Here is a 144,179-nt window from a genome sequence, read left to right on the forward strand (position 1 = left end):
AAGAATCCGAATGTCGAGGAGTATCAAACAACCGGTCAGCAGCGAAGTGAGCGCCGAGCAGAAATGAGCGCCAAACAGTCTGACCAACTGGTTGGCAACGAAGTCCATGAACCTAGAGGTTCGATCCGACTACCAGTTGGTGCAACCACCCGGACGATGATCATTTTGTCCTTCCTAGGCGATCCAGTCTCCAAGCGTAAAAAATAACTGAATCGGTCCCCTACAATATAAATATATAGAACGGGTAGTACATGGTGTAAAAACAAAATATATGAACCCGACGATGAAGGCAGTAGAGCAAAGTGGATAAATATTATGTTTGTTTGAAGTGTTCATTTTTTAAATATGAGTTAATTTCCTTCCAATTGGTTTTGTATTATATCACCAGCCTCGACTAGCCCAAGTCCCACAGCGTGGAGTGATCGACACGTGTGTACGCGTTAGAGAAAGAGCGTCGCCGAAGAGCCGCTGCCGACCACCCATAACGTAGAGCGCTGGAGCCCGTGCACGTGTAGGTGTGAGATCAAGGAGGGTCGCTTCTGGATAACACGAAAAAGGACATGGCTAGTCGGCGAGTTGATGAAGAATATCTTAAAGATATTATAAACACTAAGTGTTCTTTTTGGAAATGTGTTTATATTTAATATAAGCCACCCTGACCAGTTAGTTTGTGGTTGAGCCCCTAGCCTCGGCTAGCCCATAGACCATAACGCAGAGCGCTGGAGTTCGTGCACATGTAGGAAAACAAGCGTCACCGAGGAGCCGCTGCCGACCACCCATAACGCTGAGCGCTGGAGCCCATGCACATGTAGGAAGAAGCCGGAGACAGGGCCATCTCTGGGAAACACAAGTGTAAACATGGCTTGTTCGAGAAGTCATTGAGGCGAAAAGAATGTCATCTTTAAGACGGTATACATGAAAAAGTCATTTGGAGAATAATCATAGAGAAAACAACATGGAGAAACATTATGGCGAAAACTTTATTAAATGTTCATATATGAAAGGGTGACTGAGCTTTAGTCATAACGTCAGGTCGGCAGCGTATGCCGTTATCTAGTCGGCGTCGACGAAATTGCTCGGCCCTCGAGCTTTTTGGCCTGTCGTCGTGGCGACGGTCGTGGTTGTCACAGTGTTGTTCTTCTCAGCGATCATCATTGCGACACGGCAAGCGATCGGAGCGAGTAGTCTGGGCGACGTCGTCCTTATACCGCTGGTCGGCCTTAAGCAGACCAGATTCGAGGAGATCACTGACGTAGCCGCATTCGATGACTCAGGCGGCTCACTTAGTGGCTCGGGCGACTCGGGTGGCTCGCTTAGTGGCTCAGGTGGGCTTGCTTGGCTGCTCGATGCAATCGTACGGGTGCACGAAGTCATAGTCGAACGGGGATAATCGCCTTGACGAAGTCTATCCGCGTGGGAAGGCAAAGTCCGTGTGGCGGCGTCCGACCGAGGCGAGGCTTGGTCCGGGTCTTTCTCCTGCGTACATGCATGGTGATCCCGAGGGGATCTTGTTGTCTGGGCGCTTGGGCCAACCTTGGGCGTGTAGGCATGTCGTGCCTGCATGCACACGGACATGCAAATTTCACCTTGATTATATTAAATGATCTTGCATGGCGGTGTAGATGGGACATGGCTGAAGCGTGCTTGCTTTTGATAGATGATACGTAACCATGTATATGCTCCAGAGTTTGAACAGATCTCTGTTTCCTTGAGTCATTATGCATGAATTTGTAAATTATGCATTTGAGCAACTTAACTGGGACGGAATTGGTAAGGACTTAAGTTGGACGGCCGCTATTCTTGGGAGAGCTGGAGTCGAACTTGGTCGGAGACGAGTCGGAGCCAGATTCAATTGAGGCGGACTATCGACCGATCTGCTGGAATTCCAATCCATAATGCATGCGTACATGCACGGAAGCCTGACTCCCGCATGCCTTGTAGATGCGTTTGTCCCTTGCTTGTTTGCTCGATCAGCCTGGACGTCACGATCCGCATGTGCAGCAAATTGATCTTGAGAGGACAACAACAGACGAGTTGGAGGTTGGAGCCGCACGGTGATGATCTCAGCTCAATCTACCGTGCAGCCACGAGATGTTGGGATGCTAAGTCCGAGATCGTTGACGACGGAAGGATATCTCGATTCAAGATCTCGAGAGACGCGGACTCGCCGCCGACGTTGTTGCTTGAGGTATGTCATCTGGTTCACCGAGGGATCAGTACGTACATCCCTACCTGGCACGCCACTGTCGACGAAATATGGTCGGTAGTCTACCGAGGGGTATGTACACGGTAGTAGATGAATCGATGAAGGTGTGCGAGATACGAACTAGATGGTGACACAGGCGTAGAAATAACGATTTAGACAGGTTCAGGCCGTCAAGTCGACGCAATATCTACGTCCTATATCTTTGGTGGATTGTATATTATGATTAGATATTTGGGATGCCGACTAGGGACCCCTGCCCCTCCTTATATACTATAGAGGGGTAGGATTATAAGGAAAGTATCATAGTATTCTATTTGGATTACAACATCTATAATAGTCCTGATAAATCATATCTTCTAAATACCTTGCGGTGTACACTGATGAATGCCGTGCACCACAAGTCTTGACGTCGTGGGCTAGATCGTCCCTAATCATACGGCCCATGTCCCTTGCCGTGGGAATCTAGGGTCATACCCCTCATAAGTCCTTAATCTTAAATTATAAAATCTCAATCATCCCACTAGGCTCTTGCTCTTCCTTACACTCCAAAAAGTTTCCTCTAGTGAATAAATGGGCAAGAGAACTAAATTGGAGAAGATGAATCCCCACCACTCACTCAACTAGCCATTGACCCACCACTCACTCAAGCCATTGGTGTCAAGTCTCGCTGAAATTGGGGGAGTCAGACCGGACCCACAGGGGGTTTCGACTCTCACAAACAGCACATCGCCTTTACTGTTACCGTCGGACCCAGCGCATCGTCCGACGACCCCCGTACGACGGTTCAAAAACTTCTCTGCATACTTTTTGGACACCGTCGGACCCGCATTACTGATGGGCCGATGCAGTCCTATTCACCAGAATTTGACGGCACCTGACACAGACCCTAGGCGTCGTACTCTCGTGTCATGGTCCAACGGCCCATGGACCCTGGGTCCGATGGTCGCCTCTGCCTGAGCTACTTTGTGAACTCCGCGCATGCATCGGACCTATGAACCATGGTCCGACGATCACCCTGAGCCAGAGTCCGACGCTCATCTGAACCCTCTCTTCACTTTCAATTCAAATCCTCTGTGAATGGGGTTTGATTTCCTTTGAGCTATCTAGTGCTAAGTTTAATAAGTGTGCACCACACATAACACATTAGACACATCTAAATCAAGCTATTAGTTCATACCACATTTATAATACGACCAAAGGAAAAATAAAATTCTAAACTACTCTAAGTGTCTCTCAACGCCAAACGAAATTTAGAACTAGTTCATCCTTAACTTGTCGTTCATACTTTGAAAACTGAAACGATTTTCATCGATAGAGGCATGAAAACCATTGATTGCCCAAACAACCACCATTATTTTGACCTAACTCAAATTGCTTCTGCAAAATACATATTAGTCATAATAATCTTATGTCGTCATTAATCACCGAAACCCATTAGGACCTAGATGCTTTCAAGAATAAAATAAAAAATAAATAAAATAGGAGAAAAAATGAAAAATAAAAGATACCAACATCTCATGGAATGAAATAAATAAAAAACAAAAAACAAAGAGAAAATAAAAGATGAAATTAATAAATAGGAAGACAAAATAAATGAAAGAAAGAAAAAAGAAAAAAAGATCACGTAGTAGTGGGGAAAAGGGAAAAAATAAAGAAAAAAAACAAAGATAAAAGCAAAGGAAAAGACAATCCACGTGGATTCATTCAGGCCAGCAGCAGCAGCAGGCTCCACAGGCACGCGGATTTATTCCGTTTCTACTCCTTCCGAGCCAGGCTGCATAGACACCGACACATTACCGTTCTCGTCACCTGCCTGTGTTTTCTTCGCTTCTTCGCGTCTCTTCAATTCTCCCCATTCAGCATTCACACACACACACACACACACACACACACACACAGTTCTTGTATTTTTCTTTTCCTTTGACAGTTTGCTGTGAGAAAGAATAGAAGCTGGTGGTAAGGTTACCACATGAGCATGCAAGGCAAATCATATCAATTCTTGTACAGTTATCCAATCCAATCAAATCAAATTCTCAAAAGAGGCTGGACAGCTGGTGACATGAACCAAAGTTAATCACCTGGATTTTGCACATATATACACTGCATCAGTGGAAGCCAAAGCCACACTATGCAGGAGCACCAAACCATTCGTACAGTGCACAAGTCGGATCCACGAGGCTTCAGTGACCCAAACAAACAACCAGAGGAGCTGGCAAGTCTCTGAATACCTCAGTTTGCCGGCCGTGCGAGCTCAGATTGCTCAGCTCGCTCCTTCAGCCCATGTGCTTCAGTTTGCAGGTCAGTCGTCGTTATACTCATACTTCTACCACGTACAAGCATTTTGCTAGAAAGTAGGAAGAAATGCATAATTGGTGCCTACTGTTCTTTTATATTTTTCCTAGCTTTGTCTCTCTTTTTTTTTTTGAAAGATCCGGTTGTCCCGCATTATATTTTTCCTAGCTTTGTCGCTGACCTTTGTTTTTTTATCCCTCCTATCGGTAAAGAAAACCCTGCTTGGTAGCTGGAGATGTCGTCGAGCAGTGGAGCGGAGGGAACTCTTACCTCGCCCACTGAACAGCAAGCAAATGCTCTGGTAGCGACGACGACCATGGACGCCAAGCTGATGGTGGCCACAGGCAGTGGCAATGTCCAGCAACTGAAGGATCTGGTGAAGAAGGAGGAATCGCAGATGGTGGTGGTGGTGATGGCCAGGCAGCACGCTGCTTCCGTGGAGAAGCCTCAACCTCAGCAGGGGAACATGGATCCCCATCTGCTAGCACTGGCGTCCTCCGACTCTTCTGAGAAACTGAAATCTCTTCTCATCAGCAGGGAAGAAAGTCAGGCCTCTGGCCATGGCCATGGCGGCGGCACCGACGGAGGCTTGACTACTCGGCGTGCTAGTGCTAGCTCTTATGGTGACACAGAAGCAAATGATTCGATCCTGGAAGGGGTCACGGCTGAAGGTGACACTGCACTCCATGTGGTGGTGGCCGCCAGCGGTTATCGCAACGGTGATAGTTTCTTTGAGAGCGCTCGCATCATCTACGGGAAAGCGAAGCACCTCCTCTTTGTGCAAAACAACAAGGGTGACACCCCTCTGCACTGCGCTGCACGGGCGGGGAAATCCAACATGGTTGCTTGCCTCATTGATCTCGCTCTAGCTGAAGGTGAGGATAGGATGAAGGAGGAGCTGCTGCGGAAAGAGAACAAGCACAAGGAGACGGCCTTGCATGAGGCTGTCCGCGTTGGAAACAAGGACATAGTCGGCCTGCTGATGGAGAAGGACTCAGAATTGGCCAGCTTTCCCCGAAGATGGCGGCGCATCACCTATGTATGTAGCCATCATGCTGAAACGAGAAGAAATTGTGAAAACACTGTATGAGAAGAGTAGTGATGGAAAGCTTTCCTTCTCCGGACCAAATGGACACAATGCATTGCATGCTGCAGTTCTCCGACACCGAGGTACACGCATTAATTAACAATTACTTTTCTATAATCTTTTGACGATAACAATATCTTTGTCTAATCTGGCTGTGTATTCCAACTAAAGCTTCATTTATTCACATAGTTGTTTTGTCCTCACCTTGTTAGTCTGACAAATTAAAGAATGATATTTGCAGATCTTACAGAGTTGTTAATAGAATGGAACAGAGCACACCTCCCCCAGCAAAATAAGGACCTTACCACACAAAGGGATGAAAATGGGAGTATGCCTCTTCACTTTGCCGCAGCTAAATTCCTACTTTGGCCATCAACAATTTGTCGACAAGTATTGGAAGCTAATCCAGAAGCCCTGTATCAACCCGACCATGCTGGATTTTCCCCCATACATGCTGTTGCCTCTGTAGGTGCTTTCTGGAACGTCATGACGTTTGTTAAAAAATATCCTGGTAGCGCCGGTCTGCGCGATGCTAAGGGAAGGACATTTCTGCATGTCGCTGTTGAGGAGTGGGTCATAATCTGGATTGGCTGCAAAATCCCATCACTATCATGGATTATGAATATGGTAGACAACGATGGGAACACTGCGCTACACCTTGCTGTCGAGGCCGGGAGCCTTCTAATGTTTTGTCCTCTATTGGGGAATCCACAAGTGAACTTAAATTTACCCAACAATGGAGGGGAGACTCCATTAGATATAGCACAATACTCCCTCCATACTCAAAAATGAAGTCGTTTTGGACAGCGACACGGTCTTCAAAGCATAACTTTGACTACTTATTTTTATAAAGATATTTATCAAAAAGTGATATATGTAAATTTTTGTGAAAGTATTTTTCAAGACAAATCTATATGTATGGTTTTCACATTTTCAAACTCAACAACTTAAAAGTTATTCATGATTTATATTTTCAATGTTTGACCCAAGCCTTGTTCAAAACGACTTCATTTTTTAGTATGGATGGAGTATAAGATTTCCAAGGTATCAGGATTGTACCATATTCAGGTAATCCATTAGAGATAATACGCTCATTTTTTTCCAAGCATGAGCAAACAACTGATCTGATAGTTTGCTCTCCTCATCGGCTTCTTTTTTGTTTTGCTTTTAATTTGCAGAGTAGTGAAGAACAAATACTACTCACGCTCAGAAATGCCGGTGCTGTCACCGGTGTGTGTCGTGGTGATCACTTCAAAGATGTGCTGAGGGTAAAGGTAGATGATGAAAGTAAAGAAATGGAGGTGCTGAAAGACACGACGGGAACTCTATGTATTGGGTCGGTTCTAATAGCAACCGTGACATTTGGCTCAACTTTTGCTGTGCCTGGAGGTTACATAGCTGATGATCACGATAATGGAGGTTCACCAATACTTGCTCGAAGGTATGCCTTTGATGCATTCATCGCATCTAACACATTGGCCTTCGTTTTCTCCATGATGGCTACCATTGGTCTCATGAATTCGGGATCACCTTTGTTGAACCCTCGGAGCCGCAAAGTGCAGTTGAGCATATCCTCCTACCTTGTATCGATTTCGATTACATGCTTGGCAGCTGCCTTTGCACTTGGTGCATATGTGGTGCTAGCTCCGGAGGCTCATAAGACTGCAGTCGCCACATGTGTCCTAGGTTCTCTTGTTATGCTATATGACAATATCGGGTTCATCGGGAAACGTCTTCTTCTACTACCAACGTTACGTACGAGGAAGGGGCTAATCTGTGCATGGGTATATTCAGCATATCTTATAATGGATAATACGCTATTCTTGAATTATTGGCCCTTAATTAATATTCATCTTTGGTTGGGCCGCACATGCAAGTCCGGCTCCAAAAATACAAGCACCGGCACCATTGGCTTGAACTGAAGCGGCATCAACAAATATATATGTAAGTCACGACAGAAATGACATCAATCAGTAACATCCATTCTTATGGATTTAGATGTGAAAGGTAGGCGTTTTCAGCCTGCATCTATCTGCATTGTGATTTTTACACACTTCATCATTGAACCGGATGTACATTTCCCTTGTGCCTAATTTCTCTTTTGTTTGTTATTTGAGAGTTATTGTGCTCGTAATAATATTGATGGTGACTATATATTATGTATTTATTTGTCCATAAACTATTTTGCATATTCAGATGATATTTGTGATTTATGCAAAGATTGATGAATGGGGCAGCACTTGAATTTCTAATTTATATATAGTCACGCCGAGACATTGTTGCTATCCCAGATGATGGAGCTTTGTGCTCCTCGCGGCAATCTAATGTCTGAGTTGTGGCTACTCCCACACATGGACAGGTGACCCAGAGCACTGGTGCTCCAAACCTGAAAAAGTGAACAAATATACTTGACACATAACTGTATACCATACTAATTGCTAGATGCAACAACGAGAGGAATCACTAGTCATGTTATGCAACACCCCCCCCCCCCCCCCCCCCCCCCCCCCGTTCCTTCCTCTTTTCGACCACATCCTCAGCCCCGGGAGAGCTGGAATGTTTGATGGTCGGTATCATAAAGGGGGACAGTCGCATCCCTTTCCGCACCGCCGCAAGACAAAAGGGCTATTGGGGGAGGCTCTGCCTTTTCGGCACCCCTGCACCGCCGCCTGAGTTTTCGCAGGTGCAATGGCCATCAGCAGGGCGGCGGAAGGGGCCTTTTGTCATCAGTGAGGCGAAAGGCCTTTCGGTCTATGCAGCCGCGATTCCGCCGGAATGGTGCAGGCACTTTTCGTTCGTCGTGACACTTTCGGTACGATGTTGTGTTGTGTTGAGCAGGTTGACCCATTCGTCGACAACACGGAAGGGCTGAAGTGTCCGAAAGGGCAGAAGCCGCCCGGCTCCATGGCGGTGTCCCCTCCTTATGTTAGCCTTGGAGCGTAGGAGGGGGACCAGACAATGAAGGTGACTACTGGGGGAGGCCACAAGCGGAATGGACCACAAACGCCCTATCGAGGGCGGAATATGCTTTAGGATCTAGGTGGTTGGAAGGGCATTTCTGTTCTTGTAAAAGATACGGATGCATATAAATAGAGCTTTACGAGAGCTGTGAGAAGGGGGAGAAAAAAACCCTAATTCCTTCAGTTGTTCATATTTGCCTTTTCGTCATTCATAGTTCCTTTCGATTCGTTGTTATGCTTTCGGTTACTTGAGCAACGACTCAGTGTTCGAAAGCTAAGGTCTAGAACATCAGTGTGATTAATCAGTGCAAAATCTAATGCACAATGTTAATTATGCCCAGACACAAGGGAAATGGGAAAAATAGTCTGACACCACAACAAAAATACTCTACTTCACAAGACAGATGCTTTAAAGGCTTTATTAAGCCTTGGAACAAATGAAAGGTCAAACCTGTAATCCGTAAAACTTGTGTAGTCTTTCATTTGTCCGAGGCTTTATTACAGCTATCAGAACTGAAATGTTGGTGTTCACTTTTACAAGAATAAGTTGAACGGAAACAAAGCTATGACATTTTTTTCCTTTCTGAAATACTTAATACTATTAACACTCTCGCTAGGAAGTAGTTGAACAAATATTACAACCTACATAATCTTAGCATCATCTGTTTCAAGCCATATTAAAGACCATGACAATAATATGATTGATAATCATCGGTGATAAAGCAAACACTGGGTAGTGTTCTCGTGAAGGAAACATATGGCATGTGAAAAATTACTTTGCATCTGGCAGTGTTCTCCGAGGATTTGGTTTTCTAGAACGCCATATCAATAAGTCAATAGCCCAACAGGAAATAGGAAAGCCACACCTTCCAGAATCCCTACTATTATGGATGAAAACGGTACGGATATTTATTCCGACCGAACAAATATAAACACTTATCTGGATAGTTACTCGGATATCCGTAATTTTTTTCGGATACGGATAATAAAACGGATATCTTAGGCGGATATCAAATACGGATGTAATATCATCGATATCCGGCGGATATCGGATAATCCGGATAATTATCGGATATATCCGGATTATTAAAACGGATATTATCCGGATATTTTTCAAACTTTCTCAAATGAAAAAATGGCCTATATAAGGATTGTAGATCTTGATGAGCTGAACAAACTTGGTATTCAAAACTTTTCAATTTGAGACAATCTAGGGTTCCGAAAACTAGTTTGTAGGCGTCGAAATTTAAAAATCACAAATTTGAACCATCCAAACTATCTCAAATGGAAAGTTGACCAAAACAACAATTGTATATCTTGAGAAGTTGAACAAACTTGGTATTCAAAACTTTTCAATTTGAAGTCATTTAGAGTTCATAATACTAGAGTCAAAGTGTTGTTTTTTCATTTGACCAAATTTGACTTGGTCAAACTTGCTCAAATGAGACACTAAATGACCTCAGATGAAAAAACTCTGAATACCAAGTTTGATCATCTCAGCAAGATATACAATTGTTACATAGCTCATTTTGTCATTTGAGAAAGTTTTATCAAACACTAGTCATAAATTCTTGAATCTCATATAGACTTTCTAAAACCATGTCACACACTTGTGAAATTTGAATTACATTTTGTTCAAATTTTCTCAAATGAAAAAATGGCCTATATAAGGATTGTAGATCTTGATGAGCTAAACAAACTTGGTATTCAAAACTTTTCAATTTGAGACAATCTAGGGTTCCAAAAACTAGTTTGTAGGCATTAAAATTTAAAAATCATAAATTTGAACCATCCAAACTATCTCAAATGGAAAGTTGACCAAAACAACAATTGTAGATCTTGATGAGTTTAACAAACTTGATATTCAAAACTTTTTAATTTGAAGTCATTTAGAGTTCATAATACTAAAGTCAAAGTGTTGTTTTTTTATTTGACCAAATTTGACTTGGTCAAACTTGCTCAAATGAGACACTAAATGACCTCAGATGAAAAAACTCTGAATACCAAGTTTGATCATCTCAGCAAGATCTACAATTGTTACATAGCTCATTTTCCCATTTGAGAAAGTTTTATCAAACACTAGTCACAAATTCTTGAATCTCATATAGACTTTCTGAAACCATGTCACACACTTGTGAAATTTGAACTACATTTTATTCAAACTTTCTCAAATGAAAAAATGGCCTATATAAGGATTGTAGATCTTGATGAGCTTAACAAACTTGGTATTCAAAACTTTTCAATTTGAGACAATCTAGGGTTTTGAAAACTAGTTTGTAGGCGTCAAAATTTAAAAATCACAAATTTGAACCATCCAAACTATCTCAAATGGAAAGTTGACCAAAACAACAATTGTAGATCTTGATGAGTTGAACAAACTTGGTATTCAAAACGTTTCAATTTGAAGTCATTTAGAGTTCATAATACTAGAGTCAAAGTGTTGTTTTTTCATTTGACCAAATTTGACTTGGTCAAACTTGCTCAAATGAGACACTAAATGACCTCAGATGAAAAAAACTCTGAATACCAAGTTTGATCATCTCAGCAAGATCTACAATTGTTACATAGCTCATTTTGTCATTTGAGAAAGTTTTATCAAACACTAGTCACAAATTCTGGAATCTCATATAGACTTTCTAAAACTATGTCACACACTTGTGAAATTTGAACTACATTTTATTCAAACTTTCTCAAATGAAAAAATGGCCTATATAAGGATTGTAGATCTTGATGATCTGAACAAACTTGGTATTCAAAACTTTTCAATTTGAGACAATCTAGGGTTCCGAAAACTAGTTTGTAGGCGTCAAAATTTAAAAATCACAAATTTAAACCGTCCAAACTATCTCAAATGGAAAGTTGACCAAAACAACAATTGTAGATCTTGATGATTTGAACAAACTTGGTATTCAAAATGTTTCAATTTGAAGTCATTTAGAGTTCATAATACTAGAGTCAAAGTGTTGTTTTTTCATTTGACCAAATTTGACTTGGTCAAACTTGCTCAAATGAGACACTAAATGACCCCAGATGAAAAAACTCTGAATACCAAATTTGATCATCTCAGCAAGATCTACAATTGTTACATAGCTTATTTTCCCATTTGAGAAAGTTTTATCAAACACTAGTCACAAATTCTTGAATCTCATATAGACTTTCTGAAACCATGTCACACACTTGTGAAATTTGAACTACATTTTGTTCAAACTTTCTCAAATGAAAAAATGAACTATATATATGCTGCTTTTACTCAATATCCGAATAGATATTTGTATCCGACCTTCTCCGAATCTGATTCATACCGTATTCGATACTCATTATTCGTATCCGTAACCGAGTCAATCCGTATTCGTATATGTATCCGAACGCTATCCGTGTCCGAATCCGAACAAAAATATGAAAACAAATATAATATGAGTGATATCCGTTCGTATCCGATCCGTTTTCATCCCTACCTGCTATGATAGCCTCTTTCTGGCTTTGATTTCCCTGCAAGCAATCATGCATTGAGAACTCTGACCTGAAAATAAAATAGAAGCAACCACTATTCCTTTCAAATAAGGAAAGATATAAAAAGCCTCTTGTAGTTGCTTTTAGTCAAGATTTTCCTCTAGCCTAAGAGATTTCTTAAGTTCAAGATACACCAAACTGTAATACTCCATCCGTTCCTTAATATAAGTCATACAGTTTTTAGCACCAATATTAACTCACGCCTTGGGGAAGGATGTGAGACCGAGAAAAAAAGGAAAATCAGGCCATCTTCTCTCTCTCAATCAGATTGCTTCCTAATTCTAAGGGATTGATTGGGGCGCTATGTACGATGGAAATATTTTCAAACTAATCGGCGTGGAAGCTGATACGTACCTATATTTTGGATTTTTCTTTAAAAATCTATATGGCTTATATTAAGAAACGGAGGGAGTATTGTTTTTAGAAGAACTTCTTAAAATCAATTTTAAATATAATATAATAGAACACTGATGTAACAACGTACCTTGGAATAGAGGACATGGATTGTCTCCTTCGTTTAAAAGAAATAATTGTTCCTTTAGAAGATCTTTTAAAAATTATTAGTATAGGAGATGAGACAAAAGATTTGTTGCATCTTCTAAAAGATTAATACTTTTTAGGGTTTAGGAGATCAAATATGATATTTAGCGGCGGTGGTCCAAAGTCCCGTTTGTGTTTGGATTCAGGGACTAAACTTTAGTCCCTGTCACATCGATTGCTTGGATGTCAATTAGGAGGGTTAAACATGAGCTAATTATGAAACTAATTGCATACGCCGTGACTAATTCGTGAGACGAATTTATTAAACCTAATTAATCCATGATTAGCATATTTCTACTGTAGCACCACCTTCACTTGATAGATTAGTCTCGTGAATTAGCCTCCATTTACACAATTAGTTTTGTACTCCTAATTACTATCAAAACATTTAATGTGACATGGACTAAAGTTTAGTCAGGGGATCCAAACATATCTAGCTCATAGTTAGCTCCTTTATCCAAATAATTAGCTCCTTTATCCAAACAGATTCAGCTAATAACTGTAACACCCCTGGTGTACGAGTTTGCTTAGCACCGAGATTTAGGTCCGAGAAGGATTAGCCTAACAAGTTTTTGGGTTTTAAAATTTATAACGCGCGTGAAATGATAAGCGAATCCTATGTGACTCACTTTTGTGGACTCAAATAAATATCCAAGTTAACTTACTTGGTGCGTAAAAGTGCTAATGAAAACCCTCTCACGAAAAATAGGATAAGTCATTTTAATTGTTTGGCACAAAAAAATAATTTCTATAAACAAAAATAAAATATAACTTGTATTTAGTACATAAATAAAAATCGAAGTACAAGCTTAGTAGATGGAAATGCAACTTTAACTTTTGAAAAAATAAATATTGATAACTAGTGTTTTGGGAGCTCAAAAATCAAAATCGGAATCTAAACTAGAACTTTTCGTTAAATCGACAAGAAATTGAACTTATGTTCAAAATGCCATTTTTGGTGAATTATATTGAGCAGAATAGTTAAAAGGTGCTTGAATGTTTTGCTCCTATGGGTTAGTATGAAGTATGGACTATTGTGTGAAATGCTTGTTGGTTAAAATTAATAAGATTTAGACATTTTAAAAATTATGGTAAAAGTGTTAGTGGTTGTTTAGTTCTAATCCGAGAAAGATTGTAGACAATGATATTTTAGCAATTGAATTCTAGCTAAAACACTTAAGCACTAACTCCATGATTTCGTAGTGTTAGTTGCCTCTAAGTGAGTACTTTAGCATGGTGAAGTCCATGGATGAGTTGGAGTTGTCGTGGCATCGTAGAAATTGCCCTAACTTCGTTAGAACGCGATGTTGATCTTGTTTCGGGCTTCAGTCGTGAACTGGCGTTCAGTGCGACAAGATCCTGTTGACACCTCTCTATCTCCCTCGATGCTCACTCTCCAGCCATGCTCGTTGCTCGGACAAGAAGCCCTTAGTGGCTACTAGAATCTTAAACTCTTGTTTTAATCTCAACCGGGCTCTAAGCAGTTGGTTTTGACACTTTCAAATTCATGCTTAGCACGTGTCTGGCCATTCGGTCGGGAGTATGTGGTCACCGCGTTTGGTGCGCGTCGTGGCTGCCTCTAGTCACGCGCGTGCGTGGGCAGGCTGACGGTGGCTGCCCTCAGCCTGGCTATGGCATGGCCAGTGGCTTGGCCACCTTCAGCTGCGACGCCTGCTACTGGTCGATGGCCTCGGCACTCTCCCCCCGCTGCTGCTGCCACCCTGCTATGCGGCTGCCCCACCTACTACCCTCCTTGTCTCGAGCCGCGCCGCTGCTCGTGGCACTATCCCACGCCCTCCGACTCACCTGGGCGCTGTAGCATTTGTTTCCAGTCGCACAACCCACCTACCAAGCCTGAGCTTCGACGTCGTACGCAGTTTATTGCATCACGACACCGTGTTGCTACGTGCGCATGGCCGCACATGGGCACACCTTCAATGGCTCTATCCAAGCGCTAACCGATGCACAGCCTGTCCCTCGCTCGTGCGGTCATATCCCTATGTTGTCATGCCTCGTCAGGTCATGGCCAGTCCACCTCTATCGAGGCCGCTTCCTACGATGTGGCAGTGGTAGTGCACCACTCTCCCTTCCCTTTTCTTAATCACCAGCTCAATCCCTCCCAGTCCAATTCCTCGCACCGGTGAGTAGCTTAGCAAGTTAGCTAGGTGTTGCATTCTCATCGAGCCCAACCTTGGTCTGTCAATGGTCAATTTTGGTTTCTCCTCACCGCCGGTCATGTGCACCGCCGGTGACCAAAGGGTTGGGGGTAAGGCCCATAGGAGTGGTAATAATTCAATTGCTCATAACCCAAAACTCGCCTTGACTCTCTCTATCTGGTGCTCACACTATTTTAACTAGGGAACTCGTCAGCGATGTGGTGACACGTCGGTGTCTAGCTCGAGGCATCGCCGTCGTGCCCGGGCGCATGTGGATAGACTATCATAGTGCTTTTCTGCTTCAACCGTCAGTAGGGCATGCACCACGGTGAGCTACTAATGCTTCTCCGCCATCTCTACCTTTTTGTGAGGGCGTGGGCTCATCGAAACAATCGCGTAGCCGCCGTAGATAGCCGCTCGTCACTGCAGCTCATGACAGTGCACCTCCGAGCCCTCAACCGCCACCCATCCTTACATGTTTAGTTGTAGATGGTGGTTGGCCCCTTACTTCCATCGTAGCACGCCTAGGTTGCCCGACATAACTACCTTATGCCGTCGGCCACCGCGCCGACGAGTGCGGGGATTCTAGGGACCTACCCGTGGTGAGGACAAAAACAACTGAGGGCTTGGTCATAAAGCCACTATCGATAGGAACAGTGCACGTGGTAGTCGTACTATTACCTCGAAGCTCAGGGGCTTCTCTGCAAAACCATCGTTGCGCATGGGCTCTTCGGCCTTGGGACGTGTTGGACCAGTTGTGACACGCGCGCGGCCGTGCCGCTTTGGGCTACTGGGCCAAATGCTTGCCACCGGCCCTTTTTGTTTTCTAAAGTATTTTCTAATTTAGTTTCTAAGGTAAACTTATAAATTCAATATAAAATTGTGTAGTTAACCAAAAATTATAAAACTAATTTTGTTAGGTTTCTAAAATTATGATATATCTACTAGTGTATTTTGTTCATATAGTTTTATAATATTTTCATGAGTTATCTAATTAATTTAATATGCTTAATATTGTAAGATATAAATTTGTAGGAATTGTTGTGATAAATTTGTGATAGTGTTGGCTCTGAAACTTTCATAGTAAATTCCTAACATTATTAGATGCTCACTGTAATTTTGGTAGCTCCATAATAATTAGTTTACTAAGGTAGCTAAATGAGCCCTAGTTTAAAAATATATATTTAATCAATAAAATGCCGAAACACCTTTGGAATTGTAGGACTAAAACATTTTTTTTGGAGATAAAGCCTTACTTGATGACGTGAATACGTAGACTAGTATGTTAGTCATTAAAGCTAGCTCGTTAGCTTACGGAGCGTAATCGTATTTTAGAGTGGTAGTTATTGTTGGTTATTTACATCTCTATGTTGCATCCACGTATATCATAATAGGAACAACGATGGATCATGGAGTTGACCGAAGTAGCAGGAAAAGATAGTGCCTTGATGATCGTGTCACCAATGGAATGCTAACCTTTGGTTATATCATGCCCAGACAAGCCCCGGTGCATAACCTCTATTATTCTGCATTTTATTTTATGCTTGTGCATTAAGTTTTAAGGAGTTGAACAAAAATCCCACTTGCATATATATATATATATACCCTTATCCTATGAGTCCTACTAGTATGTCAGGATCATGTAGATTGCTATACTATAGGGCCCGGTAGAAGTCAAGAACAAAGCAACATGCAAGAACAAAGCACATTGATGTCCGTCACCATTTCATAAGAGATCACCAACAAAAAGGGGAACATTTGCATTGAGAGTGTAGGCACCGAAGATCAACTTGCCGACATATTCACCAAGCCATTGGATAAGAAAAGGTTTTGCAAGCTAAGGAATGAGTTGAACATATTGGATTTCTCAAATATGTGTTGATGCACCCCTCACTCATATGACATGCCTCTCCTTCGAGCAATCCAAGGTAAAAGTTGATTGGCATGGCATATATCCTTGCTAAGGACATGTTTAGTGCATCTAGTCATATTTTCAATCTTATTAGGACCTTTCAAGTGGTTCTATTTTATTAGGCTTATTCATGAAAATCAAATGATTTTGATGTTTATATGGTATCACTATTGCTTCTATGCTTGACATGATCTAGTGATAGCATATGACATGTTTGTGGGCTCGTAAACCTAGTGTTTAATCTAGAAAATGAGCTATAAGTGTTTAACTCAGTATGGTACAAGATAACCCTTATTTGGAGGTGTGAAGAAGCTTGTCCTTGGATCAAACCGAGTTAAATATCTTTGGTAAATGATCTAGACTAGATCAAATTTGGGAAAATGATCCTCACCCCATTGATTGATATTGATAATCTCGACCCTACAAGTAATACTATCTATATTTAGAACCTTTGTGGTCATTGATGACAAAGGGGGAGAGAAACAAAAATGTGGGGGAGAGAAACAAAGATAGTGAAAAGGGGAAAGAAACATAGATTTCTCTTAACATATGGCATAGGGGGAGATATATGAAAAATGAAAGGGATCAACTAAAATTTTGAGCACACAAGTAGGGGGAGTAAGCTCATGAACTTGTATGGTGCATTTGTATGTGCATTTCATATGTTTGCTTGCATGGCATAAGTATTAAATTTACACATCCATGCTTGTGTGATGAATGTTAGTTGTAAAAGTGAATGGTGAAATGAAATCACTAGATAACTTCCATTTTCATGTAAGTCTTTACAAGTGATATCTCTTCAAAGTATGTTTCCAAGTGATATAGAACTAACCATGGTGCTAAGGATGGTATATTGGTGCACTCCGATTAGTATCACGCTTCAAAGGTCCATCTTTTATACCTTAGCATCATTTGGTAGACATTGACTCCTACATTTCCTATCTAAGCATATGTGCAAGCTATAATCCAAACTCTTAGCACATATGTAGGAGGAGCAATTGCTACCATTTGGGGTTCATGAAACTTGTCCATACTCTTTTACACATGGTAAATATGCTTGGATAAGCAACATGGATTCAATTGAATTTTAATTCATATCTTTATATAAGGGTTGTCATCAATTACCAAAAAGGAGAGATTGAAAGCTCTAGTTTGGTTTTGGTGAATTGATGAAACCCTAACTGCTAACCTAGTTTATCAAGTGATCATGAGATAGGTAGCACACTTCAAGTGGAGAAGCTAATGAAGATCATAACATGACAATGGTGATGGCATGGCGATGATCAAGGGCTTACACTTGAAAAGAAGAAAGAGAAAAACAAAATGCTCAAGGCAAAGGTATAATTTGTAGGAACTATTTTGTTTTGATGATCAAGACACTTAGAGAGTGTGATCACATTTAGGTTTGATAGCCGTACTATTAAGAGGGGTGAAACTCATATCGGAATACGGTTATCAAAGTGCCACTAGATGCTCTAACTCATTGCATGTGCATTTAGGATCTAGTGGAATGCTAACACCCTTGTAAATATTTATGAAAATAGGCTAACACATGTGCACAAGGTGATACACTTGGTGGTTGGCACATTGGAGCAAGGGTGGAAAAGTTAGAAGCAAAAATAGAGGTGATGCTGGCGTCGGTCAACTGACCGAACGCTGGATCCAAAAGCACCAGACGCTGACTAGCTATGTCTGGTCACGTTGACTGGCGGTATAGAGGCTAGGGTTTACCATCGGATGCTGGGCTATGTCCGGTCGAGGTGGACCAAACGCGTCCGGTCGAGAAAAACCAGGTTTCGACCCTTACTGTACTCGACCGGACGCTGAGGCTCCAGCGTCCGGTCAGTTTTATCGGAGCGTCCGGTCAGCTTCATAGCCGTTGGAATCTGACGAACATCGTTTGAAGCCAGTGACACATGGCGTCCATTAGTGGACCGAACGCTAAGTCCAGGGTCCGGTCAGTTGGACCGGAGCATCCAGTCAGAGCGCAGTGTGCCTAGTGAAGGGGTACAATGGCTCTATTTCGTGGGGGCTCTTATTTAAGCCCCATGGCTGGCTGTGGCTCATATCTTTGGCCATTTTCATTGACATAGCAACCTTGTGAGCCTAGCCAAAGTCCTCCCACTCATCTCCATCATTGATTCATCATCATAGTGAGATTGGGAGTGATCCAAGTGCATTGCTTGAGTGATTACATCTAGAGGCACTTGGTGTTCGTGTTTCGCTATGGATTTCACTTGTTACTCTTGGTGATTGCCGCCACCTAGACAGCTTGGAGCAGCAAGGATCGTTGAGCGGAGGGTGGTGATTGTCTCCGGCTCCGATCGTGGTGATTGTGAGGGGTTCTTGACCTTTCCCCGGCGGAGCGCCAAAAGGTACTCTAGTGGATTACTCATGGCTTGTGTGATCCTCATCTTGTGTTGGTTGTGCGGTACCCTATTGCGGGTTTGGCGTGTGATGCCAATTAGCACATGAACCTCCAAGTGAGTGAATCGCCACAACGAGGACTAGCTTGCCGGCAAGCAAGTGAACCTCGGTAAAAATCATTGTGTTCATCATTGATTCCGAGGTGATTGGTCTTCATTGTTATTCATTTTTGTGATTGATTAGTTCTTCATCTACACTGGCAGTATAACCCTCTTGATCACTCTCTTTACTTTACCACAAACTAGTTGACAAGCTCTTTAGTGTAGCTAGTTGTAAGAGCTTGCATGCTTGGTTGGTGTGGCTCTTTAGTTAGCCTTTGAGAGCACACTAACATAGGTTAGTGTCATTGCTCTTGTGTGAATTGATACTATCTAAACTAGAATTATGGTAGGTGGCTTGCATTTTGAGTAAACTAGCGCAACACTTGCTTCACCTCATAATTGTTTAACCATTTTGTTAAGTGTTGTTGTAGAAATTTTATTAGGCTATTCACCCCCCCCTCTAGCCATTAGGACTTTTCAAGTGGTATCAGAGCCGAGGTCACCAGTTATTTGAGGCCTAACAACCTTCGGTGTTAAAATGGCTTAAATCAACAACACCAAGAAGCCTACCCCTAATTTGATGGCACAAATTATCCTTATTAGAAGTCAAAGATGACCACACATATCAAGTCAATCAATAGAAAGGTGTGGAAGATGATAAAAACCTAAAATTGAGATTGGTGATTCGGAGAATCCCACCGCGGCCGAAGAAGTACTTCTCCAAAACAATGATATTGCTCTATGTGCTATTCATGATGCAATTGATGAAGAGAACATTTGAGCAAATCAAGAATATTAAGATGGCTCATGAGGCTTGGAAGAAGTTGGAAGAATCATTTGAGGGCACTCAAGCCGTGAAGGGTGCAAAGGCATACATCCTCAAAGAAAAGTTTGCAAGCTTTAAGATGAAGGAGGATGAAAGTGTGCTGGAGATGTTCCATAGGCTTCAAGTGCTTATCAATGATCTCAAAGTACTTGGAGAAGAGGTGAAGGACAAGGACTTTTCCCACAAGTTCTTGAGATGCTTGCCTTCAAGATTTGGTATATTGGTCACCATTCTAGTGAGAAGTGGTTTGTACACCATGACACCAAACCAAGTGTTGGGAGACATCATGACCGATGATACATATAGAGATGATGATGAGAAGGAAGAAAAGAAGGAGAAGAAAGATGAGAAGAAGATGAGAAGAAGAAGAGTGTGGCATTCAAAGCCACATCATCCAAGGGCAAAGCTAAGCAAGAAACATCAAGTGAAGAAGATGAATCTTGGGATGATGATGATGATGAGAAGATGGCTCTATTTGTTAAGAGATTTGGTAAGTTCATGGTGAAGAAGGGATACCAGTGCTAGAAGAAAGAAGTCTTCATCCAAGAACAAAGAAGAGTCAAGAAGATGCTTCAAGTGTGGAAGCAAAGATCATCTTGTTGCTCAATGCCCATACAATAGCGATAATGATGATGACAACAAGAAGAACAAGAAGAAGGATAAGAAGGAGAAGAAAGAGAAGAAGGACAAGATGGCCTTCAAGAAGAAGAAGGGTGGTTCATATGTAGTCACTTGGGATAGTGATGCTTCCTCAAGTGATGATGATGATGATAGTGATGATCACAAGACCACTAAGAAGAAGGTTCTTGCAAGCATTGCCATCAATGAGAAGCCTTCTCTCTTTGAATCTTCATCATGCTTCATGGCTAAGGCCACTAAGGTACAATCTTGTGATGATAAAAGTGATGAAGAAGATGTTGATGAACATGAAAATGAAAAAGATAGTGATAGTGATAATGATGAACCTACTAAGGACGAATTATTTGACATGCTAGAGGATGCTAAAGAATACCTTTGACATTAAGAGAAGGGAATGCAAGAGCTTGAATAAGGAGGTAAAAGCCCTTAAGCAAGCCCTTGATGAGCTCAAAGCAACTCATGAGAAGCTAGAGGTAGCCCATGAGAAGCTTGGCAAGACTCATAAAAAGCTTGAAAAAGCTCATTCCTCTTTGCTTAATGAACAAGATAAAAAGAAGCATGTTAAAACGTGTGATGTAGGTGTAACTTGTGATTTAATTGATACATCACTATCTATGCCTATCATTGTTGCTACTACTACCTCTTCTTGTAGCACTTCCACTTCTACCTCATCTAGTAGTAATGGTCTCACTTGTGATGCCTCACTAGTGGTTGAGAATGAGAACCTCAAGAAGGAGGTCACTAAGCTCACTCACACCTTAGCTAAGGCTTATAGTGGTGAGGACCGCTTGCTTATATGCTTGGGTAGCCAAAGAGCTTCTCTCTATAAAGAGGGATTGGGCTATGCCCCCAAGAAAGGCAAGGCAACCTTTGCTCCTCACAAGACAAGTTTTATGAAGAACAATGGTCGGTTTTGCACTAGTTGTAAGCAAGTTGGTCATAGAGAGCATGAATACACCAACAAAAGCAAAAATGCTAATGTATCCTCCACTAAGCTTAATTCTTCCTATATGCTTGTTAAGGGTACAAATGGTGTGAAGGCTAAGTTCATTGGCAAACCATGGATGGGCTCCAAGAAGAAAGTCATTTGGGTGCTAAAGAGCTTGGTTACTAACCTTCAAGGACCCAAGTAAGTTTGGGATACCTAAAAAGAACTGATCTTCTTTTGTAGGTCAATTATAAAGCTGGAGGAAGGCATTGGGTTCTTGATAGTGGGTGCACTCAACACATGACCGGTGATGCAAGAATGTTCAACTCAATCAACACCAATGGCAATGATGGTTATGAAAGTATCACATTTGGTGACAATGGCAAAGGCAAGGTCAAAGGGCTTGGTAAGATTGCAATATCTAATGACTTGAGCATATCCAATGTGTTGCTAGTAGAGAGCTTGAATTTCAACTTGCTATCCATGGCTCAATTATGTGATCTTGGATTCAAATGCATATTTGGAGTAGATGATGTAGAGATCATAAGTGTAGATGGCTCTAACTTAATCTTCAAAGGCTTTAGATATGAGAATCTATACTTGGTTGATTTCAATGCTAGTGAAGCTAGATTGTCCACATGCTTGTTCACTAAGTCTAGCATGGGTTGGTTATGGCATAGAAGGCTTGGTCATGTTGGAATAAAACAATTGAATAGATTGATTAAGCATGACTTAGTTAAAGGCTTGAAAGATGTTGTGTTTGAAAAGGATAAGCTTTATAGCTCTTGTCAAGCCGGCAAACAAGTTGGAAACACCCATCCTAAGAAAAGCATAATAAGCACTAGTAAAACATTTGAGTTATTGCACATAGGATTTATTTGGGCCAACTCAATACACTAGCATTGATGGAAATAAATATAGCTTTGTGATAGTGGATGACTACACTAAATACACATGGGTATTCTTTCTAGTGGACAAAAGTGATGTGTTTGCAATATTCAAATCATTTGTCAAGGGTATTCACAATGAGTTTGAAACAACCATCAAGAGAGTTAGAAGTGACAATGGTAGTGAGTTCAAAAATACTAGAATTGATGAGTTGTGTGATGAATTTGGAATTAGACATCAATTCTCGACCAAGTACACACCTCAATCAAATGGCCTTGTTGAGAGAAAGAATAGAACACTCATTGATATGGCAAGGTCTATGCTTAGTGAGTACAATGTGAGTCAATCTTTTTGGGCCAAAGCTATCAACACTGGCTTGCTATTGTAGCAACCGCCTCTATTGTCACCGATTGAAAGAGAAGACACCATATGAGCTCTTGAATGGTAGAAAGCCCAATATTATATATTTTTTGGTCTTTGGTTGCAAATGCTATATCTTGAAGAAAGGTACAAAATTGGGCAAGTTTGATAAGAAATGTGATGAAGGATTCCTACTTGGTTATTTCACTACAAGCAAAGCATATAGAGTTTGGAATTTGGATAGTGGTACTCTTGAGGAAGTTCATGATGTTGAATTTGATGAAACCAAGGGTTCACAAGAAGAGATTGAGAACTTGGAAGATGTTAGAGGCATTCAACTTTCAAATGCCATGAAGAACATGGATATTGGTGAATTGAGGCCTAGGCAAGTGATTGATGATGAAGATGATCAAGTGCAAGTACTCTCTAACTCAAATGAGCAAGATGATACAAATCAAGCTAGTGCAAGTGACTCTCATGACATTGATTAAGATCAAGTGGCTAGTACATCATCTCAACCAAATGATCAAGCAAGTGCAAGCAATCAACTTCCAATCCTTCAACCAACCAATATTGCAAGAGATCATCATTTGGATATAATCATTGGTGATATTTCAAGAGGTGTACAAACAAGATCAAGATTGGTATCATTTTGTGAACACTTCTCATTTGTGTCATCCATTGAACCAAAGAAGATAGATGAAGCTTTGAGGGATGTTGATTGGGTGAATGCTATGCATGAAGAATTGAACAACTTCATGAGAAATCAAGTATGGGAGTTGGTAGAAAGACCAAAGGGACACAATGTGATTGGAACCAAATGGGTCTTTAGAAATAAGCAAGATCAAGATGGGATAGTAGTAAGGAACAAAGTAAGATTGGTAGCACAAGGCTATACACAAGTTGAAGGTCTTGACTTTGGAGAAACATATGTCCCGGTTGCTAGATTGGAAGCAATAAGAATCTTGCTAGCCTATGCTTATGCCCACAACATCAAGCTCTATCAAATGGATGTCAAGAGTGCATTTCTTAATGGTTATATCAATGAAGAAGTATACGTTGAGCAATCTCCCGATTTTGAAGATGACAAGAAGCCCAACCATGTGTACAAGTTAAAGAAAGCATTGTATGGCTTGAAGCAAGCACCTAGAGCATGATATGAGAGATTGAGGGATTTTCCTACTCTCTAAAGGGTTCACAATAGGGCAAGGTTGACACCACTCTTTTCATCAAGAAGATTAGAAAAGATCTATTTGTATTGCAAATCTATGTAGATGACATCATATTTGGATCAACCAATCAAGATTTTTGTGATAAGTTTGGAAAAATGATAGGCTAATGAGTTTGAGATGTCCATGATTGGAGAGTTGAGTTACTTCTTTGGTCTTCAAATCAAGCAATTGAAGAATGGTACTTTTGTGAGTCAAGGCAAGTACATCAAGGACATGATCAAGAAGTTTGACATGATTGATAGCAAAGTCATTAGCACACCAATGGGAACCAATGGCAACTTAGATAGTGATGCAAGTGGAAATATGGTAGATCAAAAGTTGTATCGGTCTATGATTAGAAGCCTACTCTATGTGACCGCATCAAGGCCGGATGTTATGTTTAGTGTATGCATGTGTGCAAGATTTCAAGCCTCACCAAGAGAAAGTCATTTGAAGGCTACAAAGAGGATATTGAGGTACTTGAAGCATACACCAAATGTCAGTTTGTGGTATTCCAAAGGAGCAAAGTTTGAGCTAGTTGGTTACTCCGACTCAGGATTATGCGGGATACAAGGTTGAAAGAAAGAGCACATCGGGCGCATGTCAATTATTGGGAAGATCACTTGTTTCATGGTCATCAAAGAAGCAAAATAGTGTTGCATTATCAACCGCCGAAGCTGAATACATATCCGCCGGTAGTTGTTGTGCACAAATACTTTGGATGAAGGCCACTTTGAGTGACTTTGGAATTAAGTTCAAGAAAGTGCCATTGCTATGTGACAATAAGAGTGCAATCAAGCTAACCAACAATCCGGTGCAACATGCAAGAACAAAGCACATTGATGTCTGCCACCATTTCATAAGAGATCACCAACAAAAAGGGGACATTTGCATTGAGAGTGTAGGCACCGAAGATCAACTTGCCGACATATTCACCAAGCCATTGGATGAGAAAAGGTTTTGCAAGCTAAGGAATGAGTTGAACATATTGGATTTCTCAAATATGTGTTGATGCACCCCTCACTCATATGACATGCCTCTCCTTCGAGCAATCCAAGGTAAAAGTTGATTGGCATGGCATATATCCTTGCTAAGGACATGTTTAGTGCATCTAGTCATATTTTCAATCTTATTAGGACCTTTCAAGTGGTTCTGTTTTATTAGGCTCATTCATGAAAATCAAATGATTTTGATGTTTATATGGTATCACTATTGCTTCTATGCTTGACATGATCTAGTGATAGCATATGACATGTTTGTGGGCTTGTAAATCTAGTGTTTAATCTAGAAAATGAGCTATAAGTATTTAACTCAACATGGTACAAGATAACCCTTATTTGGAGGTGTGAAGAAGCTTGTCCTTGGATCAAACCGAGTTAAATATCTTTGGTAAATGATCTAGACTAAACCAAATTTGGAAAAATAATTCTCACCCCATTGATTGACATTGATAATCTCGACCCTACTAGTAATACTATCTATATTTAGAACCTTTGTGGTCATTGATGACAAAGGGGGAGAGAAACAAAGATATGGGGGAGAGAAACAAAGTTAGTGAAAAAGGGAAAGAAACATAGATTTCTCTTGACATATGGCATAGGGGGAGAGATATGAAAAAGGAAAGGGATCAACTAAAATTTTGAGCACACAAGTAGGGGGAGCAAGCTCATGAACTTGTATGGTGCATTTGTATGTGCATTTCATATGTTTGCTTGCATGGCATAAGTATTAAATTTACACATCCATGCTTGTGTGATGAATGTTAGTTGTAAAAGCGAATGGTGAAATGAAATCACTAGATAACTTCCATTTCCATATAAGTCTTTACAAGTGATATCTCTTCAAAGTATGCTTCCAAGTGGTATAGAACTAACCATGGTGCTAAGGATGGTATATTGGTGCACTCGATTAGTATCACGCTTCAAAGGTCTATCTTTTATACCTTAGCATCATTTGGTAGACATTGACTCCTACATTTCTTATCTAAGCATATGTGCAAGCTATAATCTAAACTCTTAGCACATATGTAGGGGGAGCAATTGCTACCATTTGGGGTTCATGAAACTTGTCCATACTCTTTTACACATGGTAAATATGCTTGGATAAGCAATATGGATTCAATTGAATTTTAATTCATATCTTTGTATAAGGGTTGTCATCAATTACCAAAAAGGGGGAGATTGAAAGCTCTAGTTTGGTTTTAGGTGAATTGATGAAACCCTAAGTGCTAACCTAGTTTATCAAGTGATCATGAGATAGGTAGCACACTTCAAGTGGAGAAGCTAATGAAGATCATAACATGACAATAGTGATGGCATGGCGATGATCAAGGGCTTAAACTTGAAAAGAAGAAAGAGAAAAACAAAATGTTCAAGGCAAAGGTATAATTTGTAGGAGCTATTTTGTTTTGGTGATCAAGACACTTAGAGAGTGTGATCACATTTAGGTTTGATAGTTATACTATTAAGAGGGGTGAAACTCGTATCGGAATATGGTTATCAAAGTGCCACTAGATGCTCTAACTCATTGCATATACATTTAGGATCTAGTGGAATGCTAACACCCTTGTAAATATTTATGAAAATAGGCTAACACATGTGCATAAGGTGATACACTTGGTGGTTGGCACATTGGAGCAAGGATGGAAAAGTTAGAAGTGAAAACAGAGGTGATGCTGGCATCGGTCAACTGACCGGACGCTGGATCCAAAAGCACCGGACGCTAACTGGCTGCGTCCGGTCGCGTTGATTGGCGGTACAGAGGCTAGGGTTTACCACCGGACGCTAGGCTGTGTCCGGTCGAGGTGGACCGAACGAGTCCAGTCGAGAAAAACCAGGTTTTGACCCTTACTGTACTCGACCGGACGCTGAGGCTCCAGCGTCCGGTCAGTTTTATCGGAGCGTTCGGTCAGCTTCATAGCCGTTGGAATCTGACGAACATCGTTTGAAGCTAGTGATACGTGGCGTCCATCAGTGGACCAGACGCTGAGTCTAGGGTCCGGTCAGTTGGACCGAAGCGTCCGGTCAGAGCGCAGTGTGCCTAGTGAAGGGGTACAACGGCTCTATTTTATGGGGGCTCTTATTTAAGCCCCATGGCCGGCTGTGGCTCACATCTTTGGCCATTTTCATTGACATAGCAACCTTGTGAGCCTAGCTAAAATCTTCCCACTCATCTTCATCATTGATTCATCATCATAGTGAGATTGGGAGTGATCCAAGTGCATTGCTTGAATGATTGTATCTAGAGGCACTTGGTGTTCGTGTTTCGCTACGGATTTCGCTTGTTACTTTTGGTGGTTGCCGCCACCTAGACGGCTTGGAGCAGCGAGGATCGTTGAGCAGAGGGTGGTGATTGTCTCCGGCTCCGATCATGGTGATTGTGAGGGGTTCTTGACCTTTCTCCGGTGAAACACCAAAAGGTACTCTAGTGGATTGCTCGTGGCTTGTGTGATTCTCATCTTATGTTGGTTGTGTGGCACCCTATTGCGGGTTTGGCGTGCGATGCCAATTAGCGCATGAACCTCCAAGTGAGTGAATCGCCACAATGAGGACTAGCTTGCCAGCAAGCAAGTGAACATCGATAAAAATCATTGTGTTCATCATTGATTCTGAGGTGATTGGTCTTCATTGTTATTCATCTTTATAATTGATTGGTTCTTCATCTATACGGCGGTATAACCCTCTTGATCACTCTCTTTACTTTACCGCAAACTAGTTGACAAGCTCTTTAGTGTAGCTAGTTGTGAGAGCTTGCATGCTTGGTTGGTGTGGCTCTTTAGTTAGCCTTTGAGAGCACACTAACATAGGTTAGTGTCATTGCTCTTGTGTGAATTGATACTATCTAAACTAAAATTATGGTAGGTGGCTTGCATTTTGAGTAGGCTAGCGCAACACTTGCTTCGCCTCATAATTGTCTAACCATTTTATTAAGTATTGTTGTAGAAATTTTATTAGGCTATTCACCCCCCCTCTAGCCATTAGGACCTTTCATCCGAGTCCTCAACCGCCACCCATCCTTGCGTGTTTAGTTGTAGATTGTGGTCGGCCCCTTACTTCCGTCGTAGCACGCCTAGGTTGCCCGACATAACTGCCTTATGCCGTCGGCCACCGCGCCGACAAGCGCGGGGATTCTAGGGACCTGCCCGTGGTAAGGACACAAATAACCGAGGGCTTGGTCATAAAGCCACTGTCGATAGGAACAGTGCACGTGGTAGTCGTACTATTACCTCGAAGCTTAGGGGCTTCTCTGCAAAATCGTCGTTGCGCACGGGCTCTCCGGCCTTGGGACGTGTTGGACCGTTGCGACGCGCGCGCAGCCGTGTCGCTTTGGGCTGCTGGGCCGAATGCTTGTCACCGGCCCTTTTTGTTTTCTAAAGTATTTTCTAATTTAGTTTCTAAGGTAAACTTATAAATTCAATATAAAATTATGTAGTTAACCGAAAATTATGAAACCAATTTTGTTAGGTTTCTAAAATTATGATATATCTGTTAGTATATTTTGTTCACATAGTTTTATAATATTTTCAGGAGTTATCTAATTAATTTAAGATGCTTAATATTGTAAAATATAAATTTGTAGGAATTGTTGTGATAAATTTGTGATAGTGTTGGCTCTGAAACTTTCACAGTAAATTTCTAACATTATTAGATGCTCACTGTAATTTTGGTAGCTCTATAATAATTAATTTACTAAGGTAGCTAAATGAGCCCTAGTTCAAAAATATATATTTAATCAATGAAATGCTGAAACACCTTTGAAATTGTAGGACTAAAACATTTTTTGGAGATAAAGTCTTACTTGACGACGTGGATACGTAGACTAGTACGTTAGTCATTAAAGCTAGCTCGTTAGCTTGCGGAGCGTAATCGTATTTTAGAGTAGTAGTTGTTGTTGGTTATTTACATCTCTGCGTTGCATTCACGTATATCATAATAGAAACAACGATGGATCATGGAGTTGACCGAAGTAGCGGAAAAGATAGTGCCTTGATGATCGTGTCACCAATGGAATGCTAACCTTTGGTTATATCATACCCAGACAAGCCCCGGTGCATAACCCCTATTATTCTGCATTTTATTTTATGCTTGTGCATTATGTTTTAAGGAGTTGAATAAAAACCCACTTGCATATATATATATATATATATATATATATATATATATATATATATATATATATATATATATATATATATCCTTATCCTATGAGTCCTACTAGTATGTCAGGATCATGTAGATTGCTATACTATAGGGCCCGATAGAAGTCAAGTTCTGTCACTCGCGAGAGATAGGAAAGATATTATTGTTGTTACTATATTACTATCACATGAAATATATATGGAGTATAATTAGAGACCGAACAGAATGATACTTTGGATCTGGACTTGGTTAGGCATTCGAGCGAGGCTCGGATTGCACTTGTTCCGCCTATATTGATTGAGGACCATCCGATGCTGTGGATGGTAGTCAGATCATAGACTTATTATCCTGAGCACATACTTACTTATGGGAGCGGGAAGGCTCATTACGCTCTTGTCGTCGGTTCCGGCTCTTTTTGGATCGGTTGATTAGAGGCGGAGAAAGGTGGAGGTCTAAGCACCATACTAAGACCGGGTCTCTAAGTGTGGGGGCTTGGAGTCCAAATTTAGACGGGGACCTAGACCCCTCGACAGAAGTGAAATGGGTTGGTCTTATTTATGCCTGGGGTACAAGCGAGATATGTGTTTCAGGATTGGGCACTAAGCTGGGCACGAAAGCATATGTATCAGTGGACCGAAGTAGCAAGTGTTGTGAAAAAAAATGATAGAAGAAGAGATTTTTTAAGATAAATAGGAAACACTTATTGTCTGACTGGGCTCTTATAATTTATTTCATAGCCCACGAATCACGAGTTCACAACTATGTAAATGACAAGCAAGCAATTACTGTACTCCAGTGCGCCGTATCCTATGTACTGACCTGTCCCCACATGTCAAGCACTCAAGCAGTCCGTCCTGATGACTGATGTGTTACTGTACTCTCCGTAAAATCCTAGTTGCCGCTGCTGGCCTACCGCTGCTGTTGCGACGACGACTCCGTGACTCACTACCCAGATCGGCGGCCGACGCAAGGCCGAGCAGGCGACGGAAGCAGCGGTGTCAATGGGGCACCCCTACGCGCCGCCCGAGCTGGAGCTGCCGGGCTTCGTGCCGCTGAAGCTGTCCCAGGCCGAGATTCTCGTGTCCTACCTCGGCGCCTCCCTCTTCGTCCTCCTCGCCGTCTGGCTCGTCTCCGGTACGACTACTCTATATGCTCATGTATATGTATCGCAGTATCGGTCTCCTACTTGTTCCTCTGTTACCTCTCCTATAATTCCCGTCCTCCCTCTTCGAACTGCAGTATCCAAAGTTGGAATCTTGCCTAGTGCTCTCGTTGATTTTACAGGCAGTGTTAGTGGGGGAAAGTTTAGAGATGTACAGCAAGACCCAAGATTGGAGGGACTGGGCGCAATTTTTAATTTTAAATTGATTACCTTATCTGTATCATAACATGATTCGACTCTGTTCTTTAACAATCTGGGCGTGCCTTCATCAAGATGACTTAGAATTTAGTCATCGTTCTGAACCTTTCATCTAATAAAGTTGAACAGCAACAAATCAAGGGCTATAGAAAGTGACATGTGCGTGACTTAAGACCAACAGATCTCTAACAATCTTGTATGGTATCGAGCTCATGTTGTGTCATTTCGTGCAGGAAGATGTGGCAGATTATCCAAGACCGACCGTCTGCTCATGTGCTGGTGGGCATTCACAGGGTTGACCCACATAATGATAGAGGGGCCCTTCGTCTTCACTCCTGATTTCTTCAAGAAGGAGAACCCCAATTTCTTCGATGAAGTTTGTAAGTTCTTGCCAGCATCGCAAGGAAAGAGAATTATCCAGTCAGAATATATTGTGGATGAGCTGAAATGACAGTGGCTGATTTATGCCTTGTTCAGGGAAAGAGTATAGTAAGGGGGACTCTAGGTATGTTGCTAGGGACGCCGCAACTGTTACGGTTGAAGGGATCACCGCCGTATTGGAAGGCCCTGCATCACTGCTTGCTGTGTATGTCTTCTCATCTCCCACTCGACTTACTTCTTCATATGCTGCCTACTTTGTTTCTTGTCCAACATATGTCCTGTCTAGTCAGCTGTTGTTTACCAAGTTCAATCAAACCTGGCTCTGCGATGGGGTTAAGATTTCAGGGTGTGCTGTGATGCCTTATTTTCCTGTTGGAAATGAGGCACTAAGATATTTGACTATTTACCTTTTCTTTCCTTGCAGCCTATCCCAACTTGCTTGGGACTAAAAGGCTTTTGTTATTGTTGTTTAGGGCTTGCTCTTCATGCTAGAGCATCATCATCCTTTCAAGAGCACCAAAGAAAATTTAATGCTTAGGAATCAACTAGGTAGCGTGCCCGTGCGTTGCTACGGGATAGCTAACATTTTGTACTAAAAACACACGGATCGCACGATAAGATAACAACGGTGTCCTTGCTTTCTTAGACCAACTGCAAAAAAAAAAAAAAACACTTCCTGAACAGATCACTGCAAATATAACTGGTATACTTCCTGAATAGGCCACTCAGCAGTCAATACACATTTGAAACTGGGAACAAATCCAGCTGCCAAAAGGATTCAATAATAGTGAAGAAAATGTGAGGCAATAAATTTATTCAGCATACTTGAAGAAAGATTGTTACCTGCTTGATTGGTCCAGTAAGTTCTATATCATTCAGAAGAAAGAGCAAGCATTCAAGCACTTTGATCCCAACTTTTGTATTGAGAACAATGCTCTTATCAATATATCAAATTAGCTCTGGTACCTCATTTATGTGGGAAGTGTCTCATTTGCAAGTAACCTAGCATTGTTTTACATTAACTGCTATTTGATTCTTGGGAGCGGGCTACCGTGCTGTTGCTCCTCGGCGGCCACCGTCTTCGCTACCAACTCCATCGTCGACCTTCCTGGCGTCCAGAGACATAGTCGTGCCGATCTCGTCGATCCCGTCGACCTCATCGACAATCAAAACCCCCACATCAACTACCATTTCCCTGTTATAAAAAAAAACTACCATTTCCCTAGGAGGGAGGGGTGAACCTTTCATATATAGTTGTACAAGAGGAAGCCGGACAGGCTTCAGTTACAGGATAGGCTTCAGTTACATTTATTTCTAATAGCTACGATAACATTTAGGATAACACAAATTAAACAACCAAAATGGTGTAATCATTGGGAAATAGTAGAACAGAAGACTGGGAAGTAGAGTAACAGAGAAACATTTGAAGTTCTTTCGCACATTAAGTTCAAAGTGAATTATATAAAATTTGAAGTAGACATGCACGTGCGACACACACATGCCTAATATTTCACATGCAATGGAAGAATAACTACTGTTTTTCTTGCGTTAAAATATACAAACAACTTGTAGTAGGATAGCAGCCAATAAAATTCAAAAAGTCAACATGAATTGCCTTTAAAAAGGGTCACAATATAATCATAATGTCATACAAAAAGAATAAATTTTCTAAAGCATTGAACCATGACTTGAATATATACAAGTGCATCTTGAACTTTATTTCAACCTTAATGAGCTCATTTAAAACAGAGGATCAGAAACAATTCTGAACGTCCGAGATTTCAGGCAAAGATACAATTATTCTTGAGATTAATACACTGTGCAGCTATTTGTTGATGGCTCGATCCTGCATTGTTAACAAACAATAATCTGAGTATTGTTTCTTTTCAATTTGTTTTTGAAGTAAAAGAGATTGGTTGCACCTTAAATTGTATGGAGATCATAGCTGATGCAATCTTCACCATCTTTCCGGTTGAAATAAATTTGATAGTATTTCCAGAGAGGAATAGCCCCTGAAATTTTTGAAAAATCAAAACATTTGGAGGGAGGATTGTTGAAAGTGAGATGAAGATGAGCACATACTAAGAAAAATGATAACTCAGCTAACAAAAAGCATAACAATTCTAGGTTTTATGCACAACTAACGTGTTGATAATGATATGAAGTTCTCTCCAAATATGTGTTTTCTATTCAATTGGGCAACACCAAAGTATTTTTCAATCAGCACTAAACTGGCAACTGAGGTTATCATCATACATGGAAAATAGAATTGAAAATAGAAGTATGTATGATAGTCATGCACTCTATGATGCGGGTTTAGTAATAAGATGTGAGGAAACACATACAACAAGGCAAAACCAAACACTGGCATCCTAATATGTGCTGGAATGCCATCAGGCCTAGTAACTATAACAGAACCCTCATGATCTTTGGATGTGCCTTGACCTGAAGAATTAGTATCTGCTGTGTTTTTTGAGTCTGGACCTGATTCAGTATGACTGGTGCCGCATTCAAAAGTCAAAACTCCCATAGTCCCATAAACATGTTATATTTTCTGAAGCTCCCAATCACAGATTGAAAGGACCTAGAAGAGTAAAAAGAAATCTCAAATCTCTACAAATAAGTTGGCAAAGTATCTGCTTGGATGAAAAATAATAAACACACGCGGTATCTAGGATAATATACCATAATAATAACAAAATATAAATAACTTATCCGAAATTTAAAAAGTTGAGATAAGGGGTAATGTACTGACTGAATAGAATTTTCTGACTTCTCCAATTTCCTTTTTCAATTCAGCAACTCTCTGCACTCTGCTTGTGAAGCTCTTGGAACCATGCACTGCGTCGAAGCAAATAGATAGAACAAGGTGCTAAACAGACATGTAGTAGCAATACAATCCGGCCCTATAGGACCTGAAGTCCATCCCAAAGGAATTTGAGGTGCATCAGCCGCTGTGTCCGTTGATGGGGTCTGGTTTGCACATGGTAAAGGCAACAGCAAGAAACATTGTTAGCAAGCATGCGCATTGTTACCTTTTTCTAAAACTGTAAAAGAGCTATTCGTATATGATATATATTTGGATTCTTCAGCACTTGTCGGGATCAGAACCTAGAAGTACCTAGAAATATCAAGGCCATTTCTTAGCACCTTGTGACTTTGCTTTCTTCTGGATACAGACCGATAAGTCTTTTTGAGTTTCACAGAAAAAGAATTAAGTCAACCCATCAGAGGACAATTTTCATACAAACTAATAAATAGTGTCATGCTCAAAATTACTTGTTCATCTGAAGAAAGGGACATCTTCACTAAAGCGCGTGGAGAGAAACTGTCTGCCAACGAATGCCAGGGGAGCGACGCGGACGGCGATTTCCTTTTCTTTTCTAAAGCGCGGTGAAAGCGGGCGGGAATCGCAGCATGGTGGTTTCCTTTTCTATCGAGCGGGGAGAGCGGCCAAGGATCGCAGGGTAGACCGACGAGGTGAGGCGAAGTTTTTGTCGCACCAAAACGGTGTCTCCTCTTTAGGCTTTTTAGTTGTGGGAGATTCTACAATCGATATCTTGACTCTTGATTTCATATGCTTAGAGCTACAAACAATAGGTTGTTTCATAAAAGATGACAAAGCAGTTCAAATCGTCTCCAAGCCAAGGATGTGAAATAGGCATTTCACGTCATAACTGGATGCACAAGCAGTTCAATATCTGATTCGATGATGTATTTCTTCTTTGGAATACTGATAGCATATGACATGTCACAAAATAACAGGCCTCTGCTATAGGATAGAACTATTTGTTCTCAATTTCTTTCGAAAGAAATTGGCTATACGAACACCTTAGTTGAATATGTGAAAGAAGCCAAGAATTAAAACCAATGGTACAAAGAGATGCATACTGACAGAATCGCTATCCTATTTTTGTGTTGTGGGGATCTGGAATTACATTGCATGCTCACTGCAACCGCACACTAATAAGCAAATTTGCGAATAGAGAACATGTAGGTTAACTTAGGAGAACACACAACGTACCTTGTTACCAGGTGATGGCCTTATTGCTCTGGCACTCCTTGCCGCACTGACACCACGTTTCGTCATGGCAGGGAGCAGCGACCTCCGTGTGTAGCGTGGTTGCGGCAAGGTTAGCAGCAGGACGGGCCTTTCCTCAGCACGGAGACGATGGTGGCGTAGGTCACGTTGTCCTTGGGCACCCCTTCCTGGCCGTTTCATCGAGCTCTACATTCTGTCATTGGATGATAAACAAACAAATGAATGCTCTCTGTAAATTGGGAGGATAAACAATCTCATTAAGCAACAAGATCAAAATTCAGAAAATTATGAAGCACTGTCAAAATATTCTTTAACTACACTAAAAAAATTATGATATTTACCCGTGTCAGAAAACTACGATGGTTCAGGGAATGCTGAAAGTTGTAGCATTTAACTAACATGATGATGCTTCAGTAAATTATAAGGGTCTGGCAGAAATATAGTCACCTTGCTATCTAAGTATGTATACCAATCGACTATTTTCTAACTACGTTCTATACTGTTCAACTCATCAATCACACAGTATATTCAATTTTGATGGTCCTGCTTGCCTACAACAATCACAACTTGGGCACAATGAGTACCACAAGAATTCAGGGAAAAGTTGTATTAACTGAAGAAAGCTATTGGAGAACAATATGGCATCAATCAAAATTTTCGAACCTAGATCCAACTATACTATCACACAGCTTGTACAATTCATATGAGATGATGACAATCCATCTGGCTGCAAATGATGCATATGGCTGAATCCAAACAAAAAAGAATCAGGAGAATTCTCCCAAGCACATTACCTACACTCGTTTGGTGGCCATCATGAAGAAATCACAAAGCCTACACATCATGGCTTATTGGCTTGCATTGGCACTGGCCACCCACCCGTTGGTCCTGCTGCCGTCACTCCATGGAGGAAAGGGCCCGCCGCTGTCCACGCTGGTTCAATTGGGAAAGCTCGACATGGGGTATTGGTAGTAGATGGTAGTTGTGTGATGTAAAATCAGAACACAATCCCAGCCCGAAAGTAAATGTTAAAAATATTTGTTCAAGAATGGATCGGATGACGCATGACCTGAGCCTGGACTCTGCTTTAGGTCTCAGATTGTCGAGGATGCAGCGGGCCACAGCGCCAGCGTTACCGGAGATCACAGCTCAGCACAGGCAGATAGTCGGAGGAGGAGGCGGTGCGCCGGTGGCCCCTAGTCCCTAGGGATGCCCCTGTCGTCAGAGATGTGTAATCATGGCCGAGCGACGTAGGACGACGGGTGGTCCAGCTGACGCGACCGTCATCGGACCTCACACCGTCCCTGAGATCTCTCCATGGAGCCCCCAACGCACGGGCATCGGCGGTCCTTCCCGGCACAGCCTTGCTGCGGCAGCGCTACTGCGAGCCAGGGAGGGAAAGGAGGCGTCGGCGTGGACGAGGATGACGCCGCGGGCGCGAACGGCGAGGTCCACGGCGTAAGTGCGACAGAACGGCATCACGGCAGGTAGGGAGAGGAGGAGGCGGCGTGGGCGAGCGCGTGGGAGAGGAGGCGGCGGCGTGGCTAGGGGGAATGGGGGAGGAAGGCTGATTCGAGGCGGGATCTCGCGAGGGGATGGGGACCGGGTGGAACGATCGCAAGGGGGAGGGGGCGGACCGACGGAGGCGGGTATCGCAGGGGAGGCGGAGCGAAGACGAACAAAAAAAGTCGCACGAAAAAATAGTCTTACCTTTGTTCTTTTTAGTTGTAGGAGAAGAGCACCTCCGCTGCTCCACGTGTAGTTGGACACCTTGGCTCTCATTTGAACGTGCTTTTGGCAGCAGCTCTACTTGTTTGGATCAGTAGGTTTCTGTTTCCCAAGCTATTCCTCTTTTTTATGTGGTGGAAGTATGCAACTATTTTAGTTCTTACGATATGTTTTTTATTTCATATTGAAATCTGCATGATAGAAGGGCAGGCCTGGTGCAGTGGTGAGAGCTGTCTCACTGAGTCACCAGGTCGTGGGTTTGAAGCAGCCTCTCCGCAGATTTTGTGGGGAAAAGGCTTGTCTCGGTTTATCCCTTCCCCAGACCCCACTCATGTGGGAGCCTCCAGCATTGGGTCTGCCCTTTTTTTTTCTTTTTTTTTAGGAATCAAAGAGATCATGAACAATCGGAGCCTCATGTTCATGGGCTTTCTCGATGAGTATTTTTATTGCCCTGTGAAACGTGTGATATAGATTTGATTGAATCTAGAGGGGGATATCATGACCACATAACTAACCTATTTTAACTGAAGAATTATTGTGCATACTGCAATGTTTGCTTTCACAAATTCTGCATGTAACTTTACAGATTCATAAACTTGGTTTGATATTGTTTATTGATTTTGGAAATAGTAATTACCGTATGCTATTACTGATCATCTCCTCATTGTTCTTCCCACTTCCTAGAGTCTAGAGACACTAGTTAGGTTGGAGATTTACACTAGATGTTTGGGAATTAGATGCATCAGTAAAGGCTTCAGTTCTCATGTATTTTCAGAGTTTCTTAGATCAAATTGATCCAACCAAAGCATAATGGACATGAGATGGTAGCAATGTCTACCAGTATATTGTTTCTAGTGATTTTTTTGCTCAAATCTGAAAAAAGCAGAGAAAAAACTCATCTTGGCACCTTTTATAGTTGGAACATATATGTACAATTGGGAAGGTCCTTTATACTTGTCTAGTAAGAACTGTATCCAGGGCCAAACTGCGAACATGTTACCTGTAACATGAGATTTAGTGAAGAACTGTTCTTCTTGTGTGAGTGTTTTCAAATCGCCCGATTAATCACGATTAGTCGAGAAATTGGTCATTGGACATTGACCAGGTGCATCAAATCGATTAGTTTGGTTAGTTGACCGACCAATCAATTAATCGTCTATTAGTCACGAGTAGTCAGGCTTGATAGTTCCAGCCGCCTATGTATACACACAAAGCAACTTGGTTTTTGACTAGCCCCAATTGCATTCTCTCTCGTCTCTATTGCCTGCTACATGCTTTCGAAGTTAATGCCCTCAATATATGGGTATTACAGCAGCGGCAACCGACTAGGGAGGTGATATGCCCGACTTGGTTAACAAGCCAACCAACTAATCAGTCCTAGCCTCCTAGGCGATGAGCGATGACTAGCTGCGGTTAGTTGGCTAGTCTCTGCCCAGGCAACTATAGAAGACTTGAAAACACTGTTTGGATTCATAATATAGCTTTTGCTTTTTGTCTCACCAATTTTTTTCTGCTTGCAGCTACGCTGTTGCATCCCAGAAGTCCTTCAGCCATATTCTCCAGTTCACCGTTTGTCTGGGTCAGCTCTACGGATGCTTGGTTTACTTTATCACCGCATACTTGGATGGCTTCAACTTCTGGGTCGGTCCATTCTACTTCTGGGCATATTTCATTGGTGCAAACAGTTTCTGGATTTGGATACCGATGCTCATTGCCATAAGATCCTGGAAGAAAATATGCGCAGCATTTCAAGCTGAAAAGGTGAAGACCAAATAAAAGCTGTCTTAGACTCCATTTGATTGGAATTAAGACTTGTACTGTGGAGAACCTCATTTGTTGTCTGAAATTCTTATGTTGCTTTTGGAAACTGCCTGTACTTCTTTGCTCAAACAACATTGTGATTTTTTTATGCAGAAAAAATGATTTTGTTTACAGGATTTCTGTTTTTTTGTACGGGTGAAATATAAAGGGTTGCGAGTACCATCTCAGTTTTCACCTTAACTCTGAAACTCCTTTTCAGCAAATAAACGAGTGGACTTGATCTGTGTAGTTGATTTTTCCAAAAAAACATGTTAGTAACGTCTGTCCTGATTATTGCTGGATGGGCATCATTTTTAACTACAGTCAGAAGTAACATGTTGAAAAACAATAATTAGGAATTAAGGATTACCACATGTTGGCATAAAATGTGCTGTAATTTGGTTGAATTGCACCTGGCAAATGCTGAGTGATGACAAATTCAAAAGTACAGCTCTGATAACAAATGAGAACAATGACCAAGAAAAGCAATAGCAGAATTGACAAGATGAAACCCCAGGCACAGGCATCAGGCATCACTTTTGTAATTTACAGACTCGTCAAGTAATCACTCGTTTTCTATCTAAACCTACAGGCACACAGGATATGATTACATATGGAAATCTGATTTACATACATCTACATTTTACACATGTAGATTTATATAATGTTTTGTCGAACCAAGGGCACCCTTAACCACTGTTCGCCTAAACGGCCGTTTAGCCCGTTTAAACACCGTGTAAACGCTATACGGTGGTACGCCATTTCCGTTTAATCACCCGTTTACCTCGTTTAATTGGCCATTTAGCCCGTTTAATAGGACGTTTTGTCTAAATAATGGCTAAACGGTACCGTTACCGTTTAGCGTTTAGGAAAACACTGCCCTTAACTATCCAACATGAAATTTGCAGCAACAAGTTTTCAGTAATTTACGTTGAGCAATAACCCCGTTCGCTGGTTGGTGCTGGTTTTTTGTGAGAGGAAAACACTGTTGGCTGGTTAAATAAGCCTGACTGGAACCAACAAGCGAATAGGGTGAACAACAAATATTGGGAGATAAGAGTTAACCCAACACCAAAAAGGAACTGATTCCATTCCAAATGTCTCTAGAAACAGGCAACCAAAAAAAAAAATCCTCACAATAGGCAATACAAAATGCTGGCCGACAATGGCAAACAACATCAGACCCCCAAAAAATCTAGATTCGGTGTTCTACCACTCAGAATATCCTCGCTAGTCAGAACCTACTCATAAACATAAAGGGCGTACCCAGTGCAGAGAGCTCCCGCTCTGTGCGGGGTATCGAGAAGGGTGTCAGTGGCAAGCCTTACCCTCGCCTGTGCAATGCGAGGAGACCGCGACTCGAACCCGGGACCTTCCGGTCAGAGGCGGTAAGACTCTACCGCTTGCACCAGGCCCGCCCTTCAACCTACTCATAAACATACAACAACAAAATCGCCATACACAGCAAATTACGGTACACAGCTTCATAAGCAGGCAAGACCCTGCAACAAAGTCAGATATTCAGATTGGTCGTCTCTCTAATCTCTTGGGCATTGATGTTGCTCCTCAATTCAGCACTCTAGCTCCAATAACAAAATTGTCTCAACTCCGCCGCTGGCTAAAAACTAAGGGGGGTGAAAAAAAAACTGCAGTCATTCTCAAAGGACAACAGCTGCCTTGTCTGGAGTAACATGCTGGAGGACAGTGGCGATCAAAGGCTCATAATGGTCGGCACCAGCACCACACCATGCTGCAAGTAAAAAATTTGTACAGTCTACTTAAGCATGGATGTGTCACTAAATAGAAACACAGGAATAGAGATTGATGTGCATTGTGCAGATTATATTGATTTGCTGATGAACGCGCAGCCATGTTTGCATCTGCAACGCACCTGTTCCTTTCATGAAAAGAAAAATTGGCGGTTCACAAATTTCTCCTCTAGGACGGTGTGGGAGGAAGAACACACAGCTATCCTCGTCAACCATTGCATCTGCTCCATGAGCTTGCACCTATCAAGGCAAAGAAAATGGCCCAAAATCATATTACAAAGGCTATTTCAGCTATCAAATAGAGATACAATAGTGTCCAGTTCTATAATGAGCTATAATTGGGCAACATATCATATTCATGTGTTAAAAAAAATACCACGTAAACTTCTCTCTTGAACTCAGTCGCTAGGCATTCAATGGCAATATCATCACCAAATGCAGCTGCACGGCCATCTCGGTTCTCATCTATCGTCAGCAACCCCGCCTCTGTGTACTGCAGGGTGATAATGTCATGCTCATCCTCTGCAGAACCAGAAATGGACATGTACTTGGTCCAACTATCACCATTGTCTACAGTGATACATCTTTCCTTGTAGATAGTTTCAGCTGCTATTTCCCTGAAAGGAAGACATGATATATGAGCACATAACTGGATTTTGGAGGCACAGAGAGCTAGCCAGCCTCTGTGGGTGTCACAACTGAACAGGTACAGGAAACCTAAGCTGATTAGTACTAAACAACTTCAGATTCTTTGATTAATTAAGATGTAGGAGTACAGCTGTACCGGTCAAACATGGGAGTACTAAATGATGTATTGGAAATAACAGGGTGGACAAGCGTTGGCTCCCATTACATCAACACTTGCGTCGCAATACTTAAAAAGACGATTCCTTCCTTCATTGACCTTTTTTATTTCAAGGATACAACGCAGACACCTTTTGAGGCGATGTCCTGCATCTCCTTGATGCCAAAGCCCACAAGATTGCATCAATCCGTGCTTGTGAGTGTAATGAAATTCAGGAAGAGCTAAAGAGACACGAACTGCTATATGTAAATTAGCTTAAAAAATAAACTTTAATAATCTCAAGAAGCCAAGAACACTATTTGGGCGGGGAAACACAGGATATATTCTTTCAAGGTGTTGAGAAAACGACATTGTACGGGCGTATGATTAGACGAAGAGCAAGAATGGTAAAATCATCAGCAAGGCATACGAAAAAGACATGGCCTTTAGATCCTAACGTGGCGGGAAAATCAAATAAAAGATTTGAGCAAGCAGTGAGCAGCGAGCAAGGGCAGATCCGCGAGTCGTGGTACCTTTGGATGCCGAGATCAACGAGCTCCTGGATGGCGGCGTCGAGCGCATCGCGCTGGGCCTTGGGCACGAGCACCTTCATCTCCTGCACGACGTGGACGCCCCACCCGGCCTTGAGATCCGGCGCGTAGAGGTGCCTCACGGCGGCGTCGACGGCGGCCTTGTCGTCCTCCCCGGCGGCGGTGTAGACCTCGGCGAACCGGCGCACGGCGCGGTGCCTGAGCTCGCGCGCGTCGGCCTTGGCAGCGGCGGCCGTCCGCGCGGCGGTGAAGAGGCAGTTGCCATCGGCGTCGACCTCCCCGCCGTGGTCGAGGCGGAAGACCACGGGCGCCGGCGCCGGCGCCGGCGCAGCCCCTTCGGCGCCCGGCGAGGAGGGCTTCCACGCGACGCCGCGCTCCCAGATCCGGTGGAGGCGGCGGCGCTGCTGGTCCTCGAGCGCCCAGACCGCGTCCCAGCCCGTGGGCGAGGTGGAGGGCTCGTGGGAGGGGGCCGGGGAGGACCAGGCGAGGAGCGGCAGCGGCGGAGCGGGGGCTGGGGACGGCGGCAGGGCCTCGGCGACGGCGGCGGCGGAAGGGTCGCAGAGAAGCTTGCCCATTTCGATTAGGGTTTCTCTCTCCTCCGCTTCTTCCTCCTCGCCCTTTCCTCTTCCTTGTTAGGTGGCGCGCTCTTTCTCTCTTTTTTTTTTTCGCTTTCTTTTTTGCGGTCAGAAGCGACAGGCGGGGGGACGCGGGACGCCGGCGATGTGCTGGGGAAAATGGTGAAATAGCCGTTGGGTAAGAGGTGGGTGGCCACGTGGGGAGGAATGAGTGGTTGTGGTGATTGTGCCGCCGGCGCACCGTAGAAGTGACCGTTGCTGGCTGATCTGGCTGGTCTCATGACGTGTGGAGCCAGCTGGACCACAATTACCATCTACTCCTACCCATTACGAGTTTACGACCCTGGATTTGTAGAATCTTCATTAATGGTACCAACTCAACTCTCCGTCCTCCTATCTACTCTTGGGTTGTCCATTCTTAAAATCTTATACACCAATAATTTAGCTAACAATTTTTAATTATTATAATACAAAAATAATATAGTTAGATTTGTAATTAAATATAGTATCTAATCACCGTATATTTATAGGTAAGATAATATAACATTAAATAAATAGTTAAAATCTAATTTGGGAGATTGTATCATATCAAGGTGTGTTTTATAAAAAGGAATGAGTGGAGTAACAGTATACAATTGCAAAATCCGGTCTCAGTGAAAAGCTTCATCTAAGTTTTATCTCAAGCTTGTTACTTAGACATTTTTTTATGACATGATAAGGTTTTTAATAAGAATGACAAGTGTAATTTGGGAGATCCTATCATATCAAGCCGCATTAGCACCACATGCATAGCTTCGTCTCTGGGCCAACAACGGGTACAAAGCATGTGTACATGGGTGAAAGTGGAGCTGATAATTCTCCGATCCAAATCTGAATTTTGAGGATACAAGGAAGAACTTTTAGTATCCATGCAGATACGGACAATCCGAATCCGAGTGTGTCTAGATGCGGGGTAGGATATGGAATCGGCAAAATCTAGGGATATGGTTTATCTATAAATTCTATGCGGATTATTCGATGTTTAAAATAGAATATCTGATAATTGATCCTCCTAAAACCAGAGGAATTCAGGATCCGCGCTCTCCCAGCTCTCCTATGCACTGTTTGCATACGACACACCATTTGCGCGTTGACAGGCTATAGAGTAGGCTCTTCGTTGTGTTATTATTCAGGCTACATATCCTATAATTCTTGGATAATGTAATATAAAAAAATCATTGAATTTTTTCATGAAAATGGTACGTACAAAATATATTTTTAGAGTACTAATGTCTGTCGTTTTCCTTCTCGAGAAACAACTTTAACTAAATATATATTAAAAATATTAATATTTATGATACATAATTAGTATCATTGGATAGATATTTGAATCTAGTTTTTGAATAAATTTATTTGAAGATAGAAATGTTGCATGCATTTTTTTATAAATCGAGTCAAAGTTATCGGCACGTAAATCGTGGCGACAAACATTTTGGGACAGAGGCAGTACATTTTACCGGTGGTCCTCAAACTTGTCTCAAGTTCTTAGGTGGTGTTTGGTTGCCCCTCCTAAATTTTAGTCGCTGTCCAATCGAATGTTTGGACACATGCATAGAGTATTAAATATAAACTAATTATGAATCTAATTGCATAGTTTACGACTAATTTACGAGATGGATCTTTTAAGCCTAATTAGTCCATGATTTAACAATGTGGTGCTACAGTAAACACGTACTAATTATGGATTAATTAGGCTTAAAAATTTCGTCTCGTGGAGTACTGATGGATTATGTAATTTGTTTTTTTATTAGTATCCGAACACCCCATGTAACATCCTCCTGACACACTTTCTAAATTTTAGTCACTGGATCCAAACACCATCTTATTCTGGTACCGTTACTGCTTGCAAGTTGCACACTCGGCTTACTAAACTTGTCTTGAGTTATCATCCCGATACAGGCACATGTAAATTACACACTCGGCTCCATAAACTTATATTACTGCTCATCCTGGTCTAGCCCCTCCCCTGCATCGTGCTACCTGACCCCGCACACCTACTCCGCGCTGCACCACCCTCGCTTTGCAACCCCCGTGCCATGCGCTATGTTTGTTGGGCATGATGCTACACCCATGCTGCCACACTAGGACTTGCTGCGCCCGCACACATTGTGCGTTGCACTCACCCTGCCATTCCACATCGACACACCTACACGCGTGTGTTGCCATGTTGACTTGTCGAGGCGCCTCACGCTACTCACATTAGTGTAGGCAAGCATGTCCACGCGAGATGAGCTCATCACAACAGAAAAGGAGGAAAGTCAGGAGGGCGCGGAGCGTGCAGAAGGAGATGGTGAGCATAAGAGCCACACTATTGGGGAGAGTACGTAGGGGTATCAGTGTCGAGCGTGACTGTCATGGGGCGTGGGGCGGTTCTGCGGTGAAATAGAGCAAGAGCGAGTCAAGAAAGGGCTAGAAGGACCACGATGATGGGGGTTACGACAATATACAAATTTAAGGAACTAAGTGTGTTATTTGCATGTACTAGGATATCAATGAGAACTAAAAATAAGTTTAGGGATCCCAGTGTATAAGTGTAAAGAGCCGAGTGTGCATTTTTCCGATATTAGGACTAGAATGAAAACTCGGGACAAATTCAAGGACCATGAACAAAATTTACTCTTTTTTTTTGGTCACGATCGAACGAAGAAAACGAATAAATATAGTCTGATAGTCGTGGACCGACACGGCATGAAGGTAGGCACATGATGACATGACACAAAGGTGGTCTGACTTGCTACGAGCGGCAATGAACCGGCATGCCTCGCTTTCCCACGTCCCCTTGTTAACACTTCAAAGCTTTAAAGATACAACTTCTAAGCATTGGAAGTTTTATTCCAGTACGTGTGTTTCTTGCATTTTAATTAAGTTGTAGAATTACACAGTGCACAAGACGAATACGCATAGATCCTTTTTTTTCTCCTCTTCCAACGGCAATTATACAACTAATGCCCAACTTGCATGTGTAGTTTTAAGTTCACGTGCTATTGTTAATGAAAGGTACATGAGAGGTGACAATGGACCGAAATACCGAATCATCATTAATTAGTTTTTTAACACTTTTATGTTTCGTAAGTATGAATTGAAATATATTTTATAATTGTATATTTATATCTTAATTAGTTACTCCCTCAATTTCAAATTATAAGTCATTTCAAAAATCTTGAAAAGTCAAAACATATTTAGTTTGACCAAAATAATAGAGAAAAATAAAAATATTTATGACATGAATAGATACACCATGAAAATATAATTAATGAAGAATTTAATGATACTTAGGTGGTATCATAAATTATATTATCTTAGTATACAAATTTGATAAAACTTGATATCATAAATGCTATTATCTTAATATATATAAATCTGATAAAATTTGAGATGCTTTGACTCTACGAGAAAGTTAAAAGGGAGGATGTTATATCTGTACTATTAGACTCATGCTTGCATACATGAGATGACCCTAGGCATGAAAATCAACCAGCTCCGCCACTACCTCTGCTCCCGATCGATCGATGATTCGTTCTAGGGTCTTCACGGAACGTAGTTGACGTCGTCGGCGGAGTCCATGGAGGACTGAATGTCCGGGGCGTACCATCCGAGCTCCTGCGAGATGGCCGCAATCCTCTGCTTCTGGCCCTTGGAGTCGCCGACGGCGGTGGTGAAGGGGTAGACGAAGGTGACCTTGGTGGCCATGCACCGGTACGCCACCACGCCGGCGTCTTTCTTCACCAGGAACTCCATCACGTCCCGGCCAACACCGCCGTCCATCTCCGCCTCGATGTAGTGACCATATTGAGTGTCTTCATCGACCTTGAAGTCCACGTTACTTTGCGTCTTCTCGATGGCTTGCCGCAACGACTGCAGGTATATACCCGGCCACCACAGGCACAAAAGTACGAGATCAATTAAGGAATCCAAAAGCAAGCATTACACGAGATCGACGTTAATTACGTTCAATTTGGAAATCAAAAGAGCTAGAAATTGCATAGTAATGTTTGCACTTTTATCTGCAGAAAGGAGCTAGAATCGCGTGGAATCGGTTCAGAGATCGGCAGTAGCTAGTGACTGGTGAGGTGGCTTACGACGACGGCCTTCTCCCCGGCGGATGATTCCGGGATGAGCAGTGGTGAGGCGAAGGAGCCGGAGGATCCCAGCGGGTTGGTGGACACGCACCCCGGGTTGGTGGACGGGCATGCCCTGATCTTTCTGCACCATCATCACCATACACAGCAAACTCAACTAGCGGCTTACATGCATGCATGATCAGTAGCAGAACATCTCCAATTGCAGATTTGCAGTGGTAATTAGTAAAGATCGTCCATGTTAGTCCACCATGCACACGAAAAGGTCAAGAATAAGTGGCAAGCAATATATAAACGAACCCGAGCTTGTCAAGGCCAAGCTGCAGCTTCTGAGACTGCACGTAAGGAGTGGAGGAGGCGAAGGGCTTTCCCTGCAGGGGAGGAGGACGGACGAACGGGACGGCCTGAGCGGCGGCCGGAGCGACGACGGCAGCGGGGCCGCCAGCGCCGCAGACGAGCGCGGCCGTGAGCGCTACCTTCGCGACGGAGGAGAGGAGCCGCGTCTGGATTGGTGCCACTGCTGGAGCCAGCAGAGGACCGCGCGGCGGCGCCGGAGCAGTTGTGCCCGGCGACATCTCTCCCGGCCTCTTGTCGCCGCCCTCGGCCCTTCACGAATCACGACAACGGTCTTATCTCTCCTCCGCCCTACGCGCCACTCGATTGGAATAGGACCGGACCGTATGCAATAATGGGCCGGGCCGGATAAACTTCTCCTGGCCTTGATTTCACCTCGGTTAACTTCTTCTTCTTTCCGTTTTTTTTTTGTCGGGAAGAATTGGAATTTCGTGACGAACTGTGAGTCCATGGGCCGCAAAAACCAGCCCGCACGTGCACGCACGTATTTAGGTTAGCGAGGCATCGATGCGTGGTGCTCGTAAACGCGAAGATATAGATAAAGAGCCAGCCATGGTCGGCACAAGAGATCAAGCACGGTGTTGTAACTGAACTTGTGCACGTCAACTGGTCGAGCCCCCAAGCTTTTTGCAGCGTGTGATTCCTTGTATATATGCTAATGTTTAGATACACGGTATTACCATTTCATGTAATCTAGCACGAGTCCTGTTCGCTTGAACTTTTGAGCCATACCATTTTAACAAAATAATAGTATTTTTCTCTCAGAATAAATCAACATCAACATTAGTATCGACTATTTTTTTTTAGTCAGCCGAACAGGGCCGCAATTTTTTTGGCAGGCAACTTCGGGGGAAGTCGATTTTTGGACCGTCGATCATGGTCCTGCACCAAAAAATTGCTAGGACTAGAATGATCTTGGGTGGAGCGACTTGGGGCTGTGCTGACACAGCCGCACAACACATGTCCGCGTACACACACCCACGGGGATAAAGACACGACACGGTGGCTGTGCGTCATGAGGCTTTTCTCAATGTGCAATTATAAAAAATGCTTTATTCCTACGTGCCATTAAAAAGTTCACACGGATCCTGGTGCCATGCCGTTAAACTTTCTTGTCCTCCACGCCATTCCGTTTGCCTTCTTTTAGGTTTCCAACAGGAAGCCGGATAGGCTTCAGTTACATTTATTTCTAATAGCTACGATAACATTTAGGATAACACAAATTAAACAACCAAAATGGTGTAATCATTGGGAAATAGTAGAACAGAAGACTGGGAAGTAGAGTAACAGAGAAACATTTGAAGTTCTTTCGCACATTAAGTTCAAAGTGAATTATATAAAATTTGAAGTAGACATGCACGTGCGACACACACATGCCTAATATTTCACATGCAATGGAAGAATAACTACTGTTTTTCTTGCGTTAAAATATACAAACAACTTGTAGTAGGATAGCAGCCAATAAAAATTCAAAAAGTCAACATGAATTGCCTTTAAAAAGGGTCACAATATAATCATAATGTCATACAAAAAGAATAAATTTTCTAAAGCATTGAACCATGACTTGAATATATACAAGTGCATCTTGAACTTTATTTCAACCTTAATGAGCTCATTTAAAACAGAGGATCAGAAAAAATTTCGAACGTCCGAGATTTCAGGCAAAGTTACAATTATTCTTGAGATTAATACACTGTGCAGCTATTTGTTGATGGCTCGATCCTGCATTGTTAACAAACAATAATCTGAGTATTGTTTCTTTTCAATTTGTTTTTGAAGTAAAAGAGATTGGTTGCACCTTAAATTGTATGGAGATCATAGCTGATGCAATCTTCACCATCTTTCCAGTTGAAATAAATTTGATAGTATTTCCAGACAGGAATAGCCCCTGAAATTTTTGAAAAATCAAAACATTTGGAGGGAGGATTGTTGAAAGTGAGATGAAGATGAGCACATACTAAGAAAATTGATAACTCAGCTAACAAAAAGCATAACAATTCTAGGTTTTATGCACAACTAACGTGTTAATAATGATATGAAGTTCTCTCCAAATATGTGTTTTCTATTCAAATGGGCAACACCAAAGTATTTTTCAATCAGCACTAAACTGGCAACTGAGGTTATCATCATACATAGAAAATAGAATTGAAAATAGAAGTATGTATGATAGTCATGCACTCTATGATGCAGGTTTAGTACACCTCAGACTGACCAAACAACAGAAATAGCTATGATATCTCATGGCTAGCTATCTCATGACTAAACAGCTACATAGTATGTACTTTTTTTAAAAAAAGTTTATCCTTTGTCATTAGCTATATGATGTCCATATTGAGATGTCCATCAGCTAGGAGGGTTCCTGCAGAGTGCAAAGATGCAACCTGCTGAAAATTTTATGTAGTAGAAGAATGACATAATGAAGAGAAGTAATAAGATGTGAGGAAACACATACAACAAGGCAAAACCAAACACTGGCATCCTAATATGTGCTGGAATGCCATCAGGCCTAGTAACTATAACAGAACCCTCATGATCTTTGGATGTGCCTTGACCTGAAGAATTAGTATCTGCTGTGTTTTTTGAGTCTGGACCTGATTCAGTATGACTGGTGCCGCATTCAAAAGTCAAAACTCCCATAGTCCCATAAACATGTTATATTTGCTGAAGCTCCCAATCACAGATTGAAAGGACCTAGAAGAGTAAAAAGAAATCTCAAATCTCTACAAATAAGTTGGCAAAGTATCTGCTTGGATGAAAAATAATAAACACACACGGTATCTAGGATAATATACCATAATAATAACAAAATATAAATAACTTATACAACAACAACAACAACAAAGCCTTTAAGTCCCAAACAAGTTGGGGTAGGCTAGAGTTGAAACCCATCAGAAGCAATCAAGGTTCAGGCACGTGAATAACTGTCTTCCAAGCACTCCTATCTAAGGCTAAGTCTTTGGGTATATTCCATCCTTTCAAGTCTCCTTTTATTGCCTCTACCCAAGTCAACTTCGGTCTTTCTCTGCCTCTCTTTACGTTACTATCCTGACTTAGGATTCCACTACGCACCGGTGCATCTGGAGGTCTCCGTTGCACATGTCCAAACCATCTCAACCGGTGTTGGACAAGCTTTTCTTCAATTGGCGCTACCCCTAATCTCTCACGTATATCATCGTTCCGAACTCGATCCCTTCTTGTATGACCGTAAATCCAACGCAACATACGCATTTCCGTGACACTTAGCTGTTGAACATGTCGTCTTTTCGTAGGCCAACATTCTGCACCATACAACATAGCAGGTCTAATCGCCGTCCTATAAAACTTGCCTTTTAGCTTTTGTGGTACCCTTTTGTCACATAGGACACCAGACGCTTGCCGCCACTTCATCCACCCTGCTTTGATTCTATGGCTAACATCTTCATCAATATCCCCGTCCCTCTGTAGCATTGATCCTAAATATCGAAATGTATCCTTCCTAGGCACTACTTGACCTTCCAAACTAACATCTTCCTCCTCCCGAGTAGTAGTGCCGAAGTCACATCTCATATACTCAGTTTTAGTTCTACTGAGTCTAAAACCTTTGGACTCCAAAGTCTCCCGCCATAACTCCAGTTTCTGATTCACTCATGTCCGGCTTTCATCAACTAGCACTACATCGTCCGCGAAAAGCATACACCAAGGGATGTCCCCTTGTATGTCCCTTGTGACCTCATCCATCACTAAAGCAAACAAATAAGGGCTCAAAGCTGACCCTTGATGTAGTCCTATCATAATCGGGAAGTCATCCGTGTCTCCATCACTTGTCCGAAATTAAAAATTTTGTGATAAGGGGTAACGTACTGACTAAATAGAATTTTCTGACTTCTCCAATTTCCTTTTTCAATTCAGCAACTCTCTGCACTCTGCTTGTAAAGCTCTTGGAACCATGCACTGCGTCGAAGCAAATAGATAGAACAAGGTGCTAAACAGACATGTAGTAGCAATGCAATCCGGCCCTATAGGACCTGAAGTCCATCCCAAAGGAATTTGAGGTGCATCAGCCGCTGTGTCCGTTGATGGGGTCTGGTTTGCACATGGTAAAGGCAACAGCAAGAAACATTGTTAGCAAGCATGCGCATTGTTACCTTTTTCTAAAACTGTAAAAGAGCTATTCGTATATGATATATATTTGGATTCTTCAGCACTTGTTGGGATCAGAACCTAGAAGTACCTAGAAATATCAAGGCCATTTCTTAGCACCTTGTGACTTTGCTTTCTTCTGGATACAGACCGATAAGTCTTTTTGAGTTTCACAGAAAAAGAATTAAGTCAACCCATCAGAGGACAATTTTCATACACACTAATAAATAGTGTCATACTCAAAATTACTTGTTCGTCTGAAGAAAGGGACATCTTCACTAAAGCGCGTGGAGAGAAACTGTCTGCCAACGAATGCCAGGGGAGCGACGCGGACGGCGATTTCCTTTTCTTTTCTAAAGCGCAGTGAAAGCGGGCGGGAATCGCAGCATGGTGGTTTCCTTTTCTATCGAGCGGGGAGAGCGGCCAAGGATCGCAGGGTAGACCGACGAGGTGAGGCAAAGTTTTTGTCGCACCAAAACGGTGTCTCCTCTTTAGGCTTTTTAGTTGTGGGAGATTCTACAATCGATATCTTGACTCTTGATTTCATATGCCTAGAGCTACAAACAATAGGTTGTTTCATAAAAGATGACAAAGCAGTTCAAATCGTCTCCAAGCCAAGGATGTGAAATAGGCATTTCACGTCATAATTGGATGCACAAGCAGTTCAATATCTGATTCGATGATGTATTTCTTCTGTTAGAATAGGCGCCTAAGGGGCCTGCTATGGGCCGGCACCAAGCCTGTTCGGCTGGTAGCCTAGGGGCTGTTAGAGTATTAGGAATAGTACCACATTGCCTAATCATGTGAGATGTTAGTTCCATGTACTCTATATAATCAGCCCATGAGGCCCAATGCAATATATTAATATTCCTCCAATTATATTCTCTTTCATGGTATCAGACTAGGTTAGGTCTTCCGCTGCCCAACCCACCCCACGCGCGTCCGGCACCAGCCGCGCAGCGCCCTCGCGCGCCGGCAAACAGCCGCGCAGCCCGCCCATGGGGTCGTCCTCTCCACCAACCCCCAAGGGCGACGAAGATAGCTCCGCCACCTCGCTCCAGGGTGACGAGGTCGCTCGGCGCCTCGCCAATGAGCAGGCCAGCGAAGCCGCCGCCACCGCGCAGCGCCTGGAGCGTAAGCGCGTGGCCAAGGAGGAGGCGCGTGATGCTGCTCTGGCACGCGCTCTCGAGGCCGAGCAGCAGGCCGCAGCCGCGGCCAAGGAGCGAGACTGACGCCGCCCTGCGCGCCAGCGAAGCCCTTGCGCGCGCGGCCATGGAACGCGCAGCCGCCGCTGCTGCACTCGCACCTGAGCCATCGGGCGGCGCCTCTCCACCGCCTGGAGGCGCCTCTACGCCAGCCGATCTCCGAGCGGCCATGCTCCACCACGAGGCCGTGGCGCTGCTCCAGCTTCACTCCCAGGCTGTCGCCGTCAGCAACATCCGGAACCACGTCACCACCGTCCTCGACGTCGACTCCGGTAACTTCAACCGTTGGTGCGATCAATTCCTGCTCATCCTCGGCAAGTTTTCGCTTCAGGGCCATGTCCGCGAAGAGCCTCCAGTCCCAATTTCCCCCGATTGGGCCCGGATGGACTGCGTCGTCAAGTCTTGGATCATCGCCACGCTCACGGACGATCTTGGCGAGATCATCCGTGCCCAGGGCTCCACAGCTCGTCACGCCTGGCTCGCCGTCGAGTCGCAGTTCCTCGGAAATCGGGAGGCCCGCTCCATTCAGCTGGAGACGCAGTTCCGCAACTTCGTCCAAGGCGACCTCTCCGTCACCGATTTCTGCCGCAAGCTGAAGAAGATGGCCGATGATCTCACGGCCCTCGGCGAGGTCATCACCGACCGCACCCTCGTCCTCAACGTCATCCGCGGCCTCAACGAGCGCTTCGCCCACGTCGGCACCCTGCTACGCCGCGCCAAGCCCTTCCCCACGTTCCTGGAGGCCCGTGAGGACCTCATCCTCGAGGAACTCACCATGGCAAACCGCAAGGAGACTCCAGCAGCTGCCCTTGCTGCCACTACGACTCCTACAGCAGCTCCTCCTTCGTCCAGCACCGGTTCTGGAGGCGGTGGCGGGGGCTCCAAGCCTTCCAACAACCGCCGCAACAAGCGCGGCGGCGGAGGCAAAGGTCAGGGCAGCAGCGGCTCTTCAGGACAGGGTTCCAAGGCTCCTACCGGCAACAACCAGCAGCAGCAAGCTGCTGGACAGCAGCAGCAGCAGGCCGGAGGGGGGCGCCCTTGGCCGAGCTTCTACAACCCCTGGTCCGGCTCCATCCAGATGTGGCCAGGGGGCCCTCGACCACCTCTGGCGCCCATCCCGGTGCCTCCTCACCTCCAGGCGCAGCAGCAGGCGCAACACCAGCAGCAGCAACAGGCCCTGCTCGCCCAGCAGCAGCAGCAGGCGCTTGTTGCTGCCCACCAGCAGGCTGCCGGTCAGTGGGTCGCTCCGGGGTATTACAACCCTATGACCGGTCTCCCCTCCTGGGACCCGACGGACCTCGCGGCGTCATTCAGCACGACGTCGCTGACCCCTCCTTCGAACAATGAGTGGTACTTCGACTCAGGTGCTTCTTCACACATGACAGCTCAGTCTTCTTCTCTTTCACATACTCAACCTTCGCGGTACCCTAACCCTTCATCTATTATTGTCGGTAATGGCTCCCTTATTCCTGTCATTGCAACTGGCTCCACAGAGTTATCACCTTCTCTACGTCTTAATAATGTTCTTGTGTCGCCACAAATTATTAAGAATCTTATCTCTGTTCGTCAATTCACTATTGACAATAATTGTTCTGTTGAGTTTGACCCCGCTGGTTGTTCTGTGAAGGTTCTTCCGTCTCGGAAAGAGATCGTCAGGTGTAATAGCTCCGGGCCACTGTACCCACTTCGCCTTCCACTAGCACTCTCCTTTGCCGCTCAGGGCTCCTCTCCACTGTGGCATCGGCGTCTTGGGCATCCCGGTCATGAGGCCTTGTCAAAGCTAGCGTCTAGTGTGTCTTTTTCTATTCAGGATTGTTCAGATTTATGTCATGCTTGTCAGCTAGGACGTCATGTTCGTCTACCTTTTCATGTGTCCACCTCTCGTGCGTCTAGCAAGTTTGATCTTATTCACTGTGATTTATGGACCTCTCCAGTTGTCAGCATCTCTGGTTATAAATACTATTTGGTCATACTTGATGATTGCACTCATTATCTGTGGACATTTCCTTTACGACTTAAATCTGACACTTTCAGCACGCTTGCTCACTTCATCGCCCACGCCTCCACTCAGTTTGGCGCCCGCGTCAAAGCCGTCCAGTGCGACAACGGGAAAGAGTTTGACAACTCCAGCACCCGCCACTTCTTCCTCACCCAGGGCATCCACCTTCGCATGTCCTGCCCTTACACCTCGCCTCAGAACGGTAAAGCTTGAGCGCATTATTCGCTCTACAAATAATGTTGTTCGCTCCCTACTCTTTCAGGTGTCCATGCCTCCCTCCTACTGGGCGGAGGCTCTCTCCACGGCGACTGTTCTCCTCAACATATTGCCCACCAAGACTCTAGAGTTCTCCACACCTCATCTTGCCTTGTTTGGCAAGCCACCCACATATGATCATCTGCGAGTTTTCGGTTGCAAATGCTACCCCAACATGTCCGCCACTGCTATTCACAAGCTTGCTCCTAGGTCTGTCATGTGTGTCTTCCTAGGCTATTCAGCTCATCATAAAGGGTACCGCTGTCCTTGACCTATCATCCAATAGAGTCATCATCTCCCGGCACGTCATCTTCGATGAAACGGCCTTCCCTTTCGCTGAGCGTCATGGTCCCCGTACTCCAGCAGACCTCGAGTTTCTTGCCGATGACAGTACTGATATTGTGCCCGCTCCTATTGGAACCGTCGCACAAGTGTTTACCTGCAGGGACTCCCTCCAGCACCTTCGACGCCACCCGCGCCCCTGCCGGTCCCCGTGCGGCCGTGCCTGGGGCGCCCCTGGAGCCTCCCAAGGATGCTGAGGATCCTCGAACGCCCACACTCTACGTTCCCCCCGCCCTGCGGGTGTCAGGGACGTCCACCGCGCCACGCGCGGCCACCAGGAGTCTCTTCTGCGCCACGCGCGGCCCTGGAGCTGCCCGACGCGCTGCGTGCAGGCTCGTCTTCCTCGGGTTCTCCGGTGTCTCTTCAGGCACCCCGTGGGCCACCACCAGGTTTCCCACCCCTCCGGCCACCCCGGCCGCCCAGCGACTTCACGTACGTCTACAGTCGTCGACAACGGGAGCTGCCGGCTGCCCCGACTGCGGCCCCAGTCGGCCCGGCTGCTGCACCGGCCGCCCCCACTGCCGCTGCCGCTGCCCCGCTGCCCAAAGGGGCGGTTCCTGCTCCTCCGGCAGCCAACCAGCACTCCATGGGCACACGATCAAAGAGTGGCTTCAGGATGCCTTCTATCTACCACGCCGTGCCTCTCTCATCGGTGCCGAAGACCTTCCGTAGTGCTCTTGCCGACCCCAATTGGCGAGCAGCTATGGAAGAAGAACACAGTGCTCTCCTACAGAACTGCACTTGGGACCTTGTGCCTCGTCCGCCTCGGGCCAATGTTGTCACTGGGAAGTGGATCTTCAAGCACAAGTTTCAGTCTGATGGCTCCCTCGAGCGGTATAAGGCGCGTTGGGTTCTTCGTGGTTTTACCCAACGGCCTGGTGTGGATTTTGATGAAACCTTCAGCCCTGTCGTGAAGCCTGCCACTGTTCGCACGGTGCTCTCCTTGGCGCTCTGTCGCCGCTGGCCCATTCACCAGCTGGATGTGAAGAACGCCTTCCTTCATGGCGACTTGACTGAGACAGTGTATTGTCAGCAGCCGTCCGGATTTGAAGATGCAGCTCATCCTGACTTTGTCTGTCTTCTGAAGAAGTCGCTCTATGGCTTGAAGCGGGCTCCTCGTGCTTGGTACAGTCGGATGGCTTCTTACTTGCTGTTCATTGGGTTTGTTGAAGCCAAGTCAGACACTTCTCTCTTCATCTATCAGTGCGGATCAGACACAGCCTACCTGTTGCTTTATGTTGATGATATTGTCCTCACAGCTTCGTCTTCAGATTCTCTTCGGCGGATCATCTCAGCTCTTCAGCGGGAGTTCGCCATGAAAGATCTTGGTGAACTACATCACTTCCTCGGGATGCATGTTCAACGATGCGGCGATGGACTTCTGCTCTCACAGCGATAGTACATGCTGGATATCTTAGATCGCGCCGGGATGGCTGAGTGCAAGCCGTGCTCTACTCCAGTTGACACCAACTCCAAGGTTGCTGCAGCTGAAGGGGGCCCAGTGTCCTGATGCTACAGACTTTCGCAGTCTTGCAGGAGCTCTTCAGTACTTGACATTCACTCGCCCAGATATTGCATATGCTATTCAGCAGGTTTGCCTTCAGCATGCATGACCCTCGAGAGCCTCACCTTGCTGCCCTGAAGCGGATTCTTCGCTATGTTCGGGGCACACTCCACCTCGGTCTTCTGCTGCGACCGTCTACTCCGACTGATCTTGTTGTCTACACCGACGCTGACTTGGGCTGGTTGTCCGGACACTCGCAGGTCCACCTCGGGCTATGCAGTGTTCCTTCGGCGACAATCTTGTTTCCTGGTCATCCAAGCGCCAGAATACAGTGTCAAGATCAAGTGCTGAAGCCGAGTATCGCGCAGTGGCTAACGGAGTTGTAGAGGCGACTTGGCTGCGACAGCTTCTCTTGGAGCTACGTGCCCCTCTTCGGCGCGCCACACTGGTGTACTGCGACAACATCAGTGCCGTCTACATGTCCTCCAATCCGGTGCAACATCAGCGCACCAAGCACATTGAGATCGATCTTCACTTCGTCCGGGAGCGAGTTGCTATTGGTGATCTTCGTGTTCTGCATGTTCCTATTGCTTCGCAATATGCAGACATCTTCACCAAGGGGCTGCCTACTTCAGTGTTCACGGAGTTCAGGTCCTGTCTAAACGTGCAGAGTGGCTGACGTTTCGACTGAGGGGGTGTGTTAGAATAGGCGCCTAAGGGGCCTGCTATGGGCCGGCACCAAGCCTGTTCGGCTGGTAGCCTAGGGGCTGTTAGAGTATTAGGAATAGTACCACATTGCCTAATCATGTGAGATGTTAGTCCCATGTACTCTATATAATCAGCCCATGAGGCCCAATGCAATATATTAATATTCCTCCAATTATATTCTCTTTCATCTTCTTTGGAATACTGATAGCATATGACATGTCACAAAATAACAGGCCTCTGCTATAGGATAGAACTATTTGTTCTCAATTTCTTTCAAAAGAAATTGGCTATACGGACACCTTAGTTGAATATGTGAAAGAAGCCAAGAATTAAAACCAATGGTACAAAGAGATGCATACTGACATAATCGCTATCCTATTTTTGTGTTGTGGGGATCTGGAATTACATTGCATGCTCACTGCAACCGCACACTAATAAGCAAATTTGCGAATAGAGAACATGTAGGTTAACTTAGGAGAACACACAACGTACCTTGTTACCAGTGATGGCCTTATTGCTCTGGCACTCCTTGCCGCACTGACACCACGTTTCGTCATGGCAGGGAGCAGCGAGCAGTGACCTCCGTGTGTAGCGTGGTTGCGGCAAGGTTAGCAGCAGGACGGGCCTTTCGTCAGCACGGAGACGATGGTGGCGTAGGTTACGTTGTCCTTGGGCACCCCTTCCTGGCCATTTCATCGAGCTCTACGTTCTGTCATTGGATGATAAACAAACAAATGAATGCTCTCTGTAAATTGGGAGGATAAACAATCTCATTAAGCAACAAGATCAAAATTCAGAAAATTATGAAGCACTGTCAAAATATTCTTTAACTACACTAAAAAAATTATGATATTTACCCGTGTCAGAAAACTACGATGGTTCAGGGAATGAAGAAAGTTGTAGCATTTAACTAACATGATGATGCTTCAGTAAATTATAAGGGTCTGGCAGAAATATAGTCACCTTGCTATCTAAGTATGTATACCAATCAACTATTTTCTAACTACGTTCTATACTGTTCAACTCATCAATCACACAGTATATTCAATTTTGATGGTCCTGCTTGCCTACAACAATCACAACTTGGGCACAATGAGTACTTGGGCACAATGAGTACCACAAGAATTCAGGGAAAAGTTGTATTAACTGAAGAAAGCTATTGAAGAACAATATGGCATCAATCAAAATTTTCGAACCTAGATCCAACTATACTATCACACAGCTTGTACAATTCATATGAGATGCCGACAATCCATCTGGCTGCAAATGATGCATATGGCTGAATCCAAACAAAAAAGAATCAGGAGAATTCTCCCAAGCACATTACCTACACTCGTTTGGTGGCCATCATGAAGAAATCACAAAGCCTACACATCATGGCTTATTGGCTTGCATTGGCACTGGCCACCCACCCGTTGGTCCTGCTGCCGTCGCTCCATGGAGGAAAGGGCCCGCCGCTGTCCACGCTGGTTCAATTGGGAAAGCTCGACATGGGGTATTGGTAGTAGATGGTAGTTGTGTGATGTAAAATCAGAACACAATCCCAGCCCGAAAGTACGAAATGTTAAAAATATTTGTTCAAGAATGGATCGGATGACGCATGACCTGAGCCTGGACTCTGCTTTAGGTCTCAGATTGTCGAGGATGCAGCGGGCCACAGCGCCAGCGTTACCGGAGATCACAGCTCAGCACAGGCAGATAGTCGGAGGAGAAGGCGGTGCGCCGGTGGCCCCTAGTCCCTAGGGATGCCCTCGTCGTCAGAGATGTGTAATCATGGCCGAGCGACGTAGGACGACGGGTGGTCCAGCTGACGCGACCGTCATCGGACCTCACATCGTCCCTGAGATCTCTCCATGGAGCCCCCAACGCACGGGCATCGGCGGTCCTTCCCGGCACAGCCTTGCGGCGGCGGCACTACTGCGAGCCAGGGAGGGAAAGGAGGCGTCGGCGTGGGCGAGGATGACGCCGCGGGCGCGAACGGCGAGGTCCACGGCGTAAGTGCGACAGAACGGCATCACGGCAGGTAGGGAGAGGAGGAGGCGGCGTGGGCAAGTGTGTGGGAGAGGAGGCGGCGGCGTGGCTAGGGGGAATGGGGGAGGAAGGCTGATTCAAGGTGGGATCTCGCGAGGGGATGGGGACCGGGTGGAACGATCGCAAGGGGGAGGGGGCGGACCGACGGAGGCGGGTATCGCAGGGGAGGCGGAGCGAAGACGAACAAAAAAAGTCGCACGAAAAAATAGTATTACTTTTGTTCTTTTTAGTTGTAGGAGAAGAGCACCTCCGCTGCTCCACGTGTAGTTGGACACCTTGGCTCGCATTTGAACGTGCTTTTGGCAGCAGCTCTACTTGTTTGGATCAGTAGGTTTCTGTTTCCCTAGCTATTCCTCTTTTTTATGTGGTGGAAGTATGCAACAATTTCAGTTCTTACGATATGTTTTTTTATTTCATATTGAAATCTGCATGATAGAAGGGCAGGCCTGGTGCAGTGGTGAGAGCTGTCTCACTTAGTCACTAGGTCGTGGGTTTGAAGCAGCCTCTCCGCAGATTTTGCGGGGGAAAGGCTTGTCTCGGTTTATCCCTTCCCCAGACCCCACTCATGTGGGAGCCTCCGGCACTGGGTCTCCCCTTTTTTTTCTTTTTTTTAGGAATCAAAGAGATCATGAACAATCGGAGCCTCATGTTCATGGGCTTTCTCGATGAGTATTTTTATTGCCCTGTGAAACGTGTGATATAGATTTGATTGAATCTAGAGGGGGATATCATGACCACATAACTAACCTATTTTAACTGAAGAATTATTGTGCATACTGCAATGTTTGCTTTCACAAATTCTTTACAGATTCATAAACTTGGTTTGATATTGTTTATTGATTTTGGAAATAGTAATTACCGTATTCTATTACTGATCATCTCCTCATTGTTCTTCCCACTTCCTAGATTCTAGAGACACTAGTTAGGTTGGAGATTTACACTAGATGTTTGGGAATTAGATGCATCAGTAAAGGCTTCAGTTCTCATGTATTTTCAGAGTTTCTTAGATCAAATTGATCCAACCAAAGCATAATGGACATGAGATGGTAGCAATGTCTACCAGTATATTGTTTCTAGTGATTTTTTTGCTCAAATCTGAAAAAAACAGAGAAAAAACTCATCTTGGCACCTTTTATAGTTGGAACATATATGTACAATTGGGAAGGTCCTTTATACTTGTCTAGTAAGAACTGTATCCAGGGCCAAACTGCGAACATGTTACCTGTAACATGAGATTTTGTGAAGAACTGTTCTTCTTGTGTGAGTGTTTTCAAATCGCCCGATTAATCACGATTAGTCGAGAAATTGGTCATTGGACATTGACCAGGTGCATCAAATCGATTAGTTTGGTTAGTTGACCGACCAATCAATTAATCGTCTATTAGTCACGAGTAGTCAGGCTTGATAGTTCCAGCCGCCTATGTATACACACAAAGCAACTTGATTTTTGACTAGCCCCAATTGCATTCTTTCTCGTCTCTATTGCCTGCTACATGCTTTCGAAGTTAATGCCCTCAATATATGGGTATTACAGCAGCGGCAACCGACTAGGGAGGTGATATGCCCGACTTGGTTAACAAGCCAACCAACTAATCAGTCCTAGCCTCCTAGGCGATGAGCGATGACTAGCTGTGGTTAGTTGGCTAGTCTCTGCCCAGGCAACTATAGAAGACTTGAAAACACTGTTTGGATTCATAATATAGCTTTTGCTTTTTGTCTCACCAATTTTTTTCTGCTTGCAGCTACGCTATTGCATCCCAGAAGTCCTTCAGCCATATTCTCCAGTTCACCGTTTGTCTGGGTCAGCTCTACGGATGCTTGGTTTACTTTATCACCGCATACTTGGATGGCTTCAACTTCTGGGTCGGTCCATTCTACTTCTGGGCATATTTCATTGGCGCAAACAGTTTCTGGATTTGGATACCGATGCTCATTGCCATAAGATCCTGGAAGAAAATATGCGCAGCATTTCAAGCTGAAAAAGTGAAGACCAAATAAAAGCTGTCTTAGCCTCCATTTGATTGGAATTAAGACTTGTACTGTGGAGAACCTCATTTGTTGTCTGAAATTCTTATGTTGCTTTTGGAAACTGCCTGTGTAGTTGCGAGTACCATCTTTGCTCAAACAACATTGTGATTTTTTTATGCAGAAAAAATGATTTTGTTTACATGATTTCTGTTTTTTTTTCTGGGTGAAATATAAAGGGTTGCGAGTACCATCTCAGTTTTCACCTTAACTCTGGAACTCCTTTTCAGCAAATAAACGAGTGGACTCGATCTGTGTAGTTGATTTTTCCAAAAAAAAACATGTTAGTAACGTCTGTCCTGATTATTGCTGGATGGGCATCATTTTTAACTACAGTCAGAAGTAACATGTTGAAAAACAATAATTAGGAATTAAGGATTACCACATGTTGGCATAAAATGTGCAGTAATTTGGTTGAATTGCACCTGGCAAATGCTGAGTGATGACGAATTCAAAAGTACAGCTCTGATAACAAATGAGAACAATGACCATGAAAAGCAATAGCAGAATTGACAAGATGAAACCCCAGGCACAGGCATCAGCCATCACTTTTGTAATTTACAGACTCGTCAAGTAATCACTCGTTTTCTATCTAAACCTACAGGCACACAGGATATGATTACATATGGAAATCTGATTTACATACATCTACATTTTACACATGTAGATTTATATAATGTTTTGTCGAACCAAGGGCACCCTTAACTATCCAACATGAAATTTGCACCACCAAGTTTTCAGTAATTTACGTTGAGCAATAGCAAATATTGGGACATAAGAGTTAACCCAACACCAAAAAGGAATTGATTGCATTCCAAATGTCTCTAGAAACAGGCGACCAAAAAAAACTCATCACAATAGGCAATACAAAATGCCGGCCGACAATGGCAAGCAACATCAGACCCCCCAAAAAATCTAGATTCGGTGTTCTACCACTCAGAATATCCTCGCTAGTCAGAACCTACTCATAAACATAAAGGACGTACCCAGTGCAAAGAGCTCCCGCTCTGTGCGGGGTCTGGGAAAGGATGTCAGTGGCAAGCCTTACCCTCGCCTGTGCAATGCGAGAAGACCGCGACTCGAACCCGGGACCTTCCGGTCACAGGCAATAAGACTCTACCGCTTGCACCAGGCCCGCCCTTCAACCTACTCATAAACATACAACAACAAAATCGCCATACACAGCAAATTATGGTACACAGCTTCATAAGCAGGCAAGACCCTGCAACAAAGTCAGATATTCAGATTGGCTGTCTCTCTAATCTCTTTGGCATTGATGTTGCTCCTCAATTCAGCACTCTAGCTCCAATAACAAAATTGTCTCAACTCCGCCGCTGGCTAAAAACTAAGGTGGGTGAAAAAAAAACTGCAGTCATTCTCAAAGGACAACAGCTGCCTTGTCTGGAGTAACATGCTGGAGGACAGTGGCGATCAAAGGCTCATAATGGTCGGCACCAGCACCACACCATGCTGCAAGTAAAAAAATTGTACAGTCTACTTGAGCATGGATGTGTCACTAAATAGAAACACAGGAATAGAGATTGATGTGCATTGTGCAGATTATATTGATTTGCTGATGAACGCACAGCCATGTTTGCATCTGCAACGCACCTGTTCCTTTCATGAAAAGAAAAATTGGCGGTTCACAAATTTCTCCTCTAGGACGGTGTGGGAGGAAGAATACACAGCTATCCTCGTCAACCATTGCATCTGCTCCATGAGCTTGCACCTATCAAGGCAAAGAAAATGGCCCAAAATCATATTACAAAGGCTATTTCAGCAAATAGATATACAATAGTGTCCAGTTCTATAATGAGCTATAATTGGGCAACATATCATATTCATGTGTTAAAAAAAATACCACGTAAACTTCTCTCTTGAACTCAGTTGCTAGGCATTCAATGGCAATATCATCACCAAATGCAGCTGCACGGCCATCTCGGTTCTCATCTATTGTCAGCAACCCCTCCTCTGTGTACTGCAGGGTGATAATGTCATGCTCATCCTCTGCAGAACCAGAAATGGACATGTACTTGGTCCAACTATCACCATTGTCTACAGTGATACATCTTTCCTTGTAGATAGTTTCAGCTGCTATTTCCCTGAAAGGAAGACATGATATATGAGCACATAACTGGATTTTGGAGGCACAGAGAGCTAGCCAGCCTCTGTGGGTGTCACAACTGAACAGGTACAGGAAGCCTAAGCTGATTAGTACTAAACAACTTCAGATTCTTTGATTAATTAAGATGTAGGAGTACAGCTGTACCGGTCAAACATGGGAGTACTAAATGATGTATTGGAAATAACAGGGTGGACAAGCGTTGGCTCCCATTACATCAACACTTGCGTCGCAATACTTAAAAAGACGATTCCATCCTTCATTGACCTTTTTTATTTCAAGGATACAACGCAGACACCTTGTGAGGCGATGTCCTGCATCTCCTTGATGCCAAAGCCCACAAGATTGCATCAATCCGTGCTTGTGAGTGTAATGAAATTCAGGAAGAGCTAAAGAGACATGAACTGCTATATGTAAATTAGCTTAAAAAAATAAACTTTAATAATCTCAAGAAGCCAAGAACACTATTTGGGCGGGGAAACACAGGATATATTCTTTCAAGGTGTTAAGAAAACGACATTGTACGGGCGTATGATTAGACGAAGTGCAAGAATGGCAAAATCATCAGCAAGGCATACGAAAAAGACAATGCATTTAGATCCTAACGTGGCGAGAAAAACAAATAAAAAGATTTGAGCAAGCAGTGAGCAGCGAGCAAGGGCAGATCCGCGAGTCGTGGTACCTTTGGATGCCGAGATCAACGAGCTCCTGGATGGCGGCGTCGAGCGCGTCGCGCTGGGCCTTGGGCACGAGCACCTTGATCTCCTGCACGACGTGGACGCCCCACCCGGTCTTGAGATCCGGCGCGTAGAGGTGCCGCACGGCGGCGTCGACGGCGGCCTTGTCGTCCTCCCCCGCGGCGGTGTAGACCTCGGCGAATCGGCGCACGGCGCGGTGCCTGAGCTCGCGCGCGTCGGCCTTGGCAGCGGCGGCCGTCCGCGCGGCGGTGAAGAGGCAGTTGCCATCGGCGTCGACCTCCCCGCCGTGGTCGAGGCGGAAGACGACCACGGGCGCCGGCGCAGGCCAGAGCCTCAGCCCTCGGCGCCCGGCGAGGAGGGCTTCCACGCGACGCCGCGCTCCCAGATCCGGTGGAGGCGGCGGCGCTGCTGGTCCTCGAGCGCCCAGACCGCGTCCCAGCCCGTGGGCGAGGTGGAGGGCTCGTGGGAGGCGGCCGGGGCCGGGGTGGACCAGGACGAGGAGCGGCAGGCGGCGGAGCGGGGGCTGGGGACGGAGGAGGCAGGGCCTCGGCGACGGCGGCGGCGGAAGGGTCGCAGAGAAGCTTGCCCATTTCGATTAGGGTTTCTCTCTCCTCCGCTTCTTCCTCCTCGCCCTTTCCTCTTCCTTGTTAGGTGGCGGCGCGCTCTTTCTCTTCTTTCTTTTCGCTTTCTTTTTTGCGGTCAGAAGCGACAGGCGGGGGGACGCGGGACGCCGGCGATGTGCTGGGGAAAATGGTGAAATAGCCGTTGGGTAAGAGGTGGGTGGCCACGTGGGGAGGAGTGAGTGGTTGTGGTGATTGTGCCGCCGGCGCACCGTAGAAGTGACCGTTGCTGGCTGATCTGGCTGGTATCATGACGTGTGGAGCCAGCTGGACCACAATTACCATCTACTCCTACCCATTACGAGTTTACGACCCTGGATTTGTAGAATCTTCATTAATGGTACCAACTCAACTCTCCGTCCTCCTATCTACTCTTGGGTTGTCCATTCTTAAAATCTTATACACCAATAATTTAGCTAACAATTTTTAATTATTATAATACAAAAATAATATAGTTAGATTTGTAATTAAATATAGTATCTAATCACCGTATATTTATAGGTAAGATAATATAACATTAAATAAATAGTTAAAATCTAATTTGGGAGATTGTATCATATCAAGGTGTGTTTTATAAAAAGAAATGGAGTAATAGTATACAATTGCAAAATCCGGTCTCAGTGAAAAGCGTCATCTAAGTTTTATCTCAACCTAATAGCTTGTTACTTAGACATTTTTTATGACATGATAAGGTTTTTAATAAGAATGACAAGTGTAATTTGGGAGATCCTATCATATCAAGCCGCATTAGCACCACATGCATAGCCTCGTCTCTGGGCCAACAACTGGTACAAAGCATGTGTACATGAGTGAAAGTGGAGCTGATAATTCTCCGATCCGAATCTGAATTTTGAGGATACAAGGAAGAACTTTTAGTATCTATGCAGATACGGATAATCCAAATCCGAGTGTGTCTAGATGCGGGGTAGGATATGGAATCGACAAAATCTAGGGATATGGTTTATCTATAAATTCTATGCGGATTATTCGATGTTTAAAATAGAATATCCGATAATTTATCCTCCTAAAACCAGAGTAATTCACCAGAGTAATTCAGGATCCGCGCTCTCCCAGCTCTCCTATGCACTGTTTGCATACGACACACCATTTGCGCGTTGACAGGCTATAGAGTAGGCTCTTCGTTGTGTTATTATTCTGGCTACATCTCCTATAATTCTTGGATAATGTAATATAAAAAATCATTGAATTTTTTTCATGAAAATGGTACGTACAAAATATATTTTTAGAGTACTCCCTTCGTCCCTGAATGTCTGTCGATTTTCTTCCCGAGAAACAACTTTAACTAAATATGTATTAAAAATATTAATATTTATGATACATAATTAGTATCATTGGATAGATATTTGAATTTAGTTTTTGAATAAATTTATTTGAAGATAGAAATGTTGCATGTGTTTTTTTATAAATCGAGTCAAAGTTATCGGCACGTAAATCGTGGCGACAAACATTTTGGGACAGAGGCCATACATTTTACCGGTAGTCCTCAAACTTGTCTCAAGTTCTTAGGCGGTGTTTGGTTGTCCCTCCTAAATTTTAGTCGTTGTCCAATCGAATGGTTGACACATGCATAGAGTATTAAATATAGACTAATTACGAATCTAATTGCATAGTTTACGACTAATTTACTAGATTGATCTTTTAAGCCTAATTAGTCCATGATTTGACAATGCGGTGCTACAGTAAACATGTGCTAATTATGGGTTAATTAGGCTTAAAAATTCATCTCGTGGAGTACTGACGGATTATGTAATTTGTTTTTTATTAGTATCCGAACACCCCGTACAACATCCTCCCGACACACCTTCTCAATTTTAGTCACTGGATCCAAACACCACCTTATTCTAGTACCGTTACTGCTTGCAAATTGCACACTCGGCTTACTAAACTTGTCTTGAGTTATCATCCCGATACAGGCACATGTAAATTACACGCTCGGCTCCATAAACTTATATTATTGCTCATCCTGGTCTAGCCCCTCCCCTGCATCGTGCTACCTGACCCCGCACACCTACTCCACGCTGCACCACCCTCGCTTTGCAACCCCCGTGCCATGCCCTATGTTGCTGGGCATGATGCTACACCCATGCTGCCACACTAGGACTTGCTGCGCCCGCACACATTGTGCGTTGCACTCACCCTGTCATTCCACATCGACACACCTACACGCGTGCGTTGCCATATTGACTTGCCGAGGCGCCTCGCGCTACTCACATTAGTGTAGGCAAGCATGTCCACGCGAGATGAGCTCATCACAACAGAAAAGGAGGAAAGTCAGGAGGGCGCGGAGCGTGCAGAAGGAGAAGGAGATGGTGAGCATAAGAGTCACACTGTTGGGGAGAGTACGTAGGGGTATTAGTGTCGAGCGTGACTGTCATGGGGCGTGGGCCGGTACTGTGGTGAAATAGAGCAAGCGCGAGTCAAGAAAGGGCTAGAAGGGCCACAATGATGGGGGTATAGCAAGATCTGGCATGGAAGAGCGCGGGTACGACAATATACAAATTTAAGGAACTAAGTGTGTTATTTGATGTACTAGGACATTAATGAGAACTAAAAATAAGTTTAGGGATCCCAGTGTATAAGTGTAAAGAGCCGAGTGTGCAATTTTCAGATATGAGGACTAGAATGAAAACTCGGGACAAATTCAAGGACCATGAACAAAATTTACTTTTTTTGTCACGATCGAACGAAGAAAACCAATAAATATAGTCTGATAGTCGTGGGCGGTGGACCGTGTTAACACCGGATTTTGGTCGACTCTGGAGGATGATAGGTGGACCCGCATGCGGGAAAAAGGATATTCGGCAAACAAAACGAGCGGTCGGCTAAATGCTTGTGCAGTCGGTTACTTCAGAAGGTGGTGACTCCATTCGGGAAAGCAGAAGATGGCAGGCAAAGTCGATCGAAAAGATGAAAGTTGTAATAATAAAGGACTCTAAGAGTTTAGGGCAAGGAATCGTAGTTTCCAAGTTTATTTAAGATTTCTTTTGTAAATCGTAGTCTTTTAGGACTCGTGTTTTGTCTAGGGTATAAATATTGGTCCTCGACCATTGTAATGGGAGTTCACAACCAAATCAATACAACCGGCCCCATGCCAACTTTCGAGTCCTTTTGTCATGTCGTCGAGTTCTTCGAGAGGAGTCATCGATCCGTCGACCTCCGTAAGTTCCGACAACCTTGTTATCATGTTTAGTATCATGCGGTGGATTTAGACGTGATGCAAGTAGTCTTGTTTGTTTTCAACGATCATGCGGCGGATCTTTGCTTGACAATCAAGAAGTCTTTGCTTATGCTTTGTTTATGAGTAGATACCGTGCGGCAGGCGTTTGCTCAATATGCTTAGTAAAAGCAAGACAGTTATCGGCTCTATTAGATACGGCAATATCTAAATAGATTCATTAAGTTATCCTGTGTTGCATGTTTTAAATATTCCATATATTTGTAACACACTTCTGTCCAATCTAGATTAATATTGTTCGGTCCTCTCTTATGGTTTTATTCGCGCTTCAATGATCATTGCTTTTCATATTACCTTTGCAAATAAATAACATGCTCATAATGGCTGAATTATTTTAATCTAGATTGTCACATGTCATGGGTTCATGCATGTTAATTACGTTTAAGCTTTAATGAAACTAGGTGTCGTGCGGCAGATGAACGTTTTAGATTAGTTTAATCGTGTTTATTTGCATGTTCCTTCTTCATGGACCCCAACTCGGCTGGACTGTTGAGCTTGGTTATGCATTAACTCATAATTAATTTCACTTGTTCAAACATGTCTTCCCATGCACATGCATTCGACAATCGGATCTTTACATGTGCTCATCTTACGATTAGCTGAATGGTTTATAAACTTGTTGGCAGACAGCTTCCTATAGCTGTATGTCGTTGTAAGTGGCTTCAGGGCCGTATATATGGAACTGTCTGATCTCACCCGATATGTTCCGGTTTGACATTTAACTGTTTTATCCCTTGTCAGTTTTTTCAGGTCAAACTGACTGGCACGTTTCCGGATCACGAAGCACCCAAGGACCCGATTGAAGCCACGCTTTCCGGCTTGCTGTGTGTGAGGCACAGTGTGTCACATTTTGTGTCAACACACTTTTTGGCACGCTCGGTGGGACCATCTGTTAGTTCAAGATGACGTCTAAGATCAACAATGATCATGTTCTGGATGTGAGCATGGCAGAATTGCCAGATAATTACAGGGATTTAGTGCTACAAGCATGTGAGCAATACCAACGGAAGTGTTTGATGTCTTTTTCCAAAAACAAGAGCAACAAAGTGTTTCAAAAGCAGTCAATGCCAAGGGTTCTTCTTCCACATCAAACTGATTACACTGAAGAGGAGGATGCTCAGAAGATGGCAGCCCTGGTTTATAAAGCTATGGGAGAAACCATGACAAACCATCACACAGCTTTTTTGAATACCTTTCGGGCAATCATGATCAGTACTTTTGGTCCAATGGTTGATAAATACTTTGAAGAAAATGTTGGCCCACTCAGTGGGCCGACACTTTTCAATGTTCCAAAACATCAAGAGAAGCCTGTTGGAAAAGAAGTAGCGTCGACTTCAAATATAGGTAGATTGACTCACACTGAAAAGCAATCACATCCCACCTATGGCCAGGTGACATTTGGTACCACAGGAGAAGTGCCACCTTTAGCTTATAGAGTTTCTCCAGCATCAAATAGATTGCAGAAGAATATGTATGGAGATGGGTATCAAGAATTTACTGATTACAATGCTATCAATGCTGTGCCAAATCCAGGGTATAGGAGTGTTTCAGGATTGCCTTCTGGAGTGCAAGTACAAGGAAATCAGGATTCAGGCATTGATGTTTTGATGCACAGGATGGCTGATATGATGCAGAATCAGTTCGGCTTAAAGCCAAAAAATCAATCCTATTCATACAAGTCTCCTTATCCAGAGTGGTACAACAGAGTGGCATTACCTCCAAGGGTGAAGCCTCCAACAGATTTGACCAAGTTTTCTAGTCAAGATGATACTAGTACCATAGAGCACGTCAGTCAGTACTTAATGCAGCTTGGAGAAGCTGCTTCAGATGAAGCTTAGAGGATTTGATATTTTCCTTTGTCTCTTACAAGACCAGCTTTCACGTGGTTCACGTCTTTACCAGCTCATTCCATTGGTACGTGGGCAGAGCTAGAGCAGAAGTTTCATTCATATTTCTACACGGGTACTAATGAGAAGAAGTTGGTCGATCTCATGAGTCTGAGGATGAGAACAAATGAGACACCATTGGAATATCTTCGTAGATTTAGGGAGACCAAGAATATGTGTTATTCTCTGAATTTACCAGATAATCAACTACCTAGAATAGCTATAGCAGGAATATTGCTGAATATCAGGGAGAAGTTGTTCGACATGGAGTTTGATGATCTTGGCCAACTTGCATAGCGTTTAGCAGCTATGAGTAATCAGGCCCAAGGATTCAGGAGAGATAATCACTTTCAGAAGAACAATGCCACTAATGAGGTGTATCAAGGTTTTCTAGAGGAAGCGACTGAGTATATTGATGAAGATGAGATAGCTGCAGCTGAGTTGAATTGGGCAAAGGAGCCTACTCAAGTTAGTCAACGCTGGTTGAAACAACAAAAGGGAACCTATGATTTTGATGTTACTAAGGCAGACAGGCTTTTTGCATTATTGATAAAGGAAGGACACATCAAGTTGCCAGAAGGACATCCCATGCTACGTCCTGAAGGAGTGAAAGACAAAAAGTATTGTGGCTTCCATAACACTAATTCTCACTCTATCAATGATTGCCGAGTGTTCAAAATACGAATCCAGAAAGCTATCTAAGAGGGACATCTGAAGTTTGATGGCAAGATGAGAATTGATGATCAGCCTTTTCCACAAAATATAATTTCTTTCTCTGTGAATATGGTCTCTGCCAATGATCTCAAGGGTAAAGGCAAGATGAAGGTGTTGACTTCTGATAGAGCAAAGAAAAGTGGTGCTGTTGACCCGGATTGGCAAGTCACCAGTAGAGAGCTGCAGCAACGGGTTCGGTTTTAGAATAGCCAAACCGAGAAAGGTCAAACTTCTAAACCCAGAGTTACATCACGTATTTTGCTAAACAAGTGGCAGAGAGAGCAAGAGAAGGAATACTATAAGAAGCAATGGTTTATGAAAGAATGCCGGAGATATGAGGAAGAGATATATCGAAGGGAGCAAGAAGAATACATGATAGAGCAGGAGCAGTCTCATTGGGGTTGTTCATTCTTTAGGCATTGTTGGAATGAAGGCTTGAGGTTGCCTGCTAGAAATAATTGTCTGGAGTGTAGTGCTCAGTACTCCGAGTATAGGCAATCTCGAGTCAACCGCCGTCCCGTCTATGAGAGACTTGGAACGAAGGTTCCTGAAGATGATTGGTGCTTTAAAATAGATGATTTTGAGAATCAGCAAAGGAAAAGATTTGTAGGTCAAGGTTGGACTCACGATAGGGTGCATGATGAAGAAGCTGATTCCTATAGATACGTATGGCAAAAAGGATAGTGGTGTCCTCCAGGCCTGAGGAAAAGTCAGAAAAGAAGAGTTCAATGGTTGAGGGATAGGGAGTTGAAACAGGAAGTTACCGAAACAAAGCAAATATGGCGTCCTAAGAAGAAGCCTAATGGATGTGGTCCTTCAGCTGATGCTTGCATGGCTTTCTTCCTCCCATCAGAGTTTATAGCTCCCGAAAGCCAAGATGTCCAAGAAGAGGTGTACTCTGATTTTGATGAGAGTGAATGTTAGGATTTGATGGCTCAGCTTGAATTAACATAGTAGGCTATTTTTGACAAACCAATCAAGAATCATCACTTGAGACCACTCTATTTAAAGGGATATGTCAATGGCAAGCCTTTAACTAAGATGTTTGTTGATGGAGGGGCTGCTATCAATATCATGCCTTATACTACCTTTAGAAAGCTTGGGATGACTAATGAAGAATTGTTGAAAACTGACATGGTGCTTAGGGACTTTGCTGGCAACCCTTCTGATACCCGAGGTGCTATCCATGTCGAGCTGACTATTGGGTCAAAAACTCTGATTACTACCTTTTTTGTCATTGATGGCAAGGGGGCATATAGTCTACTCTTGGGTAGAGATTGGATCCATGCTAATTGCTGCATTCCTTCAACCATGCATCAAATTCTCATTCAATGGATTGGAGATGACGTTGAAGTTGTACATGCTGATGATTCGGTAAGTGTTGCTGCCACATAATCTACCTACTGGGAATATGAAGGCGTCGATTGTTTCTCTGGAAAAGTGTGGAAAGAAGGTCCTGTAAATGTTTTCAGCAAGGACCAACAGCCGATCCAAGCAGTCGGCTCCCATAGTAATTTTTAATGGGAAATCCTGTCGATGGCAACAAAGGAAAGTTGGGACGTGGTTTTACGTCGGCTGATAAGTTGGAAGAAATTGATGTTGGTGATGGTTCTAAGCCAAGGCCGATGTATATTAGTGCAAAGATAGACCTAGAATATAAATCAAAGTTGATAGGTCTGTTGAAAGAGTTTAAAGATTGTTTTGCTTGGGATTACACGGAAATGCCTGGATTGGATCGTTCCATTGTTGAGCATCGATTACCCATTAAACCTGGATTTCGTCCTTACAAACAACCTCCACGGAAGATATACAAAGAGGAGGTATTGGCCGATGTGAAGAAGGAGGTTGAAAGATTAATAGAAGCAAACTTCATTCGGCCATGCAAGTATGCAGAGTGGATTTTAAATATAGTACCGGTATACAAGAAAAATAGAAAAATGAGGGTTTGCATAGATTTCAGAAATCTTAATAAGGCCACTCCCATGGATGGTTACCCAATGCCAGTTGCCGATTTATTAGTAGATGCAACAGCAGGTTATGAAGTCATTAGTTTTATGGATGGTAATGCTGGCTATAATCAAATTTTTATGACAATGGAAGATATTTCAAAAACAGCCTTCAGATGTCCTGGTCATATTGGTTTGTTTGAATGGATAGTCATGACGTTTGGGTTAAAGAATGCCAGTGCAACTTATCAAAGAGCTATGAATTATATTTTTCATGAGATGATCGGCAAGATTGTAGAGATCTACATCGATGATGTAGTGGTCAAGTCTAGAAATCATGAAGGACATTTAGCCGATTTAAGAAAGACTATGGAGTGCACAAGAAAGCATGGCTTGAAGATGAATCCAAACAAATGTGCCTTTGGAGTTTCGGCTGGTGAGTTTTTGGGATTTTTAGTTCATAAAGGAGGAATTGAAGTTGGGAAAAAGAGCATGGAAGCAATAGACAAAGTTGTGTCGCCAACCAATCTCATAGAATTACAATCATTGTTAGGCAAAATCAACTTTGTAAGAAGATTCATATCCAATCTATCAGAGAGAGTTTTACCCTTTTCTCCTTTATTAAAGCTCAAGAAGGATCAAAAATTTGTATGGGGTGACATACAACAAAAGGCTTTTGATGAGATCAAGCAATATATAAAGGCACCACCTGTGCTGGTACCTCCACAACTTGACAAGCCTTTTAAGTTGTATGTGGCGGCCGATAGCCTAACGATAGGATCGGCCCTTATGCAAGAATTTGAAGGAAAAGAAAGAGTCATAACTTATCTTAGCCGAAAGCTGCTAGACCCGGAAACAAGGTATTCGGCTACAGAAAAACTTTGCTTATGTGTGTATTACTCATGTACCAAATTTCGGCACTATTTGTTGAATGCCGAATGCATGGTAGTTTCTAGTTTTGATGTGATCAAACATATGCTATCAATGCCAATTTTGAATGGAAGAATTGGCAAATGGATTTTAGCACTGTCAGAATTTAATTTAAGGTACGAATCGGCAAAGGCGGTAAAGGGTCAAATTATTGCCGATTTTATTACCCAACATCGGGATCTTTCTGTTGAGGCGATAAGCATTGTGCCTTGGGCCTTGTTCTTCGATGGATCATCTTGTAACAAAGGTGGTGGTGCTGGTATTCTCTTGATTTCCGCACAAGGAAAAACTTTTGAGTATGCGGTTCCTATTGAATTTCATGTTACTAATAATCAGGCAGAGTATGAAGCGTTGCTTAGAGGGCTTTAGCTTCTTATAGAAGTAAAGGCCGTTGCTGTTGAAATCTTTGGGGATTCTGAGTTGGTGATTAATCAACTGAGTGGTCAGTATGAATGCAAGAACAATGTGTTAAGAGAATATTATGAGGAGTGTAGAGAACTTTTGAAGAATTTTCTGGTAGTAACCTTGCATCATATCCCTAGAGAGTACAATGAAGAAGCAAATAAGTTAGCTCAAGCTGCTTCTGGATATCGAGAGAGTCGGGAGGTTTTTGCTATAAAATAAGGTGTTTTAAATACTGATCAAGTAGATGGTGATTGGAGATACGAAATTACCAATTATCTGAAAGGTCTATCTCAAAAAGTTTCCCGAAAACTCAGGTACAAAGCTCTCAAATTTGTGTTCCTTGATGATCAGTTATATTACAAGTCCGTCGATGGAGTATTGCTAAAATGTTTAAGTCAAGAAGAGGCCAAGAAAGTGATGTATGAGGTTCACGAAGGATTGTGTGGTGCACACCAGTCAGCTTATCGAATGAAGTGGATAATTAGGAGAACTGGTTATTTTTGACCGACTATGTTGGAGGATTGTTTTGAATATTACAAAGGGTGTCACAATTGTCAAAAATTCGGCAATATTCAAAAAGTTCCAGCATCTGCTATGAATCCCATAATCAAGGCTTGGCCGTTCAGAGGATGGGGTATAGATTTAATTGGTCAGATCAATCCTCCTTCTAGTAAGGGACACAAATTTATACTCTTGGCCATGGATTAGTTCACCAAGTGGGTTGAAGCTATCCCTTTGAAGAAGGTAACATCAGAGAATATGATCAGTTTTGTTAAGGAACATATAATTCACAGATTCAGGATTCCTCAAACTATAACAACTGATCAAGGAACTCAGTTTACTTCTTCAGAATTCTATGATTTTGCCAAAGATATGGGGATTAAGTTGTATAATTCTTCTCCTTATTATGCACAAGCTAATGGTCAGGCAGAAGCATCAAATAAGATTATGATTAAAATCATCCAGAAGAAGATTGATGAAAAACCAAGGAGATGGCACTTGGTTCTTAATGAAGCATTGTGGGCTTACCGAATGGCTTGTCATGGGTCCATTCAAACGTCTCCCTATGAACTGGTTTATGGGCATCATGCTGTATTACCATGGGAATTACGGTCAGGTTCAAGGCGAGTTGTGTTACAGAAAGAATTGGTAGAAGAAGATTATAAGAATCTGATGATGGATGAATTGGAAGATTTACATTTGATTCGTCTCAAGGCATTGGAGAATATTGAGAAAAAATAAAATACGCGTTGCCAAGTATTATAACAAAAGGGTTAGGCTGAAGCAATTCGCAGAAGGAGACTTGGTTTGGAAAACTATATTGCCAGTTGGAGCAAAGGATAGAGCGTTCGGCAAATGGTCTCCAAATTGGGAAGGTCCTTTCCGAATAGTAGAATGTGTACCTGGCAATGCATACATATTGAAGACTTTATTTGGGGAGGAGTTTACCAGAGCTATCAATGGAAGATTTCTTAAGAAATATTACCCCAGTGTTGAGGTTGGTTCATGAATGTAGATCAGAAAAGCCGATAAAGGGAAAATCGCCTTTAGCCTAAGAAAAAAGATAAGACTGAGAATAGCCGATATTGTTTATATCGCCTTTAGCACAAAATAGCCGATGCAGTTTGCATCGCCTCTAGCACAAGAATGTTTATGCAAGACCGGGGGTTTTCAGCATTTTTCTGATGGTCGCAGCCAGAATTTTGCCGAAAAAATCAAAGAAATAAGTATTCTTCCAAAAGACAAGATTATTTATAGAAGTCCATCCTAATACAAACTACTCCTCAAATAACTTGTTGAGGACGGACTAGGGGTTTGTGGATTTGGCAAGGGCGGCGGCATGATCATCGTAGACCTCCAAACGCTCATTGATGTCGTCGATCTCGTCCGAGCGTCCTCCAGTGAAGCCGACTGGCTGGAAGGAATAGTCTTCGTTGGTTCGGGAGGTCATTGCCACCAGCCCGAGAGAAACGCCAAGGCGCACACCTTGGATGACGGCCTGATCAATACGGCCATCCACAGCATCAAGGCGTGCCTCGGATGTCTTCCCCTGGGCATTCACCTTGTCGGCAACCTTGTTTGCCGCCGCCTTCAGGCGGTCATTCTTCGCAGAAAGAGCTGGGCAGAAAAGAAAAAAATGGGTCAGCAAGCGGAGGAAGCCAGAATGATAAAACCAAATGAAGATATCAAACCGGTGATGGCATTGCAGAGTTGCTTCCGCTGGTCCTCCCATTCGGCTTGCTCGATGCTGAATTCCTTGGAGACGTCGCCTAGCTCCTCCTGAGCCTCGTCCCTCTCCTGGCAAAACTTGAGCGCTTCCTCGTGAGAGTATGGATGGTGTGCATCTGCTGGTTCCACCGGGCCCCAAGGATTGGAGTGATAGGAGCTTGAAGAGCTGGAGGATCCGGAAGGGCCGGATGATGGAGTTCCTGGTTGAGCTGCTGTCGCCGGAGGAAGGAGATGATATTGGCTGGAGCTGATGACCCTTATCCTAATGAATGAGGAAGAAAAAAATCAAAACTAAGAGATGAACAAGAAAATTGCAAGGGGGCAAAAAGCCAAATCGTACCCACGGCACCGGCAGCGCGATGCTCTGCTTCCTTCCGCCTCTCCGTCAGCAGGACGCTTGCCACGGTCACCACTGCTCGCCATTTGCTTTGGTGGAGGTTAGGGTTTTCTTCTGGAATGAATCGAACAAAGGAAGTGGAGGAGACAGATGTGAGAACGCTAAAACGGAGATAGCGATGAAGGCTAACGAAAGGGTCTATTTATAAGCCGAAGCGAAGAATCGTGGCGAATTCCACGGAGTCGTGGGGCGAGAATGCCGAACGATGGAGTAGGGTTTTTCCCTTTCAGCTGGGCCGCTACTGGGCTGGGCCAGGCATGGATTAAGTCGAACGTCGTTCGACTATCTCCCTGATTTGTTGGAGCCAGCATTGTTCAGCTATACCCTCACAACATTTAAATTAGGATTCGTTCGGCTATTGGAAGAATGGAGACAATCGGCTACATTCTAATCGAGTAATTTAAGGAAAAATGCCGATTGCTTTTTCGAATGAATAAAAATATGTAAACATAAAGTTGATTGATCAAGGGACAGAGGATATCACACTTAAGTTTATTACAAGCCCAATGTCTACTTGTTCAGAAGCTGATTGATTGCCTCTATGGCTTCAGTCCTGATTCGGCTAATATTATCTAGCACTTTCTGATCCTCATCTTCAGAACTCTGGATGCTGGATAACTTAGTTTTGATTTGCTGATCTTCTTTGATGGTTGAAGTTATCTTTAGTGAAGCTGCTTCTATGTTCTTCGGCAAATTAGCTATATGGGCCCTGTGAGACTGAATTGTGGCATTCAGTTCGGCTAGTTGAGCTTCTAGTCTGCTTTTTTCATCCTCCATGGCTTTCAGTTCAGGCTCCAAGGTTGTCAAGGAATTTCTTGTAGTCTGGATGTGACAGTGAAGATCTTTAATCTCCAGCTTCTTCAAAGATCTATCCTTCTGCAAAGCGGCCCTTGAAGATATGTTCTTGGTTGCCCTTCTCACTATGGCAAAGTGGTCATCAAGATGGGATGCAGATTCTAGGGGGCCTTGAGAGCAGAAGGGATATCTTGATTAATGAGTTCAAGGAGGTCTCTTATCTGGTCTGCATCCTGAACCAGACTAATGGTATCCTTGTTCAGCAGAATGATCACTTCTTTTAGCCGAGCCTGATTTTCTAGCGATAAGGTTTGTTGAGAAGTAATCTCTTCACCTTTCTCAATGATATAGTCCTCAATAGAGAAGGAGTAGCTGGTGGTCGGTTTAGTGATGTTCTTCTAAAGAAAAGAGAAGAAAGGAGGTGTTAGCCGATTGGGTGAATTTGCTAAAATATAGTGTAAGACAAGGCATTACCTGTTGAACTGATTGATCATCAGGATGGGTTATACCCTGGCTTGCTGGAGGACTTGGCTGAAGGTTCAGAAGGAACGGGTTTGGAGCTTGATCAGGAGAAGTTTCCCTTACCAGTTCATCTAAGATTTCATCTATTCTCAATAAATTAAATGATAATGAGCATAAGGGATAGATGTTATTTAAAAAAAAGAGAGAGGGGGAGAAAAATGAGAATTGGTTGAACGATGTTACCTATAGTCTCATCAGATTTATAAGCCTTTGAACCTTCAGCTTCATGAGTCTCTGAAGCTTCACTGTCATGGATTTTTTTATTTTTGGTAGAAACTTCAGGGGTTGGTTTTACAGGTGTTGAGGTATTGCCTAGTCTGGGAATTTCGACTTGTGGCTGCAATGGAAGTAATGAATGTAGAGGTGGTCAAGTTTACTGCTAAGTGGGGTTGTTAACCTGATAGAGAATAAAAGGTTCATACCTTAAGAGATAATTTGGCTTTCTTGGTCCTTGGTTTCTTGGGTAAGAGAAAATTTTCAGGTGTTCTCCTTTTGTTTTTTCCTCTTGAAGAAGCAGCAGCTGAAGTAGCAGGAGTTCTCATGAGTGCCTTTAAAGGTACTGAATCCAAAGTTGCAGGAGTTTTCATGAATTCTTTAATTTTGGAGCATCAAATCCCAGAGCAGGCTTGGGACCAGCCGAATAGTACTGGATTGCTTTGGCTGGGGGAGTAGACTCAAGATCCTGTGCATAACCAGATGTTAAAATAAGAAGTGAATTCAAGAGCAGGAAATGATGAGCATAATAAAATTACCTCACTATCAGAAGTAAAATCGGGCTACAAGTTTTTGCATAAAAGGATGAACTGATATATTGAAGATATGAGCATGCCATTCTTGCCACCAAGAGACAAAGAAGGGATGAGCAACATCTATTAGCCCAAATAGAGATGGTTCGTATGATGGCAATTCCCATCCTAATTCAAAGATTTTCTTGGCTTCTATTCTTTCTGTTATTACTTCCCTTGACTTTATGATTGTTGAGAAGAGGAATCTTGGGGGCAACTGGCCACATCCTAATTGTCTGGCCACCATATTTGGATAGTAGAATTCATAGGTGGACTGCACTAACCTCCCATGATGAAATTCGACTGGCAGAGTGCAAGGTTTGATAAAGGAGTTGAAGATCTCCGTGGATTCTTGACCTGAACAACCAATTTCATAGCTAAACTTGCAGGGCAAGGTTAATTTTTCATTTTCTCTATAAGGAAACCAGAGCACATTGCCGAATCCTTTGAAAAACAGCTTGAAGAAATGACCGATGTCTATGTCAATGCTGATAGATGATGCTGCTTCCCCATAAGTCTGACAAGCCTTAACCTTTGCTGTACTATCTTCAGCATAGTTAACTGAAGGAAAACTTAGATTGAAGAGGCTCATAGAGGTTATCTGATGCATGTATAGCTGGAGCCACATTTGAATTAGCCACCAGGGACCATTCACACAAGAGATTTCTCCACCTTGGCGCATCTGAAGAGTAATCTGATGCATCATATGATAAACAGACCCTAAGAGATATTTGCCTAGTGGGATCTGAGTGCCTGCAGCTAAGTCTTCAGCCATCACCATGTGATTCAAGGTTGGTTCATTGGATTTTCCACAGAAGATGAATCTGCATAGCCACATATTCATGAAGGCTTTCAATTCTTTGTCAGAGATGGTGCTAGATGTATTCATGTAGTTCTGGATGTATTTGACCCATCCACATCCAGAGCTGATGGCTCTTTGATTACTTTTGCTCTTATACTTATAAGGGTATATTGGTAGTGACACGTTCAAGCCAGTCATCATGAACACGTCGGCTAGAGTGATGGTCATCATACCATGGCCGAAAATGAAGGCATTAATGGTATCAGACCAAAAATGGGAAGTTGCTATCAAAAGGGAATCGTTTCTGGGTGTTTCTGCTAAGGATAATTCCAGACAATGACTGATGTCTTGACTTTCCTAGTGGCTGCTGCTTTTCTCCAGCATTCTCCTGTACTAATTCCGCCATCCAGCGATTGGGGGAAATGGCCAATTCTTGAACGTGTTTGGCCATCGGTTTGGCAAGGTGATCCCAGATTTGAAAGGGATTCTTTGGGTTTCCTTCTCGATAATTTCAAAAGGGTCAGGATTTCCCATTGGGCCGAGGAAATAGGAATCGGGGTTGGCAGCATAGGGGATCAAAATCTGATTCTTGTATTCCTTTAAAGGGTGATTGAAATCAAAGAGGAATAAGCCAAAAGAAGAACGGGAAGATCGAGTGGAAATTGCCGAATATAAGTGAAGTTTACCTCTGGAATTTCATCCTGGGTCACCATTGAAGATTCGAAGTGGGTCCGAGGTTGCGCTGAAAGCTTGAATTTTAGACAGCGGCTGCGGTGTTGAACGGTGCTGACCTAGGAGGAAGAAGGAGCTTGTGGTCAATTTCAGAATAAAACAACTTTTATCCCGAAATTGAGGGGGCAATTGTTAACACCGGATTTTGGTCGACTCTGGAGGATGACAGGTGGACCCGCATGCGGGAAAAAGGATATTCGGCAAACAAAACGAGCGGTCAGCTAAATGCTTGTGCAGTCGGTTACTTCAGAAGGTGGTGACTCTATTCGGAAAAGCAGAAGATGGCAGGCAAAGCCGATCAAAAAGATGAAAGTTATAATAATAAAGGACTCTGAGAGTTTAGGGCAAGGAATCGTAGTTTCCAAGTTTATTTAAGATTTTCTTTGTAAATCGTAGTCTTTTAGGACTCGTGTTTTGTCTAGAGTATAAATATTGGCCCTCGACCATTGTAATGGGAGTTCACAACCAAATCAATACAACCGGCCCCGTGCCAACTTTCGAGTCATTTTGTCGTGTCGTCGAGTTCTTCGAGAGGAGTCATCGATCCGTCGACCTCCGTAAGTTCCGACAACCTTGTTATCATATTTAGTATCATGCGGTAGATTTAGACGTGATGCAAGTAGTCTTATTTGTTTTCAACGATCGTGCGGCGGATCTTTGCTTGACAATCAAGAAGTCTTTGCTTATGCTTTGTTTATGAGTAGATACCGTGCGGCAGGCGTTTGCTCAATATGCTTAGTAAAAGCAAGACAGTTATCGACTCTATTAGATACGGCAAAATCTAAATAGATTCATTAAGTTATCCTGTGTTGCATGTTTTAAATATTCCATATATTTGTAACACACTTCTGCCCAATCTAGATTGATATTGTTCGGCCCTCTCTTATGGTTTTATTCGCGCTTCAATGATCATTGCTTTTCATATTACCTTTGCAAATAGATAACATGCTCATAATGGCTGAATTATTTTAATCTAGATTGTCACATGTCGTGGGTTCATGCATGTTAATTACGTTTAAGCTTTAACAAAACTAGGTGTCGTGCGGCAGATGAACGTTTTAGATTAGTTTAATCGTGTTTATTTGCATGTTCCTTCTTCATGGACCCCAACTCGGCTGGACTGCTGAGCTTGGTTATGCATTAACTCATAATTAATTTCACTTGTTCAAACATGTCTTCCTATGCACATGCATTCGACAATCGGATCTTTACGTGTGCTCATCTTACGATTAGCTGAATGGTTTATAAACTTGTTGGCAGACAGCTTCCTATAGCTGTATGTCGTTGTAAGTGGCTTCAGGGCCGTATATATGAAACTGTCTGGTCTCACCCGACATGTTCTGGTTTGGCATTTAACTGTTTTATCCCTTGTCAGTTTTTTCAGGTCAAACTGACTGGTACGTTTCCGGATCACGAAGCACCCAAGGACCCGATTGAAGCCACGCTTTCCGGCTTGCTGTGTGTGAGGCACAGTGTATCACATTTTGTGTCAACAGACCGACACGACATGAAGGTAGGCACATGATGACATGACACAAAGGTGGTCTGACTTGCTACGAGCGGCAATGAACCGGCATGCCTCGCTTTCCCACGTCCCCTTGTTAACACTTCAAATCTTAGCAGTAAAAAAAAAATACTTCAAAGCTTTAAAGATACAACTTCTAAGCATTGGAAGTTTTATTCCAGTACGTGTGTTTCTTGCATTTTAATTAAGTTGTAGAATTACACAGTGCACAAGACGAATACGCATAGATCCTTTTTTTTTTCTCCTCTTCCAACGGCTATTATACAACTAATGCCCAACTTGCATGTATAGTTTTAAGTTCACGTGCTATTGTTAATGAAAGGTACATGAGAGGTGACAATGGACCGAAATACCGAATCATCATTAATTAGGTTTTTTTTAACACTTTTATGTTTCGTAAGTATGAATTGAAATATATTTTACAATTGTATATTTATATTTTAGTTACTCCCTCCATTTTAAATTATAAGTCATTTCAAAAATCTTGAAAAGTCAAAGCATATTTAGTTTGACCAAAATAATAGAGAAAAATAAAAATATTTATGACATCAATAGATATACCATAAAAATATAATTAATAAAGAATTTAATAATACTTAGGTGGTATCATAAATTATATTATCTTAGTATACAAATTTGATAAAACTTGATATCATAAATGTTATTATCTTATTATATATAAATCTGATAAAATTTGAGATACTTTGACTCAAAAAAAGTTAAAATAACTTATAATTTATAATGGAGGGAGCATGTTATATCTGTACTATTAGACTCATGCTTGCATACATGAGATGACCCAGGCATGAGCTCCGCCACTACCTCTGCTCCCGATCGATCGATGAAGTGATCGATGATTCGTTCTAGGGTGTTCACGGAACGTAGTTGACGTCGTCGGCGGAGTCCATGGAGGACTGGATGTCCGGGGCGTACCATCCGAGCTCCTGCGAGATGGCCGCAATCCTCTGCTTCTGGCCCTTGGAGTCGCCGACGGCGGTGGTGAAGGGGTAGACGAAGGTGACCTTGGTGGCCATGCACCGGTACGCCACCACGCCGGCGTCTTTCTTCACCAGGAACTCCATCACGTCCCGGCCAACACCGCCGTCCATCTCCGCCTCGATGTAGTGACCATATTGAGTGTCTTCATCGACCTTGAAGTCCACGTTACTCTGCGTCTTCTCGATGGCTTGCCGCAACGACTGCAGGTATATACCCGGCCACCACAGGCACAAAAGTACGAGATCAATTAAGGAATCCAAAAGCAAGCATTACACGAGATCGACGTTAATTACGTTCAATTTGGAAATCAAAAGAGCTAGAAATTGCATAGTAATGTTTGCACTTTTATCTGCAGAAAGGAGCTAGAATCGCGTGGAATCGGTTCAGAGATCGGCAGTAGCTAGTGACTGGTGAGGTGGCTTACGACGACGGCCTTCTCCCCGGCGGATGATTCCGGGATGAGCAGTGGTGAGGCGAAGGAGCCGGAGGATCCCAGCGGGTTGGTGGACACGCACCCCGGGTTGGTGGACGGGCATGCCCTGATCTTTCTGCACCATCATCACCATACACAGCAAACTCAACTAGCGGCTTACATGCATGCATGATCAGTAGCAGAACATCTCCAATTGCAGATTTGCAGTGGTAATTAGTAAAGATCGTCCATGTTAGTCCACCATGCACACGGAAAGGTCAAGAATAAGTGGCAAGCAATATATAAACAAACCCGAGCTTGTCAAGGCCAAGCTGCAGCTTCTGAGACTGCGCGTAAGGAGTGGAGGAGGCGAAGGGCTTTCCCTGCAGGGGTGGAGGACGGACGAACGGGACGGCCTGAGCGGCGGCGACGACGGCAGCGGGGCCGCCAGCGCCGCAGACGAGCGCAGCCGTGAGCGCTACCTTCGCGACGGAGGAGAGGAGCCGCGTCCGGATTGGTGCCACTGCTGAAGCAGGCGGAGGACCGCGCGGCGGCGCCGGAGCAGTTGTGCCCGGCGACATCTCTCCCGGTCTCTTGTCGCCGCCCTCGGCCCTTCACGAATCACGACAACGGTCTTATCTCTCCTCCGCCCTACGCGTCACTCGATTGGAATTGGACCGGACCGTATGCAATAATGGGCCGGACCGGATAACTTTTCCTGGCCTTAGTTTCACCTGGGTTAACTTCTTCTTCTTTCCCTTTTTTGGTCGGGAAGAATTGGAATTTCGTGACGAACTGCGCGCAAAAACCAGCCCGCACGTGCACGCACGTATTTAGGTTGGCGAGGCATCGATGCGTGGTGCTCGTAAACGCGAAGATAGATAAAGAGCCAGCCATGGTCGGCACAAGAGATCAAGCACGGTGTTGCAACTGAACTTGTGCACGTGAACTGGTCGAGCCCCCAAGCTTTTTGCAGCCTGTGATTCCTTGTATATACGCTAATGTTTAGATACACGGTATTACCATTTCATGTTTTGCTTCAACTTATCAGCTATATCATTTCAACAAAATAATATTGTTTTTTTCTCATAATAAATCAGCATCAACATCTCTGGCCATCCTAACAGGGCCGCAGTTTTTTTTTTTGGCAGGCAACTTCGGGGGAAGTTGGTCTCTGGACCGTCGATCATGGTCCTGCACCAAAAAAATTGCTAGGACTGGGCTGTGCTGACACAGCCGCACAACACATGTCCGCGTACACACACCCACAGGGACACGGCGGCTGTGCGTCATGAGGCTTTTCCCTACGTGTCATTATAAAAGAGGTTCAATTTCTATATCATTACAAAATTTACACGATCCTGATGCCATGACGCTGAACTTTTTTTTTTCTCCACGTCATTCCATTCACCTTTGCTTAGGTTTCCACCGTTTGGCAGCCATGACATACGGGCCCGACCAGTGATAATATCCAGAATACCCTTCTCTCATAACCATGTCCTCTCCCTTTTCTCTCTCCGGCCAGTGCGGCCAAGCTGCAAGTGACGAGGTCACTGTCTTCCTCCTCATCCTTTCATCTTCATCTACCTGTGCGTCATCGTGGTAGAGGAAGTTGTTCTCTTCGCACGCGGCCGCCGCACCGCCATTCCTCTCACGCCACAAAACAAAAAAATCACGCGCAGCCTCCCAAATCCCCCCGCCTCCTCGCTCCCCTCGCGCTGCGCCGCTCCGTGCCCCCATGGATCCACAGGCGAAGGCGGGGGCGCGGCTACGGTGCTGGGCACCGACCCGACGGCGCTAACTGCACTGCTGGCGGACCTCACCTCCCCGGCCAACAAGGCGCGATCACGCACGGAGCAGCAGTTCCACGCCCTCCGCTGGTCCCACCAGGACGCGCTCGCGCACCTGCTGCTCTCCCCGGCGCACCCCTCCGCGCCCATCGCCGCCGTGCTGCTGCGCCGCCTCATCGCCTCGTCATCCCAGTCCTTCGTCTACCCCGCGTTGTTGCCCGCCACGCAGTCCTCGCTCCGCGCGCTGCTCCTCTCGGCCGCCTCCGCGCCTATGCTCCCCAGGTCCGTCTCCAGGAAGCTCTCCGACGCCGTCGCCGAGCTCACCTCCTTCCTCCTGCCTGCCAACGCGTGGCCAGACCTACTCAGTTTCCTATACAAGTCCATCGATTCCCCGTCCTCCCCACCGAGACTGCAGGAGTCGGTGCTCAACATCCTGGCCCGACTGGCCTCCCACCTCGCAGCCAGCTTTTCCAACCTCCACGGGCTCCTCCTCGCTGCGCTCTCCCACCCTTCTTCTTCTGCCGACGTGCGCGTCGCAGGGCTCAACGCGGCCATCAGCCTCATCTAGTCCCTTCCTTCTACCGCCGCAGTGCGGGCGCCGCCACGGGTGCCCCGCCCCACCCCGTGGCTGCGCGGGCCATCCTACGAGAAGAGCAGGGCTGGAGCCCCACGACCGTAGCAGTCGTCCGCGAGGTGCTCGGCGCGAGCTGGCCGGACACCGCGAGCGAGCCGATGAGGATGACGCGGCCACGACTACGAGCGAGGAGACTGCGTCAACGATGGCGAGGACACACGCGCGGCGTCTACAGCAACGAGGACGGGCTGCTGGACCGGGAGCACAGTAAGCGCCGGAGGGGCAGGACCGTAGGAGCGCGACGTGCGTGGGGAGGGATCGGGAGAGAGGGGACATTTTGTACATTTCCCCTGATCGGGCCCACATGTCAGGGCTAGCAAACGGTGTAAATCTAACAGAAGGCGGATGAAATGACGTGGAGGACCAAAAAAAAAATTAGCGTCGTGGTATTAGGACCCGTATGAACTTTTCAGTGGCATCTGTAGAAATGGAGCATCTTTCGTAACGTATGAAAAAGCCTCGTGCTGTCATGGCCACCCAGGGGCACTGTAGTCACAGGCGCTTGGATGCATCCATGGCCGACGATACATAGAACGGTGACCAGGCGAATGCCGCCAAAGGCCGCCAGCCCATGTCCACCTCCCGTCCCGGCTCCATCTTCTCTTCTCCGACCCGCACGAACACGAGCACGGCTGGCATTTCGTCGAACACACGCCGTGCCGGACATGGCAACGGGATCGCCCCGCCGCCTTCCGCTGCCGCTCCTCCTCCTCCTGTTCCTCCTCCTCTTCGCCGTCAACGGCAGCGCCAATGGCGCCCGCCCCAGCCCCATAAAGAACGTGGTGGTGCTGGCGCTGGAGAACCGGTCGTTCGACCACATGCTGGGCTGGATGAGCCGCCTGCTGGGCCTCCCCGTCGACGGGCTCACCGGCGCCGAGTGCAACCCCAACTCCAACTCCACCAATTCCACCTCCTCCATCTGCGTGTCCGCCGACGCCAACCTCGTCGTCCCCGACGACCCGGGCCACTCCTTCGAGGACGTCCTGGAGCAGGTCTTCGGCAACGGCAACATCTCCGCCGCCGCCGCGCAGCCCTCCATGTCGGGCTTCGTCCGCAGCGCGCTCTCCGTCAACGCGCTCCTCTCCTCCGCCGTCATGCGCGCCTTCCGGCCCTCCCTCCTCCCGGCCTTCTCCGCGCTGGCCCCCGCCTTCGCCGTCTTCGACCGCTGGTTCTCCTCCATCCTGGGCCCCACGCAGCCCAACCGGCTGTTCCTCTACTCCGCCACCTCCCGCGGCGCCGTCGCGCACGACAAGCTCGACCTCCTCCTCGGCTACCCGCAGCGCACCATCTTCGAGTCCCTCGCCGCCGACGGCCACGACTTCGCCGTCTACTTCAAGACCATCCCCACCGTGCTCTTCTACCGCCGCCTCCGCGCGCTCCGCTACGCCGCCCGCACCTTCCACCGCTACGACGCCGCCTTCAAGGACCACGCACGCCGCGGCGTCCTCCCGGCGCTCTCCGTCATCGAGCCCAGGTACTTCGACCTCACGGGGACTCCCGCCGACGACGACCACCCGGCGCACGACGTCGCCAACGGCCAGCGCCTCGTCAAGGACGTGTACGAGGCGCTTCGGGCCAGCCCGCAGTGGAACCAGACGCTGCTCATCGTCACCTACGACGAGCACGGCGGCTTCTACGACCACGTCGCCACGCCCACCGCCGGCGTGCCCAGCCCGACGGCATCCGGGGCCCGCCGCCCTTCTTCTTCAAGTTCGACCGCCTCGGCGTCAGGGTGCCCACCATCATGGTCTCGCCGTGGATCAAGAAGGGCACCGTCGTCGGCCGTGCCGTCGGGCCCACGGACACCTCCGAGTTCGAGCACTCCTCCATCCCGGCCACCATCAAGAAGATCTTCAACCTCTCCTCCGATTTCCTCACCAAGAGAGACGCGTGGGCCGGTACCTTCGAGCACATCTTCACTGAGCTCGACCAACCAAGAACAGATTGCCCAGGTATACCAGCAACTCTTCCATCTGAATTTCCAGTTCCGTTCACCATCAACATCTCAACATCGAGCTCGAGCACTAAATTTGATTGAAGACATGAACACAATGCACGGCTTTTAGTTACAAAATGAACTTCAGTATCATCAAATAAATCGTATGGAGCAATTCCAGGCTCAGTTGCCAGCAGTTCTCAGGTTACTCTTTTTATTACTTTCAGAGACATTGCCAGAAGTGCCATTTGAGAGACCAACTCCACCCAAAGAACACGGCTGGCTCTCTGATTTCCAGCGCGAGCTCGTCGAGCTCGCGAGCTTCCTGAATGGCGACTACATGCTGACGAGCCTTGCGCAAGAGAGCCGGAAGAAGAAGATGACAGTGAAGCAGGCCGATGCGTACGTGCGGCGAGCCATCACGAGCTTTCTGCAGGCGAGTAAGCAGGCAGTGCGGCTGGGCGCAAACGAATCTGCCATTGTGACGATGAGGTCGTCTCTGACAAGTAAGAGCAGCAGCTCATCAAGCCCTTGAATTGATTCAATCTGCTAATACATATAGCTAGTGAACAGATGGATTTGAATCCATAGTATAATGTATATTGCCTCTTAAATGTTTATAGCCGAATAGGGAACTGGTAGAGCCTTTAAATATAGCCTTTTGTTTTTCTTACCCCTTATTACCAATGTAACATAAGAGTTTTATGTTGAAATGTTGAGCTCAAATGTAGATGGGCAACCTCATTTTGATCTTGGATTTACGTTTTAGAGGAACACACGGAAGTGTTACATATATGTTTTTTTATTAGATAATGAAATATTGAAATGGAACATGGAGTGTAATATATCACATATTGAATACCTTTGGCGATGATCTTTTTCCTCGTTGGTTAGCTCGCTTTTGAAGAGTTTCTTGCTTGTCTTTTAGAAACAGGACAGGGCGTTTGGTCGTGCAGTTCCATGTGCATCTTCGACACAGATAGATCTGAAATGGTGTGATCTGAGAGACCCATGATTTGTTTTTCGGGATCATGTTTTAGCGTTCTTTCTCCATGGAGTCAAGTGCCAATGTGCCATGGTCTACACGGACCAAATAGCCCATTGGGCTTTTGAAATCTCAAGAGACACGTGGTGAAGCCCAGCTAGCTAAGATTAGGGTCTGTCCGCGGTTATTGTGAATTTGTGACGTGGGATCTCGTTATTTAGAAGAAGAATATTTACCTAAGTCTAGTGAACTTGTCATCGCTAAAGATTAAGGGCTTGTTTGGTTACCCGCCACCGATTGCCACGGCTAAAATTAGGCACGCCACGGTAGCTTAGGCGGGTGTTTGGTTGCTAACGGAAGCAAGGCTCGCCACACTCCAGCCACAGTACTCGCCACAGTTTTCTACGCTGATTGTGCGGCGTGCTTTTCCTCCGCCTCCGCCTCCGCCACAGCGTCATCCCTTCTCTTGCTATGCGGCCACCCTGCCATCACCGCTCGCCCCTTCACCACGAGCCCGTCCGCGGCGGCCACCGGCTGCACGGGGCCTAGCACACCACGGCACCGCGCCCAGCCACACTTGAAGGATCGGAGTTGAAGATGACTGCGGGGCACAGCTGCTGCCTGGTCCTGGCGCGGCCGCTGCTCGTCCGTGTCCCTTCCAACGCCGGCCACATCCCAAGTGGTGGGGTAGAACTGGACTCCTACCTGAGCTGTGTGAGCTCTGGTGACCGACGATGGCGGACGATGGAAGGCCATGGAGAGCGTTTGGAAGAGGAGAGAGAATAGGAGGTGTCGTGTGCCACGACGTGTGGTGGAGGGGTGGGTGAACGGATAAGGTTGAGGAGAGAATATTACTTGAGAATATCCTCCGTGAATATTGAAGGTTAACTGGCCGTTTTTTCTTAAAAATAAATCTAGGAATACAATAGAAAATAATAGTATAATGTAGTTTTGATTATCTATTATTATTTTGTTTTGATTAGTATAATATAGTTTCCTAATTATCTATATTGGTCTTAATTTTCATGTTTATTTTTGGTTCATTAGAAACACCATACAAATTTGTTATCTAAACCATATATAGCAAAATTGTCAAATTTCTATGGCAACCATCCAAACAACAGACACACAATTTTGCCACAGTTTAGTAACGAACCAAACGCTTCCATTTTGCCATAGAATATTGTAAGGAAAATGGACCTAGGCCCATTTATTTTTGATTTTGGTGTTTGATGACTGAACACAACTAAATTGGACTAATGAATTTGTAAGTGATTGTTTTGTAGTTCATTAGGGTGCAAGCCGTGACTTAGACAAAGGACGACATAATGATCCGATGATCAACACCATAAGCAAGACCTTAGAAGCACAAGAGAAGACCCAAGATATCAAGCAAAGTCCAAGCACGAAGATAGGAACCAAGTCGGACGCCAGATCGCGAAGAAACGAGCTCATAGAGGTGACTGAACGCTAGACCGGACGCTGGTAGAAAGTGACCGGACGCTCCGATCAAGAGGCTCGGCAACAGCAAGGCGTCAACAGTAGCGACCGGACGCTGGACCGGACGTAGGCGGAAAGTGACCGGACGCTTTGATCAAGAGGCTCGGCAACAGCAGGCGTCAGCAGCAGCGACCGGACGTTGGACCGGACGCTGAGCAACAAAGTGACCGGACGCTGGGTGCCAGAGTTCGATCAACATCAGTAAGGTTCTAGAGAGCAGTTTTCATGAGCAGACGCGTCCGGTCAGTGCTGACCTGGACGTTGGTCAGAATTCGGTCAGTAGCAGAAAAGCGGGATTTCATCCCCAACGACTACTTTTTTAGTGGGGCTTATAAATAGACCGCCCAATCGGCCATTTGAGTTGTGTGGAGCTGAGGAAACATATCAAGGGTGTTGATACACCATTTTAGTGATCTCCACTTACATAGTGCTTAGTGATTCATTAGATGATTAGTGTAGGTGCTTTGCGAAGTGCTTAGGTTGATTAGACCATCGCTAATGTGCTTGCTCTAGGTTTAGGCCTAGTGTTTAGTGAGGTTTGCATACCTCTTACCACTCGGTACTTGCGCACACCATTATTGTACATCGAGGGGCTTGTAGTCTTGCGAGATACCACCACCCGCGGTTGTGGTGTGGCCGCCACCATGTACCGGAGGGAACAAGGCCTACGGCGTTTCGGCTAGAAGCTTGATAGTGAAGACAGCGGGGAGCATCCGAGAGAGGCTTACCAGAAGGCACGTCGGAGACCCACTTGCGCGTGGGGAAGACCCGAGGCTATCTACGGAGTTACTCGACTGGAAGCTTGGCCCTTGCGAGGAGCTCCAACGAGGATTAGGAGAAGGTTGAGCGCTTCTTGATACCTCGGTAAAAATACCGGAGTCATCGATGGGAGTTTGCATATCTCTACCTTGCTCTTTAGCTTCTGCATTTACATTGATTGTATTACTCCTTTTGCGGTAGAGATAGCAACACACTAGCAAAACCATAGTTGCATATTTAGATAGTGTTGGGTTCATAAACCCAGGGTCCCTCGTGGACCGGCTTCTTCGCAAAGGCTCGGCCCAAATAAACAGCGCGCAACTCTTGGGCCGACCCAAGAGTCTAAACAACAGGCCAGAGGAGCAGTCCAGTCACCGACCAGAAGGTCTGGCCGAGGAGGAATAGCGCTCGCTTGTCGACTCCGGGCTACCTCTCCGACCGGAGCGCTCACTTTGGTCTCCAACCGCCTTCAGATGATCTCTCCGATCGGAAGGTCTGGCAAAGCACTACCTCCGACTCTGACCCCACGTCTTCGACCGAGATATGCAAAGACCCTGCTCACTACTCTTCTTCGACTGGCGTAACCAGAGCCGACTGGGACCAACCGACCAGGGACACCCGCCTAGAAAGGACCAGGGAATAAACGGAGAAAGCAAGGCAAGGCGCTCAAGTCAAACCATGATACTAGGGACCGTACCCTACACCTGCAGGAACAGTACTCTAGAACCACCTTGACACAAATAGTTTTATAGGCACCGACATTTTCCTCTATAGTATTGTGGGTGCCGTTAACTCCCATACGATAAGGCCCCCACATGCCTCTAGACATCGATAGTGTTGTGGGCGCCGGGATTTACCGTACCGAGTGAACGTGATGAAACTCCTCACATGCCTTCAGGCATCAACAGTATATGCAGGTGCCGACATCTGCCATACCCAAAACAAGATGACATAACCTCCCCCATACAACCAACATCCAACAGGTGTTGTGGACACCTACCATCCTCCTATACCCATTGGTGTGGGCAACAAGACTTAGAAGCATACAAACTTTCTCCCTCTCACTTAAAAGGCCATCCCCTTCATCTATAAAAGGGGATGTGCTCTCTTCCAAGAGACTCAGTTGATTCAAGTTCATACAAGCTAATCCAGATCGATCAAGTTCACTAGCTCACAACCACAGAACCGCTAGGTTTGGACCTCAAGCACATGCTTGAACACTTAGCTCATAGAGGAGCTCCTATCGCTCTTGGCCCTTCCGACCGGAGCCGACCAGGACCACTCGCACATCCCATATTTCTCCTTCTCATTTGTAACCCACTGCAAACTTCGAGCACTTGGGCTCAGGAATAAAGTCACCGACCGACTCAAACTGGACGTAGGGCATGTTGCTTGAACCAGTATAAACCCTGTGTCATTGACTGCTAGGCCACCTCCGATCACAACGTGCGACAAAACTACAAATATTTACTTGTTCGGTCACTTTCTGCACCGACAGTTGGCGCCGTCCGTGGGAAGACGTTGTACGTTCAACACTTTTTGGTCATCGGAATGACCCACTTTTATGCCACCCTCGCTTGTGGCGGGCTCAGGCGATACGGTTCGCTTCGGCTCGCTCGAGTTTTCCGCTCCCCCACCAGTTGGGATGCGAGTTTCACCCGTCTTTCAAGCCATCCCAGACCTTTCTCTTCGGAAGTCTAGGACTTCGTCGCTGACTGACTCAGCGTAATACACCTCCGCAAGGAGGCTCATGTCCCGACACCCATCGGAGGGGCGCCCTCCATCGACTCTGGGATGCATGACTTCGATGACATGGCATCTGCGCTTCATTCCGAGCAAACTCTCTGCTCAAACCCCGCTGTGAGTAACGTACATGTTGTTATTTACTTACTATTCTCTATCTTCTGCCAATTACCTGGAGGAACCCCGTTGTCCCCGACATGACCGCCATATGACCGGTTTCCCTACGGCCTTGCGTCTTCCGTGGACACATACGCCTAGGGGCTCTGAAGGATGTCAGCGCCGCCCCCTCTCGCATCCGAATTCATGGGAATGGTGAGCTATGCTCCCACCTGTTTTCTTGACCTTATGGATGACGATGGTGAGAGTGACGGCTCTAGCATCGGTGACATGGTGCCTAGCCACCGTCCGTCCCGGGAGTGCGCTATGGCAGAATGCTCTAGGACACCCACCGGTGGAAGTAGAGTCCTCATAGACTCACACTTCACTAGACTCTCGTGCGAAGACCCCCGAGCTCACATGGAAGCATGACAAGGCACTATGACAACAGTGGCTACATCAACCACCGACTACGCCAGCGTGCTCGGCGCACCACACTACGCCCCGTGTGCATAGACCGGCGAGCGGCGCCCGGGGTCCGTGCCCGTCAGGTCCAGTGCAACACCATGGATAGGGGGAATGACCTCCCATAGTTCGCTTGGGTTAGTCAGAACATCGTCGCCGCAACAATGCTTCTGCGCGGCCTGTCCGAGCCAAACGACCTTAATGAATAGGCGATCCACCGAAATCTCTGAGCACTAGTGGAGACCGCCGCCATGCAACAAGCGAAAAGCTCCGTATCGTGATGCTAACTCGTGATCTCACTCCCCACTAGGGGAATGGGGACGCAACAGATGGGTCGCTCCACTTGATCACCACAATGACTGCCGAGCGCGGCATAGAGGGCCGCATTGGCACCTCATCCTGACTTGACGATCGCTCTGTACCGACCGCCTGTCTGTGCGTGGCTCAGGTCGAACCGAGACATACGCAGTAGAGATCGGAGTTCCAGCCCAGATGGCCCTGCGACCGTGGACCTTTGTCCAAAACCTCTAGCAAATGCTGCTCCCACCTCGCTCCAACAGAGGCCGGGGCAAAGGTAAGGCCAAGCGCCAGGATCAGGACAAGGGCCCCTCCACGTAGAGGGGGAAAAGAACAAAAAGGACTGCCGTCCGACTAGCTAACTCCGCGTTGGTCGCCACGGCTGATCACGCGGGCACACAGCCCCAACAGGACCCTCCAGGCCACTTCCACAAGCTCATGGAGAGCCCGTGCACCAACCACAACTACCCCGTCAAACACCTCTACAAGGAATGCCAGCTCCTCAAGCACCTTCTGCGGCAGTTCGACATGCCAAAGGAAGAAAAAGGCAAAGAAGCAGCGACCGAGAAAGGAGGTGTAGCGGGCAAGGATCCGAACGACTGAAGGTTGAAGTGATCCGACCGGACGCCTACCGACTGAAGGACAACAACGATGACATTCTCTTCGAATGCTTGGAACAGCTATGTCGTTTTTCTTCCCCTAAGTTTCAGTCTTACCATTGTTTACTTAACGTATGCTCCTACAAAAGCACCCCGACCAGAACACTTTTTGGCCTAGGGCGCTCGGGGGCTCCACTAGGGGGCACTACTACCTCTATGTTTTGTTTACTATCATATGGTGAAATTCCTTCCTACCCGACCAAAAGGGTAGTTTGTTTCTTTAATTTGCCTTACGTAGCTTTGCTTTAAAACATTTTGACCAATCGCACCCTACCTTTCCCTATGGTTATGAGCAGCCGAGCCTCGAGGGCCATGCCTCGGGCTCCCAAGGTTACAGCCTACGGGATAAACTGGGCAGGTACAAGAAAGAAAGAATAAAAAACAAAATTATGCTAAGGAAAAAACTAAGGAACAAAAGAGGAACAAGCTTCCCCAAATGGAGTGACTCCATCATAGAAAATAAAACCAACCGTAGTCATTAAGCACACAAAAACATTTACACAGGGGCTCCCCCATGAACTTAAACTTTTTATGTTCACTAAACTACTTATATTTTACAAGCTATTGGACCGGCTCGGTGGCATCTGCTGTTGGTGCGACCGACGAAGGCATGGGCTGCTCACTCCCTGGTCGCATGACTGTTCGGCTCGATCAAAGCCGGGGCGATGTCCACCTCTGACCTAGGCTCCAGTGCCATCCGTAGGCTAGGGCAACGTCCTCCCCACGTATGCTTCTAGCCATGTCTTCATGGTGGACATCCATCACCCACTAGGCAGAGACTTGCTCTGCCACCTGACCTTGCGTGTGGCAGCAAGCCCTCCCCGATCGATTGGATGTCCTTCTTGCTCAAGCCTTCAACATACCCACTAGCAGATAGTGGCGAAGTCCAGGTTCGGGTGGTGCATCGCCACCGATATCAACACCCCTGACGCTCCATAGAATAGGCCACTTGTGATAAGGTCCTAGGACTACATCCAGGGTCCTACGCCAGCTGGACGGCGGGCACGCTAGTGCTTGGCAGTTGACCTGAAGACTTTCGAGATGACTGAGCTGGGCAACAGTTGTGGATCTAGTCAAGTTCCCCATCGAGAGCACTGATGCTCTTCACAGGGACTTCGCCACCTCCTCTGCATTCCGGTTGAAGGTCGCCTTGATCGTCTCCAGGTCCCGCTCTAGCATCTTCACCCTTCCACCCAGCTCTAAAAGAAGGGCGACAAGCTCAAAAACAGGCTGAAGGAAAAAACCAACACAACGAAAAACAGAAAAGGTATGTACCGACGTGGAAGTTCTCAAGGATGGAGAATTCCTCCGCCTATTGAGTCGCCTGCGCGCATAGCCGGGCGTTCGTCTCCTCCATCCCCATCACCCAGTCCTTGAAGCGCGAGCACCTCCTAGTTCGCCTCCGACCGGGCCTTTCGCTCCAACTCCTGGGCCTTCCGTGCCAACTCTAGGGTGCTCCGATCCGACACCAAAGCGCTTCGCTCTAACTCAAGGGCCACCAAGGACTCTTGGAGCACTACCTCGATGTCCGCCAGGGATGTCGCTACCTCGCCTCGGTCTCCGCCTAGCGGGCCTTCGCCGCCTCGAGCCCTCGCTCGGCAGTAGTCACTCGCTCTGCTGCACGCTGCCCCTCCGCCCGCGCCACAGGTCACCTCGGCCGCTCGGTCCTAGGACTCGCGGCAAGCGAACTCTAGCTGACGCTCAAGCTCAGCCATCCGGGCATGCTCCATTCGGAGGAAGCGGGACCTGTGGGACGACATCCCCTTTAGACTCTACAAAAAACAAGCATGCTAAGACAACCTAACAAAAGATTTAGAGGTCAAAGACAAGGACAGAGAAACTCACCTTCGCGGTAAGCTGTAGATCGACCTCGACTAACTACTGAGCGAACTTAACCTACTCCTAGGCAGTCTCCAAGCCTCACAGATAGGTTGGCGAGTTTAGACACCAGTGGCATGTCCTTGCTCCCCTAAGGATTCCCCAGGGCAGACCCTCCTGCTGAATCTTGACGGACGAACCGCACCTTTGTCGGGTCCTTAGGGTAGGGCCACTCTAGGTCACCCTCCTGTAGCCCACCAGAGGGCCTAGCCTCCGACTAAACTACCGCTAAGCTCCCGTGACGACATCGATAGCTCCACCATGTCATTAGCCTCGTCATCCTAAGGGTGTCCACCACCTAGTTGCATGGGCCACCGTCGGGCGTTCTGACTTCGTCTCGGCCACGTCCCCCATCGACGCCTTCGGCTCCGACGACAATGGTGAGCCATGCAGCCCTCCACCCTAGTGAGGACAGGGAGCTTCGGCCTCCCTCACCTCTTCTGCCATAGCCGGTGGAGGAGGGGCCGCGAGAGTTACCTTCCGACAGCGACCTCCTACAGTCAGCACCGGGATCACCGCCAACGCCGCCACCATCGCTGCCACCATACCACCAACCGACTCAGGGGGGCACCACCCCTGGAAGGGAAGACTTCACCGCTACCACCCTGTTCCCCCATCGCTCACCGCGACACACTGTAGGTTGGGCCTCCAAGTCTTCCTGCATGGGAGTTGGGGCGATGCTCAACCCCGACATCGCTCGCCCACTGACAAAAAGTGCAGATAAGTCACAAAAGACTCAACAGCAAAAGATCAAAAAGGGACAAAGAAAAATGTACTGGGAGGTGAGCAGCACTACTCTAAAGGTAGGACCCGACTGTCGATGGGCCTGCAGGGCAAGGGTCGCTCCTAGGCTGTGACCCACACCTCCTCACTTCAGCCAGGGGGCGGAGTCCTCCTAATCGGCTCCTGCCCGACTACGGGTTCGCCACGACCCTCAGCTCGGGACTCCCCAATCGGAGCAACGGGCAGGGGCATCCTCTGGCTACTGAGTCACGCGACTGCATGGGTTCTAGTCCGCTCCTCGGACCGCCCTGGCTTGCTCGGCCACAGTCCGCGGTAAGGTGGGGCATCCTCTGGCTATGAGTCGCACACTAGCACCACTCCTGGCGATGCACTAGGTGTCAGTCCGCTCCTTGGACCGCTCGGCTTGCTCGGCCACATCCGTGGCAGGCGGGGACAGGACCAGCGATGCCATCATGCGGCACGATGACCGTATCCACTTTGCCTCCCATTCTCTGGCTACGTCCGCACTCGCCGCACGCTTCCTCAGCACGGGAACCACCGCGTGCTTTTCCGCCTCCTGCTCATCACCAGCAGATGTCGCCGTAGGGTCGCGACACTCCGCTGAGGTCACAACGACCTTCCGACTTTCCTCCTCCTTAGAGAAAACCATGTCATCCACATCTGTGGGATCCTCTGACGTGAGCTCCGACTCGACTGTCGCTCCTACGTTCCCCGACCTTCACACGCCGGGCGATCTCCTACTCCTCCTGCATCCACCAGACCTCCCTAGTTCTCTTCTTCTTTCAGGGCAGTTTGCCACCTCCTTCTGGGTGGCCTACCAGGCCGCGCCCTCTGGTCCCTTAGGAAGGTGTGGCCAAGACTTGTAAACTCCAAGCCCCTACGGAATGGATGGCCCAAAATCAAGAAATAGGAAAAGCAGAGGAAGAAGCATGGACGAAATAGAAGGGAGCATACCAGTCTCGACACTGATCGTGGAGTTGAAAGGTGCGGGCTTCCCATCGACCCTCTCTTTGGGCTTTAGCTACAGCACCCAGCCAAGGTGACTCCAGACCTCGTCGTCCGATAGATCCTCTGGCGATGCGTAGTTCGGGTTCGATGGGCCATTGTACATCCACATCGGCTGCGTCCTCTCCACCAATGGTGCAACCTGGTGGTGGTAGAGGGTGTGGAACACCACACCCCATCAAGGCCATGCTTTACGAGCTTCCAGAGCTCCTCCTCGATGACACCCACCTTATGCTTGTCCTTACAGGCACAACCCCATGACCAACTATCCTGCTTCTCTGGCCTCCTACCGGTGAACACCGGGAATAGCGCCTCTGCTAGATTCCTGATGTATAACCACTAGCCCATGCCGCCCCTGGTTGGAGTCACAGGGAGTGTACAGTGGGATACGAACCTCCCACTCTCGGTTTCCTCTGTAGGGCGAACCCCCCCCCCCCCCTGACGCGATCTCAGCCGAATTCCCCATCGTCAAGGTTCTCCCAGGGAACAACCGCTAGAAGAAATCCATGTGTGGCTCCATCCCGAGGAAAGCCTCGCAGACGGTGACGAAGTCAGGTGATGTGCAGCACCCCCATCGGATTAAGGTGCTGCAAGCTCCAGACCCCACTCATTGAGGAGCCCACGTAGGAACCAGTGCGCTGGAGTACCCTAACCCATGCTCATGGAAGGTGAGAAAGGACGCCACCCCGTCAGGCCAAGGTTGTGGGAACTCCTCCCTCCTGAGAACCCTCTAGTATGCCACCTCCTTCGGCTGACAGGAACCCCTTCGCGACGAAGGCCTTCAACACCAACTCCCTCATAGTGGACGACCTCCAGTCCGACATTTCACTCTAGGATCGCAAAAGGATTTGTGAGTTTTTCTCTTCTCCTTCGCTCCCTCCCTTTTCTTTCCTAGAAACCACCGCGGCTCTAAAAAACGCTCACAGCAAGAAGGAAAAGGAAAGGAGGCGGCGGATGAGGAAAAGGCGAAAGAATAGGGCGAAAACCTTCTCCCTTCTCCTACTTAAGGAAAAGGGTACAATAGTTATGGGAGGGCACGCCGATAGGGAAAGGCGAAACGATAGAGCAAAAAACCCTCTCTCTTTCCCATTTAATGCAGATGAGACGTGCCCTGACTGATGAGACGTCTCCTGCCTGACGGAATGGCTCCTGATCAGATGAGACGTGGCCTAGGTATGGCCCACCACTACCGCACGCCGGGCACAAGAACTAAAGCGCCACCGCACATAGGCGGCTCTCCACATCCCCAGGCGGGACTCAGAAAAACTCAAAAATAGGATCTCCATCAGGAGAGACCATCGGGCTTCCTAAGTCGATCGAACGGCTCAGAAAAACACACCGAGAGACAGGTAGGAAGCGAAGGGACGCCCCATGTAGGCCATGCCGACTCCATCACGAACGACGAGCACGGGTCCCGATCGGACGTTTCTGAATGAAGCTTTCCAAACCCCGTTACTTAAGTCATCAAGGTAAACACTACCAACCCCCTCTATTTCTGTATAATCATTTCATACATCCATACGTGCATTCATTCCATACGCCCGTGCCTCTCAGACGATTCGAGCCCTGAACCGCCTAGGGGCTTCAGGAACTAAGCATCGCACGTGCAGCGAAATACATCACAACGCTTCGTGTTGCGTCACTGAAGCGGCGGTTGCCTCATTCAACATGAGCAACCAACAGAGCCTAGGGGAGAAAAACATATATGAGCCCCATGCGGCCCTCACCTAGTCTAGCAGATAGGGTCATCTCAACCTTCTCATTCGATCCTGAACCTCTTGCCAAGCCCATAGAATCTCCATCGAAGGGAGGCCGTTAGGCCACCTAGGCCTAGTCTTCGAAATGACCCAGGCATCTATCGGGTTGTAGGTAAAGGAGCAGTGGAATGTCACAAGAGGGCTATGCTGACCCCTGTCACGAACTGACGAACCTAGATTCCACTCGATCATACCCGTTAGCGAACTCACCGAGCATGTCACTCGAGTCCCGAGCGATCAGGACAAGCGACAAAACTCAGCCCTTCTAGTTGTGAGGAACTGAGGACAGGGTAATGCACACAAAACTCACACCGACCCCTACTAAGGCTCGACAGGGCTCGGGGGCTCAAGACACAAAACGCCCAGGTCTATGACCCCTGAACTCGCCCCATCCGGCTACGCTCCAACTACGCTCTAAAAAACACCCGGGTCTACGACCCGAACTCGCCCCATCCGGCTACGCTCTGACTGCACTCTAAAAACACCCGGGTCTGCGACCCCGAACTCGCCCCATCAGGATCCATGAGCTCCGGTTCACCTGATCCCAAACTAACTAACTAAACTACCTCGGTTGCGCGGGCCGTACCGAGGCCAGTATCCATGACTCTGACTCACCCGATCCCATGGCGCGCACCAACGCTAGGGTCTGTAAGCTCTGTCTCGTCCGATCCCTAAAAAACTAACTACCTCGTCCGATCCCACGACGCGCATTGACGTCAGGATCCACGAGCTCCGTCTCACCCGATCCCTAAAACAACTAAACCGGCTCGGCTACGCAACGATGGCTTGGTTAAACTAAACTCCGTCTTGACTGAAGAACACGCACACACGCCCGCTAACAAACACCCCTAGACGGTTCTGCCCGAACCGCCCAGGGGCTCGGGGGCTACACCCACGGGTCGCTCGCGCGCACCCACCAACGGAATGAAACCCCCTAGACGGTTCTTCCCGAACCGCCCAGGGGCTCAGGGGCTACACTCGTGGGTGCGCTCGCGTGCACCCACCGTCGAGGAAAAAATTCCCCAGACGATTTTGTCCGAATCGTCCTGGGGCTCGGGGGCTCCTGTTGGGTTCATAAACCCAGGGTCTCTCGCGGACCGGCTTCTCCCGCAAAGGCTCGGCCCAAACAGACAGCGCACAACTCTTGGGCCGGCCCAAGAGTCTAAACAACAGGCCAGAGGGGCAGTCCAGTCACCGTCCGGAAGGTCTGGCCGAGGAGGAACAACGCTCACTTGTCGACTCCGGCCCACCTCTCCGACCGGAGCACTCACTTCGGTCTCCAGCCGCCTCCGGACGGTCTCTTCGACCGAAAGGCCTAGCAAAGCACTACCTCTGACTCCGACCCCACGTCTCCGACCGAGGTATGCAAAGACCCTACTCACTGCTCTTCTTCGACTGGCGCAACCAGAGCCGACTGGGACCAACCGACCGGGGACGCCCGCCCAAAAAGGACTAGGGAACGAACAGAGAAAGCAAGGCAAGGCGCTCAAGTCAAACCATGATACCTGGGACCGTAACCAGTATAAATTCTATGTCATTGAGTGCTAGGCCACCTCCGATCACAACGTACGATAAAACTATAAATATTTACTTGTTGGTAACTTTCTGCACCGACAGATAGTTTATCTTTTGCATATGTTTTGCTAAGGTTAGAAAAAGAGGCCATAGTTTAAAGTTAGATTTTTAAGTTGCCTAATTCACCCATCCTCTTAGATGTCACGGTCCCCTTCAAATATGACAAGCCACGGAGAGGCAAATACTTAACCTTAGACGTAGCAAAATGTGACCGGCAACCAAACAGACCCTAACATCTATGAAAAGATATAGTTGGAACTAATAACCACACCATAATTTGAAATAAATAAGACGTTTTAAAGGCCACCATACCAAACAGAGTTACATTGATTGGCAGCAGATCAGGCGAGGTATATAGGTGGAAACAAAACATGCCCGCTACAGGACTCATAACATTTTATCACACCTATCCTCTCAACACCCTACGGGTGTAATTTTGCATGCGCAACTGCACCCGCCAGGCGTATTAATGAAACAAGTATAATATATAACGACTTGCTGGCGTCGAAGCAGAAGGAGATGTTTTGCTCTTAAAGAACGTGTCGTAAACGTATGTTTTAAGTGTTTTAGATATTTTAGAGGTATATTACAAGTGTTTTTATATTGATGTTGCAAAAGTAGATCGGAATGTTGTATAAATTGCAATGGTTATACACGTATGTTTTAAATGTATAGTTCCAAATATTTCATCTATATCAGACATATGTTGCAAGTGTTTTGATTTGGATATTGCAAAAGTAGATCTGGATGTTGCATATGTTTGTAATGGCTTTCAAGTGTTTTCAAGGCGTTTTGCAAGTGTTTCAGATGTATGTTGCAAGTGTTTCAACTGTTTTTTGGACGTATGTTGCACGTGTTTTGCACATGTTGCAATAGGATCCACCTGTCGCAGCTTCCTGCTACAGCTATTGGGTGATGTCCGGGCGGCATGGGCCCGCTGTGGGGCACCGCCAAGGGGGCGTAGAGAAACTGAGCACAGACATGGCAGGCCCACGCAGTGGGGCCCACGAAAAAATAAACGGCCGGGCTCCTTCTCTTGCGTGTGTGGCACCGTCCGGACATAGGGCGGATATAGGACGCTCCGATAAACGAGTGTTTCTGAATATATAATTGGGATCAGGATCATGTGAATAATGGAAAGTTGAAAAATATGCAATTATTTCTCGACCTGCCGAACTTGTTGGCATATTGTACTACAAGAATATAGAGTCATGCTTAGGGCAGGTACATTGCTACACATCAGCGGTCTCGTACGCCGTCTCATGCAGTGCCATGTATGATTTTTGATGATGTGGAGGGAAGATAGAGGAGAGGGAACGAGGTCGTTGTTTCGTGAAACAACCACCTCATAAGCTAAAATTTTAGACTACGAGACAACTATCCTACTATTGTATGAGTTGTTGTTGACATACACTCACAACTTTACTTTTGTTCTATGCATAAATTAAGAAATTATGAGTTACTACGAGACAACCTTAAAGACAACCATTGTACATATTGTCTATTAAGTCGTCTTAAAATTATGTGACACTACATGTAACCACCTACGAGACAAGACTAATGTATGTGGCTAAATTTGGATACACCAGCCTTAACCTAAGAAATGGGAATAAATTTCTCCTTATAATGTCTTACGGGCACACACTCTATATCTCCAAGAGATTGAGCTAGGAAATCACGAGATTGCTAAAGTCAGCATAGGAATGTCCCTATTGACGAGCATATGTTGCCTACCGGAAGAATAGCACCATGCAAATTAATAACAAATATATCCGTAGTTTGTTTGTATCTACTAAATTAAAAAGAGAGAGAACAAAAGGTTAGTGTTGGTCTGTCACAACGTTTTTGTTATGTTCGGTTTATGCCTAAGCTTTAGGTAACTAATCTAAGAGCATCTCCAAGAGTATCCTATTTCCCTTCCCAATTCTTGATTTTAGCGAGATGAGAAAAAATTCCAACAACTCTTAATCTATGTTCCTAAAATTTACGCACTTAGGAAATACTCCCCTGTCGCGCGTAACTTTACGCGTAGTCGCGGCCACGCGGATACTGTTTTCGTGTGCGTATCGGTCAGTCAATCTAAATGTGGAATAAGAAGTAGGAAATGGTTCCTGATGCAAATACACGAGAGAGAAAGAATATATAAAAGTGGTTACGATAATTTAGAAATAGTATATGATTGCTTAATGTAAAATTGTCTTCTAATTTTAGGAGTGGATTATTAGAAACTTTCGGAGATGGTCTTCTTTTTTCTTCCCAATATCTTTATAGAAGTTGGAAAACTATATATTTTTTGGAGAAGAAAATAGAACACTCTTGGAGATGCTCTAAGGGCTAATTAAGGCCATGTCTGGAACACGTAAAATTTCTCATCTAAATCATATTTTTTTCTGTGAAAATTCTATATGATTGCAATTGAATTTCTGGGTTCGACACATGTCTTTAAAGCAAGTATGACGTGTCGCACCTTTGACAAGTGGGCGCGTAGGGTGTTTAGAAATCGTGGCGCGTGCGATGTGGTACTCCTTTGCCCTGCAGCCACAGGCCCACAGCAGTAGAGCACTTTTTTTTTCGACGCACAGCAGTAAAGATTTCCAAACGGCCCGGTTGAAACGGGCTGGCACGAGCCCGGTGCGAAAAAGCCCGGCCCTAGCCTGCCCCAGCCGTGCTCGTGCCTGGCCCGACCCGGTGCCGTGCCCGTGCCTAGGCCGAGGAGTTCGGCCTGTAGTGCCGGCCCGGGCACGGCCCGTTCCAACGGGCGGCACGGCTCAGGCACGGCTCTGGGGCGCCGGCGGGGTTGCGGTATGCCGGTATATAAGCCACCCGCCGCGGCCACCCCCCCACCATCCAAACCCTAGCTCATTTCGCCTGCTCTCGTCTCCCTCGCGTCGCTCTCGTCTCGCTCGTCGCTCTCGCCCGCTGTCGTCTCGCTCCTCGCTCTCGTCCGTTCGCCTGATCGTCGCCTCGTTCCCCTGCTCCGCCGTGTCCATGGCGTTCTCCGGCAGGTAAGGGGTCAGATCTGGTGGGTTCCGTCCTCAATCTCCATGCTTTCCCTCTCTGCCCTCAATCTCCCTCTTCTCTCTCAGATCTGGTGGTTCCCGCCTTCAATCTCCATCTGTTCCCTTGTTCTTCATCCCTGAAAGTCGATTGAGACTCATTCTTAGCATCCTCGACGCATCTCCGTCTTCTGTCCGTCGTTCTCATTGCCGGCCGCCGCCACCTCCGGGGCTCCGGTCTCCATTGAGGTACCGGGGGTGTGCATCCGGTCCATCTCATCATCGTTTCCAGCGCTCCGGCTCTAGAGGTAAGGGTAATCCCCTAGCCTAACCCTAATCCCCTACCCTAACCGTCTTTTTCTGTTGTTGATTGATGCAGCCGTCGAGGAATCAGAGATGGCAAAGATGGCCCCAGGCGTAGGCGACGCCGATGAAGGGGAGTTTGATCACTCCCAGAACGACGAGCTGCGGATGTGCGGGTTAGCCGGGGATGATGAGGAGGACGATGTCCAGCGAGGACTGCGCCGAGCTATTTGGGCGGTCTGCTGCTGATCCCCTTCCCTGTGACCAAGATGCGGTCCCAGTCCACGGGGAAGGGGCCGATCCCGATGCCGACGGTGGCGACAGTGAGGTGGCAGGCTCCAATCGGCCTTCTACCTCTGCTGTCTGGGATGATTTTGAGAAGCACTTCAAGAAGGTGCCAGGTAAGACGAGACCCGTCAGGTATGCTGCCACTTGCAAATATTGCAAGAAACAATACTCTGCTTATTCTGCTAATGGCACTAGACATCTTACTCGACATCTTAAGGTTTGTGTTAAGCGTCGTGAGAAATGTCGCATGTCTCAAACTCAAATTGGTTTTAATCCTGATGGTTCTGTTCGTCGCTAGGAGTACAATGCTGATGTAGCTCGTGTTGAGTTTGTTCGTATGCTTGCTAGGCTAGATTTACCTTTACTGATTGATGAAACTGATGCCTTTAAAGATTACATTAAAAGTGCTCATAACCCTGCCTTTGCATCTGTCTCTAAGCAAACTACTGGTAGAGATCTGTTTAAGCACTTCAATGGTAAACGTGAAAAATTAATGACTTATTTGCAAGACAATGTTGTTTCATCTGTTGCTGTTACCTCTGATATTTGGTCTGGAAAGGCCAAAGAAGATTATCTGTCTGTTGTGGCTCATTTCATTAATGCTGATTGGCAATTAGAGAAAAGGATGCTTGGTTTAAGGTTGATTGATGTCTCCCATAATGCTGAAAACATTGCTGAGCGTGTTAAAACTGTCCTTGCTGAGTATGGTATACTTAACACGGTTTTTTCTGTGACTTTGGATAATGCATCTGCCTAATAAAAATGCAATGGATAAACTGAAACCTATACTTAAAGAGTATTTAGGTGCTGATCTGTTTTTGCATCAACGATGTGCTTGTCATATTATTAACCTGATTGTTAAGGAAGCATTGGCTGCTGTTAATCCTCTCATTGACAACTTTAGAACTGCAATCTCTTTTTTGAACTCCTCTAATCAAAGAATTGCTGCATACAAGAGTTATTGCATTGCTAGCAGTGTTAGACCTAGGAAGTTCTCACTGGACATGGATGTTAGGTGGAACTCCACCTACCTTATGCTGAAAACATTATTACCTCACAGGAGTACTTTCAGTACTTTCATTGAGGCTAATTACCCTAGACCTGCAGGTAGTCCTTTCCTGTTGACTGATGATCACTGGGATATGGCAACTAAGATGTTGCAATTTCTTAAACTATTTTATGACTCTACTGTTGCTTTATCTGGTGTGTACTATCCTACTTCTCCACTTATGATTCATCATATTGTTAAGATTGTTGTTCACCTGCATAAATATCAACATGATGAACATCTGAGATCTGTTGTGCAGTCAATGATTGACAAATATAATAAGTACTAGAAGAACATACCTGATCTTCATTCCATTGCATTCATACCGGATCTAAGAGCTAAGATTAAGGGCTTTACCAAAGTGCTTAGAAAGTTGAATTCTCTTTTTAATGTTGATTACACTAACAAGTTGCTGGACACCAGAGCTCTTCTTTTTAGAATGTACAACAGGTATGATGCAATGTATGGCTCTGTTAGGCTCAAAAGGGTTGTTCCTGCATCCCTTTCTGGTAAAAAAAGAACAGCTTGGGCTGACATTTATGATGATGATGAGCTTGACATTGGAGCTGGCTGTTCTTCCCTCCCTCCTAATCTTGATAAGTCCAGGGGTGTTTCTGCCACTTCTTTGCTACAGGCAGCTTCTGCTTCTAACTCTAGTGAGCTTGCATCCTACCTGGACTCTGACACAGTCAGCCAGTTAGATGATGATTTTGACCTCATGCAATGGTGGCATGAGCACAAGCTTACTTATCCTGTGCTTTCTATTTTTGCAAAAGATATTTTTACTGTGCCTGTGTCAACCATTTCTTCAGAATCTACCTTTAGCACTACTGGCAGGATCATCGAGGAGCGTCGCCGGAGGCTGAACCCTGAGACTGTGGAGGCACTAACCTGCATCAAGGACTGGGAGAATGCTGAATCAAGACTGCAGCACATGGTGGAGGATAAGGAGCTGGAAGAGGCCTTTGAAGCACTTTATCTTGATGTTGATTAAGTTCCCCATTTATGCAATGGTTCTGTAATAGCTATTAAGACTTGGACATGCTGGAGGCTGGATGTAATGAACTTATGAACAATCTTAGGAGCTGGCTGTACTCTTTTCCTGTTTAGGGTTTCTCACAAGGGTGAGTTTTACCTAAACAGGTTTTTAATGAGGCAGCAATTGCACAACTCCTACTTTAATTAGTTTTAGTTTCAAAACTTGCCTGTGTTCTTTGTTGTTCTTTGCTCTTTGCTGTTTTTTGCTGGCATTGTATGATGTTTTTGATGAGTTAGAAGTTATCTCTGTGAACTTATGATTTGAATGAATGTTTTTGTAATTTCAGTGCCAGGGCCGGCACGGGGCACGCTAGGCTGCCGGGCCGGCACGGCACGCCAGGCACGGTCCAGCAAGTTTAGTGCCGTGCCTGGGCCTGAACTCCGGCACGGTGGCACGGCACGGCACGGCACGGCACGGCACGCCTCATCTACCATGCCTGCCGTGCCGTGCCCAGGCATGCTAGGGCCGTGCCCAGGCATGCTAGGGCCGTGTAGTGCTGTGCCGACACGTTTGGAAATCTTTACACAGCAGTAGACGCTCAGCACTGCATGCAAAGCCGTGGTGGTCTTGTGATCCAATGACGGCTGCGTCCTGGGCTCCTTCTGGCCCCCTCCGGCCCACCCAAGATGGTGCTGCAAATCTGTCTGTTGTGCGGAGATAAAGGCACAAGCACAAAGCCCTCACTTTCCACCAGGAAGAGGTCGCACATATCTATTAGATGGTACCATCTTCCTGTATGTAGGTGTAAAGGGAGCTAGCGGTAGTTGATTCCAGAGAGCAACAAGAGACCTCAGGCGATCGAGCGAGGGTAAGATGAGATCGATCAACATCGATCAGGTAAAATCTGACTTTCCTTTAGTTTTAGATTTGGACTTGGGCAATCGATCGAAGCGTCCCCCTCCCATCTCTTTGTCTTTCGGCTTGACTTTGACATCTCACTGGTACGCTGTCTGAAAAAACATGCGATAGCTAGCCTTTAAACTTTAGTCATATCATCGTCGGGTTTCAGGAACACACGGAAAGCTTCTTCTTTTTCCGCGTGTCATTGAATTAAGCAGAAGAAGATTAGAAAGGTTGGAATCACAATCACACAACGATGTTCGGCGCAGCTCGGATCATTAGGAAGAGGAGCTCAGTTCCGGTTCCGGTGGCAACCGACCAACCATACAAGTCTGATATCGTCATGGCTTAAATAAATATTCTTCGACGTCTGGAGCTGCATTGCGGTTTATTAGGCAGCAGCAGCCAGCAGTAGGTGAAACGGATCGATCCTGTCAGTGTTAGAGAGGTGCCGGTTGGCTTTGTGCGAGTGAGAGTGGCTTTGTGGTAGTGGCACCTGCTGTTGAGGCGTCCTGCTCCTTCCTGCTGGATTGGTTGGTACCCACTACCATCCTCCAGTGACCAGTCCCAGCTAGCTAGCTACTCCTTGCCCATCCTTCCAATTCCATAAGCTGCAGCAGCGCCGGGGACGACGACGACGACGACGACATGCACTGCACCGGCCTGGATGATTTCGATCGGATGCCTTTGTCCCTTGGACACAAGCCAAGCCAAGCCGATGACAACCACCACTGCTGTCAACTGTCATGTGATGCCCAGCACAGCATTTTACCACCACATGCGTGCTTTCACAAGCTGAGAACGAAGATCGCATGGCCCGTCATTCACATGCTGCAGCACTGGCACACTGCAGGAGACGGCCGGCGTGGGAGCAGTTCACGGACGGTTCTCTTCTCTACTTCTGAGTTATCTCTGGGTCTGGGAGAAACTTCCCCGTGGGGTGGAGTGGACCAGATCAGAGGAGATGAAGTACAGCACGGCAGGAAACAGCGGGGTTGGCGACCTCGCCCTGTCCGCTTGAACATATCGGCTTATCAGTGTTTTTCTCCCACGAGCATCGGTCGAAGCCGCAGAAACCATCAACCTACGTTAAGCCTTTTGATGACCCACATGTCCTGTACGCCACCGCCACCGTCTCAGCTTCTAGTACCAGGCTACCAGCTGCAGTGCTGCACTGGACTTTTCGGTGCTTCTTAATGTTAGATTGATCTCCCAACCAAAAAGCCCAACAGCCTATTGGGCCTTGGTCACGCGCCCTAATCGGGGGCGTCCAACCCTACATGGTTGGTGGGCCCCCGTCGCAATGCGCTATATAAAGAGGTGAGAGCTGGCGGCTCAAAGCACGAGGTTCGCCGTGAGCCGTAAACCCTACATGTTCGTAAATGAATCCTTGTATGTAAAGTTTTCAAAATCTACTTGGTGGATTGATTCAGGTGCAACTATTCATATTGCTAATTCATTACAGGGATTCCGTTCGATGAGAACTTTGCAAAGAAGCGAAAGTTTCATTAAAGTCGCAAATAGAGTACAAGCAGATGTTGAGGCCGTTGGAGATCTTCCTCTAGAGCTTCCAGATGGCTTCATACTTTTTCTTAGAGATGTTCTTCATGTACCTTCTTTGCAAAGAAACCTGATTAGTGTATCAAAGTTGGACCATGATGGTTATGATTGCCATTTTGGAAATAGCAAATGTCAGATATTGTTTAATAATAAATGTGTTGGTCTTGCCTTCCGACAAGACGAGCTTTATTTGTTATCACTTCGTGAAAATGTGAATTCCGTATGTGATGTGAATGAAAATGTATCCTCATCGAACAATGGAAACAGAAAACGAAAGAGAGCTCATGATGCGTTGTCGAAATTATGGCACTGTCGTTTAGGCCATATTTCGAGGGGGAGAATAGAAAGACTAGTTAAGAATAATATTCTTCCTCCATTAGAGCTCTCAGATTTAGAACAATGTAGAGATTGCATAAAAGGAAAGTATGTAAAGAAAATTAAGAAAGATGCCAAACGAAGCGCAAGAATTCTACAGATTATTCACACAGACATATGTGGTCCTTTTCCTGTGAAAAGTGTGGATGGTTATGATTCATTCATAACATTCACAGACGATTACTCTCGGTTTGGCTACATTTATCCAATTAAAGAAAGAACAGAAGCGTTGGATAAATTCAAAATATTTAAAGCAGAAGTTGAAAATCAGCATGATTTAAAGATTAAGATAGTCAGGTCTGACCGTGGGGGAGAGTACTACGGTTGGCATACCCCATATGGACAAGTTCCTGGACCTTTTGCAAGGTTCTTACAGGAGAATGGTATAGTCACCCAGTATTCAACACCGGGCGAACCTCAGCAGAATGGAGTAGCTGAAAGGCGTAACCGTACCCTGATGGATATGGTGCGTAGTATGATAAGTTACTCCACTTTACCCATGAGTCTGTGGATGGAGGCGTTAAAAACCGCCATTCATATTCTCAATAGAGTACCAAGTAAGTCGGTGCCCAAAACACCGTATGAGTTGTGGACAGGAAGAGTACCCTCACTTAACCACTTGCGTGTGTGGGGGAGCCCTGTTGAGGCTAAAGTTTTTAACCCAAACATTGGAAAGCTAGATCCCAAAATAGTGAGCTGCCATTTCATTGGCTACCCAGAAAAGTCAAAAGGTTTTCGTTTCTACTGTCCTAACAGATATACAAAGTTTGTAGAAATGAGACACGCTATCTTCCTAGAGGATGAAATGATTAGGGGGAGCATGGTAGCTCGAGAAATTGACCTCGAAGAGAAGCGGGTGTATGCACCCACTCCAATAATTCTTGAGCCATTTTTCTCACTACCTGCTGTTGCTGCACCGACAGTCCAAGACACTATGGTGCCAGCACTTGTTGTTATCCCGCCTGTGGAAACAATGAATGATGATGAGGAACCTGTGCCTCAGGATCCTATAGAACCTATTGCCACACATGAGGGGGAGCAACAACAGCCTCAAACAAAAAATGTGCCAAATGAGGAGGCCCCTAGAAGGTCTCAAAGAGTTAGAAAATCAGCTATTCCTGCTGATTATGAAGTGTACAACACTGAAGAATTTCAAATGGAGGATGATCCCACCTCATTTGAAGAAGCCATAAAAGTGATCATTCATCAAAGTGGCTTGAGGCCATGAAGATGAAATGAGATCAATGAATGCAAATAAAGTTTGGGATTTGGAGATAATTCCTAAAGGAGCCAAAACAGTAGGCTGTAAATGGGTCTACAAAACAAAACTTGACTCTCAAGGGAATATAGAGAGATATAAAGCCCGACTTGTGACAAAAGGCTTTACACAAAGAGAAGGGATTGATTACAATGAGACCTTTTCTCCAGTCTCATGTAAGGATTCCTTCAAAATCATAATGGCATTAGTGGCACATTACGATTTGGAATTACATCAGATGGATGTAAAGACGACATTTCTCAACGGAGACTTAGAGGAAAATGTTTACATGGCACAACCGAAAGGTTTTGTCATGAAAGGAAAAGAACGTTTGGGATGCCGCCTAAAGAAATCTATTTATGGATTAAAACAAGCTTCAAGACAGTGGTACTTGAAGTTTGATCAGACAATAAAGAATTTTGGGTTTAAAGATAATGTTGAGGATAATTATGTCTACGCAAAGTTTAAGAATGGGAAGTTTATCTTCCTTGTCCTATATGTGGATGATATCTTACTTGCTAGTAGTGATGTCAGTCTACTACTGGAGACAAAGAAGTTTTTGTCCTCAAAATTTGATATGAAAGATCTTGGTGAAGCTTCGTTCGTTCTAGGGATCGAGATTCACCGAGATAGAAGTAAAGGGGTATTAGGACTGTCACAAAAGGCATACATTGAAAAAGTCTTAAAGAAATTCAGTATGCACAAATATAGTCCCTCACCTGCTCCTATAGTCAAGGGCGACAGATATGGGGATTTTCAATGCCCCAGGAACCAATATGAGATCGATCAAATGAAAGTGGTTCCATATGCTTCAGCTGTCGGAAGCTTACAATATGCTCAAGTGTGTACGCGCCCTGACTTGGCATTTGTTACCGGGTTACTTGGCAGATTCTAGAGCAATCCTGGAATAGAACATAAGAAATTGGTAAAGAAAGTCTTACGTTATTTGCAAGGAACGAAAAGCCTCATGATGACGTATAGAAGATCTGATTCACTCCATATAGTGGGATATTCAGATTCTGATTATGCGGGAGATAATAGAAAATCCACGTCTGGATATGTGTTTACTCTCGTAGGGGGAGCTATTTCATGGAAAAGCTCAAAGCAAACCGTCACTACATCGTCCATAATGTATGCCGAGTTTGTAGCATGTTATGAGGCAACGGGGCAGGTGAACTGGCTAAAGAAGTTCATACCCGGTTTGAAGGTGGTTGACGACATCAATAGACCACTGAAGTTATACTGCGATAATAATCCAGCAGTACAGTATGCTCACAACAATAGGTCAAGTGGTGCTGCCAAACATATTGACATAAAGTATTATGTTGTGAAGGATAAAGTCCAGGATCAAATGATAAGTCTTGAGCATATAAGTACCAAAAAGATACTCGCGGATCTGCTTACAAAAGGCTTACCACCCAACGTGTTCAGAGAACATGTAGCCAGCATGGGTTTAAGGGAAAACCTATGATTCCTAGACTATAAAGGGCCCAAAAGTTAAAGTAACTATTTCAGATCAGAGACGTGCATTGTAGCTGTTAAATCTATCGGCGATTGACCGTGATGATGAGACATGCTCTATGCATCATCTGTGAAGAAATGAGTAAGGATAAAAGGATTGAAGTTTAAAGTTTAAAGATAAAAGTAATAGTGAGATCAAGGGGGAGAATGTTAGATTGATCTCCCAACCAATAAGCCCAACGGCCTATTGGGCCTTGGTCACGCGCCCTGATCGGGGGCGCCCAACCCTACATGGTTGGTGGGCCCCCGTCGCACTGCGCTATATAAAGAGGTGGGGGCCGGCGGCTCAAAGCACGAGGTTCGCCGTGAGCCGCAAACCCCACCGACAAACCCTAGACCGATCTAAGAGGGCACGCAGCCAGCGACGAGAAGCTCCGCTGACTCTCGCTATCGTCACTGTTATGCCCCGTCTACACTGCATCGACGTCCGTGCAACCTCTACTCCACCCGTCGCTGCCCATGTGCTACCTCCATCAACGAACCAGCGATGGCCAGCTCAACTGCGACTTCATCCGAAGGCTCAGGTTCAACACCAGCACCTCTACCCTATCTCCCACTCTCTGCTTGTTCTAGTTCATCATGTTCAACAGCAAACAGCCTAGATCTACCCTAGTCGATCCACAGAATTCAACAATGGTACCGAAGCCAAGGTTTAAGTATAGATCTTGGATTATAGGGTTTGATCTAGAACGGGTACCGATTAGAAAAGGAAAAGTTGATTAGATCCAGTGCGGATCTAAGCAGAAAAGGGTCGGCCGACGTTCGGTTGAACCCTAAACTCGATCCATCGGATCTGAGAAAAGATATGGTTCGGATGAACCCTAACCCTAATGAGGTTAAAGAAGAAGAAGGGCTCGGTTTTTCATGCAAAGATCGAACCCTAAAACCCGAAGGCGATTTGGGGAAAAAGAAAAACAGTGTCATCCCCAACCCTAACCCTAACCCTAATCGGGAAATCGTGCAAAATCCGAATCAAAGAAACCAAAAGGGGAAAGAAGGGGAAGAGGGTGGCTCAGCTCACCTCGCCGTCGAACACGCCGGCGCGCGGGGGAAAGGAAGGGGAAAAGAACGGCCGGTCGGGGGCTCAGCTCGCCAAGATCTGGCCAATAGGGCACCATCGCAAGGCTACTCGACGGTGGCGTGCTCAGCCATGGGCGAGCACGCGCGCCGACGAGGAACTTCACGGCGGTGCCATCTCCATCTTCTTCACTGCTGCTCGTTCTTGGGCGGTGCAGGCACAAGAAGGGGGAGAAGGGAGAAAGAGAAAGAGAGGTCGGGGGGAGCAACCGTGGAACAACTACGGCGGTCGACGTCCTCCGCGGTTGCCATTGTCGCTGCCGTTCTCGGCACTGAGAGAGAAAGCAAGCAGAGAAATGGTCTAGGGTTTCGAGGGGGCGCGGCCAGCCGGGGTTTTGATGCCCCGAGCTGTGCGCTCCACCGCTCGATCTGGATCAACGGCCAGGAGCGCTCGGGCCAAAATTGGCCTAGACGGGATAGGGCGCGAGGCAGAATTCCTGACCCAGGCCTAGGTTGTGGCCTGGGCGCGGGGGAGCACGCTGAAAGCCGTGGGCCGTGGGCCGGTCGCGCTGCTATGGGCCGAAATTGCCGAACAGTGAAATTGAATTCTTTTTTATTTTCCAGAAACTGTTCATTCATATTTGATAAATTCAAACTGAATTATGATGTTGAAATCTATACAATTTTGATCTAACGTCAATTTTGTTCAGAGAATAGTAAAGTGCAGTAACAGTTTCTGGAAAATAGAATTAAAAAGATTTATTAAAGTTTCCGCTGCGTACTTAAAAATTGTTGCATTCATTATTAAATTCGAACCAACGGGAGAATTTAATTTTGAAACATAGATAATTTTTATAGTTATTATAATGTTGTTATTATTCTGACCAACGTTGATTAATAGCAATATTATAATATTGATGTTATTATGGTTTTTTGTTATGCATTATTTCTATTTCTGCCCAACAGTGATGTAGATTTAATATATAAAATAATTGTATGTTTTAATTTTGACCAACATTAAACTAAGGCATGCAATTATTGTTGTTATCATTTGTGTTCTCACACTATTTGAATTGTGTTTTCAAGAGGATACAACTTGATGAGTTGTATCAAAGAGATCCCCACTCTAAAAGGTGATAACTATATTGAGTGGAAGAAAAAGATAGACCTGGCTTTCATCCTCGCTGAGGTGGACTGGGTTGTCACCACACCGTGCCCTAGAGAACCTGTGGCACCGGTGAGGGAGACAGATGAGACTGATGCTGCATGGCAGAACAGAGAGCGGGATTTTGCTCCTGTAAAGATGTCCTATGACCTTGAGCATAGGAAATGGATCACTGCCAACAAAAAGTGTTTGGCAGTGATAAAGAACACGATTGAGCCTACTATTGTGGGATCAATTCCAGACTGTGATACGGTCATAGAGTACCTAGATAGAATAAAGAGTCAGTTCACTGGCTCTTCAAAGACATATGCAACCTAGCTGATCAAGCAGCTGGTTACAGAAATGTACTCTGGTGGCGGCAGTGGCATTAGAGAGCACATACTGAGAATGAGCAATCTGGCATCTAAGCTCAAACCAATGGATTTGGCACTCAAGGATGAGTTTCTTATTCATTTGATTTTTGCTTCTTTGCCCAAAGAATTTGACACCTTTGTTGTTAATTACAACATACAGCCTGAAAAATGGGATTTAGAAAAGCTCATAGCCATGTGTGTGCAGGAGGAGGAAAGAATAAAAGTTTCACAAGGTGGTTCTGTCAACTACCTAAAAGATAAGAAAAAGAACTATAATAACAGCTCTTCCTCCAAGTCATCTGGAAAGGGTCCCATGCAACAGTCTCAGAACAAGCAGTTCCCAGTGGAAAAAGACCAGTGTCTCCATTATAGAAAGACAGGACATTATAAGAAGAATTGTCCCGATTTCCTAAAGATGATAATGAAGAATAAAGGTGAGAACATTATAATGTTCGTAAATAAATCCTTGTATGTAAAGTTTTCAAAATCTACTTGGTGGATTGATTCAGGTGCAACTATTCATATTGCTAATTCATTACAGAGATTCTGTTCGATAAGAACTTTGCAAAGAAGCGAAAGTTTCATTAAAGTCGCAAATAGAGTACAAGCAGATGTTGAGGCCGTTGGAGATCTTCCTCTAGAGCTTCCAGATGGCTTCATACTTTTTCTTAGAGATATTCTTTATGTACCTTCTTTGCAAAGAAACCTGATTAGTGTATCAAAGTTGGACCATGATGGTTATGATTGCCATTTTGGAAATGGCAAATGTCAGATATTATTTAATAATAAATGTGTTGGTCTTGCCTTCCGACAAGACGAGCTTTATTTGTTATCACTTCGTGAAAATGTGAATTCCGTATGTGATGTGAATGAAAATGTATCCTCATCGAACAATGGAAATAGAAAACGAAAGAGAGCTCACGATGCGTTGTCGAAATTATGGCACTGTTGTTTAGACCATATTTCGAGGGGGAGAATAGAAAGACTAGTTAAGAATAATATTATTCCTCCATTAGAGCTCTCAGATTTAGAACAATGTAGAGATTGCATAAAAGAAAAATATATAAAGAAAATTAAGAAAGATGCCAAACAAAGCGCAAGAATTCTACAGATTATTCACACAGACATATGTGGTCCTTTTCCTGTGAAAAGTGTGGATGGTTATGATTCATTCATAACATTCACAGACGATTACTCTCGGTTTGGCTACATTTATCCAATTAAAGAAAGAACAGAAGCGTTGGATAAATTCAAAATATTTAAAGCAGAAGTTGAAAATCAGCATGATTTAAAGATTAAGATAGTCAGGTCTGACCGTGGGGGAGAGTACTACGGTCGGCATACCTCATATGGACAAGTTCCTAGACCTTTTGCAAGGTTCTTACAGGAGAATGGTATAGTCGCCCAGTATTCAACACCGGGCGAACCTCAGCAGAATGGAGTAGCTGAAAGGCGTAACCGTACCCTGATGGATATGGTGCGTAGTATGATAAGTTACTCCACTTTACCCATGAGTCTATGGATGGAGGCGTTAAAAACCGCCATTCATATTCTCAATAGAGTACCAAGTAAGTCGGTGCCCAAAACACCATATGAGTTGTGGACAGGAAGAGTACCCTCACTTAACCACTTGCGTGTGTGGGGGAGCCCTGCTGAGGCTAAAGTTTTTAACCCAAACATTAGGAAGCTAGATCCCAAAACAGTGAGCTGCCATTTTATTGGCTACCCAGAAAAGTCAAAAGGTTTTCGTTTCTACTGTCCTAACAGACATACAAAGTTTGTGGAAACGAGACACGCTGTCTTCCTAGAGGATGAAATAATTAGGGGGAGCATGGTAGCTCGAGAAATTGACCTCGAAAAGAAGCGGGTGTATGCACCCACTCCAATAATTCATGAGCCATTTTTCTCACTACCTGCTGTTGTTGCACCGACAGTCCAAGACACTGTGGTGCCAGCACCTGTTGTTATCCCGCCTGTGGCAACAATGAATGATGATGAGGAACCTGTGCCTCAGGATCCTATAGAACCTATTGCCACACATGAGGGGGAGCAACAACAGCCTCAAACAGAAAATGTGACAAATGAGGAGGCCCCTAGAAGGTCTCAAAGAGTTAGAAAATCAGCTATTCCTGCTAATTATGAAGTGTACAACACTGAAGAATTTCAAATGGAGGATGATCCCACCTCATTTGAAGAAGCCATGAAAAGTGATTATTTATCAAAGTGGCTTGAGGCCATGGAAGATGAAATGAGATCAATGAATGCAAATAAAGTTTGTGATTTGGAGATAATTCCTAAAGGAGCCAAAACAGTAGGCTGTAAATGGGTCTACAAAATAAAACTTAACTCTCAAGGGAATATAGAGAGATATAAAGCCCGACTTGTGGCAAAAGGCTTTACACAAAGAGAAGGGATTGATTACAATGAGACATTTTCTCCAGTCTCATATAAGGATTCCTTCAGAATAATAATGGCATTAGTGGCACATTATGATTTAGAATTACATCAGATGGATGTAAAGACGCCATTTCTCAACGGAGACTTAGAGGAAAATGTTTACATGGCACAACAATAGACCACTGAAGTTATACTGCGATAATAATCCAGCAGTACAGTATGCTCACAACAATAGGTCAAGTGGTGCTGCCAAACACATTGACATAAAGTATTATGTTGTGAAGGATAAAGTCCGGGATCAAATGATAAGTCTTGAGCATATAAGTACCGAAAAGATGCTCGCGGATCTGCTTACAAACGGCTTACCACCCAACGTGTTTAGAGAACATGTAGCCGGCATGGGTTTAAGGGAAAGCCTATGATTCCTGGACTATAAAGGGCCCAAAAGTTAAAGTAACGATTTTAGATCAGAGACGTGCATTGTAGCTGTTAAATCTATCGGCGATTGACCGTGACGATGAGACATGCTCTATGCATCATCTGTGAAGAAATGAGTAAGGATAAAAGGATTGAAGTTTAAAGTTTAAAGATAAAAGTAATAGTGAGATCAAGGGGGAGAATGTTAGATTGATCTCCCAACCAATAAGCCCAACGGTCTATTGGGCCTTGGTCACGCGCCCTGATCGGGGGCGCCCAACCCTACATGGTTGGTGGGCCCCCGTCGCACTGCGCTATATAAAGAGGTGGGGGCCGGTGGCTCAAAGCACGAGGTTCGTCGTGAGCTGCAAACCCCACCAACAAACCCTAGACCGATCTAAGAGGGCGCGCAGCCAGCGACGAGAAGCTCCGCTGACTCTCGCCGTCGTCACTGTTACGCCCCGTCTGCACTGCATTGACGTCCGTGCAACCTCTACTCCACCCGTCGCTGCCCGTGTGCTGCCTCCATCAACGAACCAGCGATGGCCAGCTCAACTGCGACTTCATCCGAAGGCTCAGGTTCAACACCAGCACCTCTACCATATCTCCCACTCTCTGCTTGTTCTAGTTCATCATGTTCAACAGCAAATCGCCTAGATCTACCCTAGTCGATCCACAGAATTCAACACTTAAATGGCCCAAATGCAAGCTGCTTCCTGTACCAAAACACAGTAATAAATCCTTGTGTTTCGCTCTTAATTCAAGCTTGCTGTTCAGGTAGCATGATATGATTGCAAACACATACAGTACTGTAGTTATATGATCTCATTTTCCCTTCTCTAGCCAGTCATTGTGTGCCGGTATATATAACATCCATCTAGGATTCTGAATCATGTTTCTTCATGTCTTTCAGGTGCTAGAAGTAGCGATTACTGACATTTCAGAGTACATGTGAGGGTAGTTATGTAACTGTCCAGAAAATCCAAAGGCTACAGACCAAAAGTCAGGTGAAAATCCTAACTCAAAGTCATATGTTACCCAATAGAGTATGTAGTACTAATTGGTGGTGTTTAAAATTACCTCCAGTTTGCCCTGGCAAGGCATGTGCATGACAGCTCTGTTGCAACCTCCTCTTGCATTGGATGGACCCTTGGGTCGTAGGGCACCTATATAACTCTGTATCGCTTAAAAGGAACCTGCTACCTAGCAGGACGAGCGTGAGCGGTGAGCAGTGAGCAGTTACATATATGTGGAGAGCGAGGGGTCACCTGTGAAGCCACGCCCTCCGATCCAAGAGATATATAGAGATTGTTGGTAGAGAAGAGATAGATAGCTAGGCAGCAGCAGCATCTCCTCGAAAGATTCAAGAAGAGGAGGAGGAGGAGCAGAAGGAAGAGAGAAGCAAGGGATAGATCGAAGATGCAAGACTGGGCGCCGGTGTTCATCTCGCTGGTGCTCTTCATCCTGCTGTCGCCGGGCCTGCTGTTCCAGATCCCGGGCAAGTGCCGGATCATCGAGTTCGGCAACTTCCAGACCAGCGCCATCTCCATCCTCGTCCACGCCATCCTCTTCTTCGCCCTCGCCGCCATCTTCCTCATCGCCGTCGGGGTGCACATGTACCTCGGCTCGTAGCTTGATCATGCCTTCAATTCCTGGCTGTCTGCCTGCCTGCCGATGGTCGATCACCTAGCAGCAGCTAGCTACTAGTATTACTCTCTAAGTATGCTGCCCAGCTCTAGTTGAGGCTTCTCTTTCTCTCGATACATGTAATAATCATAATAATGTACGTATGATCCATGTTTATTTCTGTCTTCTAATTCAGAAATGAATTCAGTTCTTTAGTTTTTCTGATTGATTAGATAGCGTCGTTGTTCAGAACTGTAACGTGCATGATGATATATATCAGATCGACGAAGAGACAATCATTTGAATTCACCGATTCCATCAATCGCTTTTATTCTCTTTACGGTGAACTAACATAACTTGCATGATGCATCCCAACTCGATCAGCCCAATGCATTGCTGATGCTGCAGCATCGCTGTTTTATCTGGAACTTCGCTATGCACCACGAAAAGTTATATAGCCAGCTTTAATTTATCAGCCGCACTTTATTTCTCATACATATTCTATTACTCATGGATTCAGCGTGAATAATCAAATGCTCACTTTAGTGTGTCTCTCCTAATCCTGTACAGTAACTATATCTAGTGGTACCAGTAGAGTTGCAAACGGCAAGCATGTTGTATGATAAAAGCTTATTGATTTCTGCATTCCCCAGGTGTCCTACTCCTAATCCAGCTTTTGAAGATGCAGCAGGCAGCAGGGCATGGATATGATCTGAATGAAAGGCTGAAAGGATAGTTAAGCTACCCGCCGGGTGATAGTAGAGAGTTTGGTGCTGGGTCGCAGCGTGGTAGATGTGATGGGCGTAGCAAAAGAACAAAAGGAATTGATACGCCGCAATCAAGCTAGCTCGTGAACATGAACATCATGTGTCCACCAGGCTGATACGTGATACAGGACGGGAGGAGTCCCATAAGATCGATACGAATGCCATGCCTAGTCTGCCTGCCATCGAGATCGAGCTGAGGCCTGAGGGTCGCTGCAAATTATTTGGCATCGTCTGTGATCCATGTTCCATGAGATATGCTGGCTATGGGGTATTGCGATATGATGCATGTGGATGATATGGCTTCTGCTCAGTGCTCACCCGACGGACGAATTGAACGGCCGATGTAAACCAGGAGCTGCGAACCAGCTGATGTGACGCAACTGAACTGACCGTAGCATTAGGCTTTGGGCCACGTACTATATACCTGCATCAGTGCATGCAGCTAACATATCCTCCTATCCTATCGATTGATCGCCGTACCACTGATCGACAGACGTATGTTTATGTTTAAAGTCAGAATTACGTTTTTTTTTCTAGACGGATGGAGTAATTAGGTACCACATGTTCATTATTTGGCATGTCCCTTGCTTCCAAGAAGATGAAGTGTGCGTGTGTCAGGTACCACATGTTCATTATTTGGCGTGTCCCTTGCTTCCAAGAAGATGAAGTGTGCGTGTGTCGTCTGCTCTCGTTAAGACGTTAACTACTCCTAGCTAGGAGTAGGACCTCTCCTGCTAGGAGCTACTACTAGCTTTCTGCGGTTCAGCTAGGCCCAACTGGTTGCTGGTACCTGAAGCTGAAACTGATCAGTTCCGATCGACTTCCGAGTATGATCCGAGGCGAACTAAAAGGTGCTTTTACGTTCAAAAAAAAACTAAAAGGTGCTCTGATTAGTTACCCATCTCGGCTGCTTCTGTGAATCTAGGACTCACTGACAGATCGATCAGTCCGGTGCTCTTCAGCTCGATTAATTAATGTTTCTGCTCTTCAATGTTAGGCTTTATACATATTCGTTTTGACTAGATTGGCTTATAAGCTATAACTGAAAGTACTGCTGGCTAGTTTGATGTGAAAGAAAAATACTCCTATAAACCTGATACGAGCTGCCGAACAGGCTTAGGTCGCCGCTTAGCATGTGGCCGCCGGCTCGCTCTCTCAGCTGACTCAGAAAACTGAAGTGAACAGCTGCTGCATCGTCGTTTTCTGGTCGGTCGAAGCGTACGTGTGTATGGGTGCGGGGGCCTTTTGCCAAAACCTACCTGCTCTTGCCTGCACAGGCACAGCGGCTGATGGACATGGCAATCAGAAATTCGGAAGCAGGAGTAGTTGGCTAACAGCTGTCGTGCGAATTGAAGAAGATAGGGACGGTGTGTCGATCTGCTTCGAGAGTAAAAGTTCGACGGGACGTCGTTACCATGGATTTCACGATAAAATGATCTATGATATCTGTGGTTGGATGGATGGAAGTATGGAACAACTATTTTTTGTTTGTTAGAATGGATAAGAGCAGATGGGATGATAATATATAGTTGACTACTTATATTTTGAGTTAAATGCACCATGAGTCCATTAACTTATGTAGCGAGTTCGGTTAGGTTCATCAACTCTAAAAGTTGATTATTTAGATCTACAAACTTTCTAAGTGGTTCAACGTAGGTCAATATCCTATTGTTTGACCCTCAAATTCAACTACCACGTCCGTAAACTTTTAAGTAGTTCACTGCAGGTTTATACCCCTTCATATCCTTTCGTTTGACCCTTAAATTCAACTTCCAAGCTCATAAACTTTTTAAATAGTTTACCACAGGTCCATACCCTTCGTTTCACCCTTAAATTCAACTTCTAAGTCCATAAACCTTTTAAATGATTTTCCATACTAACCCATTTGTCTCTTAGATCTAACAATGTCATGTGGAGTCAGCAGCCAGTATAGCATGAAATTTGCAAAATTAGATCTAAGGGACATATATGTTAGATCTGACATGTCATGTTATTAGTGTATAATTTGTCCCTTAAATAATAATAACTAATTATACACTTTTAGCAATATATGACCCAGATCAGAATGTATCGATGAGCTCATCCAATAGATTTTTAGGGACGGTTCATCCAACGTCTCTAGAGTTTCTTTTGATGTGGTTATTCTTTTTTTAGATGGTAATGCTCTCCTCGGGGTGCCCGACCGTCCGAATGTCACGTTTTCCAGTCCACGCCGCTCGCTCCCGCTCGTCGCGCGCTCCGACCACGACGCTTGCTTCCATCCGCGCCCGCGATGCTCGCTGTCGCCGATGACGCCCAATCTCCTTCCTCTGCAGCCTTTCTCCAGCGTAGGGGTGCCACGGGCACCGCACCCGCCTGCCCGCCACGACCTTCTCTAGTGTGTGTGGGGGGGGGGAGTAAAACTCCCGATACCAGCAGGGCTGTACATGGGCCAAGCCGCTAGGGGAGGCCCAGCCCACAAGACTACGCATGGGCCACGCCACTGGTGGAGGCCCAGCCTACGAGGCGACACCGTGCGAGGCACGATACAGGTCGGCGTGCCTTGCAAGACCGCGTGAAGATCTTCGATGATCAAGGAAACCTGCTCGGATATGCCAGATCTCGTAATATCTGTAACTTCCTATCTTTTAAAACCGATCAAGATATAAACAACCGATCTATAACCCTATCCTCGAGCTATATAAGGCGGGTAGGGACCCCCTTCCTTTTCATCTGATTATACGCAATACAATCCACAAAGACACAGGACGTAGGGTATTACGTCAAGCTGACGGCCTGAACCTATCTAATCGTTGTCTCTTGCATTCTATGTCACCATCAGGCTCCCTCACGCGCACCGCCACCGATTCATCTACTACCGTGGGCATACCCCTCGGTAGAATGCCAGACGTATTTCATCGACAGTGACACGCCAGGTAGGGGTTGTGCGTGCTGAATTCATGGCGAACTAGATGCTCGCCTTCCCGAGCTCCATGGCCTTCCCCGAGCCAGGCCAAATCTTCATGGTTGCATCCATGACATGGATCATCATCCTCGACGGTAACGGGGAGATCGTGGAGGTGGTGCAGGATCACTCTGTGCCGATCACGCCAACACCTGCAATGACATCTCCGATCCCCGCTCCCCGCCACTGTGTTAGGAGATCCATCAGCAATGATGATATGATTGTATCCATCGATCGGCTCATAGACCGCTTAGCGGAATGTCAGCTCCTCGTAGATTCGGTCTTAGATCAATCTAGAGCAAGCGACGAATTTCCCAAACTCCAAGATCACCAAGCCACTGCAACCGAGTGACCTACTCGGCCACATCGTTCAAGGCGGCCAAATTCCGATATGGTGATCACGGCCACTCTAGAGGGGTGCATGGTGCGACGCCGACCACTTCCCGCTATAGGCCTACGTTCGGCCGACTACGAGGCCCGATGAAGGACCCACTGAAGCCCTATCCCTTTGGGATGGAGGGTGCAGGATCTGCGTACTAGAACAACATCCACCACCTCTTTGTCGACCACGTCGAGCGCGACTAAGTTATCGACCTCTACATGATCGACCCGACTAACTCCGGTCAGCCCACGCCCGTGGTCAACATGGTGGCTATTCGCCAGCTCTCGGATGATCCCTTTCTTCTGACCAAATCTCTCGACAACGTTCTGAACGAGAGCCCCAATGATTATTCCGAGGGCTCAACCAAGACTGTATCAAACTGCCCTACTTTCCCTCCTGGGGTTCAGGGGCATGATTTTCCACGTCAGCCATGACAGCGTCACCAAGGACGGTGAAACTGCTGAAGAGTGCGAAGCTCGTCTAGCGAAGAACGTCGATCGCCAACGTCGCTGAGATGAAGAAGCAGCCAAGGGGCCTGACTAGGATGGTTCGTGGCCTGTCCCGCCATCAACTGTAATCTAGAGGAGGCGTTTGACATGGTGGGCGACCAGTCAGTCTACCAGACTCCAAGCGCCAATCTAGCCATCGCTTTCAACAAGCTCGACAAACTCCCTCACATTCTAGAGGTCGAGAAGGTCTGAGCACATATCATAGCAGTGTAAGCCCAAGTCAACAAGTTCTAGAGCGACGCCCCATCTTATTCCACCACATCAGCTCATAGCCGCCGCTCCCACCACGATGAAGGAGGCCAGCATCATGGCGCCGAGGGCCCCCGACCTCAGGCTAGAGGTCTCTACCTCTGTAAAGGATCCATATGCAACTATGAAGCTCATTCACGCCACGATGGCCGCCCACCACGCCCCCAGGGAGGTCGGGGCGGCAACCACAACCAGGAGGTCAATCAACCCCCTCGCGACCTTCGTGACCACATCAACGCCAACGTAGATGTCCACGGCCGCATCGAAAACAGTAGGTCCACACGCTATGAAGCAAAGATGGAGCGTCATCGGCAATTCAACGCTGAACATGAGGGATTTGCTGACCGTCAAGCGCCACTTCCTGCCAGCGCATCAGTGTAACACCCTAGGTGTTAGTCACAAGTTAAGCAACGAATTTGGACTTAAGTAGTATATGTCAAGCAATGATTATGATCTCTAGTTCATAATTTTGAAGTGATGATGAAGGTGTTGTGGTCCAATCTATGAAATTGAGTCTCAACTTGAACTTGGACAACACACCTTTGCTTACATGTGGACCCTGGTTAAGATTAGGAATGAGTAATGTTAAACATGCTTATTTCATGTACATTACATCAAGATGCATCCATCTTGACCAGTGGAAAAGTTTCATGAAGTTTAGAGCCAAAAAGTCACATGAAATGATAAGTTATATTTTTACTTAATTTGCTTCATTTAGCAAATGGAAACATGGGATATCGACCAAACCTTGCAACCTTGCTCAAACAACTCTAATGGAACTCTACAACAAATGTCATGAAGGGTTCGTGTTGAGCAAATGTCAAGAAAATGCTTCTAAGTGTGGGAATGGCTAAAATTGTCCTTTTCATGATATGGTTTTGACCTATGTTGTCCAACTATCTGGAGTGCTTGCATGGAGTTGGACATTAAATAAAAGTTGAAGTTTGAGTGGAGTACAACAAACTTTATTTTTGGACCAAGCCCTGATTCAACTCCTAAGTGGTTCAAATAGTGGCCTCAAAAAGTGTGGAAATTTAGTGGCAACGAGGATTGGCATCTCGCGTTCTCGGATTTTTGTTAAGCAACTCGAAGTTGAGCCAAATATAAAAGTTAGAGTTTACATCTTGGAGAAGGACATACAAAAAGTTGGAATCAATTTGACCATGTTTTGACCAAGTAATTCGAGCTCAAGCGGAGCAAGGCTTAATCCTTGATTAGTCGCTGACAGTGTCAACTTTGGGCTTAATTATCTGTTAATATGTTTCTCTAATGGCCAGATACACTTAATGAGTTTTGTAGATCATCAGGTGGGCTTCAACTTTGCTTTTGGGCCCAAGGTCCAAATCGGCCCGTAGCCGGCCCAATTCGGCTCCCACCTTGCCCACTTCACCGCACGCCACGTGCTCGACGCAATGCCCTGTGGCCGCCTTGCTCAGCGCCGCGCGTCTTCCTCTGCACCACGCACCTTTGCCCTCTCCTTGCCTCGATTTGGAGCCATCCAAGACCCCCCGCTCAGTCTCAACCCTCACTCTCTCCACTCCCTCTGTGCTCTCTCTCGCCCTTGGCGCCGAGCGCGCGCGCCAGAGAGCGGTCGCCATTAACGCCTAGGCAGAGCTCTAAGCCGCCACATTTCCCTTACCTCCATGCCTCCTCATGACCTCCAGCCACTGTCATTGATAGCCGCTCTTTTTGCTACTGCCAGCCGTCGGCCTTGCGTCCATGGTGTGGACGTCGAGCCCGACCGCCTCCATCCGTCGGCCCCCTCCTCCATCACAGTCGTCCCCGCCTACTACCACGGCCAAGCTGCTGCTAGCTACCACCAGCCGAGCAAGGGCTTGGGCTCGGTGAAGCCCAGCCAGCCCTTCCCTGGCGCCGCCTCAGCTGGCCGGACGCCGGCCTCCCCTGTTCTAGCATCGAGAAGAAGAGGATGGAGTTCACGCGTGAATAGAAAGTCTTTCAGGGGGTTAAGTGCATAGTGCATGACTCATATGAATAGTAAAGGTTATTCTACGGGTAAATTAAAAAAATCTGTAGGGACCCCAGTGAAAAAGTGTTTTTCCTTTTCTTTTTCCTTATATGCATATAATCGGCTAAACTTTAGAAAATCATAGTAAATCATAGAAAAAATTGTAAAATAGAAAATGAAGACTTTTTGGAATCCTTGAGAGTAGATCTACGCAGTAAAGTCATAGTATGATATGTGTTAGTAGAAGGTTTTTGTTGTTTTTATTTATCTAGGTTAATTAGGGTTTTCTAGGGATAAATTCATATCTAAAGATGTGGTGCTTCAATTGTTGTGAAAATTTTATGGTAGGCTACTGATGCTATGTGTGTGCTGTGGTAAAAAATTCATGGTCATTCGATGCAGTATTATTGACTTATTGATTTAACTTGTTTATTGCTTGATAAATTGTTTTAAATAAGTTATAATTTTTATGAAGATGCAAAAATGGAAAAAGGTGGTCCCATTACCTTGGTATGATGTTGTTGTGTTATGTTGATACATAATATGGCCATTTTTTTTGCAGAAAGTGGTGTGTTTTAGATTTATCTTGCTCTCACATGTTTTCTTGCATTAGCAATTTGTCTTTTTTGTAATAATTAATCTATAAAACCTGAGCATGTGAAATTTATGCAGTAGCCATGTTTTGATAACATCTACCAGTCATAAAAGTCTTAGCCCCAAACTAGTTGTCCTCATATATCACTAAAATTATATATATATATATATATATATATATATATATATATATATATATATATAATTTTTAGTGATATATGAGGACAACTAGTTTGGGGCTAAGACTTTTATTATATATATATATATTAGGAAAAAAGATTAATAAAAGCATAATTGTTGATAAAGCTTGTGATTGTATTTGGTGATGCTTTGAGTGATTGGGGTTCAATAAAGTATTGCTAAGTATGTTAGTGGTGGTTGAAGTTCTTGAATGGCTCATGTGTGCATGCTCTTTGTTAGCAAATCAAGTGAAACATCAAATTGTTACATTCTGAAATGACTGCATGTGCATTTTCTGTTGTGATGATAAGTTCGTGGATCAAATGATGTTTTCTATAAATATGGTGAATACAAAGTTGTAGATAATTTCCTTATATTTCTTTTCCTAAAATTTCATGATTTTAGGACTGATGGATTAGGAGTTATAGATTTTAGAAGTTTGTTATCAGGTTTTTGCATGTCCTCTAGACAGATCTGAATGATTGTATTGTTTGGCTCATTTAAACATGGAATCATGCATTAGTGATAATAGGAGAGTTGTAGTGCTTTTCCTCAGTTTTCTAAAATGTCTAAGATCACTGCTTTTGGTGGTCTAAAACTCTAGTTATTGCTGTTCAAAGTGGAATGACGGATTCTGTGCAAATCTGGATAGAGATGCCTTCTTGATGTTGTTTAATCTTGTTAACTGTAGAATTATCTTAAGATGATAATAAGAAAGTTGTATATAACTTAATAAGATTTCTAGAAAGTTAATAATCATATTTACTAGATGTCTAGAACTTTAGATATACATTTATGAAGTTATTGTCAGATTTATGTCCTAGTTTGTGCAGATATGCTTGTTAGTATTTTTCAACCTTGTTAACCTTTAAATCAGCTCTAAGTGTAAATAACAAAGTTGTATACAATTTATTTAGCTTTCCATAAAGTCTAGGATCACCTGTATTGGATGTCAGGATCTCTGTTTATGACTAAAATAATTGCCATCTATGCTGCTGTCCAGATTTTGTGCATATACTTGGAGTTGATTGCTTATGCTTGATCTTGATTGTATGATTACTAGGATTAGCTTGTGCTAGATGATTCCTTAAAGTAGCTTAATTTGAATGCCTCATTGGTGAATGCTTGGTGTTTTTTTCTTGCTACCTTACCATGATAGGCCTGTGCAATAATTAGTTAAATGACTTGCTCTCTAGTGCTTAAGTCAATATGATGTTACCTTGTCGTTGCCTTTGTATGCCTGTTGCAATGCATCATGGGTTTTTTTCTATGCATTCATACATCTAGATTTTTCATCTCATCTAGGTACACTAGATGCACCACGTAAAGGACGTGATGTTGGAGCCAAACCTAAAGATAGAGTTTGGTGAATCCATCCAGAAGATGGAAGGACTAAGCAAGTGCCGAGATAGGGATATGCTCATCAAGCGAGTGTCGTCTAATAAACACTGACCTAGTGTTGGATCCTAGGCAAGTCCTGGAGCATTTTAAGCCTCCCATATTTTATAAAATATCACTTAAGTTCTTTTATGTTTGATGCATTAGGTTATAAGAGTTAATTGAAAACACTTGATGCATAGAACTACCTTGTACAGATATATACACCTTTAACCCTGTGTAGGTCCCAGATCGAATATATGGTTAGCCATGCTTTGACTGGTAGAAGTCAGGTGATTTCCTATCACCTGCGAGATATAGGTAGATACCGAAGCACGGTTGGCTATATTTGCAATCGTGGAACAGAACCATGGGGTAATGTAAATGGAGGTCGGGCGGAGTCTATAGTGTAGGTTGACTCATGTGAATCCATCTGTGCCAATTACGAATCATACCATTGTAGGGCACTTCTGACAAGATTGAACGCATGCCTCTCACTTAGCTGAATGCATAACTCGTTCCGACAATGAAGCTGAGTAGCTCAACTTAGGCCGGGCCCCGTTCTATAAAAGTACACACTCTGGATAGTAGTAAGGATATGTAGAGATCTAGACATGAGCCAAAGGGCAGGGTAGTCCTGATCGTCCTCGTAGCTGGTTGTCCCTGATTGTATGGTGCTAGGCGAACCCACAAAATATGGACCTAAGTTGTACCAAAGGTGACCTAAGGCTACCGTGGCTGGTAGACCTAGTGTTTGTGTTAGGAATAAATTCCCAGCTAGTTGAAATCGATTCGAATTGCCGTCTCTCCCGAACAGTGAGAAACTTGGCTAGTACCAACATTGTAGTAACTGTATTATGGAATATGATGATTATGATGAACATGGAAATTATTACACCTGCTATGGTTACTATTGTTATGCTACTAAATGATATACCACATGTTTGGCACATGATAGTTGCTAATTTAGATATGAATAGCTATAATTAACTTGATGATTGAATTATAAAATGTATAGCTAATTAGTGGCTTTTTATGCAAAATGTTGTCAAGCTAGCTACACTTATAAAACCTTGCATGATCCTTGGAGTCATTTTATTTCTGATTTATGATGGGTAAGTCTAGTTGAGTATATTCGAGTACTCAAGGTTTATCCCACCATGTTGCAGGTGAAGTTTTTGGCCTGCTGAAGATGGTGGCTAACCGCCGGTGGGCTCGGTGACTCTATATTTATTTCTCTTCTATATGCTTTTATTAGAGGAGGTCACTTATGCTAGCAATGTATTCGGAACTTATATTAATGTAATCATTTGAAAACTATGTTGTTTTCCTTTAACCGGTTTTGAAACCCAAACTTGTACTATTATTTGTGAACCCATTTGTAATATTATTTCCACTACAACTCTGTGTATGTGATGTGTATTTGCTTAATCATGCAATCTTGGTTGTGATGTTGATTTATTGAGGTCCTTCGTGGCACTTAGTGGACTACTAGGTTTATATAAGTAAAGGTATGCACGCGTCAATGTGCTAAATAGGGACAACCATACTAATCTTGTATAAATTGAGCGGTTCTATCACAATAAGGACTTCGTCCCTTCATGGAAAGTCTCCAAGCCATCCGATGGCCAATGGGTTTCAAGGTTCTTGGTGTTAACACCTATGATAGAAAGGCCAACCCCGCTCAGTGGCTAACTCTATATGAGATCACCGTAAGAGCTCTGGGCGGAGACAAAGATGTCATGGCAAACTATCTACCCATCATGCTTAACTAGTCTGCGAACAACTGGCTCCTCAGCATGCAAGAGAATTCCATCCGATCTTGGGATGACCTAAAGCAAGTCTTCATCGACAATTACATGGCTACATGCGAGCAGCCCGGCACCAAGTATGACCTGGAGAAGCTTCATCAATCCTCCGGGGAGGCCCTGCGCGACTTCATCAGACGCTTCTCAGAGACAAGAAATTTTGTTCCCAACATCACTGACGCTGAGGCCATCACCTGCTTTCACCAAGGGGCTTCGACATGAGCAACTCTGTGGCAAGTTGTACCACAAGAGGCCCACAACCATCGGTGAACTGATACAAACAGCAAATGGATATGCTGACGCTGAAGAAGCCGAATAGGCTACCCGCTCTGCTCACCACCAATGCCGCGACGATGACCATCATGAAGACAGGCACTACAACGATCGTGACTGCCACCGTGATGACAAAGACTGCCGCGACGACCACAGTCGCTGCCAAGATGACTACGAGCCTCAGGTGTGACGACCGCTCAGATAGCTCAAGAGGCAGATAAGGCCACCGTCGCTGGCCTGATAACTCCATCAACGCCCATGCCAAGCGCACCTACGATGCTAATTTTGGCAAGCTTCTAGACTGACCCATGCCCTATCTACAAGGATGCCAAGCACACCATGCCGAGAGTGCAGAGGCCTAAAAACAAGGCATCATCAAAGAAGCCACTGGTGTGACAACTGATGAGACCAAAGATGGTCAAGGCAAAGAATGAGGCAAGAACAAGGGCCCAACATATTAGGATCCCACCAAGACCAGTCACCACCATCTTTGGTGGGAGAGCGGTACTCTAAAGATGAGCAGGAGCAAAAGCTTGTAGCTCAATGTGTCATGTTGGTTGCTACATATGACAGCCCCATCGCTGATCCCAAGTACCTCAACTGGTCGGAGCACCCGATCACCTTCTCTAGGGCCAGCCAGTGGTCGGATATCCCATACCCAGGGCATTTCCCTAGTCGTCCTGGATCCCATCATCAAGGATGTGCGCTTCTAGAAGGTCCTCATCGATGGAGGGAACGCCCTCAACATCCTATTCGTTGGGTCCCTAGAGGAGCTAGGGATCAAGAGAGAAGACCTTACCCCCATGGACCCTCCAGTTCTAGGGGATCGTTCCTAGAAAAGTGTCCCTACCTCTAGGACAGATTACACTGCTGGTACAATTCGGCATCGCCAAGCACTTTCGTGTCGACCATGTCAACTTTTTTGTTGTCAACTTCAACACAGCGTACCATGCCATCCTTGGCTAATCAACCCTTGCCAAGTTTATGGTTGTGCCACACTACACGTACCTGGTGTTGAAGATGCCAATGGAGTAGGGGGTCCTCTCCCTACACACTAACCTCGATGTCACCAACTCCTACGAGAAGGAAAGCTTTGCACTCACTGAGGCTACTGACATCTCCATCCACATGCAGGACTGCCTTATGTCTTCATAGTAGATTTCCCTACAGAACCTGGAGATCCCAACCATGAAGGCCGCCCAAGCATCAACCAAGTCCAAGGAGGTGAAGGAAGTGGTCCTCGTCCTCGGCGGCCTAGTCTAAGACTGCTCAAATCAGGGCTGACCTCGATCCCAAATAGGAAGACACACTCATCAGCTTCCTAAGGGAGCATGTTGACATGTTTGCATGGAAACCTAGTAGGACATGCCCAGCGTGCCTCAGGAGCTGATCGAGCACTCCTTAAATGTCTCAGCAACCGCCAGGCCAATCAAGCAGAAGCTTCGACTGATTCATGTAGGACAAAAATGAAGCCATTAGGGTAGAAATAACCTAGCTCTTAGCTGCAGGTTTTATCAAAGAGGTGCATTAGCCAGAGTGGTTAGCCAACCTAGGTTCTTATAAGAAAAAAGAATAAAGAATGGAGATTGTGCATTGATTACACCGATCTCAATAAACACTACCCTAAAGACCCCTTCAACTTACATCGCATTAATGAGGTCATAGATTCTACAGTCGATTGTGAGCTCCTATGATTTTTAGATTGCTACTCTGGTTATCACTAGATCACGCTGAAGGAAGAAGATCAAATCAAGACGTCATTCATTATGCCCTTCGGCGCCTACTGCTACACGACCATGTCCTTCATGCTCAAGAACGCGGGTGTGACTTATCAAAGAGCCATCTAGCACTGCCTCAAGGACCAGATTAGGAAGAACATTGAGGCTTACATTGATGAAGTGGTGGTTAAGTCTAAGACTACCGACACTCTCATCGTCGATCTTACCAAAGTTTTTAAAGCTTCCGAAAGTGTACCGGAAGCTAAATCCCACTAAGTGCATTTTCGGCGTTCCATCTGATATCCTACTAGGCAACATTGTTAGTCGCTACGGCATCAAAGCCAACCCAAAGAAGATAGCATCAGAGACCAACATGAAGCCATCAACCTATGTCAAGGACGTCCAGAAGCTAATGGGGTGTATGGCGGCTTTAAGTCATTTCATATCCCATCTAGGCAAAAAGGGACTCCCCTTATTCAAGCAACTCAAGGCTCAAGAGAAATTTGTCTAGTTTGAGGATGTTGATAAGGCATTCACTGAGCTCAAGTGGTTCCTCACCACACCTCCGATCATGACTGCCCCCAAAAGGATGAAACCCTTCTAATCTACATCGCAGCGACCAACCTGGGTAGTCAGCACTGCCATCAGTTGTTGAACAAGAAGAGGCCAGACATGCATACAAAGTCCAATGCCCTAGTCTACTTCATCAGCAAGGTCCTAAACGAACCCAAGACTTCACTACCCATAGGTCCAGAAGCTGCTGTACGCCATCCTAATCACATCCTAGAAGCTCCATCACTACTTCGACGTCCTACCACATATCGGTAGTTACTGAGTACCCACTCGGTGACATCTACTGCCAATAGCTCCAGTCACTTGCTCCATCCCATTGGCACCAGATCTCTCCGACCACTTCACATTGCTCATGGGAATCTAATCAATGTCGCATGCCACATAGTGTTCCCCCTATGGCATGTAGAACCATCGCTGCACCCAATACTTCACATTTGTGTTCAACAGGGTGGTGATGTATTGGCCAACCATCCTGTCCTGAAGCTACAAGTATGCGCTGGCTATGATCCTAAATCTAGATCCCCCCGGGCTTTCAAACAGAAGAAGTGGCGGAAGAGATCAAAATGCAGAAGAATGCCAAGATAAGCCTCGCAGAAATGGATGAAGACAGAGACATGAAGGATGGAATTCAGGCCCAGATTGCAAAGACTAATCTCGTAATAGTCAATCAATCCCTAGAGAAACGGATGGACTAGAACACCAAATCCGCAATAGAAAAAATCTTCAAAAACTACTAATTCATCGCCGCAAGGAGTCAGAAATCTCTCACCATGAGCCGTACGCCATCCCATCGTCACCCTATCAGGCAGCACGCCGTCCTCCACCAACAGATTGAGCGCTGCCTCGTTGCTGATGGACCCCACCCATTCCTTGGTGTGATTGAGCTCGCACGATGCTCTACTCAAACCACCGTGGTTTCTTTTGGGCACCATCTAGCAGATCCATCGCCTAGAGGAGGCTACGCAGTTGTGGTTGCTCTAATGGTAGAGCAGTTGCTAGGCAAAGCGGTGTGGGCGCGAGGAAGAAGATGAAGTTGCGGAGAGAAAGTGGGGAATGTGCACCGGGGTTGTGGCTCTCTTATAACGGTTTGACCCCTGACCCTCCTGCCTTTAGGGTTATTGGTAAATCATGCTCGCCACACCACATTCTCTTCCAATGTTTCCACATGCTATTGGGCCATTGAGTGGGCCTGGTGGGCCGCCACTGTTAAACTATGTCAAACACTGAGTTGATATTCAATGCTGAGTGACATGATATTTTCTTTCTCTAACCCTACAATAAGATTTCTTCATAATATTCCAGCAGGCTTGGGGACTACGTGTATACACGTCATCTCACAATGACTGTATTTATTTCTATACTAGTTTCTAGCAACATTGGGGACTAGGACTACCACCTGAAGACCACTACTTTAGACCCTAGCAGCACGTGACTACTTATCCTACTGCCAGGCTTGGGGACTAAGTGGGCACACTTCACCTCATGGTGAATGTGCCTTATTTTTCAACTTAATCTTCTACAAAATGGCTAAGTTCTTCCACGCTAAGTCAAGGACTGCCATGTGACCAATTTCGACACCTAGAACCTAAGTGGGCACAATTCACCCAAGGTGGAGACTTCGATTTTTTTTACTTGAGCTCCTTACATCCTTCTAACAAACCCTGGCTTTGAGTGTGCTTAGCTCTAGCAACTAGATGAACACCTCGAACACATTCTCAGACAGCTCGGACACATTCTTAGATAGCTCAGACACATGCTCAAACAGCTCAGACGGCATGTTCAGCAGCTCGGATGCATGCTCAATAGCTCGAACAATCTCAGGACGGTGTTGCTCAGCGGATGCAAGGCACTTGGGTACTAGCTGTGGGGGGTATAACCCTCGATACTAGTAGGGCGGTACATGGGCCGACCCTGCTAAGGGAGGCCCTAGCCCACAAGACTTCACATGGGCCACTATGGCAGAACCGCCTGAAAATGACACTGCTTTCAGGAGACGCTCGTCTTCCACTAGACACTAAGCATCCCAAAAGTTATCTATATCGGATAGTTTCATTGAGCCCACCCCAAGGGAGAACTCGAAACTAATCCACATTTTATATCTAGAATCTAATAATGAGTATGAGCTTACAATACTTAGTCCATTTTATATAACAAGAGTTCTAGGAAATACATTATTACACTACCAAGTTCAGAGTGCAGAATTTAAACAGCGAAATTGAAATAAACATCTAACGATAAGATATAAGGATCCATCTGTGCCCACCTAGAAGAATCCTCCACACAACAGCCACTCCTCAAGCTGCACCTGCAATAGGGGTAAATAAACCCTGAGTACACAATGTACTCGCAAGACTTACCCGACTAGTGGGAATAATTTCCCTGACTCCAAAGGATATGATAAGCTTTATGGTTTGATGGGTTTCCTTTTTGCGAAAAGCATTACTTGTAGTGAATCCTTATCTATGTGTTTTATTAGCAGTCATGATTAGTTCATTAGCTAACCATTCTATGTAAGCACCTGCTCTCCTTTTAAGCAAGGGTCGAGCAATCTGATCCTTTCATCTTCTAGTTCTTACTATGGTGTCAGACTGTAGCTAAGTCGTACCATATCACATGGCTGATTCACTGAACCAATGTATAACAGCTGGGTACCCCAAAACACACACCCCGCTTATACCCCAGGCACAAGTAAGACAAACCCACCACTCTCCTATCAAGGGGTCTAGGTCCCCATCCAAACTTAGACTCCAAGCCCCCACTCCTGAGTCCCTAGACTCAATATGGTGCTTAGACCTCCACCATCCCTACCTCTAATCAGTCAGTCCAGAAAGAGCTAGAACCCACGACAAGAGAGCAATGAGCTTTCCCGCTCCCATAAGCAAGTATGTGCTCAGGATAATAAGTCTGTGACCTGACTACCATCCACAACTAATGGACGGTCCTTAACCGACACAGATAGAGAAAATAGTGTAACCAAGCTTATGCCCCATTGGCCACAGGGACACAACCTATTATACCCACTAATACTCAGTACCATATCCCTGCCCGGTCTCCATTTCCTTTCACCATTTTATAATGAGAGTAATAATAATAATCACCTATTGTGAGTAACGGCATGCTACCACATGCTATCGATAGCCTAAGCATAGCAGCTACTCGACCTATGCTAGTATGACTCATTGGTAGGTTTATCTATGCATGTAGTTTCAATATAAATCATGTAACGTAAATGCACATCACATATATATATCCAATGATTATTCAAAATAAGGGTTATGCACCGAGGCTTGCCTTGTTCAGGGCAATTGTCAGCTATGTCAGTCGTCTGATGGCTCCGAGGCTTCCTCCTATATGAGGACCTCCTCCTCGTACTCCTCGATCACCTCCTCATACTCCTGCTCTCCGATGGTCATGAACTCCATCAACTCATTCTCTACATGCATGCAACGATGATGCAACACTTAGTATTTTAGCAACAATAGCTCTTAAAGTAAGAATACGTCCTCTAATCTACTAAGCTAACTCTAATGACTAAGATACTAAACTAACTAGTATTTTAATCAAACAAGGTACAAATAATCTAACACATATTAACTTAACAACTAAAATATATTCTTGCTTCTACTAGTGTTTTAACATACATTAAAACAAGGAGTATCTAACTACCCTAAAGCTTAGCCTATTCTAAGGCTACAAAAATTATAGCAAGCACATAATAATACCAGAAAACTACCATAAAATTTTTAGAGCTAATGCTATTACCATTTTGCCACAAAAATTCCTACAATTATTAACCTAATAATATTAAGTATTTCCAATTGATTTAATAGACCACAGTTTCATCATAGATATGTATGAAATAATTATACTAACAGATAGATAAAGAATTTAAGAGCCTAACAAAATTGGTTTCACAATTTTGGACACCTATATGAATTGTTATTAATTATCAAAGTTCAACTCAGAAATAGAAATAAAAAACTATTTCTATTTTCCACAAAAAAGATAACTGAATCTGGCCCAATGTGGCCCACGTGAGGCGCGGCTCGCACGTAGATGCGGCCCATGACAAGGAGCCCATGTGCACGCTGACATATTAGAAAAACACCCCTAGACTCTAAACAAAAAACCCGTAGTCCATGTTCCTATTCCTAGAGACAACACATATGCAAAAAGACCCTTGCACTCTCTCCTCTTTACAACGGCATGGTCCCTGGCCTCCCCCATGCACTCCAGCGCGACGAGCGGTGACACTGGCGATAGCACCGGCCACCCGGGACCGTGGCGATGGGCAGCGATTGCACGAGCCGAGATGCCATAGAAGGACCTCTCCACGATGATGGGGACCCTATGGCAATGGAGACGATGTTCTGGTGAGCTGCAGCAACAACAAGGCAGTAGGGGTAGTGGGATGAGGAACCACAACACACTAGTGACCTAACCAAGGTGCCTAGCTTAGCTGTAGATGACTAGAGCGAGGGTGGCCACGTGCGCGCTGTGAGGTGAATGACGGACCGCAAAGGAACGGCCATGTTCATAGCGAGGAGGTGGCACTAGAGCTATGACTAGCATGCACATGACACAGAGGGGCTCAAGGTGAAGCTATTGGTGTAGCCTAATTCGATGCAGAACTAAGCGAGGCGAAGCTCCAAAATTGAGGCTCGGCTGAGCCACAATCAAAGCGGGGTGGGGACGGCTGGAGAGGGGATGTGAGGGCGGAGTGGTGGGTGCTGTGAATTAATGGAAGGGCATCCCCTCACGTCTAGGCGCTCTGAGCATGGCACAGCGACGGTGATAGCAGAGAGGCAGACATAGGAGAAGCGAGCAGACGAGAGGTGGTGGGGACTCGATCAGGGGCTTAGCATGTGCGTGCTTGGTGGGGCACTCAGCCTGGGCAGTTCGGTTTTAACAGTTAATTCGGTTAGTTTATTCGGTTATAAAAAACTTCAGTTTCCAGCCTACATCACCCGTTCGGTTCTGCAGAAAACTGAAAACCGCTAGAATTCGGTTTCGGTTTTTTAATTCGGTTTTCGGTTTTAACCGAATTAACCGAGACATTCTGCCAGCAGCGACAGCAATGCCGAATTACAGAAAATGAACACAAGCAACAGCAGATTACAGCACATATGATATATCAAGTCTTAAGCTGTCAAGCAAAGCAACAACCAGTAGCATAGAATTACACAAAGTAGTGTCAGCATCTCACAGTACACAAATCAACAAGCCTCATAGATTCAAGAGTTCTTCATTATTCAAATAGAGAAATATTAAACACCCAGCAGCAGCAGCATGCATACACCAAGTGATCATGACTCAGTAGCTGGAGTATCTTCCTTGGAAATGGACAGGCCACCAAGTTCTAAAATAATAGATGATCTCAGTTAGTACAGTGTATGGATTCGTATAGTAAAAGATTTCTTTCATGAAAAGTCAGTTAGTATAGACTTTTAATGTTTCAGGTAGTTGTAACATAACAAAGTGCAGTGTTACAGCAAAAGGAAAGTTAGTGTCCAGGACTGGTACAGGTTACGACAACCTCATCCTAGGTGAGGTCAGCTCGAACCAAAATGGAATCCAAGGTCTCAAATCTCAACACATAGAGATAGCATGAGGAAGGGAAGGAAAGGATTCACCTGGATCTCGTCCCTACAAAGGCAAGAGAGGGGATTAGGGTAGAGGCATCATGGGTGTGGCAAGAAGCAGCACTGCAGGAGCAATGGTTTGAGGAGCTGAAGGGGCTAGGGTTACTCATGAGCAAACACGACGCACCAAGGAGGAGGACCCCATGCGCCAGGATCCCATCGCCGCTTGTCGTCCGTGCGCCCTAGAACCTACGACCAGCCGTTGCTCATGCTGGGATCCCGCCACCACCATCACCCTTGCTAGGATCCCGCCACCATCACCCACACTGGGATCCCGCCGCCGTCACCCACATTGGGATCCCACTGCCTGCACGACAGCATGACCTTCCTCGAACCACCTTGAACCCAAGAATGGCAGTCGTCATATTTCCCTTCTAGATCTAGATCTAGAGAGGAAAGGAGAGGAGATGGGGGTGGCCTCACTGGTAGAGGAGGGGCGGTGGTGTGAGGAGGAGGGAGGGGCGGTACGGTGCCATCAGAGGAAGATAGGAGGGTGGCGGATTGCCTACACCAACGCAAAGGAAGGAGAGGAGGCGGGTGGATGGTAGATGTGAAGGAGTCGTAGGGAGAGCTAGAGAGGAGAGGAGACGTGAGGGACGCAGGCGATGGAGGAGAGGATGCGAGCCATGCCAACGGAGGAGGGCGCCATGGTGTTGGAGGAAGAGGATCGAGGAGGGCTGGAGGCAGAGTTGGTGGAGGAGAAGGTGGAGTTGCCGACGCAGATGCGATTGCGGACGCGAGGAGGGGGCGGATGCGAAGTGCAGACACGAGGAGAGGCAGACCTGAACTGAGGAGGGGGCGGACTTAGCACGATTGAATGATTTTTTCAGGTCCGTGAACCATGCTCACGTCTCACAGATGCGTGTTGACACTGGCCAACTTTAGCGTAGGACGGCTTGATGCCTTGATGGGCCATGGTGGGCTAGGGTCTAGGGAGTGACGGAGTGTGTGCGTGCGCTCTGCTTTCTCATGGAGATGTACATCGGTTTTTTTCGGTTAATCGGTTCGGTTTGAGTATAAAACCGAAGCCAAAGCCGAACACCGAACAGTGCAAAACTAGAAACCGAACCGCAAACCGAAAACCAAAAAAACCGACACTTCGGTTCGGTTCGGTGCGGTTCGGTTCGGTTTGCGGTTTGTGGTTAAAAAATGCCCAGGCCGATGGGGCACGATTGACATGACCAGGGTGGCCCCTGGCCAAGCGCCAGCCGATGGCCACGCGCTTGCTGCCGACGTGACCCGCGCGCCGTTGTGCCATAAATGGCAAGGCAACGATGACATGGCCTCATGCGCGTAGCGTCAAGGCGGACCAGCGGCACAACGCAGTGGTAGGCGCACAGCATGGCTGATGCGACGATAACTATAATGGCGTCGATGTGGAGGTAGCAGCAGCACCAGCGGCAGCCGCTGGTGGCAGGAGTAGTTCAGGTACAGAGCGAACCGGTGGCCTAGCGATGCGGCTAGAGCAGCCAAGCCACGGTAAGGCCATGGTGGCCCTCGACTAGCCGGTGCACTGGCCACATGCTGGTGACGTGGGTCGGCCATGCAGTGGTGACCATGCGCACGCCACTAGACAGCACAAAGCTTGTGACGTCCCCAAATTTTAAAGCGCTGATCACGACCAAACCAGTTGCTCCTAAACCTAAACTGGCTTGACTACACTCAAGATGGCATATGGAACTACTAAATTGAATCAAAGCACTACACCACTCCTTAACCCAATCTCTCCAAATAAATTGCTAAACATAGCAGCGTCTAGCTGTCCACAAGCTTATAAATTTTCTAAGCATTTGAGCTAATCTTAATTTCATATTGCATTTCTAAGCTACTAAAAATATTACTTAGCAATATTCTTTTTCAATACCAAGTATTTCATTGTCATCTACAAAGTTTGTACTTCAAACTTTACTTACATGTCACATATATGTTCTATAGTATTTTTGTTCAATAAAAATTAGTTTACACCCCTACTTGTTAACTGTATGAATCGTGGAGTAACTTTCGTTTCGCATTTTTGTTGATCATTTTAGTTGCAATGCATTATCTACTCACTGCACCACATGCATTAACACACAAGTATGATGCTCATGACATGTTTTAGTAAATAATTTAGGGTGTAACATCGAGGGTGTTACAACTCTCCCCCTTAAGCAAAATCTCATCCCTGAGATTTCATGTGAGTGCCTAGTGTAGAAAAAGGGTAAGAGTGAGCTTTTAACATAACTATTACCTCGGCTCACCTGGGGAGAAGATGGGGATAATGCTCCAAAATATAACTCTCTTGCTCCCAAGTTGCTTCATTCGCTGAATGATTTTGCCACTAGACTTTATAAAATTTCACCACTTTGTTTCTAGTGACTCTCTTTTTCATCCAAGATTTTAACAGGATGCTCAATATAAGAAAGATTAGGTTGGAGAGTGAGTCCTTCAATTTCCACCACTTCCTCAAGAACTCATAAACACTTCTTTAATTGGGAAAACATGAAAGACATTATGTATTGCTGACAAGATATTCGGAAGTTGGAGATGATAAGCAACCGAACCACATCAGTTCCAAAACTTTATAAGGTCCGACATAACAAGGAGATAACTTTCCACAGACTCTGAACCTGATGCACACCTCTCATCAAGGGATACCTTTAGGTACACATGGTCACCAACTTCAAACTGCAAGGGCCTTCTTCACTTGTCCTCATAAGTTTTCTAACAATTCTAAGCTAGCCTTCAAATGACTCTGAATAACACTAACTTGCTCTTGAGCTTCTTTGATAAAATTAGGTCCAAAATAACCACTGATCACCCACTTCAACCCAGTTAAGAGGTGTTCTACATTTCTTGCCATATAGGGCCTCAAAAGGTGCCATACGAATGCTTTCTTGATAGCTATTGTTATAAGAAAACTCAGCTAGAGTCAAGCATTCGTCCCACCTCTCTAGAAAAGAGATGACACAAGCCCTCAACATATCCTCAAGTACCTGATTGACTCTTTCTGTCTGACCAGTTAGTTTGCTGGATGATAAGCTGAACTTCTAAGGAGACTAGTACCAAGACATTTATGAAGTTGCTCCTAGAAACAAGAGACAAAGACTGACGCCTCTATCGAAAAACAATGGTAAGAGGAACTCCATGTAGGGTCATAACTCGATCAAAATACAACTTGGCATATTTCTTAGGCTGAATACCTTGTATCCACCAGGGAGGAAATGAGTGGACTTGATAAGGCGATCCACAATGATCTAAATAGAGTCGTAGCCCTTGGACGTGCAGGGTAAACCCATAATAAAATCCATGGAAATATCTTCCCATTTCCAAATAGGGATGAGCAAGGGCTATAGAAATCCTAGGTACACATATGGTCCGCCTTAACTCTTCCACAAATGTCACATTCTAAGATGTATTTGGTAATGTCCTGTTATAGATTTGGCCACCAATACAAGTGACGCAAATCATGATACATCTTATTACTTCCTGGATGAATGGATAATTTGGAGTTATGAGCTTCATCCAAAATTTTTCTCCTAACCTCATCACTTGAGGGAACCACCAATCGATTCTTGAACTTCACCACACCTAGATCATCAACACTGAAATGAGGACCACGTCCTTCGGTAATTAACTTCTTGATATGCGGAATTTTTGAAAATGTCTTGCCTTTCCTCTATAATGATTTGCTCAAGTAGATCCAAGACTAGAGCAATATGGGCTAACACCTTAGAAGGGTTGAGAGACAAATTCTTCTTCAACTAGAAGTGACTTCTGACTTAAGGCATTTGCTACCACATTAGCTTTTCTAGGGTGATAATGAACTTCCAAATTATAATCCTTGATTAGCTCCAGCCATCTCCATTGCCTCATGTTCAGCTCAGACTGAGTGAAAATATACTTGAGGCTCTTGTGATCCGTAAAAATGTGTACTTTATTTCCCAATAGGTAATGTCTCTAAATTTTTAGAGCGTGCGCCACTATAGCCAGCTCTAAATCATGGGTGGGATAATTCAACTCGTGCTTTTTTAGCTGACATGAAGCATAAGCGATCACACATCCATCTTGCATAAGCACACATCCTAGTCTAGTCCTAGAGGCATCACAATACACATCAAATGTCCAATCAATATCTGGTTGGACAAGACCAGGAGCAGAGGTAAGAAACTTCTTAGGGCCTGGAAAGCTTCTTCACAAGCCGGACTCCATACAAATTTTACATCCTTCTGGAGCAACTTGGTCATTGGTTGAGCTATTTTGGAAAAATCAGGGATGAAGCGCCTATAATACCCAGCAAGACCAAGGAACTGACGAATCTGATGCACTAACTTTGGAGATTTCCAATTTAACACATCCTGCACCTTGCTAGGATCCACAGAGATGCCTTCAGGTATCAGGACATGTCCCAAAAACTGCACTCGATCCAACCAAAACTCACACTTGCTTAATTTGGCATATAACTTGTGTTCCCTTAACTAAGTCAATACTATCTGAAGATGTTGTGCATGCTTGTCGATGCGGGACCCACAGGATACCCCGCAGGGTAGAAAAAAGATCTAGTCCAGCTAGGATTCTTCCCACATAATCGTAGTAGTAGAACTATTAGGTAATCCTACTAGTAAATCTCATTATAAACCGACTAGGACTCTGGCCTCCTGACTATATAAAGGAGGGCAGGGCTCCTGAGAGGAAGAACAATAGTACAACACAACGCAACACATTACAATCAATCCAACGCAAAGGCTAACGCCAACTGGACGTAAGGTTATTACTCGATCTACGATCGAGGGCCTGAACCAGGATAAATCGACTGTCTCTTGCGTTAACCATTGAGTTCAGCATACGCCGAAGCCCAAACATACTGCCCCAGGTACCCCCGTGGCAGGCTATCGGTGGTGAAACATCGACAGCTGGCGCGCTAGGTAGGGGATTTCGGCGACTTTGCTTCCGAGAACTCGATGGACCTCGACAACATGATTTTCCCAACGGGATCAACCTTCATCTTCGGCTCATGGATCTGCGAGGCAGACAACAACGGCAAGCTTCAAAGCCATCTCCTCGAAGATTTAGATCATCTAAAAGAAGTTCCTATTCCAACGACTACAATGGATCAGCTCACCAGAAGATTCACGCAGCTCATAGTATCCGAATCAAATCGGATTTCACGACCACTCGTATCCGATTCGAATTCAAGCCCCAAAGCGAAGTTTTATCAGAGTGTTTTCCAGAAACCGAGTTCTTTTTTGGCAAGATTCCGGAACACAACCCAAAACAACTCGGACTACCCCCAGAATTCTTTCAAGAAGTCGAGTTCTTCTCCATTTGGGCTCAACAACATGGCAAGATCCTATCAAGGACAGGTCAAAAGATTTTTCAATCCAAGATTCGGGATACCACTGATAGGAGCTCAGGAGGGCCTCGTGATAACGATAACATCGCAGGACTGTATCATCCACTGGCCGGATTCCGTTCCTGAGGGTAGCGGAACCCAACTAGTTGGCACGACAACAATAGCTATTTTACCTTACCAAGAAGGAGACTCGATCTACGACACCGAGGCATCCACTAAAGTTATCAGCGACTCCAACAGTATGAAAACTAACGCCAATAACAGAACGACTCATGCGCGAGAAGTGTTCATGGTTCGACGACCACGATCACCATTAAATCCCCCGGAAGCACCCGATGTTAGATCATCAGATGAATCAGAATCCAACATCTCACCCTTTGCCCAAGGCTACGACGGAGAAACAGATAGTCAGAAACAAGCTAGAGAAAGAAAAAATAAGTTGAAGCAAGGGCGCCAACACCGTGCTAGGCAGCGCAGGGAAGCTTGGACCAGATACGAGTCAGAATTGGATGAGTACAACAGAAGAAAATCACAACGAGAAGTCAAAGGGAGACGCACGGTGAATACGCCTTATGATAAGATTCGAGAAGCATTAGAAGAACTCGGAGCAACTTTGCATCCTGGTGAGAAGTATGAACAGCTCCAGGACTTGCTCCGATCGACAATCCCGAGAACACATGAAGAGAAAGCTCGATCAAGACTACCCGCCAGATCAACAACCCACTGGCAAGAAGATCAAAATCAAAGGAAATCTGCCTTCGAAAGACTTGGGCCGGGTGGAAGCCATGACGGAGGAAGTAGGAAGGAACATAATTAAGGCCACCGATTTGAACAACTAAGGAAGACTAGGAGCAGGGTTCCTACCTAGACAACCTCGCAAAATTGTTCCCATTAGAACGACAGTTGGCCAGAGGAAGGCGCCGAATCTGAATTCAAAGAAACCAAGGCTCACGACAGGTTCCCCTGTTTCGCGAACAGGCTCGCTTTGGTGCGATTACCTCACAAATTCAAACCATCTAATCACTCCAAATATGATGGCAAGACCGAACCAAAGCAATGGCTCAGAATATATTCACAATCGATCGAACTAGCCGGAGGAGACGACGATATCAAAGCCCTTTTCTTCCCCATGGCACTAGAGGCCATGCCCCTCTAATGGTTCGATAAACTAAATCCAGGATCTATCAGAAATTGGGAGGATTTGCAGAGAGCTTTTTGTGAGAATTTCGTAGGAATCATTACACACCCAATCACTCATGTAGAACTAAAAGGACTCAAGCAAAAGGGAGGTGA

The 144,179-nt window shown here is 45.3% G+C and overlaps 6 protein-coding genes, 1 long non-coding RNA gene and 2 pseudogenes across 13 annotated transcripts; 4 read left to right on the top strand and 5 right to left on the bottom strand.

The window, feature by feature from the left end:
- The first annotated feature begins 4,720 nt into the window (after positions 1–4,720).
- Positions 4,721–6,377, top strand: LOC136460407 (ankyrin repeat-containing protein At5g02620-like; annotated as a pseudogene).
- Positions 6,378–29,994: 23,617 nt separating this feature from the next.
- On the top strand, positions 29,995–60,913 carry LOC136461939 (probable 3-beta-hydroxysteroid-Delta(8),Delta(7)-isomerase). Of its 4 annotated transcripts, none has more exons than XM_066461328.1 (5): positions 29,995–30,255; positions 30,715–30,861; positions 30,959–31,067; positions 57,278–57,368; positions 60,489–60,913. In XM_066461328.1, the coding sequence occupies exons 1-5, from the start codon at positions 30,123–30,125 to the stop codon at positions 60,723–60,725; spliced, it is 717 nt and encodes a 238-aa protein (XP_066317425.1). In that variant the 5' UTR covers positions 29,995–30,122; the 3' UTR covers positions 60,726–60,913. The 4 variants fall into 4 exon arrangements, with proteins under 4 accessions (XP_066317425.1, XP_066317428.1, XP_066317427.1 ...); XM_066461331.1 differs by lacking the exons at positions 57,278–57,368; positions 60,489–60,913 and adding exons at positions 34,958–34,995; positions 36,630–36,745 and having other exon boundaries at positions 29,996–30,255; XM_066461330.1 differs by lacking the exon at positions 57,278–57,368 and having other exon boundaries at positions 29,997–30,255.
- On the bottom strand, positions 31,587–34,122 carry LOC136461940 (uncharacterized). Of its 3 annotated transcripts, none has more exons than XR_010760488.1 (5): positions 33,984–34,121; positions 33,614–33,835; positions 33,308–33,446; positions 32,785–32,874; positions 31,587–32,084 (listed from the first exon to the last, which is right to left on the bottom strand). It is a non-coding gene; the product is annotated as an uncharacterized lncRNA (long non-coding RNA). The 3 variants fall into 3 exon arrangements; XR_010760487.1 differs by lacking the exon at positions 31,587–32,084 and adding an exon at positions 32,433–32,708 and having other exon boundaries at positions 33,208–33,446; positions 33,984–34,122; XR_010760486.1 differs by lacking the exon at positions 31,587–32,084 and adding an exon at positions 32,435–32,708 and having other exon boundaries at positions 33,984–34,120.
- Positions 39,896–42,252, bottom strand: LOC136457958 (uncharacterized). The gene is made up of 4 exons (XM_066457979.1): positions 41,519–42,252; positions 40,578–40,818; positions 40,324–40,441; positions 39,896–40,182 (listed from the first exon to the last, which is right to left on the bottom strand). The coding sequence occupies exons 1-4, from the start codon at positions 42,109–42,111 to the stop codon at positions 40,091–40,093; spliced, it is 1,044 nt and encodes a 347-aa protein (XP_066314076.1). The 5' UTR covers positions 42,112–42,252; the 3' UTR covers positions 39,896–40,090.
- Positions 45,424–83,190, bottom strand: LOC136461938 (thylakoid lumenal 17.9 kDa protein, chloroplastic-like). Of its 2 annotated transcripts, XR_010760485.1 has the most exons (4): positions 82,859–83,190; positions 82,559–82,682; positions 81,958–82,334; positions 45,424–45,640 (listed from the first exon to the last, which is right to left on the bottom strand). XR_010760485.1 is itself a non-coding variant. In XM_066461327.1 (3 exons), the coding sequence occupies exons 1-3, from the start codon at positions 83,125–83,127 to the stop codon at positions 82,008–82,010; spliced, it is 720 nt and encodes a 239-aa protein (XP_066317424.1). In that variant the 5' UTR covers positions 83,128–83,190; the 3' UTR covers positions 81,736–82,007. The 2 variants fall into 2 exon arrangements, 1 of the variants encoding a protein (XP_066317424.1); XM_066461327.1 differs by lacking the exon at positions 45,424–45,640 and having other exon boundaries at positions 81,736–82,334.
- On the bottom strand, positions 45,540–46,848 carry LOC136461937 (thylakoid lumenal 17.9 kDa protein, chloroplastic-like). The gene is made up of 3 exons (XM_066461326.1): positions 46,530–46,848; positions 46,230–46,353; positions 45,540–46,005 (listed from the first exon to the last, which is right to left on the bottom strand). Exons 1-3 carry the CDS (start codon positions 46,802–46,804, stop codon positions 45,679–45,681), a joined length of 726 nt encoding a protein of 241 aa, XP_066317423.1. The 5' UTR covers positions 46,805–46,848; the 3' UTR covers positions 45,540–45,678.
- Positions 61,388–64,310, bottom strand: LOC136461936 (uncharacterized; annotated as a pseudogene).
- Positions 83,191–84,041: 851 nt separating the features above from the next.
- LOC136460408 (uncharacterized) lies at positions 84,042–84,904 on the top strand. The gene is made up of 2 exons (XM_066460115.1): positions 84,042–84,087; positions 84,153–84,904. The coding sequence occupies exons 1-2, from the start codon at positions 84,042–84,044 to the stop codon at positions 84,902–84,904; spliced, it is 798 nt and encodes a 265-aa protein (XP_066316212.1).
- Positions 84,905–85,492: 588 nt separating this feature from the next.
- Positions 85,493–87,759, top strand: LOC136457959 (non-specific phospholipase C6-like). Its single transcript, XM_066457980.1, is given in 3 exon segments — positions 85,493–86,638; positions 86,641–86,922; positions 87,134–87,759. Coding segments are annotated over 3 exon segments (1,710 nt in total). The 5' UTR covers positions 85,493–85,518; the 3' UTR covers positions 87,442–87,759.
- The last annotated feature ends 56,420 nt before the right edge of the window (positions 87,760–144,179 follow it).

The sequence above is a fragment of the Miscanthus floridulus genome, chromosome 6 (genome assembly GCF_019320115.1).
Source record: "Miscanthus floridulus cultivar M001 chromosome 6, ASM1932011v1, whole genome shotgun sequence".
In the NCBI taxonomy this organism is placed as follows: domain Eukaryota; kingdom Viridiplantae; phylum Streptophyta; class Magnoliopsida; order Poales; family Poaceae; genus Miscanthus; species Miscanthus floridulus.

Bases quoted from the DNA above. Each gene is read 5' to 3' on its own strand.
- LOC136461939 (XM_066461328.1), top strand. From the start codon at position 30,123: ATGGGGCACCCCTACGCGCCGCCCGAGCTGGAGCTGCCGGGCTTCGTG. The intron at 30,862-30,958 runs GTAAGTTCTTGC...TGCCTTGTTCAG, and splicing joins CAATTTCTTCGATGAAGTTT to GGAAAGAGTATAGTAAGGGG. The intron at 31,068-57,277 runs GTATGTCTTCTC...TCGTCATGGCAG, and splicing joins CCTGCATCACTGCTTGCTGT to GGAGCAGCGAGCAGTGACCT.
- LOC136457958 (XM_066457979.1), bottom strand. From the start codon at position 42,111: ATGGGCAAGCTTCTCTGCGACCCTTCCGCCGCCGCCGTCGCCGAGGCC. The intron at 40,819-41,518 runs GTACCACGACTC...TCTTCCTTTCAG, and splicing joins GTTGATCTCGGCATCCAAAG to GGAAATAGCAGCTGAAACTA. The intron at 40,183-40,323 runs GTGCGTTGCAGA...TTTTACTTGCAG, and splicing joins TCTTTTCATGAAAGGAACAG to CATGGTGTGGTGCTGGTGCC.
- LOC136461937 (XM_066461326.1), bottom strand. From the start codon at position 46,804: ATGTCGCCGGGCACAACTGCTCCGGCGCCGCCGCGCGGTCCTCTGCTG. The intron at 46,354-46,529 runs GTTCGTTTATAT...ATGATGGTGCAG, and splicing joins CTTGGCCTTGACAAGCTCGG to AAAGATCAGGGCATGCCCGT. The intron at 46,006-46,229 runs GTAAGCCACCTC...ATATACCTGCAG, and splicing joins CCGGGGAGAAGGCCGTCGTC to TCGTTGCGGCAAGCCATCGA.
- LOC136461938 (XM_066461327.1), bottom strand. From the start codon at position 83,127: ATGTCGCCGGGCACAACTGCTCCGGCGCCGCCGCGCGGTCCTCCGCCT. The intron at 82,683-82,858 runs GTTTGTTTATAT...ATGATGGTGCAG, and splicing joins CTTGGCCTTGACAAGCTCGG to AAAGATCAGGGCATGCCCGT. The intron at 82,335-82,558 runs GTAAGCCACCTC...ATATACCTGCAG, and splicing joins CCGGGGAGAAGGCCGTCGTC to TCGTTGCGGCAAGCCATCGA.
- LOC136460408 (XM_066460115.1), top strand. From the start codon at position 84,042: ATGTCCTCTCCCTTTTCTCTCTCCGGCCAGTGCGGCCAAGCTGCAA. The intron at 84,088-84,152 runs GTGACGAGGTCA...TCATCGTGGTAG, and splicing joins CCAGTGCGGCCAAGCTGCAA to AGGAAGTTGTTCTCTTCGCA.